The sequence below is a fragment of the Cinclus cinclus genome, chromosome Z (assembly GCF_963662255.1).
Source record: "Cinclus cinclus chromosome Z, bCinCin1.1, whole genome shotgun sequence".
Taxonomy (NCBI): domain Eukaryota; kingdom Metazoa; phylum Chordata; class Aves; order Passeriformes; family Cinclidae; genus Cinclus; species Cinclus cinclus.
In genome coordinates this window covers 85,046,537-85,177,795 of record NC_085084.1, presented here as the reverse complement: position 1 = coordinate 85,177,795, position 131,259 = coordinate 85,046,537, and the positions used below count along the sequence as shown (strand labels likewise).

The 131,259-nt window shown below is 45.8% G+C and overlaps 1 protein-coding gene across 7 annotated transcripts; it reads right to left on the bottom strand.

Moving 5' to 3' along the window:
* Nucleotides 1-24,144: 24,144 nt before the first annotated feature.
* Nucleotides 24,145-110,685, bottom strand: NEDD4L (NEDD4 like E3 ubiquitin protein ligase). Of its 7 annotated transcripts, none has more exons than XM_062514074.1 (31): nt 110,612-110,685; nt 75,482-75,563; nt 71,967-72,005; nt 70,949-71,002; nt 50,583-50,633; nt 48,553-48,614; nt 48,333-48,435; nt 47,935-48,101; nt 46,913-47,045; nt 46,179-46,358; nt 44,791-44,865; nt 43,343-43,402; nt 40,598-40,729; nt 40,021-40,140; nt 39,146-39,343; nt 38,664-38,741; nt 37,243-37,297; nt 37,097-37,153; nt 33,250-33,308; nt 31,897-31,962; nt 31,181-31,410; nt 30,453-30,574; nt 29,600-29,670; nt 29,401-29,496; nt 28,290-28,363; nt 27,209-27,269; nt 26,864-26,923; nt 26,290-26,397; nt 25,871-25,967; nt 25,512-25,584; nt 24,145-24,557 (listed from the first exon to the last, which is right to left on the bottom strand). In XM_062514074.1, the coding sequence occupies exons 6-31, from the start codon at nt 48,597-48,599 to the stop codon at nt 24,455-24,457; spliced, it is 2,625 nt and encodes an 874-aa protein (XP_062370058.1). In that variant the 5' UTR covers nt 48,600-48,614; nt 50,583-50,633; nt 70,949-71,002; nt 71,967-72,005; nt 75,482-75,563; nt 110,612-110,685; the 3' UTR covers nt 24,145-24,454. The 7 variants fall into 7 exon arrangements, with proteins under 7 accessions (XP_062370058.1, XP_062370059.1, XP_062370060.1 ...); XM_062514075.1 differs by lacking the exon at nt 110,612-110,685 and adding an exon at nt 85,651-85,718; XM_062514076.1 differs by lacking the exons at nt 37,097-37,153; nt 110,612-110,685 and adding an exon at nt 85,651-85,735.
* Nucleotides 110,686-131,259: the final 20,574 nt, after the last annotated feature.

Below are 131,259 nucleotides of genomic sequence, written 5' to 3'. Positions count from 1 at the left end.
CAATCCAGCAGAGCTGTGGATAGGAGTAAGCAGTGGCTGCTGGACAGGGAAAGGGGATGGGGGTAAGTGCTTTAACTTCATATTCTCCTTTGAGAAACTGGCAGGAGAAGGAAGGTCTAGTCATGTGTTCAGCCTTTATTCTAAATTAAACCTTGTCTGTATACCTTGGATACAAGAAGAAACTTCACAATAAATTATTTTAAATTATTAAAAATGTGACTTTAGAATATTCTGGGAGGATCCTGAACATCTGCGGGCTGGCATCCATTCAGTTAGACTGATTTACTTTTGCAGCTGTGGCTACAAAGTAAAAGCAGCTGAAATGAATGTACATTGTCCTGTTACAAGCCAAAAAAGTAATAAATGTTTTATTTAGGCAATACTGTTCTCAGGAATCAGATTTATCAAAATGCTTTAGTGAATGTTGTCCAGCTCACGGTGGGAGATGATTCCTATAAAAAACACACATTGTGCTGGGGAGGAGGAAGTGAGCACACAATGCAAGCTGTAGTAAGGATCACCTCAGGCATATAGAAAGGAAAATAATTTCCCTAAATGAACAACCTCCTGAAAATGTTGAATTTAATTTTATTTGTTATTTAGCTAATTGAATTCCTGCAAGATGACAGATTTTTCCTAGTCCTGTATTTTGTTTTCATGCTTCTTATCTGGAAAGAAGATCTCTGTATTAATGTCTGCAGTTGGATTTTTAGTTCTATGAACATGGGTGGGGAAAGTCAACTAAGTGCCCAGGGCTTGTGTGTGTTGCTGGGTCTTGCTGCTTTGGGCTGTGTTCAGCTGAGCTGCTGAGAGCTAGCCTGGTCCCATGAAGGGAGAACACATGGTCCTACTGAGCCAGAAATGCAGAGTGGGACTGGGGTGGCTTGATCTGTGCTGGCAGAGAGGACACAGAACGTCTCTCTTTTGTACTCCAAAACAGAGTTTTGATCTTTTGTCCTTGGTCTGTGTGTTTTGCCAGGGAACTGGAAAGCAGCCAAAGCAGTGGTATGGTCAATGTGCTACAGGAGCTGCAGTGCAGTTCTGTCAGGAGAGGGCGAGGTGGACCTAGGAATGGGAATGCCTGGGAAGCATGTTTAATCTGCGCCTGAGCCTTAAAATCAGCTACTCTGTAGCTTCTCTGGCAAATGAAAGCAAAAATGCCACAGCACAGTGTGTGACTCTGCACACTCACTGAGCAGAGTAGAACCGTGCATGAGGGCCCAGGGATTTATCCAGGAATGGTGCACACAAAGGAGGGAATCAGGAGCATGGTAACCCATGGTTATGGACATTAACAGGAGTGCTGGTTGTCAAGTCTGGATCTAAAACTCTGCCTGGTTCCAGGGCACTGACAAGTGTAGCTTTACTTCAGGTGGTAACAAGAGGCATCAGGGAGTTTAAACCTGAGGCCAAATCCAACATTTTCCCTTCAGATTTAAGGAAGATTTGGTTTGGTTTGGTGCTGGATAGAAGAGATTCCCTTGCTGAGGGCAGGTGTGTTTGCCTGTGGAACTCCTCCTGTTCTTTGGGTGTGTCTGATGCATCCGTCAACATAACACATATCTGTGAGCTCCTGAGAGCAGCTCAGTAAAGTCTGAAGTCTCTGATCTCTCCAAAGGAGCAAGAGAACTTGATGATGATCCTGCTGGACTCCAGGATATAGCTTGGGGCAAAAATGACACACCTCTTCAACCTGCTTTGGTTAAACAAACACACAGATTACTTGGAGAGGAGAGGAAAATCCCTTCAAGGTTAACCTGCTGTCTAGAGCCAGCTGAGTGGGGTCTCCAGAGCAGGGCCTGTCTGTCAGCAGGTGCCTGATCTTCTCAGAGCAGTATTCTCTTTAGCACTGTGTAGTCTGTCTGAGGAAGGGAATTCTCTGGATGTTGGGAATGAGCATCCTCTGTAGATTTCAGTACCAAATCTTGTTTGGTTAGTTTTGTGTAGTCAGAAATCACAGTTCAGCTCTGAGGACACTGGATGTCCAGCAAACCAAGAGAACAGAGTAGAACAGGCAGTGATTAAGGTTAAAAAAGGAGAGGAGCATGCTGGCCTTTCTTCTCCTTTCTCCATCCTAAGAATTTAAACAAAATTACTCTTTTGAAGAGTTTGTGCACTTTTTAAAATAAGCTGATGCTGCTTAAAAAGCAGGCCCTGGGTGGACTGTCAGCACCCAGAGACACGGTGAGAAGAGGAATACACATGCCCTGTACCTCTCAGGGTGGAAGGCACAGTGGCAGCTTGGGAACTGTGGAGGCTGGATAAGATTGCCTTCCTCAGGAACATTCTTTCCATCCTTCCATGAGGTGCTTGGCTCCTTGAGATCTTGTCGGCAGCCAGGGGAGGGGAGCAGCATAGCATGGAACTGATGTACACATTTAGATGGAAACACCTTCTAGTTCTGAAACACCTTGTTCAACAACCTTTTCTCTTCATGGTCAACAACAGAACTGTTCATAGAGAATGATGTAGCATGGATTTCATTTGTGTGTTACTGAGAAAGGTAGCCAGCAGACACTTTTATTCCCAACTTAAGGCCATGAAAGACATTGCCAGGACCCAGCCCACAGACCTTTGCCACTAATGCTTTTCCCTCTTCTGTCACCACTTCTTGCCTGGTTCCCCTCATCTCCCAATGACCCAGTCTGAGTTTCTCTAGCAGTCAATGCTTCTCTAGCCAGCATGGATAGAAGTGACTTGCTGAATGTTTTCAAGTTGCTTATGAGTCAGACATCATACTCTGCCTCTCTGTGCTGAAAATGAATCTTGAATTCCCATTTGGGTTTTTTTTCCTTTGTTACTACAGATACAAGGGGTTTAAAGGCAACTGCTCCTTTTCCTTCATTGAGCAGTTCAGAGCCCTCCACCAGTGCAATGAGTACTGTGAGATGCTGGGGCTGAAATCTCTCCGAACCACTCATCAAAAACAGAGGAAAGCAGCATCCACTAAAAGCAAAAATCTGCCAAACTCATCAGCGGTAAAGAAAATGGTACCCAAGAAGGCAAGAGAACCTAGAGACTTCATTTCTTCAGAGCACTGAGTCTCACTATCTCACCTTGTGAAACTACTCTTGAGGACATGGAGCAGTGACATGCACCAGTGACCTGAGGGGATAACTTTAGTCTTTTGACTTTTGACATTGTTCTGGAATCATCCTGATGCTGATGCCAGCAATGAGGGAAGGAGCTGATCCTGTGCTCTTGGGAGAGTCTGAGATTTAACACTGGGACAAGGTTTGAAAACAAACTACGTCATCTCCTGGATTTTCTTACAGGATTCTGTAGATTGATGTTGGAGAAGAACATCTTCTCTGTGTCTACATCCATGGCCATGGAAACATCAGTATATTTAAGATGCCAAGTACAAGTTTTGCACAGTATTGCATATGCATATGCATGCTGGGTTACTTAGACCTAGAAGTCAGGAAGGGTGAAGTTTGGAACACACTGGTGAATATTAAAGTTACTGCTTCCATTGCAAATCAGAGCATAACATCCTTTGAGCCTAAATCTTGGACTATGCAGTGTGTTTTAGGCTCCTTAGTTTAGTGCTGGTACCTGGCTTTCATTAAGCCTTTGGGGGTTCCTACAGATGATGTCTGTTCTTTACAATAGAAGAATTTCTGTGAGGACATTGTGACTGTTCCCAAAACAGGAGGTTTAGAGCATAAGGCAAGGGGCTTGAGTGGGATGGGATGGGAGCAAAGCTAGAAGTATTGAATAAATGGTGTTTCAAGTTAGAGGCAATAGATTTTTATCAGAATTTTGGGAAGTGTTCAGTTTGAAAATTGTCATGAGTGTCTCAGCCAGTTAATATTCCAAATGTATGTTGTAGTTTGGTCCCAAAGTCAGAGATGGAGTTCCACTCTAATGGTTAATTGCTTTCAGTTTTACTGTCCTGGTCAGTTCATTTTGAATGAAAATCACAAGCTGATGTCTCAGAGGTAAACACAGCCCTATTAATGCCAAGGAAATCCACATTCCCAATGATTCCTTAAGATGTCTGGTGTGCTTTACAATGGGAATCTCAAAGTGCCTGTGTCAGAGTATGGATTTCTCACATATTCTGGTGCTTTTGCCTCTAGAAGGAGGAGCAGAGTCATCCTGCTGTGCATGTACCACAGTTGTTTATTCCTCAGCACAGTGGGAAGATATGCTTCCAGAGGTCTCAAACCTTCCTGACCTGATGCCTTGTCTGCCAGGAACTATTTAGTGTGATAATGGCGTTTGATGGACTGGACACAAACACCATTGTCACACTCCACAGCTCTGGGAGCAGATCCTTAACCCATGGAAGGAGTGATATGGAGGCACACTGCAGACTTCAGAAGAGGGGGTTTCAAAGACCTGCAAAATAGACACACAACCAGGTTTGTGCATAATTATAATACGTGGCACATCGGGGCTCTCACAAGGAAGTGAGACATAGGATCCTGAATTGTCTTGAGGTGAATATTGAGTCTCAGCTGGCTGTGGGATGTAAAAGCTGAAGTGGCTTTCAGTGCCCTTACAGACAAGAGAGATGGACAGCACCTGAGAAAGTAATCTGTACTGTTCCAGAGACAAATTCCTGGGGAGAGGGATGAGTCATTCCCATGAGGGCCTGTGTCTTCCTCTAACTGGTGGAGACAGACCAGAATCAGCATCCGACTTTCATAGCTATGTCAGACCTGAGGAATCACCATGCTGGGAGTTATATTTGATTTTCATACACTTCTTTTTAGCAGCATTTTTGAGTAGCCCACATACAAGACAGCCAAGCTGGACTGTACTCCTGGTCCCACTGCCCCTGTACTATTCCATGCATGTTCTTCTGGGATGCATCAGCACCTGTGCACCAGGGAATTAAATCCTAGGATCCATAGCCGTGGTGCTCATCTCTGCACAGGCTGGGTGTTTCAGAGTTTTTCTGTGTGTTTAGCCTGCTAGCCAAATAATGTTTCTGCACAGTCTCAGTGAGTTGAAAATATCCCATAAAAGATTATGTGGACTAAGAAGTGGATTAAGAGCACACAAACATGCTGCACAGGGATTTGTAACCCGTGGAAATTCAGTTATATTCCATCATCACGTCTGAATGCTGCAGAGGCAGAGAAAATAGAGAAGGAGGAGCACATGGAAGGGAAGGGGTTAGAAACCAGGGCTGGGATGAACAGCAATAACCTTTATTTTTTGTAAGCACTGAAAATTGGACTTTCTGGCTCAAAAGAGAATCCTCTGGGGACTGGTTAGAAGCCCCTTGGGAGGGGATGCAGTCTTTTTGTGCCAAGAGGTGAGAATGGGATGTCGTGCTGTAGTGCTTTTCAACTCTCATTTATTTTTAAGCTCAGAAATGCATTCCCATTTTACATACTGGGGAGAGTTTGCTCCCCATGTGTAGTAAACACAGACTCTCCAATATTCTTCAAGATCTGCTTCTGCTTTAGCAACAGAGTGTTAAGGAAGTTCAAGGCCTCAAAAGGCTCATCCTCAGACAACTCCTCCTTGGGTTCAGCCTTCTCCTCAGTCCCTTTTTGTGTAGGGAGCACAGTGCTCACAAATGAACCCATTCAATTGTACAGCATCAAATGTCAAAGTGCCCGCACAGAGGTGATACCAGGGCACCCAGATGAGCTGCTGCCCACCTGTACTGACACACCTGAACCGCCAGCCTGCTCTTCACAGTGTAACAGGTGTCTCCTCACCCTGTGATCTAACTTGTCTGGATCTTCTTCCCAATTGTAATAAAGTTCAACCAGTGTTGATAGGTCAGGGCAGACTTAATGGGTCTCTGGATCAGTTTAATTCTTGATTTACATCTAATCAAACCTCAGGGAAGGGTTTGTGATAACTCAGTGCTACAAGCTGGCAGTAGAAGCTGGGTTCTGAGTGTCCTTTGCTGGTAGACAGAACAGCAGAGAAATGGACCCTCAGTGTCTGGTTACCAGATCAGGCTGTTTAATTTCTCCAATGTGATTATTACAGCAGTAATAATCTGGCATTCCCATCCATGCCACGAAAGCAAGCCTAGAAATACTTGGGCATGGCTGACATCCAAGGGATGTTCATGTCCCACTGATTCTGTCTGTGTTTTGAGTCTGTAGTGCTGCAGTGGGACAGAGCTGAGCATTTGAACACACAAAGGCAGATGTGCAGATCCACAGGTCAGGCTCCTGTGCAGTCTCAGCTTTGGAGGAGACATCTCTGAAAGAAGCAGAGGAGCTACAGCACACCTGAGCATCACGTGGCATGGAATTCATGATGGCAAAGAGCCAGTCATGCCAGAACATTTTGTCAGTAAGGATGCAGCTGTAGCCCTGAGTTCCATGGGGCTGGTTTTGGTAAATGTGCCTATGCTGCAGTGAGAAATAAATGCCAAAGGGTCAGAGGTGCTGTGCCTGGCTTTCTAATTCACCTTGGTGTCATTCTCTTCCCTTACCTTTCCTCATACACATTTTACTCAACTTACTCTCTGCAGCAGAGGGGAAGGATCAGACAAGATCCTACTAATGAAGCTCCCTGAGGAAAAGCCTGGCAATCCTGTGCAGAGGAGGTAAGCCCAGAAATCCTGGCAGAACTCCACTGCAGAACATGTAAGGAGAAAGCAAGGCAGCGGATGCCACTGCAAACAGGCAATTTGTCATCCCTCAGCTACATGGAAGCTTCCAGCAAATCATCGGGAATATTTCCGAGACAAAATACAATGAAATAAAGAGAAATAGCCACTGGTTTTTAGTACTGCAAGGGGAAGAAAAGACCAAACACAAAATGATGGGAAAGTTACAGGGAGAAAACAAAGCATAATCATCAGAGAAAAATCCCCTTTTTGCTTCTCTTCTGCTGGACATCTGTGTAAAGAGCATTATTGGGATGTTCCAATGCAGAAGAGCATTGTGAAGAACAAGAGGGTTTTTTGAGATGGGTCGCACAACCCGTCTTTCCCATATAGCCAGACCTGGAAGCATTCCCAGTCCCCTGGAAAATCTGTCAGCTTCTCCACCACCTCATTTTTTAAAACAATAAACAATCAGGGTGGTTTGCACTGCCCTAACAAAAGACTAATCTCTTTGCAAGTGCAGGTAGAGATCCCTAGGTCCAAGACATTAAATCCATTAAATTACACAGTTGAGCCCTGGGCATGTGTGGATATTTTGGTATGCTGAAGTGCTTAGTGTTGGAAATCCACCTGCACTATTTCATTTTTCTTAATGTATTTTAGCATTTCCTTTTCCTCACATGAATTTTGCACAGGAAGGCACTTACCATCGGAGACAACAGCCAAAGGATCCTCTGGTGTGTTGTTAGGGCTTGACAGAACTGGGATTCTCTCGCAGGACATTTTGCTGACTGTCTGTACTTGAATCTTTGGAGTCCTGGTTTCTTTTCTGAGTTCCCAGCAATAGGCAGCTGCTACAAGCCTCTGCTTCTAGTGGACACCTTTCCCTCTCCCTTTATGGGATCCCGCGGTTTTAAAGTAAACAATTCATTCTTGTTCTGATAAGTCATATTAAAATATTGATCTGGGGGAGGGAGATGACCCTCACTGCAATGAGCCAGAGTCACCTTTAGTCAGACTAAAGAATGGGGGGGAAAAAAAGCTCTGAGACCTCAGTTTTCTCTGTTTCTTCAGAGAGCACATGTGGGGAGGGAAAAATGCAAAAGATAAGGGGGTTTCAGCTCTTTGTTTTGCTGAACCCTGAGATGAAGAGTGTTTACTCTGGCTGCATATTAATTGCTTACTTCTGACAGTGAGACTGATTTCATCAGTTCCTCAGGTCACAGTGCTCATCTCATTTTCCCTGCTGGGGCTTGCCAATCTTTTTCCTTTCTTAAATTTTGATGTACTGTCTGTTTTGCTTTGGAATTTCCAGCTTTTACTTTTCAGTGCACCTAGGAGGTAGGGGGAAAAGCCTGGCTTAGGTTGAGCCTATTGACAAACCCAGGAATGGTGCACATCTCGCAGGACCTCATCCAACAACAAGACCATTGTATAAACCTCCACATTTAGGCCTGATGAATTTCGCATTGTTTTGTGAAGGCTAAAGCAGGATTTGAACTTCAGGTTTTCTCTGAACATAAAATAAAATCATATTTTGGGTATGAGAACATTTACTAGTTAACTAACAGGTGTTTAATCACTTACTTCCATTACCATACTTCTATTCCATTAGAACATTTTGGAACAGTCTAAGTAATAGTTTGGGGGTTTAGGATGCAAAGTTTTCAATATAAATGCTTCACAAAAGTGAGGAACCAGCTCACTTTACTGATTGTGGCTGGATATGGCCATCCAGCAGCAGAAAACCACCAAGAAATCAAATCTGGAAAACATTCTGTGTCTTGCCGTCTCCTCCCTACACCCTCTTTGTTACCAATTGAGGACACATCTTTTTGGCTTAATGTTGTCTTGGACTGCAAATCTGTCATGGCAAGAGTAATCTACTGTTTCCTAAAATGCTGATTTCTAATCCTAGTTCTGTTACGTAAAGAGTAATTCCTTGTTTGGGACTGGTGCATGCATGCAGTGTAAAAATGACAAAAATACTACGACTAGATCTGAGTCTGCCTGAGTAGTAGAACAAGTTTTGGGGAAAGTAGGTATCTGAAAATTACCTGTACAATTATATTAGCATCCTGTGTGCAAACTCCTTATGCTACTCTGGAAGTACAGATGTGCATTTGAAGTCTACAGAAGGTATCTGACAATATCCTTAATCAGCAAAAGAGAACAAAAGACCTCATATTAAAAAGAAAGCAACCAACCCAAAACCGAAATGCCACATGTTGTCCAAAACTAGCAGAGGAAAACTAAAATGTGCTACTTTTAATCACAGCAGAAGCACCACTTACTTGGTATTTGTGGGTTGTGTTTCTGGGGGAAAAATGGGCCTCTGCAACTGTAGGTGAAGCACTGATCACTCCACAGGGTGCCTGGGGAAAGTCTGTAACTGCATTGCAACATCCAGTACTGCTGCAGACTGGTTGGAGTCCAGTTCTCTGAAATGAAATGCCAAAGTATTGGGAAATTCCTGGAAGAAGAAAAGAAACTGGTTTGTTTAAATGTTACTAAAGGTGATGCAGGGACAGATAATGCAACATATGTTGCACATACACCTTAGGGCCACATTCTTCCCTTGGAAATATATGGCTATGAACCCAAGTAAAATATCTGACTCTGAAGTTCAGTTTAACTGTGAGGCTGGCACTGCTCAGAGCAGAGGTCTGAGCCCTGTGATCTCCAAAAGTCCCTTCCAGCCTAAATTATTCTGTGCTTCTATTTTATATGCAGAGCACCTGCTGTGAGTAAGGTGTTGCTAGACAAAGGATACTATTTGATCCCTACAAAAGTTCTTTCCTCTCACTTTTCTAATATACAATGTGGAGGATATGTTGAGGGAAATGGAAATCACAGGGATGGTGTCTTTTCTGTGTGGAAACAGCTGAAGAACAGCTTCAAAACTGAAGGAATAACCACAGGGGCAAAAAACTTAGCTGTACCTTTGTGGCTTTACTCCAGCACATAATCAATACCCTTCAACTGATTTGGGACTGGCCGTTTCACCCGTGGAAAAATCCTCTCATGATCCCCCCAGCCATGGGCATAGCTCCCTTGGCTTAAACTTCCAGACAAATCTGGGTCAAAGATTTAAGCTAGAATCTTTTATGGAGAAAAATGGCACATATGCAACAGTGGAACTGAATTTATCCCTTTGCTTTGTTAATGTCAGTGACTGTGCTGACTCATCACTTTTGGATATGGCCATATAATTTTTGAGAAGACATTGCTACAGGAATCCTTGGGGTCAGAGTGTTTATTGGCTTATCCCAGAGTACCGCAGCATTCAAAGGGCACATTTAGCACAATCTCATGGAGGTAAAATCAGATGTAAGGGCTCTGGGGGTGCTGGGACAGCTCAGATCCCAGAGGAGAAATGCTGTGATCCTTGTCAGTCAATGGCCACTAGTTAAAGATTACCTGTGCTGGTCACTCCGATGGCTGGGTAGAGAAAGATTAACTCAGAGCAGCAGAAAGTTGAGCAAAGGTCTTTAACCTGGAAGCCATGGTCTCTTCTTATTTCTGCTGGGGATCAGTAAATGAAATTGATTTGAGTTTCCCAATCATCAAACTCATTACATCAGTTGGATCATCCTGGTATTTCCTATAACCATTCACCCTGTGACAGAGAGAATCTGGATTGGGAATTGTCTTCAGGTTCAGAGAGTAAGGTCTGGCTGACAATGTACCCTCCGTGACATTGCTGTTTCCCCAGCAAAATAGCTGTGAGCAGAATTTAAGCAATTTTGCTGTAAGCAGAAGGCTGACACAAAAAAAACTTATTTACCAGTCCCTCAGGGCAACTCCCCTTCCCCCATGAGACCTGCTGGCTCTGCAGACAGGTGTGCTGGGCACACCAGGGCACGAGGGATGCCCTAGGGTGGGTGTGAAGGAGCACTTCCAGCTCTGTTAGTGTCCCCTGACCTGCACATGAGGATAAACAATTTTATTATTTTTTTGTCTCTGCAAGTAAAAATCCTGCTTAAATCTACTTCTCAGAACTTGCTAGGTAACCTGAACTCTGTCAGTCCTAGTACAGTCTGTGCCCAGGGCTGAGGGTGGCTCTGCTGAGGGGCCCTGTGCCCTGCCCCTATCCCTCCATGAGCCCAGCCCCAGCACCAAGGCCTGGGGGAGAGTTTGGGGCACTTGTTGCCCTTGGCTTGCTGCAGCCAGCTGTAATTAACTCTTAGATGTTTTCATTGCAGTGCTGCAGTACAGCCAGGAGCAGTCCCAGTGTGGCTTCCATGTGTCAGAAGATGCCTGTCAGCATCTCACACAGGTGCTAGTTTTGCTCTTTTGAGAAAAGCAAAACATCACTTTGGGCCCTTGAAAAATTGCAAAGAAAAAGGTTTTTACAGTGGTTATATAACTCCATGCTGATGTTCTACCCTGTCCTGGCCCAGTGGTGACTGGAAGAACTCCCTACAGCTAGCCTGGCTACCACAAGGGCTTAAAGTCAGGGCTCAGAAGTAACCAAGATAAGGCCAGTCAAACCCATCTTGGCACGGGCTGGTCTTGGCTTTGATTTACTATATTCATCTGCTCCTAATCCCCCAGTTACACAGAAGAACAGTGCAGCTGTGAAGGCAGTGTTCTGGAGACAGTGGTGATAAAGTAACAAAGAATGAGTCATCGAGTGTTTTGTGTGACATTGCAGGCACTTTCCTTGCTCAGTGGAAACTTCACACAGATTCCATATTTAGTCTAACCTGTTTTACCAACTCATTTACCTCCCTGTGTAGCATGGAATTGCATTTTCATGGCTATTCCAGTCCTGTTTGCCATGGCTCTGCTGAACTGAAGCCTTTTTCACAAAATCCTGATCTCAAGCCCTCAGAGAAAAAGAAGCTGCTGTTTTTTCCCAGTCTGTCCCTGTAGGTAATCCAAACCAACAGGTTTGAGGGGCAGGCTGTGGCTGCTCAGGTGCAGTTGGTCTGTAATTACTTCGGTTGGTGCAAGTGCTGAGCATAAGACATTGTTAGGTGTCCAAAGACAGTTTTGCGTGAAAAAGACTGGAGTGGGCAGGAAAGTGAGGCAGCAGCATTTGAGAAAGAGCTGAAGTGCTCTCTTTCCACGAGCAAAGTATTTGTAGCACTGGTAACTGGAGAATGTCCCAGAAAGGATTTGCTTCCACTGGGCAAAGGCGGGTTGTCAGTGACAGCCCTAGCATTTGTTAACTGGCCAGGGATAAGTGGGAAGTTTCCATGTCAAAACTAGGGAATCCCAGAATGGTTTGAGTGGGAAGGGACCTTAAACATCATCTCATTCCACCCTCATGTGCAGGGATGCCTTCCACTGTGCCAGGTTGCTCCAAGCTCTGTCCAACCTGGCATGGGACACTGCCAGGGATGGGGCAGACACAGCTTCTCTGGGCAGCTGTGCCAGGGCCTCCCCACCCTCATAGCACAGAATTTCTTCCCAATATCCCATCTAACCCTGCCCTCTGGAAGTGGGAAGCCATTCCCTGTGTCCAGGCCCTTGTCTCAAGTCCTTCTCCGTACTTCCTGTGAGCCCCTTAGGTGCTTCAGGGCTGCTGTGTTGCAGGGAACCTGCATGCAGAAACAGCAGGGGGGTGAAATACGGATCTTGAGCTCAAAATAAAGTGAGCATGACCTAGCACTGGGAATTTCAACACTATGTATCAAAAGAATGGAAAGGAAAATTATGAATCTACTGTATAGGCTGTAGAAACAGGCGTGGGAGTTACACAGGTGTTCAGGCACGCTGGAAGTTAATTAGTCCTGATTAAGGTCAGGTGTGAAGGTGGTTCAGCGACCTTGTAACGTTTTTTTAGTCTGAAGTGATTGCCAGTGTGGTGAGGGCTTCAGAGTTGCTTTTGTCATGTTACAGAAGTTTGCCCATTGCACTGGATATTAAATTTACTGGATAACAACAGCTCTGGAGCTCATAAGATTGCTCTTCTAGATTGACTCACCTAGAGAATCTTAAAACTGAAAAGTAAGTGGATTTTTGTTTGTGGTTGGAATGGGATGACCCTGAGGTTCCTGTACTTGCAATTAAAATAGGTGGTGGTGTGCCTTGGCATGTATTAGATTTGGTGAACTTTATAGAATGATTATCTGTGGGAAATGTGCTGGATCAGAAAGTAATCGCCAGAAAACTTTTTGCCTGCCTGCCATCATCTTCATGCTCTCTGAGGATAGCTTAGAAACAGAAAAAACAAAGGATGTGGTTAGTGAATCAGAAGTAGCTTTGTGTTTCAGCCTCTGGATGATGAAGGGTGATAGCATCTGGATCCTGAGCACTTCTCCCTGTTTTGTGTTCCAGGGCTTTTTCAAGATCAGTTCTTGGAAATCAGTGGGTTTGTGCTGTGCTCACAGAGCTCCCAAAAGTATTTCGCTGATGTGTAATCCCAAATACTGTGTAAAGGACTAGTTTAAGGTATTCATGTGCCCGCACTTTAGAACCCCCCATGTGATGTGTGTACCAGCACCTGCAGTTTCAGTGTATGAGAAACAGGACCAGTGTGAACATGAGTCCCAGTAACTGGGACAAGAGATTTCCTTTTCTCTGTTTTGGGAGTCCTTGGCTGGAGCTCTGTCACTGCATGCTTGAAGGGTGGCTGCGGAGTGCCACCTGTCACCGGGCACCCACTCGAGGTGTGCTGTGAAGCTGAGGGAGGGCTGGGAGCCCTTGCAGGCCACTCTGTGTTTCCAGGCACTTTCGGGGGGCTCAGGGAGCTGAGGCAGAGCAGTGCCAGGGCAGGACCCACACGGAGCCTTGTGCTGCCCCGGGGATTGTGGCACTTGCCTGGTTAATGGGGCCAGCGTGACCTCGCAGGCTCTGTGTCCTGGGCAGTGAATGCCCCCTGGGTAAAAAGGACTATCCACAAAGCTTCGGGGCAGGCGTTTGCTGGCATTAGAGAATAGTGCCAGCCTCCTCTCCCTCGATGTGAAAACAGACAGTCACTAACCTGGTGTTCCGTGTCCGCCTTTGTCCCGCATACCGTGGAGATGTCACTGGGCAAACAGGGCTGCCCAGGGCTTAGCTGGGCTTAAAAGGACACAAGTTCTTGTTGGGTGGGAAGGGGGGGAGTGCCTAGCTCTGCAAGGAAACATCTGGTTGTCTTTAACCACTAGGATCTGCATGCACGACCTGCCTGTGTCACCACATACCAGTTCAGCTCACCAGAGCTTGAAATCTATTGCTGTAACCTCACAAGGTTTCCCCAGTTACAGTGTTGTCCTCAGAATGCAGTTAAGGAAAAATTATTTTGAGAATTCCTTTTTTGTGTTTAATTTCTTACTGTTTCACAGTGTTAATAGTATTAGCGTTTGAGAGAGGAACTAGTTTGCTGGTTAAATTGATTTTTTCTTTTTTTTTTTTTAAATGGAGAAATGAGATCCAACAGTGAAAAGTAATCTTTTTTAAAGAAATACTAAATAAGGGAGAAGGGGGAAAATTCTGTTTGATTTCCAGCAAATGCTCACTTTAAACATATATGTACTGATATTCTTATTTGGAGATACTGCTAAGGTGTTTCAGTATTTTTTTGGGGCCAAAGGTACCTGCTCTATCAATCTATATCAGTCTTATCAGGGGTTATATGTCAAAGCCACTGTAGAGCTCTTTAATGCTGTATGGACCTCCCCCCCCCCCCTTGTGCTGAATCATTGGTATCAGCTTGCTGTGTTTGGGAGTGTTTTTATTTTAAAAGCTAAAACTTTCTACTAGCTCTGAAACAAAACACTTTCCAGCCTCTTCGAATTGTTCTGTTGTATTGGAGAACAATTCTACATATGCAATTTTTTTGTTTTAGTGATCTCAGTGAATTAATTTCTATTTTTATTAAATAGGAGATAGAATGTGCCCATTTAAAGATCAAGAAACAATTACTTAATTTCATGTCCAAGTGAAGACTCTAAAACTATGCAATTTGCAGTCATTTCAACATTATTTGCTTCCAAGGCTTATTCAGGGATTCAGAGATTATTCTCTCTGCTTACCAAGAAAAAAACTCAACTTTTAATTAATGTTTGCAGGATTAATTCTGTATGAACTGAAATTTAGAACTCACCTGCTGTTCCTAGAATACTCCTGAAAACTTGGTTTTCTTCCTCAGAAGTTTATTATGACTGGAAAAAACAAAACACCACATATACAAATATTAATCTTTATCCCCAGAGGAAAGTGAGTTATTTCCTCCAGATACCAGCTGATGCTTTTCCAACTTACATGAGAGCTTTCTCCCACTGCCCACAACGTGGAGCTGTCTTTGGCATGGGGTGGCCCTGGTCCCTGCCAGAGCCTCCAGCTGCCATGTGGCTGCAGGGCTGGATGGGCCATTCCTGGAGCCAGCCTCCGGGAATGATCCTGGGAGACTGCCCTGGCTCTGGCTGTGAGGTGGGTGGTGCTGCCAGGGCTGGCACCTGGGCTGCTCCGTGCCCTGGGACAGGCTGTGCCCTGGGACGGACCGCCCGTGGCAGGTGCGGGGCCTGGCACAGTAGGGTCCCGGAGCTGTTGGATCACTGCCGCTGGGACACAGGGACACGGATCCTCAGGGCCTGGCTGAGAAGGGCTGTGACTGTGGGGTCTGCCCCCAGGCCATGCTGGGCTGTGCTTGCTCCAGGGTGGCAGGGACACGGATGTGTGGGAGTAGTGATGCATGGCTGCTGGTGGTACAGCTCCTGTGTTCCCAGTGTGCCTGGTGAATTAAGGTACCATCTGCCCATGGCTGTCATATTGGAGCTATTTCACATACATGAGCTGGAGCATGGTAAACATTAATCATCCCTCTCAAGCCTCTGTGGGTGTGGGCCAGGGCTCTGTTTTACACAGGTCAATGAACAACACTCTGGGGCCATGTTTGAAACTAAGTGGTTGTGTGGCAAGATTCCGTGTGTTTCACAATTCTTAAATGCTAGTAGAACATTCCTGAGTGCTACTGGAATGTAAAGTCCAGTTTTAATTTAGGATCAGTGAGTAACTTAACTAGACATAAGTACCATACTGCTGTGACCAACAGTCTGGGAAATTCATGAAGTTTGTTGAGGATAATTTCTCATTGCAAGTGCTCAACCACAGGGGTTTGTGAATAGAGGACTCATGGCAGGAGTGATGGTCCTGGTCACAATGACCATGAAATGGTTGGATTTAGACTTTTTGGTGTAGAGTTGTCACCCTGGATTTCAAGAGAGCAAAGTTTAAGCTGCCAGGGAGCAGTTGTCCATGTGCCCTGAGGAGCTACCAGGCAGAAGCCAGGCTGGTTGGTTAGGTTGCCAGCTTGGCTGAAGAGGACACACTGCTCTTGGCTCTCTGGAAGCCAGGCCAGGTGTCACAGGAAGAGATCTGTGGTTTGCCAGCGGAGTGCTTGGGTCTTACCCAAGGGCTCATACTGTTCAACACTGTTATCCACTGTTATCCAGGATCTGGGTGCAGGAGTGAGTTTGCTGAGGATGCTGAAGTGGGAGGTGCTGTGAACTCAAGGGATGAGAGGCCTTGCAGAGGGATCTAGATAGGTGGAACATTGAGCAATCATCAGTGGCAGGAAATGAAATGAAAAAAGCAGTGCTGCTAGCAGGAGAATTCCTGGTAGTTTCCACAGGGCCTGGATTTCACCCAGTATGTATTACTGCAGCACTTAATGTGTGAATTAAAGGATTTTGCTGAAAAGCATAAAGATTAGTGACTGTACCTGCTGGGAGCATGGGATGGAGTTATCCTGAAGTCAGGCAATGGCAGCCACAGGTTTGTGAGAACTGGCTGACTCACCTTTACCCCAAACTGGGAATTTTTCATCAAATGAAGTTTTCCTGAAATGCATCATTTGACAAAATATTTCAACTTGGCTGAAAATTTCAAACTTAAAAAAGCTGTTTAATTTGTGACCACATTTTTATTTAACTCCTCAAAGCTGACATGAGATCTGTCCTTGCCAAACAGGACATCAGCAGCTCTATTGCTCTGGGAATTTAGAGTACAAAGCAATCTCAAGGCTGCTGCATTTTCTTAATGGACTGGAGTTCTTGCCAGTGCTGTGCTGTGCTAGGAGGCTGCCAGGCTGGAGTTGTTACCAGGACCCTTGCATCACACACAAACTGCTGCACTCTGGGAGCTCCTGTCACTAAGCTGCTGTCCACGTGTAGGGCAGGAACATCTGTCACATCTGTGTTGTTCCTGAGGAACACTGATTCCTCTTGGGCTGCTTCCCTGGCACGTAACACTATCTGCCTTTGTCTCGGGGATTCGTACTCCCGGCATATTGGCTGATGTGCAAATTCTTGCGATGGGTTTGGCACTATTGTTACAAACCAAAGGCAGAAAGGAGCAACAGAAAGATGTTTTCTGCCTCACTATCAAATAGCAAAGTCCTTAATAAAAGGGAAAAAAATGAATTGACTGCTTCTATGTTTTCTCTCTCCTTTTTTTTTTTTTTTAACCTATGGGCACAATCAGGGAACTCGGAGTCGAAAATGTGTATGTTGTACCCAGCCATTGATAAAACATAGAAGCACAATTTGTACTTATATTGTCATTACATAATTGGAGACAGTGAACCAGCTGCTTGCTTGCTGATGAATAGGAACTGTTTTAACCTTGACAATTTTCTTAAAAGGTGCTGTTCACAGAAGGAATGCACTGGGGCAGAGGAAATTATTGGTATGGTAGGGCGTCTTGGGGTTGTCACTTGTGCAAACAGGTGGCCCTCAGTTCCCTGAACTCTAGGTGGGCTGAAGAGGAAGGGAATTAATAGACTTTTTACACAATGTTACCCCACTTTGAAGTAGCTAGAAGTTATTTAATGGTTGTGTTATGTAAAGAACCCCTTAAAACTAAAGATCTGTGCTGCACCAGCACACTAAAACATGTAGAGGTACAGCAGAGAGATATCTGCCCATGGCATGTGACTAATATTTGCCAAGTATTGATCGAGTGTGCATCTCTTATCTTTTAGCTGCAATCTAAGGTTCAAAGTTTACCTTTTGTTTAAAAACTGATTTCACAGGGAGGCCATGTCTTTAGCTAATCCAGCTGCAATAGAGGTTTGCAAAATGGAAATTGAGTTTACCACTACTTGGAGGAACGCCTTGAAGGCCACACACAAAGCCTCTATGGCACAGAGGTGTATCCACTGACATGGCAGTATGCAGAGAGCCTGGACAAGTGACAAAGTGGAGGAAATCATTAGTCTGACTCAGACCACCGAATTAAAAGACTGCAGAAGAAATAACAGAAGCTTTTCCATGAATAACAGAAGTTCCTTCCTTCCCTTATCAGTCTAGGACCGTAGGACCAAATCTTTGCCACCAAGAGACAAGAGAGCTGTAATTAACACATAAACCTCACAAACGGTGTTAATTCTCAGAGAACTCCAGAGTAAAACTGCAGCTCTCCTGGTGTTCAGGGATGCAGGGTCTGAGGGGCTGGATTTCCCTGTGGCTTTCCAGGACAGCAGGAACAAGAAGAAATGTGTAGTGCCAGAGCTATTTCCAATCTTGTGTTGTTGGGTTGTGTTTCCCTCTGAGGACAGAGCCCGCTTTTCTCTGGAGAAGAGAACAAAAAATGGGAAAAATTAGATGATGAGTAGTGGAAAAGTAGAGAAAAATGTGGGAGTAAATCTTGAGAAAAACTCTGTGGTGTTAAATAAATATTTTGAAGTAAAAATGAGGGAATCGGAAAAGTAGGGGAATTTGGGGGGATAAAACTTGGAAAAAAATCTAAGAATGAGAATTTTTGGGTAAAAAATAAGGTAATAAATTGTGGATAGTAAGGAAACTCTGGGTTGTAAAACTGGAGATAATCCCTAGAGTCCATTATTAATATTTTCTTGAAAAATGAGGAAATCAGAAGTGGACAGACAAGGAAAATTTGGAGGGGAAAAGTTAAATAATCCCCAGAGATTCAGGAATGAACATCCCGAGGTAAACTAAGATCATCAGTTGTGGACATAGAGTGAAAATTTTGGGTGTAGAAAGGGATGTGTTCTCCAGGATGGAGAATGAATATTTTGTGGGTAAAATAGGATCACTGGTAGTGGACAGGTAGGGAAATTTTGGGGATAAAGAGTTAATCTACATGGAATAAGTAGGGGATGTTTTTGAGGGAAATTTGGGCCAGAGTTGAAGGTCAATCCTGCTTCACTTCTAAATCCCAGGATAAATTCTACAAGCTGCCAGCTGAGGGACTCCATAAAAATGGAGCCAAGAGCATTGAGAAGGTTTCTGGGAATCCCATCCCAGTGTTGTCATTGAATTTTTAACAGATCTTGAAGCTTTTGATGACAACAATGGATCAAATGAACCCTCAGGACTTGTTTTGCTCATTTCTCCTTGGAAAAGGACACTGCACCTTCTGAGCCATTGTGGAAATGCTGGAAAGGGCAGGAATTCTGGGTTATTGGAGGAGTTCTGTGCTGTCATGTCAGGTGCCAACCAGTTCTGCCTTAGAGCCGTTCAAGGAGCTGGTGTGTAAAACAGCATTAGCAGAAAAGAAGGAACAGCCATTCCCATCCTAGCCCTTTCTCGTGATCCCAAAGTTTGCTCAGATGCTGGGAAATGCAATACTCTTGAGTTCAATCCCTAGATGAGCCAATCACTTCTCATCATTTGACTTGATCCTCGGGGATGTTTCCAACTCAAAATATCCTGTGCTCTGGAAATAAAAGAGGAAACAGTTTTCTCTGGCATTTTAAACCCAGAGGTTTTTCCACTGGGGAGAGCGAGGCACAGAGAAAGTGGGGGAAAGGAAGGAGAGCATCAGGTCTCACCCGGGTGTCGGATGAGTGGCCCGGGCAGGGCCCCGGTCCCACCCCGGCCGCGGTGGAGAGCGGCAGGGGGGGAGCAGCTCCGTCCGCCCGCGGCGATCCAGCCGCGCTCGTTCTGCAGCGTTCCCGGGGCTGCGGCCACTGGCACTGCTCTGCCGGGGGGGGTGCGGTGGCCTCGGGGTGCCGCGGGCGGGATCGGGCCGGGAGCGCGCACCGGGGCGGGGCCGGGAGCGCGCACCGGGTGCCGCGGGCGTGGCCGAGGCTGCTCTGGCTCCGCCGCTCCGTGTCCGCCAGGGGGCGCCCCACGGGGCGGGAAAAGGCGCTGAGAGAGCGGCGGCGCCGGAGCGGTCCCGGGGCTGGCACGGGCGGTCACCGTGCTCCGCCCGCTTTCAGCCGCGATCCAGCGTCTGTTCCGGGGAAGCGCCGCCCTCCTGGAGGGCTCGGCACCGGTACAGCCCCAGTGCCGCAGCGGGAGGGGGGCCGGAGCACGGGCAGGACCCCAGCGCCCGTCTCAGAGCGGCTCTTCCCGCCCGCGGCGATGCTGGTCCCTGCCCCTCGATCCTCCGGCCGCGGGACCCACACCCCGCCCGCCGAGGGAAAAACGGCTTCGCACGGGACCCCCCAGTAGACGCCGCATCCCGAGATAAGCATCCACCGCACAAACTGAAAAGGGCGAGGATCCGCCGGGATTTGCGGGCGGGGCGGAGCGGGCCTGGCCCAGGTGTAAAGGGGCGCGGGGCGGGGCCGAAGGAATTTAAACCACGGGAATTGACCCCTGAGGCTATTTGCCTCTCGGCGTTGGCGTGGGAGGCTGCGTCTGGGACGGGCTTCGTATCTCTTTTCTGCTAAACTTCTCTTCTTCTGTACCTCTTTTCTACTATAGTTCTCTTCCTTTATACCTCTACTTTCTCACCTCCCTCCTTCCCCTCCCTGACCCTCCTCCTCCAGCCTTCCCTTTCCTGCCTTGCCTGGACCCCCCCGCTCTTCTCTCCTTCCCCCTACTTCCCTGCACCGGCTTTCAAATCCTCCTTTTCCTCCTTCCACCTTTCCTTCTCCCACACCCAGCCTCTCCCTGCTCCCCTTCACAGCCCGACCTTCTCTTCCCCATTTGCTGATTTCAATCCTCCCTCTCCTTCCTTCTCCTTTTATGCCCCCTCTTCATGCTCTCCTTCCCTCCCACCTTCCTCTTTTTTCCCCCTGTTCGCCCTTCAACTGACTTTAATCCACCTCTTCCTTCTCCCCCCACACCCTCTCCGTGCTCTCCTGTGCACCCTGATCCCTCTCACCTAACCTCTATCCTTGACACCACTCCGACCACCTCCTCTGCCCCCCTATACTCCATCCCCTGTCTCCTTTTTCAGATTATTGTCCCAGCTCCCCAGGTGAGGCTTCCCCACCTCTCTCCCCCTAACCCTCCTTCCTTCTCCCCGTACTCCTTTCTCCCCTTTCCTCCCCTCTTCCTTCTGCTCCCCACCTCTCCTTCTGTCTCCCCGTACTCCTTTCTGCCCTTTTCTTCCCGGTCCTTCTGCCTCCCAAACCTGACCCGATTTCTCCCCCCCCACTCCTTCTCCTGTTCCTACTCCGTTATCCCTTCTATTCCCACTCTCCTCTCCTCATCCCTGCTGTCTCTCCCGTCTCCCGGTCCTCCTCGCTCCTTCTTTGCTCCGCAGCCGCGGGGCTTGGGGCGCCGGAGAATAAAGTCCAGAGGGCCGGAGCCCGGCGCCCCTCGCCCCTCGCAGGGGCTGGGCCCGCTCGGCGGGTCCCCCCTGCTGTTCAAAACAGGTCCCGACACCGCCGGACCTCCGGCTCTCCCCACACCACACTGGGGGCTCTCCGGGGGTCGGGAGGGGAAGACCAGACCTTGGGAGGGGGTCCTAGGGGGTGGGGGGGGTTAGGGAGGGCTCCCTCCTTGGGAGGGGGTCCTAGGGGGCGGGGTGGGTTAGGGAGGGCTCCCTCCTTGGGAGGGGGTCCTAGGGGGCGGGATGGGTTAGGGAGGGGGTCCTAGGGGGCGGGGGGGGTTAGGGAGGGCTCCCTCCTTGGGAGGGGGTCCTGGGGGGGGGGTGGGTTAGGGAAGCGGATTGGACCGCGTCAAACTGCAGCGTGATGGCCGGCCAACCCTCCCCCTCGAGCCAGGAGGTTTTGGGAGGCTGAAGGAAGGGGGGAGAAAGGAGTACGGAGGGAAGGATGGAGGGCTAGGTCAGGGAGCAGAGGGGAAGTTTTGGGGGGCAGAGGAAAGAGGGAGAAAGGGGGAGAAAGAAGAGGAATACGGTGAGAAGAATGGAAGGATAAAGGGGGGAGAGATGTAGGGAAGCCGAAGTCCCCACGCCTCACCTGCGGAGCCCAGACAAGGAGCTCCTTCTCTCACCGCGCTCGGAGTGAACAAATGGCGGCCAGGTGCTTTCCAGGGATTAAATCACCTCGGCCCCGCCCCGCGCAGCCGCCCTGGGGCGCGGCGCACCTGTGTCGGTCCCGTGCCTTAACCCCCTGCACCTGTGTCGGGCCCGTGCCTTAACCCCCTGCACCTGTGTCGGTCCCGTGCCTTAACCCCCTGCACCTGTGTCGGGCCCGTGCCTTAACCCCCTGCACCTGTGTCGGTCCCGTGCCTTAACCCCCTGCACCTGTGTCGGGCCCGTGCCTTAACCCCCTGCACCTGTGTCGGGCCCGTGCCTTAACCCCCTGCACCTGTGTCGGTCCCGTGCCTTAACCCCCTGCACCTGTGTCGGGCCCGTGCCTTAACCCCCTGCACCTGTGTCGGGCCCGTGCCTCAACCCCCTGCACCTGTGTCGGGCCCGGGCCCCGCCCCTGGTCCCGCTCGGTTCCGCCCCTGAAGCCGCCTGGCCCCGTTCCTGGTTCCGCCCCAGCTCTGCCTTGTGGGACCTCGGGCTCTGCCCGGGACTCGCCCCGGGACCAGCCGGCCCCCCACCCCGTGTAACCGCGGGACCCTCCAGGGCCCCGCCCCAGAGCCTCCGATCCCCCCGCGCCCACCGGACCGTGCGTGGGGCAGGAGCTGCACTGGCATCTTTTCCGATTCCGGCGCTGCCCCTCTTGCTCCAGCTGCGTCCCCCACCGCGGCTCCACACGCTGTCCCTCCCCTGTCCCGAACCCCCAAACCCCACCGGTTTCAGCAGAGCTCGGGTAATTTTTAATCTAGCGTCGGCAGAGAATTAGTAGGTGAGGGATGGACAGAGCACACCAGGAGGAACGGTGGATTGTTAAACATAACCTGCCTGAGCTGGTGCCAGCCTTCCTCTGTGCCTACCTCTGTGCCTAGCATGGCACTGTAGCTTCATAGCCAGAACAGGCCCAGCAGTCCCTATGTTCTGATGGATGCATCAGACTTCACCAAAAGTCCTCCAGGAGAAGACAAAGAAAATAAGGTTTGGAGTATGACACTTCTCTCAAAAGCATTCTATGTTAGAATCAGCTTTGCTTAATGTAGAGGTAAGTGGCAATAACTGGATTTATCTATTCTATCCCCCAGAGCCAAGCATTAAGTCCAGCATTCCTGTCTACTCTGATGCCAGCCACTGTCTTGCTTTCCAGCTTGCTCCTCAGATGGAAAAGGTCAGGCAGGAATATCAGGAATTCAATAGCAGCATATTTAATAGAGAAAGAATCTTGAACTGCATTCAAGTAGTACCCCAATCTTCCTCAGGACTGGGACCGTAACTGCTGAATGTTACTGGCAGTAAGGCTTCTTCCCAGCTGGGTGATCCTGTATCCTAAGCTCTGGAGTGTGGCTGGACACACAGGTAAGGCTAGGGCTCAAAATCTGTTGGCAGTGAGGTTGAAGTTTGTTTTGGGAAGCGGTGTCACCTTGCTTGGATGCTGGGGAACAGGCCGGAGCAGAGCTGCAGGTCAGTGGAACAAGCCCTGCTCCAGCAGTGCTGTCACCATGTCACTGCACTGGGGCAAGCACAAATCTGTCACCTTTAATCCGCCACAAAACAGATGCAACTCAGACATCATAAATTAGGCATGCAACATGTCATAAGTAACAAAATGGATTAGATAGCAGTGTATATTAAATAAATCTTTGTAAGTAAAAAAAAAAATCACAGAAACAATTGCTGAGGAACATGTCTGCAGGCTCAGGTCTAGAGCTGGCTGGGTTTTCTCTTATATAGCAGCAGCCAAATCCATCATGGACAGATCTTGCACCAGAAGGTCATGTGCAGTGGGAAGGAATAAAATCCCATTAATGTTTATGGTCAAACCAGGTCTGCCCTCCTGGTGGTTACAGAAAGTGCCTTCAGAGCCGGTGCCATTAGAAATCAACAACCCCGGTGTTAATTAGGTTCATTAGCAAGTGCACACAAACAGGAGTGTGAACAGACCTGTGTTCCAGAGTGCCAGATTTCATTTGAAACGCCTCCATTGCAAACAGGAATGAGGAAAGGATGGAAAACAAATCACTGTACAGAGAGAATGACAGGGTTCAGCACATTCTCCTAAAAGGCTTAATGCCAACCCCAGACCAGATGCTTTGTAGCACATGTACAGCTTGGCAGTAACAAGGCAGTTTAGGTAGAACAGAGATCTGGACATGCTGTGTCAGGGCTCTGCTGTGCCTTGACACTCTTCTAGTACTTACACAAAAATGCAACATCCAGCCTGTACTTCTAGATTCAGAACAACAGTGATGTGCTTACTGAAGAGAGTTGCTTTCAATAGACAGCCCGTCGAGAGAAAGCTTCCAACAGAGCTTTCCCCTACTCTCCTCATGGTTTAGGAACACAAGGCTCAATGTGCTTTGAAAAAAAAAGTCTGATATGAAATTAAGAAAAATGCTCATTTTTCCAAGTATATGATATTTAATTGTAATGAAAGAAAATCTGAAAATGTCTAAATCAATTAAGAAGTAAACATGAGTTGTAATACTATACCTGTAAAATGATTAATTCCATTCATTGTCATTAGAAATTGTGTAAAATATTTATTAAGGGCTTTGCCTACAGAGGCACAACATAAATAGAGTAAGTCCTGCTGAAATGTGATCAGTTCGCAGCTGCTGCGGGAACATCAGCAAGGCCACCCCAGGTGACAGTCCCAGCCTCGGGGCTCAGCCCCCGTGCTGCTGGGGTTTGCTCCAGAGCCCAGAGATGGGCAACTGCTATGCCACAGTCCCTTGGAGTCCCTTGGGCAGGTGCCAAAGCCAGCAGAACGTGCTTGGAGAGGGAACGGGTGCTGCAAAGTTAATCCACCCCTTCAAACCCTTGGGCATTCTCCACGGCCATGAGGAGCTTCTCCCGCAGGTCCTCAAAAGATTCATACAGAGGTAAGTCTAGGCGGTTAAAGCTGGAAGGGACAAGGAAACAGTCACTGAATAATCCATGGAAAAATAGTGTTTTAAAGAACCAGAAAAGATTAAATAATTTGGGGTCTTGATTAAGAATGCAGCTTATGGTCCACACTGTTCCCTGTACACGTCACACCTGCCCAAGGTGAGCTCTCCAGTAACTGTGCTGCCTTCCTTTGCAAAGCTGAGAGCAGGAAATTGGTAAGAATCACTTAGAAGAAGAAAAAAGCCAACAGAAAGCCCCTCACTGTACTTAGATGACAGAATACAATCTTTATCAAAAGACTGATTTCTTGAGGTTCAGCAAAGATATTCTGGGTTTAGAAGGAAGATCCTTTGCTCTTGGGGGGGGGGGGGGGGGGTGCTGAATTTAAACATCCAAGAGAAAAATCTTCCAAAGGTAAAAGCTAGCAGAGAGTTGGAACCTAAAGAAAATGGGTTGATTTTGGAGTGTGTTTTGTGGGTTTTTTGCTTTTGTTTTCAGGTTGTTTGTTTTTTTTTTAATTAAAGCTCACTATTGTATAGAATTAGTTTCACGGAAAGATCCCCAGTCTGCACTGATAATCTATAAAGTAGTTTTCCAATTCAGCACAATTTTCTTTAAAAAGCCACATTCCTGAAATATAACAGAGCAAGACAAATTAGTACTGAATGCTTTCAATGTTTGCAAAATCCATAAACCAGGGTTAAATTATCTTATAACCTTACATTTGTTTTAAATTCTCCAATGGTTTATAGGCTTTCTATAGCTGTTTGGTGATGTCTGACTTGTTGTAGTTCATTACATCCGCTTACTAGGACATGGGAAATAAAATAATATCCTTCAGTTTCTCAGTCTGTGAAGGCACTGGGGACCCACAGGATCAAATGCTGTTTGATGCAGAGCTGAGCATGCTCAGCAGTGTGGCCTTTCTGGCAGGAGCAGCTCTGGAATTTATGCTTTGGTGACTTACCAGGTGTGAGCTCGGGGCAGCTTATCAGGACTTCCCCACTGCTCTATTGTAAACAGCTGAGGACCATTTGAACCTAGATGAAAATGAAAACCGTATGAAACAGAAATTGCTGGACACTACAGAGACTGCCTAAACATTATTTTTAACATGACATGTTGGCATCGATTGTGGGCTGGATTTTTCACCTGTTACTGGTACATTAAAGCAACACTAATGCGGTTCTTTCTTTCCAAGCCCAGTGAGCTGGGTACGGAGCTTGCATAATGCCAAGAGGTGAGCTCAGACATCAATATTTAAAACTCAGTGCTGCGTGGGGGTCAGAGCTTGGCTGGATTCCCATCGTGCCACGAGCCGCTCACCGTAAAGTTCAGCAAATCCGTTCATAGGCACACGTGACGTCCCGGTCACAAACTGCAGGAGCCGGATCCGTTTCTCAGCGTCCATCAGCAGAACAGCCTGTAGGCAAATAGGCACCATCAGCCTCAGCCTCCTACCCTGGCCTGCACGGGCAGAGCTAAAGAGCATCCCAAAGCCAGCATGAATCACCTACTGTACAAGCCAACCCTCAGGACACAATGGATTGTCTCTGCTCCAGGTCCCATCTGTGGGCTGCTCTGCCAGGAGCTACACCTGCCCTCACCTGAGTGAGGTGGGAGCAGGTCCTGCCCCCAGCACAACACCCCCCCACTCTTAGCAGTTTTCATAAAGATAAATGATTGCAAAAAAAGGGCAGGAACTTTCACTTACAGGACCAGTTAGAGGTGTTGCCCAGTCTTACCTTCCAGAACCACTGGATAACGGGATGATTTGGGCAGTAACCATTTTTGTAGATGGTGTGTTGTCTCCAGTCATTGACATCGACGTCACCAAGGCCACACATTAGTAACTGCAGGGAAGCAGAAGGGTGGGATGTTACCAAGTGTGTGTTTCCCTGAACTCACAGGGTAACAAGGTGTCACTGCTCCTCAGGGCTCTGACCTCCAGTCATTTATGCACACAAAGGGGATAGTCAGAGTATTCCCAGAGTATTCCAGTCACTGGAGAACGGCTGCACACTGCCATACTGTGACAGCAACTTCCACATGTTTGGCTCAAATGTGACTGGCAGAGGCATGATGGCACTGATCCACTAAGCTACTTCTAGGCTTTCACACCCCCAACCACCTTCCTAAGTGTAGTTCTTTGCATGTCATGAATAGATTTATTAATTAGGAAGAAACATCTAATTTCCAACTCTGAGCAAGGCAGCTGTGTCTGCACATTCCCTTAGGGAGAGAGACGGATGACTGAAGAGCCCAGAACATGGCATGGCTGTCAGAGAACTGTCAGCTTGGGGCACCAAATTGACTCACCTCCAGTTCATTTTCATCAAAAATTTTAATCAGATCAATAGGAAGCAGTTCTGTGAATCCCTAAAAAGAAGAAGAGCAAAGTTAAAACTCATCCCACATAAACCTAATTAAAAAATCAATGACCAAATTACTGCAAGCTCAAATAATTAAACTTGAAAGACAATGACCTTATTCTCCTAAGGGAAAGATGATGTATTCTTACATAAGATAAAACTGTCAAATCATAAGTATTCTACTTGCATTCCCTGCCAAGCTCTCCACTCCCTTTACAGACACAAGTGGGTAAGAAATCTATGCTTAAAAAAATGCCTATTTTTGTGAAAGAAAGGAGCTAAGGAGCCTCACCTCCAGAAAGGCATTCATTTGTTTCTGCACTCTGTTGACAAACCGCCACTGGATGACCAGGCTGCAGAAAGAAACAAAACCCCGTCAGAAAAACAAACTCATTAGCAGGTCTCAGCCAAGTGTTCAGAGGTTTCAGCAACCCCAAATGCTTTCAGTTTGTCATTTATAACTTCAGCAAGTTCAGGTAACTAAGCAGCTTTCACCAGTTGTTCCAATTTATTGGCTGGTGACTGATGGAATTTTGAAGAAACAAATCAAAAACCCCAGTGACTATGACCAAATCATGGTGGGTATATTTTCACTCCTGTAGGTACCTACGTGAGCAGACATTTAATTCTTCCAGAGCACTGAGTAATTAAAAATTCCCAGCAAAGTCTGCAATCTCTGAGGAGAGCTGTCAGGACACAGCACCTCGCCTATAAATAAAGAAATAAACTGCAGCATCAAAGGGACACCTTGCTTTCAGTACCAGCCACCCACAGCACAAACACCTCACAGGTGCAGGCATAAAAAAAAATCAATTCCACGCATGGAATTGGTCCAGGTCCAGGCATTGGAAATTAATTCCCAATTTGCATGAATGTAGCAATTGTAATGTCTTTCACTTTGGAAAAGGCCCTGACTTAAAATGCCAGCAGGTATAAGTGAATTTAGCATTTTACATCCTGGTAGGCAGAAGAACTGAGAAATCTGAAAATTAAACCTAATCTCAGATTTGGCCAGTTTCGGCAGGAATGCTGAAATTGGAATCCTGGCTCTGGTCTGTGACTGGCAGAGGAGGACAATGGGATAAGGGTCAGGCTGGAGAGCACCTTCTGGCTCATCTGAACTTGAGCCAGATGTTGGAGAAGCACGTTTCCATGGGGGGGGAATTACAGGAGAACAAAGCACATAATTTAATTTACTCTTTGTTCTTATATTTGACTGGATATAACCAATGCTAACAGTAAGATGTTTGTTTTTTTTTTTCCAATGATTCCTGATGCTCTTGTGCAGTACAAACTACAGGAACTGCAGCAGGGTCAACTGTAAGTTCAACTGCTCTTTCTTACCCCCAGGCACATTCTATAACGGTACTTACTCAATGTATTCCCGTTTGTTTTCATTTGTTACCATGATTTCGGACCCATTGGGCTTCAGGTCCACTTGATATGTCTGTATTTCAAAAGACCAAAAACCTGTTATTTAAGGACATCTCGCTCCCAGAACCCACTCTACCTGAGCAGCGTTTTACAAGCAATATCAAGAAATCATTAGTAAATTGATTTACACTTTTGAACAAACTTGCGTTGACAGAAGGGAAAACTGGCAGAGAGAGGCTGGTGATTTACTAATAATTTTACTGTAATTATTATTTATAATAATACAGTGATATATTTATATAAAATATAACCACAAAATATGTACTTTACATACATAAAATTATAGTAGTTATTATTTATAATAAAGTAAGCTAAATCACATATTGGAGCTGCTCAAAGCTAACCAGTGTAGTACAAAACCTCTCTGTTCTGTGGCTTCAATACTTTCCCTAGTTCTCCATGTAATCCATAACCTTATGTTGCTTCAGGAAAAAGGCAGTATGCCCTGGAAAATGGAACAGAGTATTTTTGACATAGAATGCATGGTTTGAAATGCTGAAGTCAGTTTTTATAAAAAGCCCTACAATCCCTAGGTCCAGTTCTACCTGGAGCCAGGATCTAGGTCTCAGAAGTAAACAAAGGGAATATGCAATAAAAGGTCATAAAAACCTCTAAGCAAATTAATTTAATGTCTACAACATTTTCATTTGTAATGGAGAAAGATCCCCATAGACTGTGACCCTTCTCCCTGTTGTACCAGCTGCCTCTGTGACAGGCACTACAGAGAGGACCTCCCTAGCATCATTCTGCCCCTCTCCTCTGAGAACACCTTCAGCCTCACAAACCAAACAGTCCCAGGGCTCGGAGCATGTCCCAGCTGGACTGTGGGACACCTTCATTCCTCCTCATTGCAAGTGTTTCACTCAGCTGCATATCCAGCTTGTCCCAGAGATGTTACAGCTCCCTGACAGGAACGTGGCACCCCCAGTCCCAGTTGGGAACACAGCGAGGTCAAAGCTCGCTGGTGCATTCACCACCACGAGACTCTGCTCAGTACTGAAGTACTTGTTGGCAGTAATCAGTCCTAAGATGTAAATAACATTTACATACCTGTCCAAAGTTTTCCTCATCTATGCAAAACATGAGATCCAGCTCTGTAGGGTCATTTTCCAGGATCCACTTCAGAGAGTTGTAGTATTCGCTATCCTAGGGCAGATCACAATTAGGCAGTTTGAAAATGAGCAATTAGTGAAGAACTGTAGAAACCCAGGGGCCTGTGAGCACTGGCACAGGTTAAATGGGCTCTTACCACTGACTCCATGTCCTTCAGAGTTATGGGCTTCCCCAGCATCATCTTGTAGAAAGGTCTGATGAAGAAGCCTGTAAGAGAGAGGACAGCGTTACCTGCCCTGCTCTGCACTTGCACATTCCATAAAGGTGAAGTGCTTGAGGGCACCACCCCTGGCATTTCCTGTTACCTCCTGACTCTTAACAGTCCTGCAACAGCAACAGCATCACAGCAGCTCAGGTTTATTTAGGCACAGAAAGTCCAGTTTTTCAGTTTCAACAATTGTCCACTAACTACCATACTCCACTGACCACCCTAGCATTAATGGCAGAGAAAGCCAAAAGCTGGGGAATTGAGCTCAGGGCACTCTATCCCATTTAAAATCGCTACTTCTCTCTCCAAGGAGTTGCCTGAAAACCAGGCTGGTGAGCTTCCTCTGCTCAGGACTCCTTTGCTTCCTCTGCTGCACCAAGGCTCAGGAAAATCTGCTCAGTAATGTCTGCCTGGTATGAGATTTCAAAATGCAGCAGAATTTGTAATTAAATAATTCAGCAATAATTTTACATATGAAAATATGCTGCAGTTGACCCCCCTAGTTTGGCTGCAGGTTTGCATGGAAATGACTGATAAAAATTCCATGCTTTTCCTCTAGGGACAGTGTTCATGCTGGTTCTGAAGTTTTTAACTTGAGCAGAGAAAGGAGCAAAACTTTTTATGAAACCCATTTGTTGAGTAAGACACTGTAATTTAATGAATCACCATGCAAATCTCAACGGTGCCAGGCCCAGAGTGTCCCCAGCACCTGGGGCTCTCAGGCAGGTGCATTTCCTTCCCCAAAGCCCCGTGGCAGCAGCAGAGCAGGAGCAGGACTCACCGTCCAGCAGCTTCCCGTGGTACACAGCCAGGCCGGCCACCCGGCCAATGAATGTGAAGTACGACAGATGGTCTTCGTTACAGAGACCTGAATTAGGATTAATCTGAAGTGTGTAGTTGTCCCTTTTTTGGGGAAAGAAAAAAAATAGCTGAAGAACCAGGTCTTTAAATAAGCAGACACTCAAGATATGTTAATAAATAGCTTGTGCCTAGGGGCGTTTCAACAGCGTCATGGGGCTGTGTCCAAGTCCTTTCCAGTGTGTCCCACCACAGAGCTACTGAGGGCTGAAGGGCTGACACAGCAGCAAACCAAACCCACTGTGAGCAAGAACGCCCTCCCCTCCCTTGCACTAATGGATTGCTCCAAGATTTTAAAGCTGGGCAGTCCCCCATTTAAAGTTCTGGGAGGCCACTGCTGGGGAACTCCTGTTCTGAGCTCACTCTACAGCAGCGCTGCAACTCTGGCCAGCAGAGGAAAGCAGTTTTTCTGTGACATTGGTCCCTTCACCACCACTGGCCTCAAAAACTGCAGGTTTGCTGCCCTGGATATTGTCTGAGCAATGGAAATGTTTTCTGGATTCTTAAGGACAGAGGCTCTCTGAAGGAACAGGGCAGGGGGCACCCAGGGCACCCCAGTAAGGAGGAGCTATTTCTGCCCACAGCAACTTTGGGTCTTTGCAAAATGTACTGTATATCCCTTGAGAATACAAATAATTAACGGACACTTACGTTGCTGAGTATTCAAAGAGACCATAGTAAGGGTTAAACATCTCCTTGGACAAGAGAAAAAACCATTCTCTGGCCACACCTCCATAGTCAAGTCCTTTTTCTGACTCAAATTCAATCCAGAGTCTGGCTTTTAGTACATCAGGTCTCTTCACAGACATGATTCTTCTGTAGGACTCCTCAAATATGTTGTTTCTGTGTAATTTCATCTCAAATCTGTTTGGTATGTCAGCCTGTATCAAAGAAGATTAGATTATACTTGTTAGTCTCAAGAAGTAAGTCTTTGGGCAAATTACTGACTGGTAACAGCTCAGTGACAGATAAGACACCTTGTGTTCCAGTTCCCCTTGTTTTTATTTCCCAGCACTCTCTCAGTGCACATGTTGAGAGCACGGGGGAAACCGGGCCAGTTGCAGAACAGTGCTGTAGACTTCTATGGTAAATATTTGATGAAAATGACAAGAAAAGTCAAACAAACAAACAAACAAACAATTAACAAACAATCAAAACAAAAAAAAAAAGGAGGAAGATGGACTGTGCTCTATTTTATGGGCATTTGCATTTATCTAGAAAAAATGTGAGTCTTAAAGATTTTGAAAAGCTTTTTGTTGAAAAACCCATCAAATTCTAACTGCTTCCTACTTGAGCCCTTGAGGAGCAGCACAGTGGAGTAACCTGGCAGGTCTGTTCAGCAGCCCCCCCGTGCTGGTTCTACTCACAGGTTTCTTTAACTTCTTGCGGAAGTAGTCGTATTTCTGCTTGAACTCCCTGGAGTACGGCACTGCCTGTTGGGAGCAGTGGGAGGATGTGTCATTCCAGCTACTCAGCACTTTGATACCCCACAGTAATAAAAAAAAAAGTGTACAGCCCTGCTACCCACACACATTGTGCTATTGGCCCCCCTAAACCCACCCGTGAGGGGCAGCAGCCAGGAAGGATTTAAAAATCCCACAAAATGACATAATTTTACTTTGATGAGAATATGACTTTACTACTTTACTACTACTATGACTTTTCTACATGTTTCCTTTATTGAAACACAACATGAAATGCAATTTAATGATTCTGTTTGTCATGGCACCAGAAATATTAATGAAAGCATTCAGATGCTTTCAGGATTAAGATGATTGCTTAGTGCTTCTGTGAAATGAATTAGCTCCTGCTTTCCCTTAAAAACCAACAAACAAACCACTGTCAGTCACTCAAGGGGACCATGATAATTTCATTTGCTTCAAACAAACTTTCTCAAATAGCCTCATTTATGCTCAACATTTCTGGAGAGAGGTCTATTAGCAATTTGCACAGTGCTATGTGAGGATCTCCAGTTTTAAATACCTGATAAATGAGTAAATCCCTCCAAAAGCAACTATGGTCAAACAAGTGACTATTGTCAACATTATTACTAAGCAACTGGAATTACACCATGCAGCAGGCTCATCTGCTGTGTCCTGAAACTCTTAAAGGAAGCAAGGATTTATCCAGAATAAAAAGGTACTCTTGGCACCAGGAAACGTCTTGGGATTGGAAATCTGATCACTCAGAATATCATAAAATGGCATAAACTGGCATACCTCAGCAAAAACCAGCATAAAAAGTCAAAATAATCACTCTTTGATGTTTTAAAAATTTCATACTGAAGTAAAATGCTGTGTTTAGTTTTTTCTAAGGCTGATATCCAGGACCATCTGTTTACCTGCAGGAAGTTTTACGTCTCTTAAACTGACAGACCCATTTCTTATCTTTTTTTCCCCCACTTTGAATGCAGATAGGCCCACCTCTCTCCTCCCAAGTGCAAACAGCTTTTTACTGTCCAAATAAATAGAACGATGTGTCAGCTCAGTGAAATCCTACTGTCAGGAATGACCCAGGTAATGGTCAATAGGAGCACTTCTCCATGGGCACCCCCAAACCCCGAACAACCAGGGAGGCTGCCCAGAACTTGGTGTGACATTCCCAGCTTCTTCTGACTTAGACGTGGACCAGCAAAGCTCCTGCTTCCCAGGCTGCCCACCCCTGTTTCCAGCTGTGCCTGAGTCAGGGCATTTCATGGAAGATCCCACAGCAGTACTTACTGGGCCCGTGATGGCTGGGTTCTGCAGCCTGGGGTCTTCCCACTGGGTAATTTTATTATCTGCGAATAACAAAAGAAATGATCCCATGGTTTCTCTGGTACCGCACTGTGAATTTCCGTTGTTTTTTTCTCCCTAGCACTGCTTAGCTCTGTCACGGTTAGCAAAGGCTTGTGTCTCCCCACCCTCCCCAGCCCCAACACACTGTTTAGTTGAAAACATTCACTTAAAAACACAGAACTACCCCAGAACCCAGGGAATTTGCACTGCTTTGATGGCAACGTCTACAGGAGTGAGTGAACATGTTCATTTGAACATGGGCTGGGATTGGAGATACACAGCCTGACAGGTAAAGGAACCCAAAATTTTTTGCAATGACACTCTAGGTTACTGTTTAGAAATTCTGCATAGACAGCTGAAGTATCATACTTCTAAATTTGGAGGGAGTAACGTTTTTCCTAGACTCTGATTTGGTGAGAAGGTAAAGGAGCAGAACTGTCCTGTTTCAGTGCAAGAGAATCACTCAGTTATGACCAATGGAGATGTTGGCAGTGGCACAACACAGCCCAGTTCTTTCCATCTACAGCTTTGAAGAGCACCAGGATGACAGAAAAGTTTCTAGAGGACCATGGTGGGACTCCCCTTCCCTGCCTCCAGACAGCTGCTCCTCCCAAGATTCTGAACACGACGGAATCACAACAGAACAATGGTATTGCAACAATAAGACAATGCTCCAAACCCCATCCCAGGTGCCACCTGCAATGGTGAGGTGCTGGTCACCCATGGCCTGCCATCCCTCTGTTTGTTACACTCCTCTGGGTTAGGAACTGGGTATCAGGAACCTAGACTGCATTTTCCATGTTTCTAGAACTGGAAAAGCCCTCTAAGTTTTGAGCATCCCAAGCTGGTTTAAGAGGGACTGGGATCTGAAAGGTGTCATTCAGCAAACATCAACTGGAGAAAATTCTCAAGTATTGCAAGCACGTTGCAAGGCATTTGATCTATTGGTTAATTTAACAGTAAAACACTACTTTATTTCCCTTCACACATTAGAGTTATTTATCACTTATGGAAGTGCTGAGGAGGGCTGCCAGCCTGAGACCCCAGAGATGCATGGAGCAGAGCTGCTGCCAAGGCAGGACACCCAGCCCTTTCCACTTTCAACCCCTCCACTGGAATCCCCTTCTACAAAGTTCTCTGGTCACGTTCTTGACACCAGCCACAGCACCACAGTGCCAGTTTTCTGTGAAATCAGAGGTAACACAGCTGGAAATGACTGACAGTATGTCAGCTCTTTGCCCTCTGTACTTCAGAGTGTGCAATGACACCAACATATCTCAATCTAAGTTTATTTTCAGAGCCTTACAGGGGCTTCATATTAAAAATGGTATTCCAGGGCTACAAGGGTCTGGCATGAACCACTCCACCTGGAACTGTGGCTCAGGATTCTCTGCCTCATTCCAAGTGGACATGGATAACAAACTCATTCTTTTTGAAGAATATTTCAAAAGTCTCAACATTTTCAAAAATTTCAGAAATTTGAGTCTTCCCACCAATACAATTCCTGTCATAAACCAGGCTCTCAGGCCTTTGAGGATTCCTTCTTCTCCCTGCCTTTCCAAGGGGCCCACTATTTCCCTGAAGTTCGGGACCCCCTGCCAGATACAGAACTCTCACAGCCAGACATTACCAGTGCTGATGGCACCAGAAGGGTTACTCCAGCTTTGATTTAGGCACTCCTGACAATACATCACAGGGTGAGATAACTCATCACCAGGTGATGGTATTTTTCATGCCCTTTTCAACCAAAATTCTAATTATTCCCATTCTGAGTAACACTTTGCAATTCTCCTTACACAGCCTCTTCCTGCACACTGCAATGACCACTTGCCAGACTCACTCTGACTTCCCATCCCATTCCAGTGAGCCCCTCTCCCCTCTCCTGCCCTGCTGCTTCCTGCTGGACTAAGGAGTGCTTCTCCCTAATTCCTTGTGTGTATCATGGATCCTTCTGGTGAATACCACCATGTGCTGGTGGATGTGGACAGACTTTGAGGAGAACCCATTCAAGGTATCCACCCCCCTTGTCCGTGAATCTCTGATAACTGTTCAGAAAATGGCTGCAGAATGGTTGTTTTCCCTTCTGACCCCTTCCAACACATAGCTAGTGCGTGCCTGGGAGGAACGGCAGTAGTGTGTGTGTGCTGCAGGGAACACCAGTGTGTCCATGGTGATAAGGTGACTGGGGCAGCTGAGGGCCCAGAGAGCCAGGGAAGGGAGTCACTGTCACACACAGCCTCTGGTACCAAGAACACCTGTGTCCTGCATCAGTGGTTCTGATCCCTGTGTAACAGCACGGGGGCTGTGCTGCCTGCAGGGGACTTTTGCAGTTTCTCCCAAGGATGAGAAAAACATTTCAAAAATAGGACAAACAGCACTGGAGAACTACACAGCAGAGTTACAAAATGTAGCAGGGAAGCAGGACATGAGCAGCAGCTGACTCTGCCAGACTTGTCCTGCTGGTTTTGTGTCCTGGCAGTGGCACAGCCCCTTACCCTCCAGGCCCCAAGCCCAGCCACCACAGCAGTGCTCGGGCACCAGGCTGGGACCAAAGGGACATTTGCTGGAAACAGGCAGCATTATCTAAAGCGTCCCTAAACTTTTGTGAAAAATGCTATATAAGAAGCTAAATCCACTCAGATCAAAAGAGACTAGAGGAAGAATTCAGATGCACATAAATTTTACTTCCTAATGGATAGAAATTCTTTGAGGAATTCTAATTAATGTATGACTTTAACATTCCATTTTAAGGACTAACAGATGCTCAGATAGCTTTAGGAGACTGAAAAATGGAGGAGTTTTAAGAGAGATTGGGAGGCTCAGCAGTCACACAGGTATTTTAAACGGGACAGTTTTATCCTGTGACTCCTTAGTGGCAGCAGTTTAGAATCATTTGCCACAGTTACATTTCCAGATTTCTGCTGGGAAAAATAAGTACAGAAGGGATAAAGGATAATAGCTCTGTACTGAAGTTTGGAAGAGGTTCAACGGGTGCTTGTCAAGTGTATTCTTTCTAACGTTTAGTTAAAAGTATTTATACAATTTCAAAATTGGTATTACTTTAAAGGAAGTCTTTTAATACTGACTTAATACTGTCATCTTTATGGATGAGCGTGGGTGTCAGTGATACTGAGGGACAAACCTAATTCTGTCAAACACGGCTAAGTTTAGGTTTTAACTCTCTGTGCACCCTCCTCCGATGGTTATGAGAGTTAGCTATGGGTGTGAAGAAATGTCTCATTATAAGACTTAAAATCTTGAAAATAACAACCAAAAATAAAAAAATAAAAAGAAACGAAGAAGACCCAGCCCAGCCTTTGTGGGCTGCTTTGTTTTCAAACACCAACAAAACTCACACAGCAGTTCTGAGATGCTCTAGGAAGACAAATCTACAATGAAACATCACTTACACTAAAACTCCACTAACAGAACTGGAGAATATTAATGGGCTGGTGCAGTTTCACATGCTCTAAATAGGAAATAAGATCAGAATCAGCACTGCCACAGACCTGAAAGCAGAGGAAAGTACTTCTCAGTGCTAATTGCTCCACTGCCTATATGTGGAGCTGTGGCTACAGGATCTTTTCTCATCTTATTTTCTATTCCTAGTGTATATTTTAATTTATTAAGTGCAAATAAGCCATGGGATCATCAACAACAACAACAACAAATCCAAAATATCAACAAGAACAAAAGAAACCACAGAGAGAAAATGTTAATGCTTCACAAGTCAGAGAGGGACAAAGCTTGATGAGCCAATTAAAGCAAGCTTCCAGTGAATGTACAGTACCGTAGGAGGGCACTAAGTCTCTGGTATCAATGTCTCCACATATCAACACCTGGCTTCCTAAATGAAGAGTAAAATCACAAAGCTTTCACTTCAATACTTAGTACCTCCCTTTGTCTATTTTCTCTAGTACCTGAGTGCTTACTTACTATGGTCTATATAAAACGTTCTTCCATCCAGGTGTATTCTTTCCTCCCAGCCAGGCTGGAAATGGGAAATAAAAACAAAGAAAAGAGAGAGTAAGTGAAATAGTACCAGTCTCACACAGCCTGAAGCAGTGCACTGCCCACACCTACTGGACTTGTCTCAAAGATGCTGATGAGGTAGGAAACCTCAAGTGATCAGATGCATAATGGCAAGGCCAGAAATCCAGGCAGACTCAGACATAGATCTCCTATAGGTGACTGCATCCCATGCAGGGATTTTTTTTTTTTTTTAAGCTTGAAAATGGAAATCTCTTGCCTCAGGATTCCCACCCATTTCCTGCTATGAACAAACAATCACAGAGAACAGATGGTCCATCGTGGCTTAGCTTGAAACTTTCTGCTCCTACTTCTGAAAGCCATGTGGGTTATTTACTGTAAATGTGTAACCCAGGCTCCCTGTACAGTGGGACAAGAATGTCCTAACCTAGTCCTCAGTGCTTCCCTTTTCATCCATTCCCTTTTCTCATGTCCCAGGCGCCTGCAGTGCAGAAAGGAGAGCGGATGGCAGGCTGTAGGGACAGGCAATGCTGGCCAGCCTGGGCTGCCAGAAAATACACAGGAGAAATTATTTCACTTCAATCTTGTTGGAGAAACTCATATTAAATTCTGTAGTCATCATCCCAACCTCACTCCAAACCAGGAGGATGAACTGAGATGAACTCTGTTACTAATGATCTGCTGCTAGTGACAAGTCAGGCTACCCTGGTTTCACTGCATGTTTCACCCCTTGCAGTTAACAGAACAAATTGTAATTGGCCCCATGTACCTGGACAACTGCAAAAGCACAGCTGTTTCCTAAAGCCAAAGAGCATTCCTGCTGTTGTGACCAGCAGTGAATGTTGTGAATGTGTCAGCTTTCACACATTACTCTCTGCCTTTAAAGGCTGGGAGTATTTTAAAAACAAAGCAAAGCTCTGCATTTGACATATCTATAAATCCCCATTATACTTTGATTACAAGTATGACAAAACTTCTGACATTAAACTGATGATTTGCTCTGCAAAATATGGAGGTTTCATTGAAAAATCAACATTGTTTAGATTCCTAAATGGTAGAATATGCTGGTGCTCTGATAGAGCTTGCTTACCACAATCTGCTCTGGTTTTCCTAAGCAGTAAATGATTATTTAAAAGCACAGTCAGAGACACAGCCCAGGTGAGCGTGTGCAAAGCTCAACACTTCAGTAGCACAGAGAAAGGCCATGAGTTAGAGCCTCCTGGGCTGGCTCTGGAGGGCCTGAGCAAGCCCCAGCACACAGCAGGGCTCCAGAGCCTCCAAGAAGGGCTGCAGCAGCCTGTGCCCAGAACAGAGAAGAGCCCTGGGACAGCAGGGGTAGGTTAGAACACAGGCACATCATCACTTACAGGAAGAGGGCCCAAGTCATTGGGGTTCAGAGATGCTTTGGATCTCATATGCACCGGAAACTTCAGCCGTGGATCCTCCTGGAACACAGATATGCAACTGTACATCCAACAGATCAAGGCAGATCTACAAAGTCAAGCGCATACTTATCTGGAAATGCTCCTATGTTAGTTAGTCTCTTATTTTTGGAGAATAAAACAAAACGTGCCTTATTAGGATTCTTACAGTGCAATGAATTTTCCAGTGCTGAGCGAGTTAGGGTGATGTAAGACCCGACTCCATTAAATGCGTGCTATGTTCAAGGATACGCTTCAAAAACCACAGGCCTGTTCTTAGGCTGTCTGTACTCCACAAGGGCTTTTACACCCACACGCACGTTTTTGGCTCTCAAAACCACAAAGACAAGTGCCATGCTGAAATGAGGGCACGCAGGCAGGCAGACAGAGATGACCGTGGCCCGGTGCCTCAGCTGCAGCGCCCTTACCCAGGTGGTGGTCTTGGTGTTGTGGTCGATGAAGAAGGGGCGGCCGTTCGGGGCGATGCGCATCTCCCAGCCCGGGGGCAGGAAGCTCTGGGCCCCCTTGTGCTGGGGCTTGGGGGAGTTGTAGGGGGACGGCTGTGGGGACTGAGGGTTGGAGAGGGTGTCCTTCACTGCCCTGCGCACTGGAGAGTCCTTCATGCCCTGCAGAGCAGGAAACAGCACCATTGCTCACACGGGGCTGCAAAACCAACCCAACTTGGCTTCACAGCAAATAGCTTTTCATTCCAGATGTAATTAATACCACAATTAAATGCTGGGATTGATTTCTAGAACTTAATTAGCTCTATCTGTGCCTTCTAACATGCCCGGTCTTTTGCTGTGAAGGACATAGTGTTCTGTGCTTTCCTCTGCAATGACAGTGTCCCCAGTATTTACACCTGACTGTACCTTCCCCTGCACCCTGTACCTTCCCCTGTACCTTCCCCTGGATGTGTCCATATTTCATTTTACCAAGAAAAAGACAAAAGCAGTGCTTTGTGCTTCAGGGGAAACATATCTAATTTACAAAACAGCTTTTAAGTGCAAGGTTGTGTGAGCCACAGCTCTTCAAACTTTTAAACATGAAGTCTGAAGAACTGGCTCTCTTCAGCACAGCCATGAGTAGCTGAGGCAAGAGTTTGAATCACACCATCAGAAGTCAAATACACACAGGCTTTCATTGTGTAAGGAGCCACTTCAGCTATTCTTTAGCTACGTCACAGTGAAGATCAGTCCACAGCATCTGGAATTACTTTGAAAGAGGCTTAAAAGAAATGCAGCTCCTGTTTGAAGGACAGGGACTGAGGAGTGGCTGTGGGGACCAGTGGGGAGCAGCTCACCTCCAGTGGTGCTGACAGGGTCACAGTGGGGGAGCTGAGGCTGCGGGGCCGCCGGATCTGTGGCTCACTCAGGTGGTTGCTGCTGCTCGTGCCCGGCCCCACCATCCCGTCCTCAGCGAGCTGTGCCAGAGCAAAGCCAGGTCACAAATGTCACAAACACTGCCCATGCATAGGACATGTTAAAACTGATGTCATTGTTATCATCACTACTGTTCTTCTTAACCCTATTTCCTTGAAGGCCAGGTATTTAATGTAATTCCAATGGAAGGGCCAAGAACGTATGGTTCTATTAATGGCTCCGGCCAACTTTCAAATTCAATCTGAAGAACGGATTTTAAGAGCTCTTCTGCACCTCTGGAAAATCCTTCCCTTGCAGCAATCACCTTAACCTGTGCCTTGACATAATTAAAAGAAGTAACCAAAACCATCCCAAACTGTTGCAGCTTTTTATGATTCATCTGTATTATCATGACAATGCTTAGGACTTCTCCTGTAAATGTCAGATTTCTGGGAGCTGCTTCAACTGAAATGAGCCCCAGCCAAGCCAAGAGCTTTGTCGCTGGATGCAGCACGGTACCTGCATGATGGGCCGTGTCCACGTTGTGGTCCGGTTGTTGTGGTTCACGTAGTAGGTCCGGCCCTTGGCGTCCTTGCGCTCCTCCCAGCCCGAAGGTAAGCCAGGCGTGGTGTGCACGTAAGCCACAGAAGGCTGCTCAGGCAAGAAATCACTGAATTCTTATTTTATAATAGCTAAAAACCATTTCAGAGTCTGTTGTTCTTAAAAAAAGGCAACTTGTTTACTTACACTCTTCTTAATCACAACAACCATAAGGAGAAATCCAGTTTCTGATTTAATTTAATTCAAGTTCTTTGTCACGTGCCTTTGAATCAAATAATTTTTTTCTCCCAAGAGATCTTTTGGGTCAGTTTGACACAGATTCAGCAGACAAGTTTATATGCCCTCAAAAATTCTATTTCGTTACACATAATATCAAAAAGGAACTCTATGTTTTAATGAGATATCCTTAAAAGGCTGGGGTTTCTTCCTTTTATCAAGATGGATAAGTAAGAGTTGAATAACCATGCAGTCAAGATCTCCCAATTCCTGTTCTCTTCTTTACCCCAGGGTGTCTTGAATCAGTTGCCAGAAGCTACAGTGGGTTTAGAAAATTAATTTTAACCATTTTGCTCTCTCACAAATGCTACACTCAGGGCTCAATGTCCCAATGACACAATCCCAAATTGGAGCCTCAACTTCAGCATGACAAAAACGTTTACTAAAGCTCCACAAGTCAGACACTATTCTGAGAGAAGCACGCAGGTGATGGAAGAGTCACATCCTGCTGCTACAGGAACTGTGTCCCTGTGTATGGGTGACATTCTCTTGTGTCCTTCCTGTCCCCAGAATACCCCAGCACAAGCTCATACACATGAGCTAGGAACTGGAACCAAGTGGGGTGAAGGACCTGCACAATTCAGAGGCTGATGCACTACAAACTCTGGGGTTTTGCCATGAAACAGTAAAGGCTCCTGCTGAAATCCAGGACACATTCTCTTCCTACCCTCTATAGTCCTTATTCCAGCAAGACAAGGAACTTAATTATTGTTCTTGCTTTGTCTCTGTCAGACCTTTCCCAGAGCAATGCCAAAGGCTGTTTAAGAGCAGAGTACAGTTGACACAAGGAACTGGAGAACTGTATGGACAATCAAGAAAGGAGAAAACATACTGGATGGGTCAGGAAGCTGACATACTCCAATAGGGAACAGAAAACAGAGGGAAACAGATGAAGAATCCAAGTTTAGACTCATTTCTTTCTCTCCTGAAGAGCCAAGGGCTCTTCTCCCTATGAGGAGAATACCTTGGAGTGTGCCAGTGGTTGCCAATCCATCAGGCAGGGTTCAGGAAAGCCACAGTATGGGCTGCAAACATTCCACAGTGTCTTACAACTCAGATATGGGGAGAAGGAGGACACTGCTCCTGGGCTGAGCCTGTAGTCCTACTCCAAGGAGGGGGTTTGGAGGGGTTCTGAAGGCAAAACCAAGGTGACCAGAGACTTTTACTGCTGACAGGTTGTTCAGCTGCAAGACCCAGGTGCTCAAAGACCCAAGAGAATGCAGCCTTTGAAGACAAAGGATTTAGACCATGAATCCTGTGTAAGTCCCAATTCCTCCTCAGATCTGGGACTCTGGGTGTAAATGCTGAACAAAGACAGGGGGATTAGTGACTACAGCATGGTGAGGTAAAACATCTTGGCACAGCTACACTAAAGATAAGCCACTGATGTTTGAACTCAGTTATTTGCAGGAAAATATTAATATCTCACTCTAAAATATCTAACCAAGACAAGATGCTCTGCCAAGGGAGCACCACTGCAGTGCAGGTTCATCTAGCACAACTAACTAACTACTATTGAGTCAGTCATTTTATTTAGACTTAGCTAGTTGCAAGTGTGCTCCTCTGGTTCTAAAATTAAAAAACAGGGAATATAGACAGTATTACAGAATGATCCATCAACACCCAAAGTAAGATTTATCTATTTCCCAGATGTAAATAGCAATTTATACCAACTATAAATCAAATTTCCTTCTCTGAAACAAATTCTTTGGGAGGACATAAATTTATGAAAGCCATTTATTGATTTCCATGAAATAACTCACTTCAGACTGGTAGTTAATTAGGTTCAAGGTTCAATATATATAATTTGGATAAAGTTCAATATAGATTAAACCCACTTTCCTTGTATTACACTTTCAGCAAAGCACATCAAGAATTTTACGGGATGATTAAACTACAGTCTTGGACTGCCGAGGAACTGCTGGAAAACGAAACTGGCATTCAGTAAGGCCATTAAGAACTCTGTACTATATCACTGTACCCCCAAGGCTCTCAAATCAAGACCAACTTTAAGAATTAAAATTAATTAATCTAATGGAGAGTAAGGAAAGACAGATACAAGACACAAACATAGCTACATGTACAGTGATTTGATGCCTCTAATCACTGGTGCTTCCAGTATCCCTTTTTAAAGAATTAGCTGTTGTAGCTTTCATTTTTCAGGAGCATGGCATTTCCTTAGTGCACAGCTTTGGCATAATTCAATGTCACATCCATGTCCCTAAATCATGCCAGTATTTGAGTGCAATTGTAGTGTTTTGAGAAATTTTGAGAAAACTGAGACAAAAATATGCAAGTTTTCATTCGATAGCTGTATTTCATTCAACACATGGCTGCTTTTTTTTTTAAAAAAAGCTCCTCATTGTACAAGACCTAAATGTCCCCCCATTTTATTTAGAGATAGTGCTTGATAAAGAGTTTTATTACCGTTGGCTCCTCTCCCCCTGTGACAGTTGAAGAACGAGCTCTCCTAGAGGGACCATTCTGCTGTTAAATGACAATTCATGTTACACATATTTACTGAAGGTCACAGGTTACTGTCACATCTTTAGGAGCAAGGCATCAGACACATTTACCAAGAGAGAGCAGTTAGATGGGTAATAGCAAATCTGAAAAGCCATCAGTTGCTGGTAACCAAGCCATAATCCCAGAGGAGTGCTGGATTTAGGAAGAACATGTACTTAGTTGCCAGAAGAGGAATGATCATTAGCTCAGGAAGGATGAAATGTAGTTATGATCAGGTAAGATGATGTGTTAGAGCAACGCTCTCAGTGCTGTAATTTGAAGATGTGCCCAGGAAACGAGTGTCCCTCAAGAAGCAGGAGAGAGGCCTCTCCCCAGCCCCAGCCCCCCATGCCAGCCCTCGGCTCCAGCAGTGCTAACCTCAGCAATAAAGCAGCACAGAGAGCACCAGCTGAGGCCCCACTGCCCGGGACCCACCCCCTGCTCACCCCAGAGCCAGGGACACGCTTCAGCTACACTGAACAACTGCTACAGCATGGGGAAAATCCAGCCAGGAGAAAACCTCTGTGGTTTCTGCAAATGCAGTTTGCCAAGAGCAGCAGAGAGAAGCAGCACAGAGACGGCAGCTTTGGTAACAAACTTCTGGGCATGCACAGGTTTTCCATTTGCAGACTCACATGGGACATATTTACAAATTTTAAAAACAAAGAGGAAAGTCTTGGAAGAAAAGCATAATCTTTTGAAATATTCTTTTGCAATCTGCAAAAGCACACCTTGCACAATCCTATTTTAAGTGGTCTTTCTGCACCTACTGCTGAGAGGTGGCAGAGAGAACTAATCTGCCCCCTCTGCACGTGGCCTGTAGGAGAGGCATCACTTTCAAAACAAAGCTTTGCGTATTTTCCTGCTGGAACAACCTCCTTAAATAAACCTGCAGAAGTTGCTTCCTTTTCACTACAACCAGGCAAAACACCAATCATTTGGGATTTTAGACATATTTATACAAGTAAAATCAACCTATGTGCCACAGGAATACATCAGCTGTAAGAGTCCTGTGGCTGCTCCAGCTCCAGGTAGAGCTGCTTCTCCTGCCCTCTCTGCCCCAGCAGGAAGCACCCCCTGGAGGAGTTTCTCCAGTGACTGCACTGACTCCACAGCAGTGCAGTAACCTACATTTCCAGGGTAAACAACTGAGGAGAGTTGACTTGCTCAGTCTCCAAACATTTTCCTGTCTCAGGAATGCCCTCCTTTTTAACTCACATGAATTTGGTCTCCATTACTGTTTGGGACAATCAGATGCCCACCCCGGTCACTGGTCCGTGCCTGACCAGAGCTGACCCAAGGCAAGGTGTTATTCAGAATCAGAGAATGGCCACCCAAAAAGGAAGGACTAGAAAGGAGCTCTGGCTTACCAGGGATAACTGGGACTGTTCAGCAACTGTGTCTGTCACACTGCAGGACCTCAGTCGTGAAGAAGGTTCTCTTTGCTGCAAGGGAAAAAAAGGAAGATGTCTCCAAGTTAGGGTGTCTTAAAGCATGATGTTTATTCAGAAAATCCAGTAATTACAGGTACTAACCTTTTTGTAGCAAAACTCCTGTAAACAATTACCTATTTCTCTTTTACCACAGAGTGGTATATCCCATTTCTTTATTTCCTACATACTACAAAAAAAAAGGACCCATCCATTTGCCTAAAGAAGTGTCAACATTAACAAACTCACGAATTATTGAAAAAAATAAGGCATTAAGAAATATATCCAAAATCAAATATTATGGATGAGAGCTCAAAGTCTTAAAAATTCATTTACTTAAAAATGTATGGTATTTTCTAAAAAATAAGAAAACCACCAAAAAAAACCCACCAAAAAAACCCCAAATCAACAAACTGTTTCAATTTCTCTCTTTGCTGCTAACTTTTGAATTAGCTCTGTCTTTTCCCAAGACACATCCTTCATGATTGTGAACTAGAAACAAAAGCCCCCTAAAAAAGCAGACACACATCATGTCTGATTGACACTGCAGTGTAATTCCACCCCACCAGTCCACCCAGGCACTCCAGCAGTGCTTAGGAAAACACAGCTGCAGTAAAACCAGTGGGGGGGCTACTAAAACTGCAGTTCTCAACACAAGCCCCAGTGCCTCTGCATTCAGATCATCAGAGCTCTCACTTGCTGACCAGCCCCCAGGTGACACTCCCATCAGTCAGAGACCAACTGCACTGGCTCCTTGGGAAAAATGCTCTAATCAAGATTCTGTCTGATGAGAACAAGACTATTTCTTATCTCTTGAACTGCAGAGGTACTTTGATAGCATCATCATACTAAGAATAAAAAATAAATAGGAGCATGATGTTCTGTTTAGTATTTACAATCATTTTTGTAATCAAAGAGACATAAAACATTCCCGCACTTGTATGTGTATTATCCTGATTTTTTATGGTATCTGACTAATGGATAACACAAATACAAGAGACCGTTTTTCTGTTTTTCCCTTTCCTTTCGAAATTCCTAGCTTGATACCCTCTACTCTCATATATTTTGTTTCACTAAAGGTCTAGGAGTAGCAGAGTCTGAAGTTAAACTCACACAGAAGAACTCTTGAAATCTGAACTGAGGAATTTTGCTATCTGAGGCAGTCTGCTTGATGATGAAGCTGCGATGCATTTTTTGGAAGGGAATTTTAGCTGCATGCTCAGTTTTTCCTGAGCCCAGCAATCGCTCCCCATGCATGAAGTAATTCAGGTAATGCCAAAGAACAGCACATTTCTGCATCAGAGGTTTACAGATCACACGTTACATACAATCAAAGAGCCGAGTTGTTCCCCATTGGAATCAGGAGTGACCTGGAGTCTTCTGCTCAGCTCCTCAGACAGCTCCTGAGGACTGGTCCGGGACACTGGAGATGCAGGAGGAGGTGGTGGCAGTGACAAGCTTAAGGAATCCCCACTGGCACTTGCCTCTTCTGAAATGGTTTCCCAAGGCTAAGGAGAGAGAAGAAACTAAGTGCAGGTTTTATACAGACCGAGTCTTCTTTCCCTTTGCCTTTTGTGTGATCATTTCACTGTGCCCAACACACAAACAGCTTCTTTTCACCCTAAATCAAGGCACTACAGAAAAGTGAAGCACGGGGCAGTTTCAGCCAGTCCACCTCCCTTCTTTTTGTAATTTATTTCACTGTTGTTCAGAGCAGAATATGAAAGCATAATATCAATACTATCTATAGTATATATGTGTGTGTGTATATATATATATATATACTATACCTATGTATATATGATAAGCAATTTGGAATGATAAATGTTTCTCCCAGCATTTACACAGATTCAATGCTGTCCATAGGCCACCAGGCAGCTGCAGCGAACCTGGCAGTGTGGCTCTGGCTCAATTGTCACTGTGCTGCTGACATTCTCCCAAGGCAATTTCCACAAACACCACGTAAAACACAACTCTCTGTGTTGTGTGATAATCAGCTCACACGTGAGAAACATGGCAGCTCCAAGGTTAGTCAGCTCCTTAAGCCAAGGCTTGGGCATACCTCAGGAATGTCTCCACTCTCCATCGGCTCTGGCTCCAAATCCTCGCTGATGTGGCGCCGAGAGCGGAAGCGCCTGTGAGCTGCCTCTTGGTTGATCTGTCTGATATTGTTATCTGACTCGGATCCCACATCACTGCAAGCAGGGAAACCCAGCATGGGAAAGAGAAAAGGATAAGAAAATAACCCAAGTTAAACTAAGCCCCTGCTTTGTCCATTGCCTTCAAAATGTCGGTTATAAAAACAACTATTAATGCATGTATCAAGCCTCATAATTAGGATGACTGTTTAATCCCTCAGTTGAAAGAAAATAAAACTGGAAGCACTTCACAAATATCACAGAACACCAGATTGGGAAGGACCTCAGGGGTCATCTGAGGTTCAACCTCTCCGTGGCCTATACAAGATGGCCCAGCACTCTGTGGAGCTCAACCTTGAACATGTCCAGTGCTGGGGGATCCAGCACTTCCGTAGGCTTGGTTTAGTGGTGGCCTTGGCCGTGCTGGGTTAAACACATGATCTCCTTATAACTCTTAACACTCAGTTATTCACATTCTATAAAATGTGAGCTTGCCACAACTTTCTAAATCTAATCTTGAGAAGATATCACTGCGGCTTGCAGACCTCTCAGACAGCACATCCAGGGAATGAAGCCTATTCACAGAATAATAACCAGGATCTCTTCAAAGTTGATCTGTTTAACTTCATTAAAACTTAACAGAGTTGACTTTTTTCCTTACTTCTTCAACAGTCTCTACAAACCAAGTAATTTATCCCTGTTAAATTACTTACTGAAAAATTCCTTATCTATCTCCTAATATTCTAAGGTGCATTGTTAATGTGCTGCCTTCCCTGCCATCTCACACTTCCTGCAATTTCCCAGAAATCTCAGAGAGAGAATTCTGTCTCTGTGATCTGCTGGGGATGAGCAAGTCTCTTTTAGGCATAAACCAAGCGCGTTTTCCTTTCTGACTCGAGCCCCAGCCTGAGTCCATCCCACACAGCCCCCAGCCCACGCTGCTTACATGAGGCTGGGTCGGTGCCATTGGGTGGTCCTGTTGTTGTGATTCACGTAGTAGGTGCGCCCCAGGTTGTCCACCTTCTCTTCCCAGCCCGGGGGCAGCGGAGGAGGTGGCAGCTCCTCCTGACGTTGAGATGCGGCATCGCTGGAATCCACCACATCCCAGCCATGCTTAGGAATGAAGGAAAAAGACCTCTGTGGTTACAGTGTGCACATAATTTCAATGAGAAAAGAGCTCAATCCCCATCAGTCTGTTAAAGAGGGATCCAAAGGCGGCTGGGTGTTCTCCTGCTGGTGTGGTGCCAAAGAGAATCAACTGCCAACTCTGATTCTAGAGCTTTATCCTTCAAGTGCAGCTGACTACAATTTTTCTTGAATCCTTCCATAAGAATCCAGTCTTACCTCAGAGTCATCCCTCTGATCGCTGTTTTCTTCCTCTTGGCCACCATTTTTGGGCATATATGCCATCTTCAGTCTCAAGAAACCCTTCACACGAGATTTGTGGCTACAAGACAAGGAGGTACATTGCATTTAACAACCCTTAAATAATTGCAAATAAAAAAAATAATGAAGGAAGAAATGTTTTAAAGTCCTCAAATGTTTTAAAGGTCCTTCCTCTCACCTTCTTGGTCTGAGGAGGAAATCCTTAAATGTGTACGGCCTCTCCATGGTTGGGTCTTCAGTCTGTTAACAGTGGAGAAAACGGCAAATTGAAGGGCTTGCCCTCAAGTCCAGACACATCAGGCTGACAGATTACATCGCTGATTTCCACTGAATCCTAAGTTACCTAAAGCCTGGAATCTCAGAAACTTTCTATTCCTTGAGAATTTCAATTTGCTTACCAAGTAAGTCACCTCCTTGACATGTGCGAACACACAGCTGCTGCAGGTACAAAACTAGGAACTTCAGATGCCAAGGGAAAAGGAGGATGAATCCATACGCGTGCTTCCCCTGCTGACTGCGAACTTTATTCTGAACTTGAAGCTGTTACAGAACAGCTTATTGAACTGTTATAGCTGGCAGCCAACTCCCAGGCAGCCTGTCCTTTCACTGTCTGACCTCTGCCCCCACCAGTGCCCACTTTCTCTGGGAGAGACACGCTGCCCGTTCTGCTCAGAGATGGCAGATTTTAACCAGCTCACCAGCACAGCAAGGCGTGAACGATTCAGCACTGCTGTTTAGTGCTCAGCTGGAAAGGACATGCTCCCAGTGAGGAGCTGTATGTTTCATCCAAATTCTGTCAATAGTAATTAGCTGGTATTGGAGAAACAAGGACTGTGACAAACAACTCAGCAGGATGAGAAAGCTGATTGTTAATTTGCTAATAAATACATCCCAATGGCTCCTATCTAGGCATGGAAGGATCATGGTAGATGTAGTGTGCTTCCCTGAGCCAGTGTGCACACACACTTTCCCAACACGTGATTCTCCCTGCAATGGGGCAGGAGCAGGTGGGGAAGTGCCCAGAGAGGTCCTGCAAGATCACAGCTACTGAGACTGCTCTGAGACACAGCAGCTCTGCCATGGAAAATGTCTGAGGGGAAAAGGATGCTTCCCAGTGTTCCAGCAGCGTTATTTAGACCACGTCTGTGCACAAGGATACGTAAACAGAGATACCCACACAAGCAATCCTGCAGAGCACAGCTGGGCTGACAAGAGCTCCCATGAGAAAGGAACAATACATTTGTCACCACAAGGTGTTCCTGATCCTTCCCTTGTAGCTTTCCATTGTTACAGTTTATAACCCAACATACCGCGTGCAGACTCCAGATCAACCATGACAGATACATCTAAACAGGAATCACCAATTCCTCTCCTATAACAACATCCATCAACAGCAGGATGTCAAAATCAGACACAAAAATCCAGTTATGCTCAACTGACACCTTATTTTGATGCAAACACTGCAATAACTTCACCCATTCACACATAAACAGCCCTGCAAGATCTCAGATGTTAAGAATAAGATGCACAACAATTCAAAAATATTAAAACTACATTCAGCCAATGTTAGCCACCCAAAACAGTATATAATATCAGAAATGTTTGTACCAATGCTAAAGCAGTCACTGGATATGCATACACACATATATTTGTTCATACTTATAAATCTATAAATAGAAATTGCACTTAATTTAGCATCTAATTTTGCAGCCTATGGAGAATCCTGGCTGCTGGGGGGATTCCAGACAACTGGAGCTTTACAGAATTACAGAAACAGCTTTACACTGAATTCCTCCATTAATTAAGAAACAGAAACATTACCACCCTCAAACCAAACACCTCAAATGTCTGTTGACAATAAAATTATTCAAGTCCTGTGTCAATTACTTTCAATTGATTGCTATTGAACTCTTACTGCTGGCAAAGAATTCAATTTCAGCTAAGATAATGAACAGATGACGTATCTGTGGCGGAGTTTTGGTTCTTCATGCGTTTGCTGAAGCAAATCTGCTATAATGAAGCTTTTTTTGCACAGCAAGTGCATCCCTTCCATGCACAGCTGATGTATCTCCCTGTCCCTGTGCAGGTGAGGCTTGGCTGTACTTGACAGTTTCCTTTAAGCTCTGCTGGAAGCACTTGCTTGAGGAGAAGGTGAGCGTGCAATGAGCTGTGCACAGCCCCAGGGGTTTTCAGAGGTCTGGTGCTTACCGGGAGGTGACTGAGTGGCACATCCACCTGGCCCAGGAAGTCGTCTCTGGTCTGTTACACAGAAAGCAAACTTACATCAGAAAAGCAAAAAATAATAAATATCAATATAGTCACAATGAGACAAAAATACAGGTGGGTTGAGTACCATTGTTTCAGGAAGCCCTGGTTTCTACCCCACTGCTGCCCATTATTTGTTGTTCTAATTCGTTTATCTCAGCACAGTGTTTCCCATGACATTCCAACAGGTTCCTGAGCCCATGGCACATATGGTGATGCTGACACAATTCTGCCAACCCAGAACCCCCCCAAAGCACTGAGAAGCCCCAGGTGGTTTCCTGTTGAAGGGGGATAGCACCAAGCCTTCCTTCATGGACTGACAGTCCTACACTTTCCCATCGTGGGAGCAGCTCACCTGAACAGGGTGAATTCCAGCACTTGGGTCTAGACCGGGAATGCTACCCACAACAGGCAAAGCACATGGAAACTCTGGCAGCATCTGAGGCCAAAGTGGTGTTTGCTGTGGGACCTGGGCCCTGTGCTCGAGGGATGCTTGGGATTCACTCAGACAGGAATTTTCAGGATCAAGCAGTTGCGTTGTTCCAACCCCAACCACCTAGCAGGGAATGCAGTTTCTCCCAGATACTGTTTGTGACACCAGATATCAGCCCCAGTGATTCCCAAATAACCTGCTGCCTATTTATAACCACGCTATGCACGGAATTCCAGGAAGTGCATGCTGCTGCTGCACAGCCAAGTTTACATATTTCTCATAGCAGAGCATTAAGTTTAATATTAAAATTAATATTTTATATGATAACATCATAGGAATTCTCTTTCTACTACAAAGATAGGATGACGTTTCGTGATCCCCACAGAATGGACACATCCTGCTTGGCTGGATGGTACAGAACACAAAAAGCACCAAGGAGACTGCGGTTTTTCCAATTTTAAGCAAAAACAGTGAGTGTGTTTTTCATTACAGAATTTTGACTATTAATCTTCTTCCTAGCAAATACTAGAAAAACCTGGTAACATGCCCTGATAATAGGGAATTAACATATTTTCCCCTTAATACTGGCAGATTCCAAGCACTCGTCACCTCCTGCTTCAGTACAGTCACTCCAATAACAACTACTCTGAAGAAAATATGCACCTATAACTACATCTTCTTTGCAGCTTTCAGCTGAAGAAAAACACAACTCATGGACATAGAAAATGTTCAGGTAGGTTAGAAAAAGCCTTAAAGAAGCTGAAACAACAAAATATGCTTGTAGCTTACAGTGGAACTGGAAATCCCTCAGTCCCAGCCAGCTCTGTAAGGGGAAATATTTCCTCATCTAATTCAAATGAAGACCCCCTTTTATATTACCTCCTTACTAAAATGATCTCGAGTTTCATTTCCAGGTTGGGAAAAAGGCAACAATAACAATGTGTTTGGAGAAACTCTCTGCCACTAAAATCCACAGAGCCACCCATGGCAGCAGCCTGTCCAGCAGTGTATCACAGCATTTCAAGTGCTAACTCCTGCTCCAGTCTGATCCCCCAATGAGAGTAATTCCTTCTCCACAACAAAGGCACAGGCTGCAGATGCTCATCGAGCTACAGCTTGAACTGAAACAAACAGAAGAACAAGTGACCCCTCCAATGCCATTACTCCCTCAGTGTTGCCCCTGTCCCACCTGTGGCCACTGGCAGCAGGGGTGGGGCAGGGCTCAGGTGCTTTGTTACGGTCTTACTGCAAAGCCCAAGTATAACAAAAGCTATCCCAAAATTTCCTAATTAGCCTTTAACACTCCAGAGCAATTTTACAAACTTTCAGCTTCCCCTGTTCCACCTGTTGGGTTGGTTTAGCACATTTATTGTGGAAGAAGAGAAAGTCAGACACTGTCCTAATTAATTTCAAAAGAGCTCTCTTGCAATGAAAGGTAATCACTACAGTGTTTTGGCAGACATAAACATGCCCTGTCTGCTCAGGAAACCCAAAGCTGTTCAACCACCTCACCCATTCATGCAGGGACCCTGTACGAAAGCAGCACCAAGCTCACACACACCAGGCATGGCAGGGCTTCTGTGCACTGAATTTTCCTGGGTGTGCGAGGGACTCCTTACACCTGCACGGACACTGCAATGGAACCTGGTCACTGCTGCATCCCAGGAACAGCCAAGACCTCAGCTGTCCAGCGAAAGACCATGGAAAAAAACAAGGAAACAATTAAGTGTAATCAGTAATCAGTGACTAAAAGTGAAAAAGCTTTAAAAGCCAACAGAACTACTTGGAAATTCTAGCTTGTGCCAAACACCTCAGAATGTGACACAACTATCTGTTTGTTGTAGGAGACTGAGGTGACAAGGTGACACTCCCAAGACAAATGCAAGTAAAAATCAGGCTGTAATCTGGTGCCTATCCAAGCTGCAAGCCAGGAAGAAAAGCCTGGGTTAAAGTTGCAGAGCCCTAAATGTCCTTAGTCTCTGAAACAGCAGAGAAAGGAAAAGCATCCCTTGGCACTTCAGTACAAACCAGTATGTTTAGCTGAGCCTCAGGATTGTATACACACACCTCAGCTTTATTTACAACCACTCAAATATATGAATAAACTGTTGTATTGATGTTCATTTCAAACACTGAAGCTTGTTGTATTCCAGTAACAGCCCAGCTGTTAGAGACTTGCTCATTTCAGCTCTGAAATAAAAGGTAAATATTGCCTCACATGTGCACCCTTTCTTTACTCTGACCTCTACTAAGAGTGGTGAAATGTACTATTCACCATAAGATGAACCAGACATTACAACTGGGTAATAGCTGAGCACATGAGCAACTACAACAGGTAACTCAACTCCACTTAGCTTTATTCCAGCCTGAATAGAAATCAGAAGTTAGAAGACAGCAGAGGTACAACAGGTTAGCCAGGACTTTGACTAAAAGGTCATACAAACAACATGAAGGATCTGCGGGAGTGGGCAGTCTCACAGGGATTAGGACATTCAGTATGTGCAAAATACTGTGAGGCCCCTCACAATGTGCACACAAGCTGACACCCCCAGCACATGCAGTTCTCCCAAGGAAAGGCTCTACTGCAGCCATGCAGTACCAGGCCAAGCTGCAATCCTGAGCTTATCTGCAGGTTCCTTAGACCAACAGCTGCAAGACAGCTCTCCCAGCAGCCCTGGTCCTCGACTTTCCTGCCTGTTTCCTAACTCGGACCAATAAACCACATTGTTACAACTAAGAGTGCAGAACAAACTCCTCCAAGTGCCTGGAAATTTCAGGTTGGGAATGATTCCAAAGGGGTTCTTATGGAATGCCCCTGTGTGAAAATGTGAACACCACGGCCTGGGAACCAGCAACACCCACAGAGCCATGGCTCATCCAAACTGAAGCACTGGACAGAGACAGGGACGAGATGTGAAAAGAGGAACTAAAAGGCTAGAAGGTCCCCCAGAGCCCGTAGTGCTGCCAGCTGCCAGCCAGGGATGTGCAGCTGAGTCCAGAGCTCTGTGGGTACAGGGCTCTCAGAGGTGCTGTGGTTCCCTAGCCAGACAGTAGGCTGGGTAATAACACTCCACCCACCTACAGCTCCCTTGGCATTTTGAGATGATCAGGATGTACCCAGCTTCCTGACCTGAAAATTGTTGCGTACTATTTCTGGGCACTGTTTAAAGAGATGCCACATTCCAACCCAGATATTGCTTCATTTCAGAGCAGGCAGACACGATCCCTATGGCAAATTTAACTCTTTTTTTTTTAATGCCTTAAAGTAAACCAGAGTTCACACCTTTCTCAGACCGCAACCACCCTGTGCCATGCTTCAGCAAACAGCTATGTGTCTAAATTATGATCCAGGTGGAAACAGCCTGCTGAGGTTCAGAGCTCATCTTTCTCTTGACATCTACTGTAAATTTATTACAGCCATGTTATTTCCAAACTTTGCAAACCACCGCAGCCCTGGTGGGTAACACAGGACGTGATGAGAGTGCTTGTAAAGGATGCTCATGGGAACACGATGTGGTACGTGTGCCAGCAGTGGTTTGGTGAGAGAGCAGAGGAGCAAGGAACCCAGCCCTTGGGGATACAGACGCTGGCTATAACCTTCTGATCCTGACAGCCAAAGGCACTGGGCAAGATGGGATAAACCCACCTGGCAAAGACAAACCCCAGGCACTCAAGAGGGCATTTTCACCTCCACTGAGCACTCAGCAGCCACCCTGGTAGAACGAAAGTGAAAAGTGAAGCACGAATTAAGCCAGTTTTCCTGATGTAGTATTTCAACCCTGCACTTGAGATGTGATGTGCCATCACCACCAAGTCCTGGAAAACTGCTCCAGGAGTGGTCCAGACTGTCTGGCTCAAACAGCACCAAATTTCCCATACAATTACAACAGAGCTGCACACATCAACAGGAGAAATACAAGAGCAGAAAACACTGCTGCCTTCCCAGAGAGATACAGGAAATCACGTCTCACCTGGAGAGAAAACTCCTCTGAACTGTACTTTTACCAAAAGCTTTAAACTGAAAAGGACCCCCAAAAACAGAGGATTTGTGTTCATGAAAGTATTGTTCATTTTTTTTTTAAAACCCAAAATACTAGCACCAAAACACATTTTTATTAATTGAAACAAAGCACATTGAACTGCTCTTGACTGAAACTTTAAAGTATTAATTAATCATCACAGATGTCCCTCTACACTTAAGGCTTATCAACTCCCTGATCTCATTCTCACGAATAACGCTACAGTGATACTTTTATGATATTTCTCCATCATTTGATGATATGATTACTAAAGTCCTTAGCTGGCAAGTTTCAGCAATTTTTCTTTCTTTCTTTTTATCTTACTGAACTGCAACAGAACTTTTCATTTATATAAACTTTAAGAAATTCTGCCACTGTCACTGCTTCTTTCTTAAGCAAAATATTTTCAGCAGCACTTCCCAAGTGTAACAAAAATTCCATTTTTCATTTGCTAATAATTGCAACTGACTATACTTTTACAGTGGATGTCTGCAACCTGGCTATGACATTTTCTTAATCCAAAATATTGCTCTGCAACCATGGAAAAAAACCCTAAATGATGTGCGTGTGGGGGGACGGTTTTCCTTCCAAATCTGTAAGTGCAGGTAGAACAAACTATACAGGTGTTTTTTTTCCTAAAACATGATCTCCTGTTATTCCTTCCCACCAGAGTAAACAAGTGCTGACTTTTCCTCCAGGCAGCTCAATACAACAGCCAGATTGGTTTCCCTGGTGTCTTCCCTCTCAGCTTTCAGTTTAGGACCCAGTTACTGCCTTCTCGGGTGTGGTGCCAGGCACTGAGCACAGGGAAGTCTCCCATGGTCACACATCCCCCTCACTCTCCAGCCTGGACACCACAGAACCAGGGAACATGCAGGCAGCCCTTGGGAGCCAAACCAGAATTGACACTTATCAATTATGTCCTGAGCTGCAATTCCCCACATGAGCCAGTGGTACTCCAGAATCATCACAGCTGATGGAGAAATGTCTCCTTCCTGTCCATGCACACGTGGACAACCAAAACTGCATCAGCTCTGAAAGGGATTAAGCAAATCACAAGACATAAGCCTCAATTATTTCGATTCGGAATTATTTCTCTGGCACTGCCACTGCTTATTTAAACATTACAAAAAACATGGGGCACCTCTGCCAAGACCTGATACACTCTTGAAACACAGTAACAGCCAAGAAAACTCCAGACAACTTCAGGGAAGAAACAACCAGTTAAGGCTTACTCTGTACATTCCAGGAAAAGGGCTTCCTACTGAGCTGCCCACTGTAACTAAAGGTGTGATAGGCAGGAGGGCTGCAAACAGAAGGCTGCTCCTGGCTCTCAGTTACCAAAGGCTCTCTACCTGTGATGGAAAGACTGAATACCTGCTAGTATTACCACTCCTGCATTAGCAACAGCCTCTGGAAAGATGGGAATCCATTCCTCCTCAGACAATGAACCTATCAAACGTGCACAAAGTAAAGCAGCAGCAATGGCACAAAGGAGTTGATGCCCAAGATACTTAAAACAGACCTGAGCTGTGAGAGGATGTGGAAAATAGGAACAGAATTGAAGTACAGAACTGAAAGAACAGGTAGAAAGTGCAGAACAAAGTAAATGTGTTAGGACAGCTGCTGTCCCATGTTCTGTAAGAAATGAAGGAGTTATTGACAAAAAACCTTTCAGAACAAAAATTAAACAATCTTCTTCTGAAGTTCCACTGTAACTCCCCAAGAAAGAACAGTGAGGCACAATGGAATAGGCTCAAACACCCAGTGCAATAGTCAGTAAGCACCACTAAGTTCTAACCATTCTGCACCATAATCTGCTCTGTGCAGTAACAGAAAACCCGTCCTCTGCAATCCATGTAATTGCAGCCTGGGATACCCAAACAGCACTCCCACATCAGTCCCAGAGCTGCAGCCTGGGCAGGAGCACAGACCTCAGGACCTCGCTGATGTGGCCAGAGCAGCTCACGTCTCTGAGCCCACAGCAAACGCTGGCACCTCGTGCACAGAGCTCTGCCCTGCAGAGGCCAACTTCCCCTGCCCACTCCACGCACATTCCATCACAGCATGAGGGCACTGTGCCAAGAACAGTTTGCCAAAGTACTCTGGCTGAAACTCTTTGCTCAGAGCCTTCAAGCTACCTTCCTTACCCCAGTTACAGAGCCAGAAAATAATGGAAGAAAGTAAGTGTCATACGAAGTTTGGGAAACGTTGCTCTTCAAAAGAGCAAAGAAATGTGTTTTACGAAGCAGCAGCACAGTACATCGAGTACGTGCAGAGCTGTTACATGGTGTGTAATGCAAACACCTGCATGCCTTTGATAGCCGAGGAGTCAAAAGGCACAGAATTTCAAAAACAACGGCATTCCAAGTTGAGAAACTGTAGGTGTGAGGACAGCTTGGTAAAGCCAGCAAGCAAAACAAAGGCAGGTTTACAGCAGGAGGATTGTTCCAAGGAAGGGGGGCTGGTGGCTCTCCAAAGCAGAAACAGATGCATTTTACTACCTGGAACATGCACAGAGGCCTCCCAAATTCTTCCTTTGCTCAGCCTCATCCTTGGCACTGCCCCCACCTGGGGAGGGTGCCCAGAGCACACTGAAGCACTCCCCGCTCCTGCAGAGCCAACGCTGCTGCCCCACAGCCCTGAAACCCAGGGACTCCAGCAAAAGCATTCCCAGAGGGAAGGGATGCCTGCAGCTGAGGCTGCTCCTGCCAATCCTGGCAGGCAGGAGAGGGAAGCTGGGGAAGCTCTGCTGTACAGTACAGAGAAGAGTTTAATTAGCTGGCAAATTGTTCTTTAATGCTTTACTGCACCAGGAAGAAGTCATTGGTTAGCACTAGACACCAGGAACCATTCAAACAACAGACCTCTTATTGTCTCCTCTAGCATTTCTTCTCCTCTCCTCTGCACTAATCTACTTATCCACTTATCCTACCTTCTCCTTCTGCTCAAAACAATGTCCTACTTTCTCTGCTTCTTTTGCTCATCAACAGCAGCTCAGATTTTTGGATATATTCAGACTTCTGGATTACACTATGTATCTGTCATGACCAATTTTTCTGTGTGTTTTCTTGGCAGAAAGCAGTTAAGAAATACAACCCTCAGAAAATCCAAGTACTGTAAGAGTAGAAATGCTCTCCAGTGCTAGAGGGATTTATATTTCCCCTAAAGCTATTCCAGTGCTTCTAATATATCCTGGAGAACTGCAGCAACTGAGATCTGAAGGAGTTGAGATGCAGAATGTATACAGCTCTTGCAAGCGTGCTGGAAGATGAGCAGCAGGATAGATGGTTTTAACAGGAAGGTTAAAAATGGTCAACATATTTTAAAACACTTTCCCCTCCACCTAGCAGCTTGAAGAAGGCAGCCAAGAAAGAAGAAAAATGCTCAGACTGTGACTTCTGTGGGAATTGAACAGAGACAAAACTGAAGAAATCCACAGATTCTCTCTCAAAATCAGTCAAAAATGGAACTGCTGTTTTAATAAATAGCTTGAAAAATAGAGGGATTAGGGGTGCATCACTTCCAGAGGCATAATGTCTATATATTCTGCACAGACATGCTGAGTAAGCAAAACCGTGCACTTCGGAAATTTTCTAACTAATGAATCTTCTCTCTACAGCTCTTCCATGATTCTGGTTAAATTTACTGGTATTCTTCATACAAATTAGAATAATTCTCAACTCAAGAACTCTGCAGCAAAGAACTGCTGTTGAAGAACAATGAAGTTTTAGTCATCCATCATGCCCATCACACTGACGTAACATCCTTCATTACTGAGCGCTATTCCTGAATTTGCTCTCCTTGATATGCACACTGCTCATTGCAAAGCAGCACTAAAATAATACAAAATGACTCATGGCAAAGTAAAAGTCCCCAGTTTTCCATTCAGCAGAGACACTCATTTCTGCCATGCCACCCTCTCCTTACCCACACCATATCAGCCACTCCCAGCAGTTCAGTAATCCCCACTGTAACCTGAGCGTGACAACCCAAGCTCACAGGACCAGGGACAATTTGGAACCAAATGTTTATCTGACCCCTCATGAACCCCCAATAAACCCTTGTGGGCACACAAGCTCTCATCTGTGCAAGCTGTGATTCCCATGCCAGCGTGCTGGCTGTGTCCAGCCCCTGAAGTTACAGCTCCCTGCCGAGCTGAACTTCTCGAGGAAGCTGCGGGTGCCCATCTTCATTAGCAACAGCCCAGAAAGGTGCAGTTTAAGGTCTCCTCAGTAATAATGTAGGATCAGGCTTCTGTTTAAAAATGCCATCCTAAGAGGGCAGCGGTGCTGTGAAACCTTTGCTCTCCCCAGCAGTGTGTGAGTGCCCCATAAATTGCCAGGGATGAACGGGAGCTGCAGCCCCAGCCAGCACCTTTGCCAAGCTCTGTCCAGCTCTGTTACATCAGGAGCATCACCACGCTTTTCTGGATCATGATGCAATGCTTTAGCTATGTGAGCTGAGGTTGAACAACAGAGAAGCAGTGGCAGGGAAATCAAAGTCGTGAAAGGCTCTGCAGGCAGGGAAATGAGATTGCTGTAATGGAATCAGGGAAGGCACGCTGACATTTATTCAGCCTGAATTTTCCAAAGGTACTAAGTGCGTTCTTTCAACTGGCTGATCCCAGGAGCACTTACACTCAAGAAGGCATTAGGCCTGGAAATACGTGACATCATAGTTTTGCGTTAATGATTTTCCTAATTCTGTGGAAAAAAAGCAAGATCCACTGTAAGAGTTCTAAAGGCCACTTTTCTGTGACACAAACCTGCGTTCTACTGGGTAATAATCAGAATCCTGGGTGGAAACATGGCTGTGCACTGACCAGAGGGAACAGTAAGGTAATTGCTTCATGCTTAGGCTACCAACATGCTAATTAGTGGACATTAACTACTCCTAACTTCCATAAATTAATCATAATTTATACCTACACATCTTCAAGCACTTTTTCCTTGCTGAGTCCAAGAACCTTCACACCTGCTCAATTCTCAGGGTTAGAAATAACACATTTGTTTGTAACAGAAAAGAGAGCCGAGATTGTTCTGATTAGTTGATGGGGATCAGTCACTAATACTTAGTGCCAGATTTTTTATGGTGTGTAATTGAAATTGCAGTCAGTTTAAAATCCAGTGGGTAAGTGGTAATACAAACTCTCTGGGTAAAAAAAATCAAGAACACAGGATACAGCTTGTAAAGTTTGTTGCACGCATTTTTTAAAAATGTATTTTATTTGTATTCTGGAATTCTGCACAATGATTTGATTAGAGCAAAAACCAGAACAGCCACAAGTCCAGCACTGTCGACTGCAAATGTCTGGTCAGAACTGCCAATCCCCATTAAACTTAGGAGCAGAACAAAAGGCAAGGAAGAGTTCTAGCCAGCTCCAAGCTCCCAGGAACCCTCTGCAGGAGCCTGCCTGTGCTGGGAAGGGAACACATGGTGCCAAGTCCCACATCAGCTCCATGGAGAATGGAGCTGGCGCTGCCGACCGGCAGCTTCGCATTCTTTCCTTCCTCCTCTTCCCGCATCTGTTTCGGCTGCACCTGGCACAAGGAACCCAAGTGATGTCACCTGCCCAGTCAGGCCCTCTGGAACTCATTGGAGACACAAACAGTGCCCAGAACAGCCAGCTTGGCACCTGAGGAACTGTCCCAGCCATTCTGGCTGCCGAGCAGTGCCAGGCAACACGACCAAGACATTTCAGAGAGATTGGGTCCTGCAGGGGGATAAAGACGCATCTGTTCAATAGGAGAGGAAAGTATTTCACATTCTTACAGGCTGGTGAAAGTTGGGCCGTTGGTTAATTACCCTGAATTCACAGGATTTAAAAGCTTAGACAGGGACAAGCCCCTACAGAAACCCTTCTCTCCCTCCTCTTTTTAACTGAACCTTAGTTAAGGGACAACAAAATACCCAAAACCCCAGCACAATGCAATGTTAATTCCCTAAGAAAAAAAAAACAAAAACACTTGGAGGCTTACTGGGGGGATGGCAATGAAAAAAGCTAAAACCCAAGGCATCAGCAAGAGCAAGAGTAGATTGATTTCAGTTCTCTCACTAAACATAAAGCAGCTAAGGTTTGCTTTCCTTTAAGACATGTGCCTTAGGGCACTGCTGCAAGGCCAAAAAGATATTAAAAAATGGTGACATCAGACCAAAACAAATTTATTAAGACCAGTTCCCACAGTGAAATGGTTCCTGGAAGGTTTTCCCTACTCAGCCAGTGTGCCATTCCCCACATTTACAAACAATAACAAAAAAACCCCTGTATTTCACTTGCTCAGTTAAGATCAGGTATTTTTACACAGTAAATTAAAACCATAAGATAAACCTCAAATAATGTCACCACAAATTAACTGATTACTGAAAACCTCTTTTTCATACTTCATGTGTTACTAAACCCTTTCAGAAATTGCTGGTATTCGACCTCACATCGGAGACAAGGCAGCCACTCGAAAATGGAAATATAATTTATTTCATTATGCAATTTTTATGCACAGAGCTGACTCACAAAAGTATATTTAGGCCCTGGATAACATCCAAGCTAACAATTAATTATGTTTTAAACTACTTTCAGTGTAATTCCTAATATTTCTCGTTTTACCTCTTCTTTTTTAATGCTGTAGGTGTGACTGCACGACTGACTGGTGAGCAAAAAGGGCAGAAACAAGGAAACACTGACTATTCAACGGACACATGGCAAGGGACAGAAGCAATCACAGAGTCAGCATCAGATTTGTTTTCTAAAATTAATGATCAGAAGGTTAGTCTTAAAATAAAACACCTTCGAGGTGCCTGCTGAACAATAATCCCACAGTACGATTCATCCTGGAATCAGGAGAAAATCCTCAGCATTCTTCCAAATGCAATTCAATGCAATAACCAGACATTCAGTGCAGAACCAGCAAAGCCTGCCTTTGCTAAGGGGTACCAGCCCCAGGAACACCAGGAAAATGCAGATGGATCTGCAGGTTTTCCTTCCCCCATGCCTGCCATGCAAATAGAAGCAACCTTTTGGAAGCACAGACTGTCCTTCCAGATGCACAACCACCCTGAGCACATCCCCCCTTCCTTTGGCAGCACTCCTGCACAACCCCTTCCACACAGGCATGGGCAGACAAAGCTCAGCTTACAGCTCAGGGGGGTTTGGGTCTTCCTTTCCTTTTCCCACAGGGATGAATGACAGCACTTGGGACAAAGCTCACAATCACCTCAGGCCATGGACATTCAGAGCTGAATAGCTGTCTCATCGAAGATAAAACTCCCACCTCACAACAAAGTTATAAACATTGTTTTCTACAATCCATAAAATACAGCCTGGAAGTTGTTATTTCCAACCCAGGCTGAAAGGGAAGCTGCAGCTTTCCACCAAAGCACTGACAGCTCTGGACTCACACCACAGCACACAGTACAAGTTTTATGTTATTTGAACAACTCATCTCACTCCTTCGCCTTCAGTTCTGGAAGCGTCTCCCACACACCCTTTTATTTTTTTCATTCCTTTTGGAGACAAAAACCTGGCTGGCCATCACGCTGGTTTAATTAATTTATTTTTCTGCACATAACTGCTGACTTTCAGAAGCTCCCAGTGCCGTCCTGGTAGAGGAAAAGATGGATAAAAGCATGGAACTTCACATGAAGAGATGCTGTAATATATTTTACAATGAGATTTAATCTGGAAACTAACTAAACAGGGTAGACTTGGCTTTGGAATAGCTGCTGAACTAAAAACTTCAGTTCATGTGCAGAAGTTCTGTTCTGTATATGTGTACAAAGCATGCACATTCTGAAACTCATCATTACTTGACAGCTTTTCTCAAATAGAAAAGCAGCTGAACAGCACAAAAAGCAATCAACACTCCCTGGTTTCTTATCTGTAATTTTCTGTGGTTAGATCTGCACCAAGGCAGCTCTGGCTGGCACCTGCAGCATTAAATCTGTGTCAGCATTTCCATTATAAATTCTCCACTTTAGAGATTGCTGCGTACCCAAACTCACATACAGATTTTCCATGCAGGAGCAAAGAGTTTATTACTGCTATTTTAAAAAGCGATACTATTTCCATCTCTGCCGCTCCAAGTTTTACTCTGGTTTCTTCACAGAGAAATACCAATAGATACAGTTTTCAGGAAGAAAAACTCCTGACACAAAATTCAGAATCCCAGGGAGTTCTGGAAATGTGGAGGGATGAGGTAAAAAGGCAGCACTGGAATTCTTGACTCTCTGAAACCTTGACTAAAACTTACAGACAGGTTTCTTAATTCTACAAGCTAATTTACACTATTTGGCAATTGTCCCCCACCCGTGGGGGGAAGCAAAATTTATTCAGGTCCTGGGTACTTCCTGCCTTGAAAAGCAGCTCCTCCCCTGGCCAGGTTTGAGAGTACCCACCTGCCCCCTCCCCAACAGACAGAGTGCTGCAGAACAGTCCTGCAAGCTGATGGACACTGGAATTGAAAAGGGGGCAAGTGATTTCTTGCTGAGGAGAGAAGAACTGATTTTGTCCTTAAGAGAAAAGCTAAAGAGATCCAAAAAACGGAATTAATCATCCTCTACCTGCAGCTGTCAACAAAGTCCTTAACTGCAGAGAGCAGAGGCTTTCCAGATGGCATGTGCACTCCTTGCAGAGCAAGTGGAGAGCCAGGAAATTCACAGCACTATTCATTTGAACCATTTAAACCTCCAGCTGAGGCCACATGAATTATTTTCTAGAAATGCCTGTTAAGAGTCCAGGTAGCACTCCCTTAAGTAGGACTGTAAACTCAGACATGTGCAATGCAGAAGCAAAAGCCCTTGAGCTGCATCAGTCCTATGCAGCTCTGAGGAGAAAGCAGCCCCTGGAAGGTGCCCAGTACCTGCCACACACATACCTCCCAAAAATGCCAGAGTGCAGGTGAGCTGTACCACTCCAGCTGGCCTGGAAGGGACATACTGACAGAAGGAAGAGCTGGACTATTGCATCCAGGTTAGGGTTCTCAGGGAAAGAAAGATGTGCACCTGTTGGAGTGGATCCAGAGAAGACCACAGAGCTCTGCACTTCTGTAACAATATTTATTCTACACCTATTTCTAAGAAAGGAGAGGAAGAGCTGAGCTGTGAGAAATGCAGGCTTGCAGAACTCAGAAGTGCTGCCTCTGTTTGTTTACTAAATATAATTCAGTCCTACTCCTGCAACACTTTGTTAAGGCACGTTGTCTTTTGCTCACAAAGATGCCTTTGTCAGCTCTCTCCAACAGTTGTCCAATACATTTTTGAAGTGTTTCCCACAAATCCAGCTCTGCACTCACAGCCCCCAATGATAAACAACAGCAGTATGTGGGATATGCACAGTGCACAGACATTCTATTGCGTGGCATATAAAGTATCAGAGCAGGCAAAAGAATTTGCAACAAGGCTTCCAAATAAAATTTTTCACAGTTTGACATGAGCTCAGCCTTTACTTAATATTTTACTCTGTCTGGTAATGAAAGACATCCTGCCTGTCCCAAAGCACTTGTCTAAAAGAGCAGATATTTGAAAGGTCACAACCACTCGGAGCAGCAGGACTGCAGACGCCCGCTCGGATGTTTGCTCTGAGATAAATCAGGCTGCAGCAGCTGCTGCTCCCAGCCCGGCCCCGGCCCTATATCAGTCACATACACATAAACTTCTTGCACTGGGATGCACCACAATTTTTTATTTTTTTTTCACACTGTCAACTATAAACCATGGCAACCTCTCCCCTCAGCTTAAAAAAATCAGCTATTTCAGGCACTCTCTTACTCTCATCATAGATCTTTCAAACAAACTTCTGTGGGACAGATTTAAAATGGCACCTTAACAAAGAATGTTCTGTGGTCAAAAAATGCAACAAAATACTTGCACCAAAACATTTTCATTCCCCACACTTCCCACTGCATCATGCCCAGTCCGTCACCTCTACCCACAGTATTTCTGGATTTACTACAAAGATGAGAAAGACCACAAAAAAAAAAAAGGTTTAAGTTTCATCTAGTTCTTTTCCTTTGAGAGTTTCTGCCCTGCAGAATGGAGTGCCATTTGGGCTGAGAGCCTCTGTGCCTGCCATGCTGCACGGCTGCCTCAATCCATTCCTCACAGTCACTCAAACCAAGAGCACAGAGGAACAAATTTCCTCATTCTCCTCTGGAACACTGAAGCATGTCTTTGGGATAGGAACTGTTACTTCAGGGGGGTGAAAGAAGGGACTTTGAGGGGGAGATCCTTTAGGAAAATGAGAACAAAACTGCTGCACAGACCCCAGGGCACAGTTCTGCAAACCTCCGCTGCCTCTGTGCTCGGTCTGACATCCCACAGCTACTTATGGAACTGGCTATGGTGGATCTCCATGAACAGCTGATTTTGGAAAGGAGTAAGGGATAATAAAGAGGAAAAGGAAAATGAGATATACTTTTTCCTGCTCCCTTACATGTCCTGGAACCAAACCTGCACTGGCAAGGCACTTCTTTTTATTTTACTGTTTGAAGAGCTCCAAAGAAGGTTGGAAAATACAGAGCTTACCAGCTTTTCCATGGGAAAGCTGCAGAGTAACCCCTGGCCTTGCTGCAGGGAGCAGCTGTCCCTGTGCTGCATTTCAGTGCCTGAGAGTCCAGGAGCAGTGGAGCCTGAAATCTCCTCAGCGACCATGCCACAGCTGGAGGCAGAGCTCGCTCTGCTAAATACAGCATCCCTGAGCTGGGAACTCGAGTGGGCCGTGTTGGATTGCACAGCAAAGCAATTTAAGCAAATGACTAATCTAAACCCTGTGGTTTCCTTCCTACTTTGGGCTTTGAAAAAGTGGCTGAAAAGCATCAACCATCAATCCTCACCTGCTGTAACAAAGCAAACCCAGAAGATTAATTTTGCTATCCTAACGCCAAATCAAGGCAAATCCAAACAAGACTGTTAACTGAGCTGTGCCAAGCCACTTGCACTTGGACTTGGATCAGGACTTATGGTATACAAAAAGCATGACATGCTTTTCACTTCCAGGAGGAAGAAAGAAGAATTACTATAAGATTATTTTTTCCCTAGACTTCTTGGTACCTTAACTAAGTCAGCATTTTAATTGAAACTACCCTAAGATTCCCACAGTCTTAACAACTATTTCATTACAATACATATTTTAAAAGTGTGTAGAGGTACACATGTGTCAATTACACATAGAAAGTGCCAAAGTATTTGTTTTTAAAACCAGAGCGCATGAAGAGTTCTTCATGCAGCAAGGTCTCAGCCAACTAAACTAACAGGAACATTTAATTTGCTATTTAAATGCTCTGATTTAAAAAAAAAAAATCTTTCCAGCTGACGTAACAGTGAATTAAGAAACATGTGACACTACGATCTGAAAATATTACACTGGATGTAATCATAACTGAGAGAGAAGTTACATTAGCCTAGAAATAAAGACGATGATTTGTGGCTTGCCCCACAGCAATGCAGAACATTCCAGCACACACAATGGACGTGCTGCAGTTGGCTGCAGAGTGGCAGCCTTTGTAAGGCAATGTGTGTTTCACCAGCACACACACGTTAGCAGCACAGCACACCCAGCATCATACTTACTGCGGTGCCGGCTGCCGTAGGACCAGGGGTGCCACGACCCTCCTCACCAACACCCTGAGTTTGTTCTTCAGGCCCACGTGTCACAAGAATCCTGAAGTGCTGCTGCCTCATGTTTTGATCTGGTCTGATTTTAAACAAGCATCCCTGCCCTTGAGGCATCCGCTCTACTGAATTGCTTCTAGGTATTTCTGCCCTGTTCCTGCTGTTTCCAGGCAGTTCTGAATTCAGCCCGTCACCTGTGGGGCTAACTCCTTCTGCTGGTGGCTGGACAGGGTAGGAAGTGCTCCTTTCCAGCCGTATCCGAGGGTACCTGACCAATCTGTCCCCTTTGGTTCCAGTAAAGCCAAAGTTACCTCCACCTCCTGTGCCCGTACTGCTCGCCTGTGGCTGCTGTAACTGGAGAACAAAGAACTTTTTCCCAGAATTTGCTGACAGGTCTGGCACATGTTGCAAGGACCAACGCCGGGGTTCAGGGCTGGGAGCATTATTTGGAGCCTCAGGACCAAAGGGAAGTAGAGTAACTTGAGGCACATCTGCACTTGAGGCCCGATGCTGAATCCTCAGACCACTTATGTTTAAACCTGAAGCTTCACTTGCTTCTTCTCGCTGGGCAGTCAGCAGAGCCTCCTCACTCTGGTTATTGGTAGGAATGCTACAAAATATTCTACGGTTACAGCAAACAGTTCCATCTGTCTGCTGCCCTAACTCTTCCGTCAGCCTGGGTGAAGAACCGTCAGGAGTCACCTGTGGAGCGCTCGGAGAAGAGCGCTTTCCAACAGAGGCTGCGTAACGCTCCCTGAAGTCAGAGAATTCACAGGGAGCTGTCTCCACCGGACACTCCAGGGCCGCGCAGCCCTCGGCAGCTTTGCGCTGCAGCGAGATCTGCATGGACGAGCTCCTGGTGGGGCGCGTGGCGAGGCCGCTCAGCAGCTGCGGGATAAACATGGATGTGCTCCTTTTCAAGGAGCCCGCTTCGTGCAAATCTCCATTGCCGCCACAGTCCGCTCCATGCCGCGAGAACGCGTGAGGGCTGCTTCTCCTCGGCAAGGTGTGGAATGCCATGAAAAAGTCATCTTCTCTCTCCTGGGCGAGGATCTCCGATTCGGGGGCTGTGTTGCTTCTCCCAGAGCCAAAATGAAACCGCAGCCGATGGGCCATGGTTTTACAGAGAGGAGAAAAGGAGAGGGAGAACAGCAACAATTCAGGCACTGCCAGAAGTTAAAAACCAAAGACATAAAGTCCGAGAAAAAGTGTCCCATCTGCCAAATGGTTAGCACTGCAGCCCTGGGAGCGACAGATAGCAGAAATAGCCCAAGTGGCAAGCAGCATTCCAGGCATGATTGGGCAGGAGCAGTCAGCGCTCCTACACACACGGTGACATAGGGTAGGATGGTGGGAGTCACGTGGCCTGGTTCCCCCTCTCCAATGTAAGTGTGCGAGGAGTTTGTTTTTTCCTTTTTTTTTTTTTTTTTATGCCAGCAAGAGGCTGAAACAGCACCTTCCCAGCTGCTCCTTTTCCATCAGGGAGGAGTGGCCCCAGCAGGAGAGCTCGCGCAGCTGACTGAGGCAGCGAATGCACTCAGCGCTGCCATAAATCTAAACCACATCTGATTCACAGGGCACGCTTGGAGAAAGCACTTGCAGAAAAATGTAACTACAACAAAACCACTTCCATTTTGCGTTAAAAGCTTAAGTCAACACCACATGCAAATGAGGAAAATTCTTCCAAGCATAACATTTTAACGTGTTACAGCTCTGGGCTGTCATGGCAGAACAGGAATAAATACAACATGGTTACGCTTTCAATTTTAACTATGTTCGTAACACAATTAAGCAAAAAACTTTTGTCTTTAAAAAGCCCCAACAGCAATATAATCTGCACTCCCCTTTGAGTAACTACAAATTACAAACAAAGCAATCGTACATATGGCAAAAATCCCACACAGTAAAACCAGCAGAAACGTGCAGACACAAAGCTCCTTTTCCAGATTTACCAGGAAGTACAGGTGAGGGAAAAGCAGAGCTGGGTGTTGCATGTCTGTGTGTACTGATCTGCCCCAGACCCTGCACAGAACTGCCTGCTCCTGGCTGCCTCCAACAAGGGAGTCAGCAATGCCACCACACGTGGCATTGCCAGCACGAAGCACAGTTACACCCCGAGAGCAGGACAGGCAGACAGGATACACCAGAATGTGAACCAACCACCCACAATCAGCTCTGCTACAACAAAAATAGTGCCCTGAGGGCACTCTCAGTGAAGGGTGCACACACCCCTTAGCACATATCAGAAAAGAAACTCTGGTTAACCAGAAGTGCAACTCCATCTCAGAGCCTGGACAGCTGTTCCCTGGGAGAACTGGAAAGCCTAAATCTTGTCAACAGCTCTGAAAACCTGTATGTGGCGGGTCAGTCCTCCACCTAAACATCCGAACTCTGCTTGCAAGCAGCTTGCTTTCAAAAGACAGAAAATTACCAATCCCAAGAGCAATGACAGCTCAAATGGGTCAAACTGCCAGCAGCCAGCACAACCCCACAATGTTTATGTGGATTATGAGACACAACAAAAATGTGAACAGCTTCCACACAGCAATGGTCCTGGAGATTGCCTTGTAGAAGCGCAGCTGTTAAGGTAAAATAATACCTTATTTTTCAGCTAAAACACATTACTCAAGAAGATGGTCTCTGCACCCAAAGTGAAGCTGCATCATATTTACTATGTTTAGATTAGTGAATAGAAAGGCAAGGACACCTGCAGAGACAGAGTCCACTCTGGTAATTTGGTTACAAAAAGGAGGAACAATGGCCTTCCAATAAAAGCCATTTAAGTATTGACAGTAAGTATGTGAGAGAAAAGCAAAATAATCAGTTCAGTATCTCCTCATTCTATAAACACAACCTAATGAAAACCTGCTACTCCAAACCCCCAAAGTAGTCACCTTGCCATAGACCATCTGCAAGGAAAACCATGGCTAATAACCCCAGGGGCTGCCTTGGCAGGAGGTTCCAGGCCCAAGGACAGACTGACCTGGGAGGTAGGACCAGAAGGAAAATACACAAAAATCTTTTCAACAATAAAAAGTGCTGAAACTGCCAGGGTAAGGCCAGTACTGGATGCCCAAGCTTGAAAATCCAAAGCAATGTGTCTGAAATGAGTATCCCAAACCTATTAATTTCCCAGCTGTCAGTGCATATGAGTTTTTTTTCTCTAACCCACCTCCCTGTCCCTGAGACACTTTTGCATTCCAGTGGCACATGGCAGTTTGAATAGTGCAAGTGGTCACTGTGATAATTGTATACAAATAAATATGCTCCTGGTCAGCCCACTGGAGAGGCACAGTGCTACTGGTTCACAAATTTACTTCCTCCTGAAGAAAGATCCAGTCGTTTGGCTGCCAAGTCCTCTTCCTCCCCAGATTACAGCTTCTATGGTTTCTTTTGCTCTTTATTTATTAGGCAGATAGAATCTATTTGTTGAAGACAGATGCTTCTACACCATCTTTTTTAAATGAAAGCATCTTTGCAACTCTGATCCTAATTTTCAGAGAGTAAACAAGTATAGTAAAGGTTGTAGTGCCCCCAGCCCAGATGTTCAGTCCTGATCTCATGAACAGAGAGACGGGGTTACAATGTTCAAAAGGCAAACCCCCAACATCCATCCACCAGTGTGCCGCCACACTGGCATAGTTAACCCCATATGTACGGAGTGTCACTGTCCCTTTTCCCATGGATCACAACTATAGCAGCAGTCAGATGGTGAAAACTTCCTCCAGAAGAGCTACTGCATCAGCCAAAGACTAAACACACCAACAACACGTGAGCATTGTGAGGCAGAGAACTGAAACCCAACAGAGCATCATTCTGCATGACCTCAAACCTTCACACACAGGCTGTGCACACAAGGCGCAGCTCTGGAAACCACCTCCCAAAGCAAGATGCAGAAGCATTCAAGGGCTGGAAAGGGACACTAAAATGATCAGGGACTGAAGCAGCTGCTTCACCAGTGACTAAGGAGGCCAGGACTTTATTGGTTTGAAGTGGAGAGGCCTACAGAAGGACACAGTGAGGGTTTCACTGTCAGAGGGCTGGGTGAGGACCATTTTGGTCTGACCCAGAAGAGCACTACTTTAGTGCCCTCTTAGTCCCAAACTCAAATGCTTTTTACGCATCTATTTGTGCTCCTAGGCACACTGACTGAAACAACAGGCTAAAGACACTGTCGAGCTGTGCTGTATTTCTGTCAGCTGTGGCACACAGAGCCTAGTGATCAGTGTAACACAACGAAGACAAGCACTCACCAGTCTGTTTTCATCAAACACCTCAAACAGGAGCCGATGGTTGGTTGGGTTTACCTGTGGGAAAATCCAAATGTCACTGCAAGTTCAGTAGCTGCACAATAACAATACCTGGGCAGTAGATCAGGCAGCAATCAAACCAAGATAAACAGGACAGGACAACAGGTCTGATGTAAATCTTTACTTGAACTGGAGCACCAGAACCTTACTGCAACTGGGAAGAGCCTGGAAGTTGACATAAAAGCTTTTATTTGCTCTCCTCAGTTACTGCATTTCCCTGGCAGAGGACTCCAGCCCCAGGCTGGACTATCAGGGTTCCCTGAATGATTGATTGATTTATAAAGAGCAGGAGTTTTGCTGCATTCCCTTCAGAATTTCACATTCAGATATGTTTCTGATTGGCCATTTCTTGCTCACCATCACTAGCCCATTGAGCACACACACTCTTGGAACACCCAACAGAAGTCTCCCTAACACCTGAAAACAGAAGATATACCCCCAGAAAATTATTTACTTAAATTGAAGCAGAAAGACTGCCAACATTTAAAAGGACAAAATCAAACATAAAAAGGACTCTGTCAGAAAGACAAAAAAACTGCTAATAATAACAAATTTTATAGTGTTTGATCCAGTTGATATGGTTTTTCAGAAACCTTTGCAAGCCAGGTTACTATGACCAGCACGTCTAATTAAGAAAATTTAGAAACAATATACCACAATGCATTGATAATTCTTTGGGCTGGAGATGGGACTTTCCCACTTTTGAGAACTGCGACACACAATATAGGGTGTAAATTACTTTATAGGTCCCATTATTGCTGAGGACTTTCAAGATGTGTTAACAGAGCATCTAGGAACTATACCAGAGGTTTTGCAGCAATATTGTGCGTTTCCTCCTCCTGAGATTTTAGATCTGAATTACTTGGCTGCAAACCCCAGAAAAGTTGTTTGGTGTGTGTGTGTCCCAGTCGGCATTCCCAATGAAACTGTGGCTAATGACCACAAATAAAGAGAAACTTACTCTAAAGTAAAACTCTTCATTCCATTTAGGGTTCAGTGTCTGTAAAAGAAATAACAATATTTACATACTAATGTTTCTTTAAGCTTTCTGGTGTGCAATTACAAAAACAAACGTGCAATTGACAGTTTTCTAGGGAAATAAAAGAGAAAGAAAAACATGTAATAAATTAAATTTTAAAAAATATATTGTCAACTAGAAATACTCTACTGAGTAAACCAAATGTGGGAGGACAATTGAGTGAGGTGATCCTAAAATAGACACTAAATATAATTTGATGATTAAAAGACAAATCACTGAGAACCTACAGAAATAAAACCTGAAGACATTTCATTCTCAAGACTAATTTTCACCTGGGTATAAATGAAAGTGTTTTTTAAACACAAAGGTAACTTTAGGGCTACAAAAATATGCTCAGATTTATACTATGAAATAAAAAGAAAAAAACAAAACAAAATGGAAAGAAAAGGTGTGAATAGGTTAAGATATTCTTCCAATCTCCTCTCAGCCCAAGGATTTTAATTTTAACAACCTGACTAAAATGCACAGAATAAACGTGCACATAAACTGCAAGCTGAAGTGAGCTCAAGCATGACATCATAAACTGATAAAAGAGATGAGAACTACAAACAGTAATTTGGACAATTCAAGCTTGGGTAAGTATAAAAACAATTGGACAATATGTCCAATGTTTTTGTGCTCATGCCAAATCATTCCCTCATGCTCTCACACAGCAGAGATTTATGGGCAGAGCTGACAGGAAAAATTGGCTTTACACCCACAACAATTCTGTTCTAGCAGAGAAGGGGAATCTTGGCTGTTTATCTTACTCCTTGCTCTAGATCCAACAGATTCCTCATGTGCAGGACACGGGGGCTGACTATACTGCATCTCTCTACCAAGTGGGAAAACAGGAGCTCGGGGCAGAGCAGGAAATACTTCCTGAAAGAAAAGACCACTGTAAAGGGCAGGTGAATCAATGAGGGGAAGGGTAGGGATGGGCTTGTGGGCAGGGAGAAACCTTCAGCTTTTTTCCCTGAAGGAGCACAATGTATTCAGTAAAAAAAAAAAAACAACAAACTATTAAAATGAAGCACTAAGGAAAACAAGTTACATTTTAAACACTAATATTCATCAAATGCTACTGCTGCTAGGCAGAGAGGGCATGCACAAATTACCAAATAAAGAGCTGGCTTAGCACTGGTTTTGAGGGCACTACTGCCCATTGATAATCCATTAATTCCAAATGCTGCTTAACCACAGAGTTCAGGGAAATCTGATGGACAAGGCAGCAGAGTAAATGCCTGGTAACTCACAGAAATTTCTTCCACCTTTACAGGTCCCACTCTTAGTGGGCCAAGCCAGAAAGTGCAAACATCTGAGTGCCAGCAAAGAAGGAATTGCAGCAATAGTTCCAACCAGGACATGAGCAGGGAAACAATAACAAAAACTCAACCTCAAAAAGAGCTACCTCCTAAAAAAGGGTAAGCATTGCTCACATAAAGGATTGCCAGGAGTCAAGCTGAGCTAGACCTTCCTCAGGTGTTCAAAAAGGGTTTTCAACCCTACACTGAAAAGGAGGGCATGGAGAGAAATGATGCTTCTGAACACTGGAACAATGTGAGAGACTGGGCATTCTCAGAGATGGAAAACTATTTTTAATATTCCATATGGGAAAGGTAGACGTCTTTGGAGCTCAGTGCAGTCAAGGTGAAGAAACTAAGGAACTGGATAATCTTCACCTGAACTTTTAAATCCCAGCAGGAATTTAAAGAACACACTGACCATGTTACAGGATTGGAAGCCAGCAAACAGCAAATCCAGCTTTCCCTACTTCAGGGAGAGCCTTTCCAGCAGGGCATTCCAAACACAGGTCAAAAACAAAGTACAAAGCATTCATCAAACCTCACAGCTGGATTAACTATGGAGGGAGATAAATTGAAATAAAAAGCCTCAGAAACTCAACCCAGGTAGGTCATGGCACATGAAGCTGACTTTCTGCTGGTGACTTTTATTTTTTCAGAGCAAGAAAACGATGTGCATGTAAATCCCTTTGGCTGTAATGAAGCACTTCCAGAGGCACAGTCCAGCTGTGCAGTAGGATACAGATCCAACAGTGGCACAGGTCATGGAAAAGGAGAACAAAAAGGGGACACTGCAGCTCCTTCTGCTTTCCCAAAAGCACTCCTGCAAGCCAGTGCTGTACAAAGTTACCTATTCATCTGAGAAACACAAAACTGAGGAGAAAAGTGAGAAACTTGTGAAGGGTTAGACACAGAGCTGAAAGAGGTAACTTCTAGTCATCCATTCCTCAGATTCACTGTACTCAGTATTTTTTATTCATGATTTTAACTCAAAATTGGGATATGCTAACTATGTTTGCTGTTTACAAAACAGAGAGAGGATTGCAACTTGCACAGGGAGAACTCTGCCTTGAGATGAAATTTAAAAATTCAAAGCAGAAATTACCACCTAGAACTTTCCAACACAGGAGTTAGTACCATTACTATAGAAATGACTGAGAATGTCTGGGCTTTAATTGAAAGTGAGAAGAAACAGTGAAAATAGGCAGATGCAGTCCTGGGAATAAAACAAGCACCGACAGCTAACCAGGAAGTCTTTGAAAAATTTCTTTTCCACATCAAACATGCCCTGGTTCTGGGACAGTTCTGCTCATATCTTCCACACCTCCAGGATTCCACCTTGGCTTTCTCATGACACCCAATGTCCTGATTTTAGAACTGCATCATTCCAGTTTGTGCTTTCAATAACAAAATTCTCCTCATTACTCTGTTCTACAGCAATTATTTCAACTGAACCCCTGTTGATTCTAAATACCTTCATAAAAAATGACAACTCATTATCTTCCCTTACTTTTCATACAGCTTATGACTACTTTCCTCTCTGCCACCAATACCAGCAAAATAAAAAAAAAAAATCCTTACAGAACCTTAGGATTCTGATAATGACAAATATCCACTGGTGGAATTTTGTGTGAACTAAAATTGAGAAAAGAAATAAAACTTAAAATAAATAAAAAAGTCAAATAGAACTTTTCATTCTAATTAAAATGTAAGAAGTCCCAGGCTTTTCTTATAGCATATCTTCTGTCATCTCATTGTTTTAAATTCCCATATTAGGAAATATTTTGAAAATTGAAATTTTGAACAGAATGATCATTTTTACTAAGTCAGATAAATGATAATTAAATCAGAATTTCTCAGTCCTTTATTTCAGCATGTCTTTCTTAGAAACATGAATTTGAAAAAAGAACCTGTGAATGATGCAGTGGGATTTGATAAGCCAAGCTTTAGGGAAAAATATGCAACATGTTAGGTGCTGTCTCCAGGCCAGACACACTGAGGTGCAGGCACCTGCTCTCTGATTTTGGTTTGGAGAAAACCACGTTATCCAGTTGCTATACATGCATGTAATGATTTTAATTAGCGTTGCATTATTTGTGTTCCAGTGTTCTTAATCCTTCCAAAGCCAAGGAATTACAAAGAGTATGTACTTACCTTCTTGATAGTTTTTGTCTGCACAAGAGCAAGTTCTCTGTTCTCATCTGCTACATATAAGGAAAGTTTCACATATGGGTCACTGCAAAAGAAGACATCAGATTTAATGGCCTACAGCTATACAGCCAGAGAGCACTGCAGAAGGAATTTGTCATTTAAATGGGTAACAACAGCAGCTCCACAAACCTCTAGTGCAGTTGTCTTCATTGAAAGCTCAGAACTCTAGCAAGCTACTGACACATTGAAAATGAGTGTTTGAATGTGCTCAGTTAAACCCTGCCCATAAGAGCAGAGATCATTCCCTGCAGCTCTGTCCCTGCTGGGGGCAAGAGCCTCCTGCTCCCACACAGCTCCTGCCCACAGGCAAGCCTGTGGCACTCCATCAAAACCACTCAGGGAAAAATGGGAGCCGTGGGCTTTGGAAGAGACTGGCTACAACTAACCCCTGCAGGCTGACAGAAGTATTTTGAAGCAGTTGTTATTATTGTTCTGAACCATAAAATCAAGCTGCACAGTATCAGCAGTGATTCAGACAGACAGGGCAGAGAGGAACCTGTTCCTGCCCAGGGCAGAGGGTGGAACTGGATGGTCTTTAAGGTCCCTTCCAATGCAAACCATTCCATGGTTCTGTTCTCTAGACTGGGACAAAGAGCATCCTGCAGGAACACATGAACCTCACACAAGGTACAATGTCAGCAAGTGGAACTGCAGCAGAGCCTCTGCCTGAAGGGAGGAAATGGGTGCTTGAGTAAAACCAGGACCCTGACTGCTCTGGTGCTTCCCTCTCAAGGCTGCAGCACACTCAGCTGGACAATGATCCAAGATTTCTTGAAAGCATCAACAAGAGACACACAAAAAACCACCAGACACTCAGATTTACCAACCAAGTCGTTCAAAGGCTGATACTTTTTGAATTTAAGGAACTATTTTGTGACAGTATCAATACAGAACAATTAGCACTTGCAGCGTTCATTACACTGGCTGCTCCATGTATCCAATACAAAATGCCACAAAGGTGAAACAAGAATAAACAAGACATCTTGTTGGACTGATTATTCCTACCAGCAAATGCACATAAATGCATGTGCTTCAACTGCAGTTATGTTCAGAATTAAGCACCAAGGTTTAGAAGAAAGCAAAACTTTGTGATTATAAAGAAATGCTGAGGCTGCTTTGAATTGCTTGATGTACAGTGCTAATATTTACAGCTATTCTCCCAGATTTGGATTATCAATCCATACCTGGGAAATGTTATTTTAAGGAAACCTTAGTAATATTACAAATTTTTAGTGCCAAAATACCCTGGATGAACCCTCTTGTCTACAGAAAATGAAAACTGTGAAGGTGGCACAGATAATTTTAAAAACCTATTTCTATTTTTAAGCACTAGAGCATAATTAAGTTTATTACAAATTTCAGTAAGGAAATTCTGCCTTTACTGAACAGATTACCGCCATCTCTGCCTGCTCTAAAAGCAGGACAGAGTGAGTCAGACTGAGCTGTGCAGCCAAGCTTGTGGTGCTGAAGGTGAAGCTGGAGTTTACCCAAATGACTGGATATTTGAGACTGTTTACTTACATGCATTTGTTTACTTAAACAAGGAAAGCTGACACCGTCCCAGTGGAGCAGCCTCACACAGCCCTGCACTGCGGCCACTTGCTCTGACCCCGGGTTGCCCACCCCCAGTGGCAGAAGAGCTCTGCACAGAGCCTGCACAGGAGCACAGCACAGAAGGGCTCCAGCTGAAGGCAGCAGGCCATGAGGAATACAGAGCTCATCCATACAGACAGTTCTTCACACTGCAATTACAGCAGCTCTTGGTGACTAAAATGCACCTGACCAATATTAAAACTCTTCTGTTTGGAAGGCAATAAATAAAAAACATTGTAAAGCTTTTAAGAAACTTAATACTCGGAATCAGGCTCAGATTCCAACAGACAAATAAGCAGTCTAATTTGCAAATGCCACTAAGTGAGCAGCTCCAGGTGAGCCCCAGGGGTCTGTAGAGCCCCAGTTGCTGGATCCTGCTCTGCAGGTAACACAACCAGTGCTCCTGGGATCCATACAGCTACTGGGAAAATGAAACAAGCTACACAGGAAAATAACACAGACCAGCTGAGACTTCCTGGGGAGCAGGCATTGTAACTGAACAAACTGGTGAAAGAATCAGAAAATGGGCAAAGAATGGAAGAAGGCAGAACCCCAATTAAGAACATAATTACAGCAGCAAAACAAAATAACTGGGACCCCAGAGAACAGACACTACATGTCAAAGCAGCAGTAGAAACACTGAGGGAACTTTATAATGGTTAATTGCAGCCTGAAAACTCAGCTAGCAGGAAGTATTCCAGAAAAACATGGTATCTTTGCAAGGGAAAATCAGTACCAACATGACTGGTATGTTAGAAAAAAAAAACCAGTAAAATTGAAAAAAAACAGTAAAATTGAAAAAACAGAAAAAAAAAACAGGAAAAAAACAGAAAAAAAAAAACAGGAAAAAAACAGAAAAAAAAAACCAGGAAAAAAACAGAAAAAAAAATCAGTAAAATTGAGGAAAAGTTTCAAAAGAACGGAATACTGTTAAAAGTCACTGGAAAACCTATCCACAAATTGGAATGAAATAGACACAAAGACAAGCAGTAAAATACCAGATTCCTGTCTCACATCAGTGTCTGCAGATGGGTTAAAGGAAGGAAATCCTGATGATTCAGATGACAGAAGACAATAATAAACGAGACACTGCTGAGAGCATAAAAACCCTCCAGCAAATCAATCAGGCAAGTTTGGACAATGCTCTAAGGCACAGGGTGAGATTCTTGGGATGTTCTTTGTACGGCCAGGAGCTGGGACTCGATGATCCTGATGAGTCCATTCCAACTCATTCTACGGTTCTATGATTCTAACCTTTGAGCACAGAAAGCAGACTTGAATCAGTCTAGAGTTGTGCCTGCCAGATATTCTCACCCTGAAATGGACTGATTAAAAGGAGGAGCACTCAGACAGTATTGGATACATAGGGCCACGACAGACTGACAGAGAGCCACCCAATGCAGCGAGGCTGTTGTGCCCAAGAGGTGACCCAACTACAGCAGCAGGGCATAATAAACCTACATTTAGGGCAACAAAGGGAAATTTCAAAGGACCAAGTGGTGCTTAAAAGAGGAATGAGCCCAGTCATAACCACAGCAGTGACTGGGGATGAAGGGGAGTTCATTTGTGAACACCTACCAAAATTCTCCTTGCTACAAAATCAAAAATGATTAAAAGCGCCACATCTCATCTAGCCAAACATGACTGGCCAAAACCTAAAGAGAACATCAGCACCTTCCAAGATGAGGAAAACCTTAAAGCTGGTAACAGTTCTCTGGAGAATAAAAGGGAATCCTAAGAAAGTGATGCTAATAATGACAGCTATGTTAATCATAATCACAAGTTAGTACAAAGACAATTTGGCAGAACAACAGCCATTGAAACAATCTGAGGCTTAAGACACCCTTTTCCTGACCTCTGGAATCCCTCAGACATCCAGAATTAGCTCTTTCCCATGGTTTTGCCAACTTGCAGTATTTTGCATTTTCTTAAAGCTCAAGCATCTGTAGACATATAATTATCATCTTTCATTTGAATCTCAGCATGAAAAGGCAAGCTTCCAGCCCTTCTTCTGGAGGACAACAAAAGCTCTGATGACTTAAAAACTCCAGCAAAAAATCTCAAGGAAAATCAGCCTCTTTAAAAAAAAAAAAAATCACATTACTTTGGAGCAGTCCCACTTGTTCACTTGAGTCTGGAATCACATTTGCTCTATACTTTTGAAACAGTTTTGAATGTAAGTCTCAAACTAGCTTCTGCCAGTGACATGACATATTATTTACCTATTTTAAGCTCCAAAAGAAGGGGGTGGAGAGCACAGGCACATGTGAAAGAACAATGGAACTACTAAGGCCTACATGGCTCTATTTTTATTATAAAAGCTGAAACCGCCTCCCCACATATAAAATTTAGTAACACTTGTTATGCAAGTGCGTGAATGCCAGGCTTGTCACATGCAGGCAAACTTTGCATTTCAAAATAGCCCGACTGGTTCTCTTTGGAACAGTCTTGCACAAGATAATTTTGCTTCTGTAAGAAGCACAGAACCATTCCCTTTGTGCTGCCACTTTTCTGCCTCACATATGTGAAAGAGCTGATGAACAGCTCCTGTAATCCTGGCTACAGGAATACCGGCACACTCCAACATGAAAGCAGAGAAGCCTCTTCCTCAAAGCCACATCCCAATCTGATTCTTCCCCTGCTCTTGAGGGAACCACTATTTGGCTATCAGTTAATGTTCATCCATCCTCTTTTCCACCCCCTCACTCCATCCAAGCTACCTGCACTCTCCTCAGGGCAGCTATACATGGAACAACATCCTTACTGAGCCCTGAAGGCATGTGCCTCCCAGTACTGCCGAGTCAGATAAGTTGAGTGCTTCAACAACCCCCACAATGACCCCTTCACATTTCTGCCCAGAGCAGCTCAACTCCTCCGCAGGGGACTGGGATGGCTGAGGTTCTGGGTTAGCCTGCTTTGGGATCCCTCCACCTGTGGGCAGGTACAGAGGCAGATGTGCCCAGGTACTCAGTGCTGCAGGAACCAACCTGCTCTGCACAGACACTCTGGGAAATCTGTGCTCGTGGAAATGTGCTCTTACAGACAACATGCCTTCAAAACCACCATATACAAATTCAGATCAGTAACATGCATCATCCTCAAAAACATTCATCTCAAGGAGTCTCCATAAAATTATGGGAGCCCCTTGGATAGCAGTTAACATCGAGGCTGAAAAGAAGTTTATGCTTGACAAGAGGAAACTCTATTAACCTAAAAAGGTTTTTCAGAATCATTTAAACACACTTAGAGAAACTGTCTGTGCATGCACTTAGTGGAGCTTAAGAAGTTTCAATTTTTTTTTAATTCTAATGTTTTGCTTAGTCACTTTCAGATTCAAAGAGATGAGGGAAACAAACCGCCAAAACATGCATCATTAAAGAAGATTAGAATTATAAGGAGATGCTTCCAACCAAGTTTTATGGAGAGCAGTAAACACAATGTTCTAAGGCAGAAGCTCTTAGAGTCACTATCATTTTATCCCAATAACCATTCCCCTAGTGACTTTCCCTATTCTTGCACAGTAAGAAGGGAGAAGCACAATAAGAATACACAGCAAATAAAAGGAATGCTCCAGAGCACACTCGCTATGTTTGCTCCCTGGCTTTATTTTAGCACGAGCCTTCTGGGTTTCACCTTTCTGCCTGTACTAACATCCATTAAGAGTTTTTCTCAAAGAGAATCAAGATTTTGACCTCACTGTCACACAATTCTCGTGTCCCATGACTAAAGCAAAGCACAAGTGTCCAATTACACAAGGATAAAGGAACATCAGCTTCTGAAAAGAAAACAAAACCTTACCTTACCCTTCACAGTAAAGCCAAACTTGCAATCCATTGTGCCTAAGCATCCCCAAATCTCACTCCTCCATACCAAATCCCAGAGTCATTTTACAGACCTCCCATCTCCCTGCTACTAGTGTTTTATTTCACAAAGAAAGGCTCACACTTCTTCTGACTCTACAAGAAATGCAGCAAGGCTTTACCAAAGAGCTGCTAGAGATAATGACTCACATCATAGATAGCTGCAAAGAAGTGCCTGTGGGTGAAAAAAGGAGTTAAAAATTACACCTCAAACCCCACCTCCAGTGTCTCCACCTTCCTTTACCATGTTATATTCTAATAAAGGGTAGCAAGATGGATTCCTTTTGTATTTTTGCTCTCTTGGAAGTCTCCCAGAGCATAAAGGATATTTTAATCCTCCAAAACAGATGGAAGTGTAAATATGGGTTTTTTTCCTCCCTGAGGCCATCTTTTTTTTTTTTTGCAAAGGTTAAATGAATGCTCTAACAGAATATGCCTACATCAGCCCCTGAAGCTGAGGGGCTGATGTATGCACAGATCTTCTTATGCCATTTCACACTCCCGAAATATCTTAACAAGTTCCAAAATCCAGCGGGGGTGGGGAAGGACCAAGAGAAAGCCATGACACCTGGTTTTAGGAAGAGAAAAGCTCAGCACAGGAGTTGTGCCTGAAATACTTAAGATCTAAAGGTTTTCTTTAGATGATTTTATTGGAATTACCCCTTTTTCTTTTATATATACCAGATCTAGGTAAACTCACAGATCACAGCAGATAGCAGACAGGTAGGAATACTGAGGAGCTGAACACAGAAGATTCCTTTCTTCAAGTAACAAGAAACATTTTACGTTTCTGTATTTGCACAAAAAAGTTTTTCCACTGAGAAATTATCTGATGAGATAATTATTTTTTACTATGACATTATAACCATAAGGAATTATAACCAAGTCCTCTCATTAAGTGGCAAGACCACATCCTCGAATAAGCAGTATTTCTCCATTTACAGCTCCTGAAACATATACCCAGTGCACCTCAAGAACATAACACACAAAAATGGGTAAAAACCTGAGAATTTTGGCCAAGAACCTGCGAGCCTAGTTTGCTCAAAAGCCGCGAGGTACCGGCCGGCGGCGGAAGCTGCAGAAACTCTCTGGTGCCCTCTGCTGCCAGGCACAGCCCCGGGCTCGCCATCAAACACCCGTACCGACGGCACGGGTACACGGAGTACATGGGCATCCCGTGCCCGTACCTGGCAGCCCAAAAGTCGCTGCACACACCTGTATGAGCATCGACACCGAGGTTTCACAAATAAAACTATCCATTATCCAGCATATTTCTGCTGAGCAGCATTTCATCCCTTCCCATGCCAGCACCCTCTCCTGCACTCACTTCAGACAAGTCCTTGTCTTGCTGTTCCCCCGAGGGCATCTTCCAGGTAAACCCAGAGCATTTTCTACGGGGGAAGTTCTGCCTCTGCCATTCCTGGACCCGCCGGCCAAGTGCCCTGGGGCGTACTGCCACTGACAACAGCAGCTTTTGGAAAACCACCCGCCCTGCCTGCGTGGGGCCACTCTCCTCCTGCCCAGGTAGGCACACACCTGGCTCTGCATCCAGCAGTGACTGTGCTCATATCAACATCTGCCCACGGCTGCTCCCTGCGCCCCACGGCTTTCATGGGAGCACACTTAACTCCAGAGGGTAACCACGAGCCACGTGTGCTTGCTGAGCAGTGCAGATGCTGCTTTGGCATTCCCAAGTCCATCTACGGCTGGACCAGAGGAAGCTCTCAGCTGGTTTATTTCCCTTCCCACACTGTTAATAACATCGCATTTCCACTGCACTGGAGAAACTTCCACTGCAAATCAGCTAGAAAAAGGAAAAAGCAACAAGAGAGTATGAATTCTCTCCTACTTGATCACCTGCCCTCTAGTCAAGTGGCTCTGGGAATTCAGTCACAGCTCTGCTCCACCTCAGGGCCTCCCCGGGGCCAGGATGCACACAGCACACTCCCTCTGGCACACAAGCAAGTGCTGGAGAGGCAGGTCATTTGAAGAGGCATTCAGGAGCCGGATTATTTTTTTTAATGGTTTGAATAATTTATGAAAGCAACTGCCTTCAATGGATTTGTCTCTGCTCATCAGGGGAGCCATCAGTACAGAAGGGGAATAAGCTGTTAGCCAATCCAGTTCCAAGGGAGTACACATACTGGAGGAGATAGCTCCAGGGGTACAGCTATCACCATACTTTCTCCAGTAGTTAAAAACCAGATATACCCTAACTCAAAGTGGACTAGAAGCAGTGATAGAGGACTTCAAAAAATAGGCACAAGGTAAACACCTGCCATCTTTGTCATCTGCAAAGCCACAGCCACAAGCACTCTCCTCCCATCACAAACCACAGCGACAGGACACACATGAATTACAGAATTCAGCTGCATTTCAAGCAGCCTTGCTCACAATAGGGGTATACAGCATGACTTGCAATCCTACCAGCAGCCTGGAGCCTGCCTTCCCCAGCCCCATCACAGATCCTGGACACATGAAATCAAACCAGAAAAGTGCTTTTCAGAAAAAAACAGATAAAAAAAACTAAACTCATAACAAACTGTTATGCCATTAGAAGCACAGCTCCCTGACAATGAAAAATACCTGCAATTTTAACTGAAAAGTACTTCACATTTTCAACTTCCAGACAGCCACAATTTTCACTTACTTCATGATTTAGAAGGCAAAAGAGAGTAGCAAAGGCACACCATCAGCTGTACTTTTACAGGATACAAACAGTCTGAGTTGAGCCAGTACTTGGATTTTTGTATGAAATTCAGTAAGACACTTGAATTAAGAAGTTGGAAGGAAGCTAAAAGAAATATATGTCAAAGATACACTTATGCAAGCCAATACTAAATTCACAAAATCCCAATCTGCAGTATCTGTTCACCATCAGTACCTATCACAGACATGTAATTTTACAGGGCAAAATACAAAGCAGGCTACAGACACCCACTTACATCTACACTAACCAGCCTCTTATGCCCACCTCCACTGCACCTATGGGGATGAAATGCCCCACATTTGACCATCACCTCGGGGTGCTCGCACTTACTAATCCACTCTACGTTCTGGTTACTTCGGGTCACTGCACGTGTCACTGCAACCCTAATTCCATACATTTCTGAACTATTACGAGAATCACAGGAAGCTATGAGATGAAAAACCCTCTAAGATCATTGAGTTCAGAACAATTCCATGTCCCCAAGTGCTACCTCTAAATGGCTTTTAAATCTCTCCACGGATGGGCAGCCCTTTTGGGAAACACATTTTCCCTAATACCCAACCTAAACCTCCCCCGGCACAACTTGAGGCCCTTTCCTATTGTCCTGCCCCTTGTTCTCTGGAAGCAGAGCCTGACCCCTACCTGGCAGCATTTTCCTGTCCGAGTGCTGTGGAGAGCAAGGGGGTTTCCCCTGAGTGTCCTAGGGCATCCTTACTTGCTGTTAGAATGATTTCCTAAGTCAAAAAGAAACCCAAAAAAGCAAACTCAAGAGATTGGAACAGAAAAGAAATCTCAATCTCCAGAAGAAAAGTACAAGTTTCTCCAGTGCTCTACACTAGTAAGAGACTTCCCTTAGATTTAATCAAGAAGGAAATGGCTCTCAGACTCTGCAAACCTGCAGGCAGTGTTTTATAATGGCAAAGTTGATTTAAAATGGTCAGGACAGCCCACTGAGATGCAAAACCCAATGTATGCCTCGTAGTTAATCTTTCACAGTCAGGCAGGAACACGGTAACTGCTCTGCCCCAGTCTGAAGCCCTGCACAGCTCCACCACACAGAGGCACAGGAGCTGCAGCTCTGCAATACCAACGTGGTTTCAAACAACTGTACATTCACTTATTTGAAGGATTAAAACAGATTTTAAAGCACATGTAGGGAATATACCCCGTTTTACGGAAATCCTACTGACTTGAAACCAATTTCCTTAAAATATGTTAAGGCCACATCAATAGGATTCAGAATAAATTACACTTGGATTTAGTCTCATGTGTTTTGAAAGATAAAAGTTATGTTGCTTATGATCAGCATCAAAAACCGTTCTTCAAAACAACATATTCAGAGAAAGAAAATAACAAAGCTTTGGCATAGCATATTCTGCACACAGCTACCAAAGGAATGCTTGTTGCCCAATTTCAACCAAAATACTGAAGTTGATAAAACTTTTTAACTGCTGCTTTCATATAGTTTTAAGCTAGATACACAAGTTAATGAACAATTTGTAAGCATCATTAAAGAAATACAGGAAAACCCACAGGGAAGCTCATTTATACATTAAGAAATTAGTCACCTCAATAAAAGCTAAAATTGGATACCACTAATTTCCAACTGATAAAACCCTTCTAAGTAGATTGGAACATTTGCAGTAGAGCATTTTGTCATGCTTAGCCTTAAGAGAGCAGCAATGTCAAGCCTGAATTAACCTTCAGAAAAAGAGAATTACTGAGCTGGGGTTCATTTTATCTTCAGAACCAGCTTGTCCCCCAGCTATTGCCTGGTTGGGTTCTGCAAGCCTGGGCTTGGAGCTGCTTCTCCGCGCCCGCAGAGCAGAGGGCAGGAGCAGCCAGAGCTGCATGAACAACTCTGCCAGGGCACACCCAGCACCTGCAGGGGCTGCAGCCCTGCCGAGCTGATGGTGTTCCAGGGATTGCAGGCGCTGCACGACACCCACCTGGCTCCAAAGATGTCCTTCTTTGCCAGATCAATGCCGGACACCACCTTCACCCTGAGGATGCGAGATTCCTCCTGTGATAAAAAAGAAAGCGGGTTTAGTGTTTATGCTGCTGTAGGTAATTTTGTGGAGCAACAAAAGGTTAGCAGATAGCAGGAGTCTCTCCTAAGGAGGATCTGGAAAAGAACCAGCTCTTGGAAGTCTTATCTGAATCCAGCCACGAGGAGTATTTGAGTCCAGTCAGAGCTGTTAAGAGTTCAATAAAGAGAGTAATAGTAGATAACAGTAATAACATCACAGCAATAATATTGTAACAATAATAGCAATAAAAGTAGAAGAGTATTTGCTGAACAGGGCCATTTCACATCCTAAGTGATCCATATTGCCACGAATTAATTTTGCATTGACACTAAAGCTCTTCAAACACAAGGGAAATTATTCATAACATTTTAGTAATGAGAGCTGTCTGTGGTGTAAAAATTCAGGGTGCACAGTTAAAAATAAACCCTAAAAATTAAATTTTAAGCCTGTCTCACCACCTTGGTATACACGTAGAGAGCTCCAAACCAGCTGACACAGTTCACCGACAGATGGCAAGTCCTGCAGATGCACATCACTGGAGCATCAGCCTGATGCTCAGTTTATCACTTCATTACATGAAGCGCCTGAGGAACATCACTAAGAATGGCCTTTTTTTACTTCATTTTTATTCACCCTGTTTGAGCAGCACAAAGATGCCACTGAAATGAAACCTGGAAAGTCTTCTACAGAAACAGGTTCTGCAGTCCCCCATATCAGTGATACCTTCTCTCCTCTGATAAGCCTCCCAGAGCTGCAAGATGCTGGACTCAATTACAGTAACTTGACACTGCTCCTTGAAGCCTGTTCAGAAAACAATTACACTTTCCCACAGCTTGCTCCTGGTCTGTTTGCTTTAGGCAGCTGAAAGCCAGACACAGCTTTGTCAGCTGTCTTGGCACAGATTTTCCGACTATGAGAAGGTCAGGACCAGACCCAAAGTAAAGCCATACCTGGGCAGCCCAACTCATCCCTCTGGAAGGACTCGCAGAAACGGGATCAGAAAACAACAGTCCCATTGCACCTGTTTGCAGGGCAAGTTCCACCCTGGCACACGTCCTGCCCGAGAAACTGGGCTGCAGTAAAACAACATAAGACACAAATCCTTCCTGTAAACCTGGTGTTTGGTATTCTCCCCAGCAGCACTTAACACTGCACGGTAGTTTCTAATTAGGGAACAGGCTTTTTTTCCCCCAAAAGGGCCCAAAGCTTAGCTGAGAGGCAAACAAAACAGCATGTGAAAAAAGAGCAATTCAATGGATGCACTTTAGCGGATATTGAATTTTTTTCCTATGTACCATGTGCCTGGTTTTCTAGAGCATTTTTAAAACACAAAAGGCAATGAACTTATAAATTGCGATCAAGAGAATTCCTTCAATAAGAGAATACAGCGTAGAAAAACCCAAGCAGGAACTCTGAACAGGACTGTTCAGACCTCACCGAAGCAGAACTAGAGAAGTTCCAATAGCCGTTTCTATGTTAACAATGCTACACAAATTCCCTCTAGCAAAGTCCAACATCAACTTTGCTAGAGTGTCATCTTCTTCCTGCACTCTGCATATTAACTGATTCAAAAGAAATCAACTGAAAACACAAACAAATCATCCCCTCCACCATCTTTGAGAGATAAAAAAATGCAAGAGGAGGTCCCACTACTGGAGGATCCCTGAGTTTCGCAAGATACAAAAGATAATGCTCCAGAAGATCTAAACAGATTCTCAAAAGCATACCTGAAGGGTCATATGCACTTTAAGTATCCCAAAAGCTATGACCCAGTTCCCTCCTGCGAGGAGGCTCTTAGCTTCTCCTCAGTATTCCAATTTAACAAGCACAACAAGTGCTTTTGCAAATGTTTGTTCCAATTTTCACATACACAAAATAGGTACACATATATATGTAATGTTATTTAAAAAACAGCTAAACCACCTCCTCAATCACTGATTGTGTTAATACATATGTGCCATATGTATTAACTTTTGCTGACTCCTTGTATGGCAATTTCTTCCTTTATCTCCAAATGTGCTGTGTCCAGGTAAAAAAGGAGTTAAATTATTTCGGCAGCAGCGAGGTGATCTCACTTCATTGTCCACCAAAAAATCAGATAAAGGATTGCTTGGCTGGGCACAGCCTGAAACTCACAGAGTACCAATTACCTGATGCAGGTTTCCACCCAGCCCTCTCCAAAAAGACTGTACAACAAAATTAGGATTTTGGTTGGTTTTTGTTGTAAACCCAGGGCACAATGACAGAGACCTCTAACCACAGAAAAATTCTGCATGAGAAGACTCAGACTCCAAACCCCAGATAATGAAGTGATCCCACCACAAGCAGAGAATGGGATAAGGAGACAGATCAGGAGGATTAAGAAGCGGGGATCCAACATGGCAGACAGTGAGGCTGAAGGATAACTAATGTACAGCTGGAGTCCTCGCTTGCAAGTGAACAAAAGACAGCAAGCAAAGCAGGGTAACAAGGCTGATGAGAGACACAGCACAGCTCTGCGGGACTCCAGCCAAGGAACCAGGTACACACGCTGCAGGAACAAGGCTCCTGCGGAGGAGCCACACCGAGGGAAACCTGCAGGGACAGAGAGCCTCTTCCAAGCACCCGCGGCTGAGCCACCACCGACACCCTTCCCCAAGCACCACATGGAATGGGTGAGGGACAGCTCCCTGCTGGAGCAAGATGGCTCTTCTGTGGGACTCTAAAAAAGCATTTGCTTAATTAGCCTGGCTGCATCTTAAACGGGAAAGAGATGCCACAAGCAATGGTGTAACTGTGAGTTCTCCCAGCTGAACAGCTTCAGGTGCCACATGGACTGACACTGCTGAGCACATACTCAGACTCAAACTGCCCAGACCACCTGATCCACACAAAAGCTGCAGAGCACAATTTATTGGCTGTTAAATATCTGGAATGAAAGACTTCCATCAGTGATCAAGTACCTAACATATTCTTAAAGAGCAATTTCCCCACACAAACTCCTATTTTCTGGCAAGAGTGTCCCATATCCCTTTGAGTCCGCAAGCAGTGGAGGCAACTGCACGCTACAGGACACAATCTTGGGATACTCCTTCCCTCCGCCTGCACTCAAGAGGCCAGCACTCACCCTCATCTGCTTATCATCCCGCCCCATCCTTCCACAAGCAGCCAAATTTTCCTCCTTGCAACATCACAGAGATCAGGAGGCAGGAAATAGCAAGCTGGGAAGAGTTAAGGGGAGACGAGGCTTCAGAAATCACTTGCCGCTTGAGTTGCCTTTTGCCAAGGAAGAATCTTTGGTTCTGCTCAGAGTTGAAATTACACAGCAGAAAGAAATACTTGTCTGGTGATGAGATTAAACTGTATTCACCTTCTGTGCAGGAAGTGAACACCTGACTGCAATTTTTGTATTCCATTGAACTCCCTGCTTTGTAAAGCACATATCATAAGCTGCTATTTGAAGCACAGTTCGAAAGAGAAGTTCAGCTCACCCCACAGACATTTTTCTATCCTATTTCAACCTTGCTTGGAGCATACTGAGCCTGGAAGAGCTCCCTACCCTGGGTGGCTCCTGCTTCCAGAGGCCAGGCTGTGCTGTGTGCAGCCCCAGAGCTGATGCTGCAGTTCCACTCTGGCACCTCCAGTGCAGAACACAAGCAGGAATTCCAAGCAGTCTGCCCTGAGCACTATGATTCAATGCACTGGTGAGGCTGGGCTGCTGGGAATGTGAGGCTGTGTGTGCCGGTGGGGATGGCTGTGGAGCTGTGAGCATTCCTGAGCTGTCCCTGCCCCCAAACCCAGCCTCCCCAGCTGCTGCAGCCCCTGCCCTGAAGGGCCTGGTTACCTATTAGTGCTGAGCTCCACTGCACCTCACATCCACACCGAATTCTGCTTTGTCCAATCATTAACGTGAAGTTTACATACTTCTGCCTTCCCAAAACATGTCAAAGGTTACAGAGTTCTCCTCTTTGCTGAAGGATAACCTTTACACAGGTTGTGTTCTCTTAGCTGCAGTTCACAGTGCCATTTCAGAGGACTCTGCTTGTTTAGACAGAACCAAGCTGTGCAACTGGAAGCCTACCATAGATCAAAACCCAGACTTCATCAACAGTGAACAAACCTCAACTCACCTCAAAAAATATGAAAGAAAACAGATGTATTTCCAGATTTAGGAGACTTTTGTATATATATTTATCTGTATGATCCACGTTTTGTTAATTCTTCGTTAAACACACACCACATTCACTTTCTCCAGTTGCTCTGGAAAGCCAAGTAATTCCTAAGACCCATTAAAGCACTTACATAAAGAAAACTTATTAAGTCCTACCCTTGGATTAGTAAAATACCCTGGAGCTGGGGAGTTTAGGGAAGAGTTGTGACAGCAGAAGAGAAAGAAGGCGGGCCAAACACAGTGTCCTGAGCTGCCTTCTCCCCCACAGGCATGGTGAAACGCTGTCCATCCAAAGGGTGATACGGGAGACACAGCTCAGCCAGCACTGGCTACACCTGCACACAAGTGCTGTAAAACCAACCCGAACAAGCTTTGGAATACACGTGTGCACGTTCCGAATGCACACTGAAAGAAAGCCACAGCAATCCAGCCTGGTGTAAGAAGGAAAGCTGCAGATGTCAGCTTCCACCAGGACAGACAATCCCATGACACATGTAGCATACGCATTAAGAGACCAGCCTGAAATAACAATCGATGGGGGTATAAAATTAGAAGGTTGACTCGTTTAAATGAACAGACAAGTGTGAAAGGCACAACGGCCGGATCAATAAAAACCCATATTTGAACAGCTGTCACGCAAGGAACATTAAACATTTAACGTATTTTTCCAAAGGTATATAAACCCACCTCCGAGCTGAGCAGCCCAAGATGGGCAGGTTGACTCCCCTCCTTTCCGAGCTGCACACAGCCCGTGTAGGGTGCCAAGCTGTCCCCTGGATGCACCAGGAGCTGCACTTACCGCGGACCCCGCGCCGAGACGAGAACTCCAGTGGGCACCGCTGCTCACCTGCCGCCTCCGCCTGCACACGCGGAAGTTCAGCCAGAAGGAGGCAATAAATGGCCATCACCAAGGCAACGAGGGGAAAGGCCAGAGAGCTTGGGTTTCACCTGGAGAGAGCTTCACCTGAGCCACGGTGGGGGAGTGTTGGTTCGGTTCAGTTTGGCTTTTTTTTCCCCCGCTCTCTGTGTTGAGACATTTTTGATTCCAACCCATGATAGGTGCCAGCGAGGTAAATTTCCACTGACTGCGAGGAGAGAAACCAGATCCCACTGGAATGTTACCTGCACGTAGAGACTCTGTGAATCCGGTTTCATCCACTGAGCACCTCATCTCTAATTTTATTATATCTGAAAGTTTGCAAAACATAACGTACTAAAAATGATAACACATCTTTAACTAGGTGTTTTGGTGGCAAAACAAATCCAAATGGAAAAGACAACAAACCTTTAATTCAATGTTTTAACTGTGGCACTTCTGGTTTCCTGAATGAAAACTCAGACATGCAACTCAGTGTGCTACACACACACAGTCACCCAAACACACACTGCTCTTAATTCTTCCCATATGCAGGGGGAACATCACTCTGGATCTGCAGTTCCAAAGCAAAATCAACTGTGTGCCATCTACTTAAGGGCCAACGTTGGCCACAACAAGCATAATAGTCATGTTAGGCTTCTCCTAAATCTCCCAGTAACTGAAACCAGAAGAGCTGCGCTGATTCTTACTTTGATTTGGTGGATTAAACCAAGCCACATAGGGCTGAGTAAAAAAAAAAAGTGCTTTAGGAAGCTATTCTCCTGCAGAGAGTATTCCCAAATTGGCTTATCCTGTTCCCTTACATCAAACAGTGCTGGGCAGCCCAGGAGGGAGAATCCAAGTGGGGTGCCCTGTTTGGTGGGCTGTCACCATCATTCCCAGGGAAAGCAGCCAAGAGCACCCCAAGGAACCAGCTCGATCTCTGAGGACATCACAGTGACTTTCTGAAAGCCATAGCAACAGAATGTGCTACGTCTCACTATAATTCTTGCAATATCTTACTAATCTTGAAATTGTCAGTGGCAATTTTGCCAACAGTGTTTGATAAAATCTCAGTTGTGCAATGCAAACAAAACCATGTACCAGGGTATGACCCAAATCTCCATTCTCCTTTGCAAGTTCAGGACAGAAAACAAACTTAAAAGGTCACTTGGTTACAACTCATCTGGCTCAAGCAGGGACATTAAAATCTCCTTTCAGCTTTACCACAAGCAGCCTAGGAAGCTAGCTCAGAACTTTGCCCTTGCACATGTTCATCACACTCCTCCTCACCAAAACCAAGAGTAAATCAAACTGTGCCTTTCTTATCCACAGAGTTCTTCACTGCAGGATGCAATGTACTTGTAAAAACCCCATTATTTTCTCCACAGATTGCAAAATTAGAGCAACTAAAACTAAAAGCTTTTGGAGAAAAGGAGGCTATGCAGTTTGGATCACAAAGACCCTCCTGGCTACAATGCATTGGTCAGTTCATGGAGCATACCTGGTCCTCCAGAACACTTCTGGCTGAGCAAGGATTCTCACACAGCAGCAATCATAAGATAAAGCAAACATCAGTAAGCAGTAAAAGAACTGCAGAGTTTGGAGAACTATGGTATTCATAAGCTCAGATATTTTTAATAACAGAAGAACAGTAAATGTTTTACAATAGTGATTTAGGTTCTGTTTCAGTCCTCTGAAGAAGAGGGACTATATTCATGTTTTCCTTGGCTGCAGTGACACCCTGAGCAGAAAAAAAACACCAGGCAGAATTTCATCAAGGCACAAGTTTGTCTTAGAGGGACAGTACAATGATGCTGCTCTTCCAGGAGGCCAAGGCAGCAGGAAAGAGCACACAAAACTGGAATGAGCAAGTGAGAACACAGACACCAGGAGTGGTGCATGGGGACCAAAGGTACCCCCACAACAGCGACAGTGCCTGGGACCAGGAGTCCACACGCCCAGGCCAATGCTGAAAGCACACAATTAACAAACAACAATCAAACCACAGTGCTGCCCTCCTGAAAATCTGCTCACAAGGTATTTTTACTACATGTTTTAAAAAACCAAGTGTTCCAAGTGAATTGTGATCTGTTTTTATATAAACCCACTGAACTCCCTGCAGTTAGATATACTTGAGCAATTTTAGAAAGCGTGTTGAACCAGGCCACCTGTGAGCTTTGGAAACACCTAAGAGGATGCAAAAGAACTTCCATTTAATGGACTTGCTGTACCACACAAGACTTTTTTCTCCTTATGTAACTTTCAGACCTATTTATATCACTTAAAGAATTCATGTAAGTAAAACACAGTTTTCTGCACACCCTCACTGACTGTGCTCTCCAGTGTCTCATGCAGCAATCACAGAACCATTACAGCTGGGTGAGACCTCCAAGATAACCAAGTCCAACCTTCGACCCGATACCACAATGCCCACTGACACCCTAAGGGCAGGAGAGTATATTTGCTGACTCATCAGGCATACATTTACATTTGCCATACATTTACAGTCTAGGAAAGTCTCTTTCCAAAGGAAACCTTGATCTGCTTTTCTTTGGACAAGATAAGAGAAGTGTTTAATCTTTGGTGGGAGCAGAGAAAAAGAAAAGCGTTTGGTACCTGTTGCTATTAAAAACCTGAACAAAGCTTTCACTGGGAATAACTGGTACGTTTGTAGCAATCTGTGGCCTGACAGTGACTCCCCTGTATGGACTTAGCTTTAAAAAGACCCAACAAAATCACCCTAAGACCACATCCAATCTTGATGTTGCATGACAGACCAGCACCAAGCCCATCTGCACCCAAACTGAACATTTACTGCAAATTTTAACAGAAAATTCCTAAAGAAAAAAGTCTGACAGAACTTCTTTTCCTTCCCTCTGGGGATACAGAAACCAAACTGATTGATTAAAACACCAAGGTTTTATTTGGACAAGTATCCCACTTTCTGACATGCACAAACTACCATAAGCAAAGGAATGATGATTCTGTGTATAGGACACTGGTCCTGACACTGGCAAAAGAACAAGGCAGGTTGGTTTAATTTCAAATCCTCATTATCCTCACATCAGGGTCCAGCAGTACTTCAAAAGTGACTTGGCAAAAGAGAAACACTAAAAATCCATGTCCCCAGTGGATGTCTGACAACCCTGTCCAGTAACAAGAAAGGGTCTGAATTCCCAATAAGCAGCCTGCATAAGGACCCACAGAAGGACCTGACAGGAGGACTTGCTTTGAAAGCTGCTCTAGCACAACACAAAGGCTTTACCTTTCACTAGATCAACCTCTGATACACTCATATTTTAATTATTAAAAAAAAAAAATTAAACATCATGAACTGGTGTTTTTTGATCTCATGAGATGCACTAGGCCCTAAACATTCAAACTTTTAAAACGTGAAAAATTATACCTTACACCTAATACAATCATCTTCCTTTTTCCTATGTGAAATGGCACATAAATCCAGTGTAACACTGTATTTTAAACTATCAGCTCCCACAAAAATCCACCGATTTATCCAAAAGCCTCCATCAGTATGCAGGGGACATACCCACTCCCCACCCGAATTCAGCAGTAATGAATGACTCTCTTGCTTACTCTGGTTAATGAGATTCCAAACTCAGGGCCAGGCTGGGCAGGGCTTGGGGCAACCTGGTCTAGTGGAAGGTGTCACAGAGCAAGCAAAGATCCTGTATGACACAGGGGAAGTGAGCTGCATGCACTCCAGTAGCCCAGCTAGTTGCCAACCGATCACACAAACATGTTTATGTAACCACAATCTATATTCTTGCTAGATATTTAATGATTCCAAACCATAAACCATCAGTGGCTGCACTGTTTAATGACAAAACACACATTCAATAAATGCGTAATCCAACAATAAACTGTGATTGGAGGCTCATTTCTAACCCAGATAATTCCAGGGATCGATTCCACGGCACACACCCACAGCCCAGAGCTGCACCTGTGGCTGTTTCACCTGGAAGAAGGTGGGACAGGGAGCTGCTTAAACAGGCTTTGCTGGAAAAACCTTGAAAGCAGGAAAACTACACCAACTGACAAGGAAAGGCCAGTGGGATTCTTAAAACCTGAAATACCTCTGAACTGCCTCAGTCTCAGAAAGACACAAGGCTCAGGTACCCTGAGTGATGGACACTCAGCCAGCTGGGACATGCCAGGCTGGCAGAAGTGTTTGCCAGAGGGAAGAGCTGGTTACACTGCAATTACCCTGAGATACCAGAACCCACAAGTCACCTCTCTAACAGCCCCTGGAGTGCCTCAAGTGAGGTAGTGCTCTTGTTACTGTTCTACAGAGCCTGGGGAAAATGGATTTACTTGTGCCTCACTGGACAAAGTGTGCTGGGGGCAGAAGCAGAGAGGCTGAGGGAGGTGGGTTTGCTCAGACTGGAAAAGGCACTAACTCCTAATTCCTGTGGATCACAGCCTGGCATCTGCAGGGAATTCAGCCTGTACTTTCCACTTTTTAGCTGTTGGAATAGCTTACCTGCAGTAGCTTTAGCTCAGAGCAGAAGCTGAAGATGTCTGTTTTCACAGAGACACTACATTTTCTGACACAGTTTGATTTGTTGCATGAATCATCCCATTATCCAACCAGAAATTAAATTAGATCTTCCAGCTCTTGGCTGCAGTTAATAATTAATGTTACTGTATGAGTTTCCAACCTCCTCTGGTGAAAAAATTCTTCCAAACACATTAACATTTCAGTGAGTGGTGTTGTCAGCCACTCCAGCACTTTACTCCTTTAGCTTCTCTTGTTCATCTTGATCAAGTTTCTTCTTTTAAACAAATAACAAGTCATAGCCTCTAGTGGTACCTCTTATCCATGAAGGCTTTGCTCCCCAGGAATTTCTCATTTGGAGAAAGAACCCCTCCATTACAGCCGCTGCCCAGATTAGGGGAGAAAAACCAGCCACTCAAACAGTGAAAAGGCCAAGTCAGTGGGGAAAGGATCTGCCCTCACCAGAAACAGCTCGTGACAGGCTTTTGGATCCTGCTTGTAGTCCTGCTGTTTCCAACCTACTTGCACACCACGTTCTGCCTCCTTTTCCCCCTTCCTTTCCTGCTCACTTTACAAACACAGCAGCCCTTGACAAAGATTTGACTCTTTCTGCTCATTATGAGTATTTATTAGTCATACAAATGGATAGCCTAGGGCTAGCAGGCTCTTCCACCTGAGAACTGTGGTGTCTCACAAAGAGGAAGAAAACTGTTCAGTTACTAACCCAGGCTAAAGGCTGACTAGATTTGGGCGACTGAGCAGGAGCAAACACAGCCCCTCCTGGCTGGAAGGACAAATCCCACAGTGGAATTCTTCACTTTTTCTCCAGTGCATCCACTGACATACAGGGATATGTTATGAACAGCTGAAGATGAGAACAGAATTTAAGGTGGTATGAAAAATAACTGGAGTAAAAGAATATGCCAAATGCAGGAGACTGAGTAATTCAGCTGCAGAAGTTCTTCCCCATGCACACGTGCACTGAAGGTGCTTTTGAAGAGGAATAAAGTAGGCACTATCTTAATTTAAAGGCATTTTCTTCCTTTTAATGGAATATGCTTGTCTTTTACACACTGTAAAAGAACAGAGTCTAAAGAAAAACAAGTACAGTGGTAGTGATACTGAGTGCTTTTTTTGGTCTGTATCAGTAATTTCCGCATATATTGATGGAAGGCTGGGAAGGGTTTTAGGAGGGGTTAGAGTGTTGCTTGCATTGGTTATTGGATTTGGGGTGGCTATTTGTTTTGGTTTTTAGTTGTATTGTTTACGGGGAATTCCTTAAAAATTTGTGAAATTCTATCAATAAATAGATTGTTGCCAGACCAAGCTCAGAGGTTAGCTCAGTCTCTTGTCCCCAAAATGGTACTTGACACTGACTAGACTAAGAAACGCTCATTAAAATATTCACCACTCATTATCTAAAACAAAGGCTGCACTTTGTGTCCTGCCAGGCATTCTGGATGCAAACTGGGGCTCCATGCCCCAAACAAAAGGCACATTCAGAATCTATGTTTTGCAGAAGCACTGCAATAGGGTCAGTCATTCAGCATCCCAGAGCAGGACCTTGTCCTGGGGAAGCACAGATGCATGTTCCTCCAAGTGGCAGAAAAGGAAGGGAGCAGAGGCCACAGCAATGCTGAATTCCTCAGGCAAGGTACAGGCAGTGGATCAGCTTCCACAGCAACCAGTTGTGTAAAGAAATTATTGCTTCTACCTGCTTACACATGACCCTGTATCACATTGCTACCTGCAGAGATGATGAGGTACACACGGGGCTGGTTGCTCCTGACACCACAAGGACTTTCAGAGAGCTCAGTCAACAACCTCGGGAATAAAGAACAGGATTTTTCTTCCAAGAACACAAATGCATATTACAGTGACTGAAGTACAGCAGCGAAAAGCTCTTGGGATCACACAAATTAACACAAGTCTGAAGAACAAACTCAGTTTCCTCCAGGCAGGTTTAAAAGAAGTCACATCCCCTTCCAGAAATAACAAGATGATCTACACAAAGTCCAATTTTTGTACAAAGCAAAGGGAGAAAACCAGCTTGGAGCTGCAGAGCCCAAACTGCAGTGGCACAGAACTGCCTCCTCTAACAGGCTCCCACTGGAGATGGCCTAGGGCTCCACAACAACACACCACCCAACACATTCCATGGGATGCTATCTGTTCTGTATCCAACCCATACTGCAGCTGCTTATACTGAACACAGCAAAATCTGCTCCAAAGATCAGGGAACAGCTCCAGGAAACACAAATGCTAGTAAGGAACTTGTGACACTAAGCAAAGTGCTTAAGTGGTCAGCAAAAAAACCGAAGTTGCCAGGCACAGCAACACCCTGAGGGCAACTAAATCAAACCAAACCACCGCACCTGGGTCAGCAGTCTGGTTTGTGAAGACTTAGTCTGTGTAAAGCACGAGACCCAAAATATGAATGAGGGTGGCTGTGTTGAGATTTATTCGGCAAGCGGAAAGTTTAGTGCAAAAAAGTTTAAAAACCCCAAACATTCTGGAATTGCTGCGGGATCCAGGTAAGCTCCGCTCATCCCAAGCTCTGCAGGAACATGGGTGAGCACTGAGTATGCTCTTGCAGAGCCCTGGCAGTGCCTCCTAACCCAAGGAATCAGCTAATATCTGCTGAATCCCAGCTTGCCTTCCAGCGCAGGCTGCAGAGACAACAGGAGCGGCTGCAGCCCTGGGCAAGGAAAAGGCAGCAACTTGCGGGGCACAAACCACAGCCTGACTTGTCAGAAGGCAACCTGAAAGTCACTGGCTTTGAGAAACAGCCTGCCAAGGAACAACTTCATGGAACAGGTGTCCTGCAGAGGGATTTATTCTCTCTTCCCAAGCATTTTCATAATGAGGGGAAAAAAAAAAAGAAACAAAACAGCACAAAACTCCAATAGCCAGACAAACAAAGGAACTCAGAGGGATGCTAGAGAAAAAGTACCAGTTCCTCCCATGTAACCAAAAACCACCAAGAGACAGGAACACATCTAAACCAGAAAGAGGTTCCAGTGCAACATGTAAGCTTCCAAAGATTCAGGGCAGCAATGCGAAAGAAATTAATATTATTTACTGTCCCTTTGCAACAACTTCATCCTGCTTTGCTTGGACCATCTCAGTGGCAGCATTTCAGCTCAGTCACTTCCCAGCTTGCCCACAGTCCATCCTCACAACAACCAGGCCAGAGCTACCACTAAACTTGAGTAAGCTGGAATAATGAAAGATTCTCACAATTAGTTTTCCCAAGTAATTGCTTGAATGTAAAAGGGTAATTTTTATTTAATAATGAGAGTGCTGGCCAGCCCAGCAGACACCTTCACTGGCACAGAAAGCCAATGCAATTTGCTACTATCTCCTGATAGACATATCCAATATTTCTGCATCCAGAGCAGCAAGTGCTCTCTCTTCCAACACTCTCAGCTCTAAAACAGTGATCTGTACATCTTATTTCCTTATCCAGCCTTCCATAAAAACTATAAGTGAGGTCAGAAAACCGTAAAAAACAGTAAATCAATGTACTCCCTGTCCTATGCCATCATGTACCTCCTGCCTCTAATGCACCTTCCAAACACTGAAAGCATTTATGGAATATTAGGAAGGAGAGGAAGAAGGGGACTCTCTCCATGAAAAAGCTTTTCAGAGGTGATCACACAGTGCAGGTTGTCCTCTGTCTCAATTACCCACAGTCCTGTCTTTCTATCTGACTGGAAGACTTGAGATTTCTCAGAAAGAAAAGCCTCCTTAGTGTCACTGAAACAGCAAGGATGTTCCAGTCTGAGTGGCATCACTCCAAAGACTGACACAACATTAAATGGCCAGTTTGACAGTGGAGAGGACTTAAACCTCTCCTGAAAACTGCAGGGAGTACCACCTCTATCTAGGAAGACAGAGCACAGACTGCAACCACAGATGAAATCCAAAGGTCAAGAATTGTCCCTAGTGCTGAGCACAAGCCCCTCACAGCAAAGACCACCATGCTGGCCCTTCAGCCTCTGCTTGCTCTTGAGTTTAATACTGAGTCCCAGAGACACAAGCAAGAAAACGATGGGCAGCAAAACTGAGGCCACCAACCACATCCACAGGAAACATACGACCCAGGTGAATGCCAGACAGAGGAAATCAGGAAGCCCTGATAAGAGCTGTGAACAGCTTTTATCACACTGAGGTCCTGGATTTTCAGCCATAGCACGCTCACAGGGAGCACGAACACAGACAACATGTTCCTCCTGACGAGCTGTCCTCCCCACACAACCCGTCCAGAACAAAGGCCAGCTGGGGGAGGCAGGGAGTTCCTGCCAGCTCTGACCTCCAGGACAGGGACAGCACCCCAGCCCTCAGGCTCAGCCTATCCCCATGGCAGTCCCAGTGCCCAAGACCCCAAAGACACCAGCAGGGCATGCCTTGGGGTGCCATGCCAGCCCCAGGACACAGGTAGGGCCTGTCTGTCCTCCTGATGGCAGCTACCTCGGGTCACACATCCAGCAACACCCACGTGACAACCCTGGTGTCCACCAGCCCTGGCGTGCAATTCCAGGCTAGGGGATCAGCTACTGCACTGCCTCTTCACCTTCCCAGGAAACATCAGGAGATGCTGAGTGCTAAACCACCAAAACCAGCCAGTTTCCACAGCAACAGTGAGCAATGACACAGAGCTTCTGCAGCACATTCCAGCCTTATCAAAGGCTATCTGTCTATGGGCATGTGCTCCAGCCTGCAGTGACATCAGGCTGGGGACCCCAACTCCACTTCCCAAATGCCACAGTTTTGGTGTCTGACACACAGAGCTGACCAAAAGTGGTGCTTAATGATTTCCCTCACCAGGTACAGCTGCAGCAGCCATTTCAGCACTCACGTACGACCTCCCTCTCACACAGACCCTACTTCCTGTCCAAGTTTTGGGAATGTGAAACAACAGCTTCACCCCCTGTAGGGCACAGACACTCAGAGCTGCTGGGAGCCATGCAGCATGTGCTAGACCAGGGTACAGGTACCTGTACTGAATTACAGCTGATCATCTCTCCCCAGAGTGAAATGACATAACACAAATGCACGTACAAGTAGCTCAGGACTGAACTGACCAGATCCAACATAAAATGACAGCAGCACAAGGCATTAAAGGTAAATTCTCATGATGTCAGCAGGCTGAAGGAACCACTCAGGGTTTTGCTAAATCAATTTGAACAGTGTTAAGAGGCATTTCTTTAATAGCAATGTCAATCAAAACAGTGACTAAAGCTGTGACTGAAATGTTTTAAAATATGCACTAGTTCCAAGGCAAATTTTGGACAACATTCTAAGGAAAAAAGTGACACGGATAGGGATGTGATATGAGGAGGTCACCATAAGACTTGAGAACACATTAGCTACAAACTCCAGCATCTTAACTCTGCAGACTGAGGCCAGTCACTAACAGTTGTGAAGGGCTCATGGTTTCAACAGCTTCCAAAGAGGCTCTTTCAGGATCCTGCATTAGGAACAGGCAGGAACGTGGTGACAAATGACCTGGCAGGTAATCCACACCCAGCCTGTAACCACTTAGCACAGTCTGGTTTATAATGTTTGACTTTCAAACTACAACAGAAACTAGTTAAGACAAAACCAAAACCCAGCTTGATTTGGCACAACCTCTAGTACAGCTGCAGGATGTCCCTGAAAAAAAAACAACTAACCTTGCTCCCAGAGAGCCAGACCAGACCTGCAGGACAGGGGAGTCTGCTGGCCTTTGCTGTACCCACCTCTCCCATTCTGGAGCTCCAGAGTGGCACAGCCACCACCCTTGGGATGCAGCTGGCCCCTAAACAGGGATAAGTGAAATCTCAGCCTCAACACAGGGCAGGGAAAATGCAACATGTTCTTTAACGTGCTAATTAGAACGCAGAATGAGACTGTAACTTCTGGCTAAGAGAGGCAACAGAAGCATCAGGACAATCCACCTTGTACAAAAAAAATCTTGGAAAATAATATCTATAGTGCTACCTTAAAAAGAGAACAATCTATTCATGTTCACTGCCCTTTGTCCCTCCTAAAGGTCCACATCCAGCTCTGGTTTCCAGACCTTGAGCCAGCACTGACACTGTCAGGACCCAGGTGTGTCACAGTATTGCTGGGACCAGCCTACCCTGCCAGGGAAAAGCACGCAGCAAGGCTCCCTCCCACAGGGAACAGAAAGGCCAAGTGCCTCCTCTGGTCACGGTGGCAGGAATGGTGTTATTCACACACACTCCAGCCCAGGCATGCACAGGAATTTACCTGACCCTGAAGACTGAAGGTTTTTCTATGGATGTTGGAAATAAGGAATAAAATAGTAAATTACCAAACTTGACCAGATGGAACTGAAACAAACCAAACAGCCAGCAAGGATAAATACGCAAACATGAGCCTCCTCCACCACTTATCTGAAACAAGCACAGGCTGTGCGAGGAACTGCGGCACACAGCACCTGAGCTGCCCAAGTCCCCACTCCTTGGGCAGTTCTCCACTTCAAGTGCCTACCCACCCACTGGGATGGGTGTAAACTTTAGCACTAAGACCGCATTTTAACAAAGGGAGGGGGGCAAAGCACACATGAAGGGAGGCCGGGAGGCGTTCCTGCAACCCTGAACTCCAAACAGTGACACCACTACCACAGCTATAAAATGGAGTTGCATGTAAGCAAGACCTGTCAAAGACAAGAGCATTTTCAAGTTCTTTCAGCCCAACTGCTACAAACAATGGCCAAGGCAACATCTTATAATACATCGAACATCACTGTACCAAGAGCAGAGGTTAGAGAAGTAAGTCCATTGCTCATCACAGCGCAGCAAAGCTGTTGCTTTGTTAATGAGGCTGAATCAGCACAAGCACAAAGCCCAGACAGAGTCTTGTCCACACACCACTTCTCCCTCTTACCACTCCCTTCACCACAAACAGCAGCAACGGTCAACTCCAGACATCTTTAAAGAAAGGTTAAAAACTCCACTTGTTTGTTAGGGAATTCATCCATTTAACATTCCCATATGACTACAGATGAGCTGCTTTTAGACAAACTTGCCACAGACTTCATCAGGGTCAGGATTCTAGCCAAAGTTCTGGATTCATGAGATCCAGTTTCGCAGCTCACAGCCACCAAAGAGCAGGTGCCCTCCATTCACACACACCCTCCACCAGCACCCCAGCAGCTCGTGCCACATACCTCTGACTTCCATCACCTTTCCAGAAGTTACAGCAATTCCACAGCCCTGCAAAGGCATGGGATGCTGTCTGCAGATTTACACTGGGCCACGACTGGTCCCAGAGTGCGTAAGAGAAAGCAGCAACTCTCTTTCAAAAGTGCAAATCCATTATATTTGTGTGGGTTGCTCCAGAAGCCGTATCAGCCTCAACTCCCTCTGCTCCAGTAGAGTGCAGAGGTGCAACTGGACTGTCCTGGGATCAGCCACTGAGACCAGCACCAGCTGAACATCATTAGCACATATTTAAACAAAACCAGCACCAGCTGAACATCATTAGCACATATTAAAAGTCAGCACCAGCTGAAGGTCCTCAGCACACCACACACACCCAGCAGTGCCACAGGGGCCCCTGCTAAGGAGGCAGTCACTAACAGGCAACCCATAAAATCCATAAATCTGTATTTAGTTCATTTGACTAAATCAGGCCAAAGTATCTCTGATGGGAGCAGCCAGTACAGCCCCATTCAGGCACCTGGGTTGTCTCCATCACCCATGGTCTCAGATTGGCCTCCTCTTTCCCATCCCAAATCCCAGCATTTCTGTGGGGAGACATTTTTGTCCACATGGCTTCCAGAGCAGCATGCTCCAAACCTTACATCCAGTGCCACAGGAAGAAGCCAAAAGCAGATTTTCCCCACCACAGCGGTTTCCAAACTGACCATCCATGAGGGAGTCATGCCAGGACACCTTCTCCTGCACACTACTCATCACTCCCACCTCTAAAAAAGCCCACCATGAATTCAGTGTGATCATCTACACAACATAAAGACGCTTAAGGAGAGTCAGACTTTGAACTGCTTTCAATTAAAACCAACACAGATTACAGGAACATACTTTCCACCCTCAAGCCAGGATTATTCAACACTAGGATCTGCCAAAGGAGAGAGGACTGCATGGTTGTGCTCCCTGTTCCAAATCTTTCTGCTCCCCTCCAGCAGATTAACTACATGGAAACAGGAAAACCTCACTTGAGCTGGCAGGACACCAATACAGCCACACTGATTTGTGCAGTGAGGCACAAAAGTAAGGTGCTATGGCTTAATGGCAAAGCTCAACTCATTCATGGAGTGATTCCTCAGAATAGCCAGTGTTCTCACAACTGACGATACTTATTTTGACTACAGGCAAGGTTCCTAAATCCTTGAAATCAGGATTCTGACAAACTCCTACAGTCTAGCAGCACGCAGGAATTACGGTCAAATGGAGGGAGGAAAAAAAAAAGAAGAATTACAAATACATACACCGAGTCTGTTGCCCAGTTAAGACATCACTTGGCAGACATAATCCATCTCAATTAATTCCATAATCCATCTCAGAAATCAAATTCCTGGATTTGTTTTGTTCGGGCTTTGAGTTGTTTTCATAGGTTGGTTTATTTTAAACTATTTTAACTGCAATTAGCTTCCAGGCCCGTGCAATTTAGCCACATCTCTTATTTTAAAATTAATTACTAGTTTTCTCTAACAGAGAATAATCCCTTTCCTAAGGATTTTGTTTTCTTCCTTCTTTCTGGCAGGGGAAAGGAAAAGACAGTGGAAGCAGGGGAAGGGAAAACTCCAGCACTAGAAACTCGGTATCTTAAGAACCCCATGCTGGAAAAAGTTGGCATGACTGTGTTAAATACTTCTGAAAGCCACAGTCCCAGTCCCAGGTAACCCTGCCAGGTGTTCGTACTGACTAGCAGCAGCTCCAGTCCTGAGTATACCAGCAGTAAAACAACATTCCTTCCTCCCAGCGCTAGAGGTAGGAGTCACCCAACCCGCACCACATTCCTAGCCGGCTTACCCAAAATAACAGCGTACACATGGTTACACCTCACTTCTTCCCGAAAGGGGACAGAGATGCCCGGCAGCACTCCTACTGCTACAGTAAAACACTCCTATTCAACACAATGAAACATTCAAGAAGAAGGAGCAGTGAAGGCAAAAGATGGAGAAATTTATGGAAGTTAATGAAGTTTCTCCATTCACTGACTGCAAAACTTAATTGTAATTAAATCAAGCTATTTTTACACGTTGTTATCACATCTATGACTTTCTGTTGACTGAAGCTGTTGGACAATACAGCCCTCACTGCTATGACAAGGCCTGGAAGTTTCCATCTTGCCCAGAAAATCCCAGCTTATATTGCACAGAGTTTAATTAAGCAAAGGTCTTGGCCCCATCCAATCTTCTGAGACTGAGAGGTCCAATTCAGCCCAATCCAGCAGAAATCAGTGAGCTGCCAACAGGCTGCCCCCACAGCACCACCTCTGGATCCTACAGCAACTGTGCAGGCAGCCCACCTCACAGCAGGAGCTGTGTTGTTCAGAAAGGATAAATATTCTATCTCACAGAACCTTTCACTGGCTGGAGACACAGCACCAGCCTAGAAACTGCAGGGGTGAATTGTTCCCACAACACTCTAAGATGTAACAAACACTGACTCCCTTCTGATAGATAAGCTCACTGGCACTCATTCCATGCCTGGTGATGTTTTCAAAACAAAACACAGCAAGTCCCGTCAGAGATCTGTAACTCCCAGCACAGGCGGTGCCCGGGGGTGAGGGGCACGCTCACCAACAGGTGTGGGGCTCGCAGTCCATGTTTGCTTCCCAGGAAAATGGCCCCTGTGCAGAAGCGGAGGGAAAGCGGAGCTCCCATTTCTCATCACGCAGTGCCCTCCAGCGGCCGGCGCTTCGCACGGAGCCCAAGGAATGCTCGTCCCCCTTCCCAAAGGAACAACCATGGCTTGCACCACCTGCATACCCTAACTCGCATACCCTTAGAGCACAGAACAGCCAGGGCACACAGAGCCATTTCTGAATGGGGCTATACTAAAACTAACGTTCCTCGCCTCCTTCAGACCCTCATGTTCATACATGCCTCCTTACATGTCTTTACATTCATTTTATAATAAAACTAGAATTTACTTAGTGTCAGCACTAGTGACCAAAACATGCCAATAACTCATCAAAAGCCGGTTTAAAATGCAGGCTGTTATAAAAATCTATTGACCTCCAGAGAACCACAGCCTCTTTTGATATTCTGCCACACAAGTAGATACGCAAGCCCTGTCATTTATGAAATGCTTCCCTACCTGGACTTTTTAATCATCATTTAAGGTTTACATGCTATCCCTGAAGCCAGTGCGCTTAGAGTCTATAAAAACAATTCAGGGTCAATAAAAAATTCACTATTCTGAATTACTTATTGCTAAGACACTGTCAGTGCTGTGACCAAGGGAGGCCCTTCTCACTCTCAGATGGCAGTGAGGCTTTTATGTAACCAGAATATTCAGAGCAGAAACAACAGAGCTCTCATTTAAAGGGTCTGCGTTCAGCGGTGGAGACAAAGGGTGCATCTTCTCAAGGAACTCAAGGCGTTTTTCACATAAAGCCTCCAGGTTCGGGTACGCAGAGGGGTGAGCTGGGCTGGAGCTCATGGTGCCAGACTGGTGCCCCCACACAGCCCCTTGCCACCTCACAGCTGAGGAGCCACAGCAGCCACAAGGTGCTTCTCCAGCACATCAGCACCCTGCTCCTTCACCCAGTGCCACAGCAGCCGATGCTCCAGCGCTGCTCCAGGAGCCGAGCTGGGAACCACGCAACGAAGGGACACGGCTCTGGAACCCCTCCCCAGCACCAATGCTGGCAGGGGCTCCATGGGGACAGCCTGGGCTCTGAAAACACCTCTGGCTGTGCCGGCACAGCGTGGAAGCCGGGAGAGCAGCAAGGTACAGACTCACCACTGAAGCCACGCAAAAGGAAACGTCCCCTGAAATCTAACTGTAACCATCTACAACACCGACACTGCCCCAACAACTCAGCATTGCCCTTACTTCCAAAGTTTATGCTTTGCTTCAATGCAAAGTAGAGAAATCCAGCCCTGAACTCCCACTTCACTGCTGTCACCAAGTCCAGGGAGGGAGGGAAAATCACAGCCCTTTTCCTCCCCATTAAATCCTGCTGATCATGAGCAGTAACATCTTCATCTTGAGGCTTTTGCAGCCCCATCTCATGGATCTGTTAACATGACACTCGAGTACCGGGAAGGAGACACCCTCAAGGGAGATCATTCCAGAGCAACAAATCCAGCAGAAACATGTAAACACAAGGCACAAAAGCCAAGATCCCATATACCTCAGTCTGAAACAGTTTGCACATACATCCAGTTTATCCATCACAGCACGAGCTGCACTTCACCACAGCACCACTGTGGCAAATCCTGGCTTATTTCTTACCCTGATGTCAGATCCAGTACAGGGGAGCCCATGCTTTACAGGAATTCATCCTGTCCATAGGAAACATTTCCATCATCCTCAGAACTGGGCTTGTTTCCCTTTCCCCAAGCGTGTCTCAGTAAAGTGAAGCACCACGCAGGCTCCTGAACTCCTGAAATCCTTCAGGATTTATTTCTCAGGCACAAGGCTTTGCCCAGCACACCACATAAGAACCAAGATGAAAGGTTAGGCTGCAGTGACTACATGAAGAATTATTTATCTTGAGGCATATGGGATTGTATCTCACACGTCAAGATATTTTCAGGAACATAAGATCCTTTTGACAATTTCTAAGGCATGACAAAATGTCATCTCAGTAGGAAGCTTCTAATTCCAATTGACTCAATCACAAGTCACAGAAGTTAAATAGAACTTGAAAAGAGAAGAATGCTGGAACTGCAGAGAGCGGTCTCACATATGCTTTTCCCTTCCTAATTTTAACCTATTTTCCCCCTAATATTTTAAAGTATAAAAAGACACTCTTCAAGGATCTTTTCTCTGAAGTTCCATTTTTTTATTCAAGCGAACAAGATCCAAGGAGCTGCAAGGTTTACTTCCATCCAAGGACACTGAGAAACAAAATATTTGTGTGGGCAACATTTGACTCTCAAGAAACCCAAACTGAAACAAACAAGAGGTACACTTCATTCACAAATATTTTCTGCTACAAAGGGCTGCAAGCTTTTATATACACTGATATTTAGAGATGGCACAAAAGCCCCTAAGCTTCCAGGAGCCTGTATAAATATTATTTCACAGAATTGCAATGGGGCTGAGGTTGGCACAAGCCTCTGGAGGTCACCTGGCCCACCCCCTACTTAAGCCACAGCTGGCTGCCCAGGCCTGTGTCCCAATGGTCCCAAACAGCCTCAAGGACGGAGCTCCAACACCCTCTGGGTAGCCTGGCCCAGTGCTAAGATCAGCCCAACAGCGAAAAATTGGCAGGATATTAATCTGATTTACAGCTGCTTTAAGCTAATTAATATAAAACACTTGACAGTTCAGGTTAAAAGGAGGCTGATCTATGAACACAACATGATCTGCCATGACAAACTGCAATGGTTGGCTCATCCCCTGAACTGTGACTCAGTGATCCCCAAATCCCCGACAATGCCCAGTGTTCCCAACACCTCTCAGAGTCCTTGGGCAAAAGGGCCAATGTCCCCGTGGAAGGCAGCCGTGGGAAGCACAGCTACCCACAGGGGTGAGTGCAGGCCCCTGCTCTGCAGGGACACTGGCACACGCGCAGCCCGGGCCTGCTCCACGCCTGCCACACACATCAGCTGTGCGAGCAGCAGGGAAGCCTGTGCCTCTGCTCTGGAGCAGAGATTGCCGGTTCTCTCTCTCTGGAGAGCCACTCAGCAAGTCCAGCTTGCATGTAAATCACAGCATTTTCCAATCAGCAAATGTGCCAGGAGTGGAACCACTGCACAAGGGCACTCAAAGCCCTCCAAAACCCCTCTACAACAGATCTGCAAACTGCATTTCAAACCCAGGCAGGAACAAAGGAGATGAATATGCTCAATATGTCCACACATTCAGCCTCTCACAGCTCTCTTACAGCTAATAGGACTCTGCTTTCCAAAAAAATGATGAGCCAAGTCCAAGCCAATGCTAGCGGGAAGTCCTTACCCACACAAGCCAGCATGCAGAGAACTGTCAGCACACCTTCCTCAGCCCTCCTGAGCTATACTAGAGCTTTCTTAGAGCCACCTTCCTGAGAGAGACCATCCTTTCCCCCTCCATGCTCCTATGCCCATTACTAGTGACTCAACACCAGGTCAGGCTCTCAGGGTCATGAAACTACAGCCCAACAGGCTAGATCACCTGCACCCCTCCCTCCATCCCTTTTCCCTCTTTTTTCCATCCTATTTCAATTTGTGGACTCCTGCTGTAGTTTTAGATATTCACTGCTCTTCCTGAGAAGTGTCCAGCACCAGCAGATGCGCAGCAAAGCAGGAAACAAAGCACAGTCTCCTGTCCCTCAGGCACTGTGGCTGTGGGCATCACTGCAGCTGTGACACTGGTCACTGCTCAGAGACCAGAGTGTTTCTTTTCCCCGCAGCTCCTTTTCCAACAGCTTAGTTTTATCTTGGGAGATGAGTGATAAACACATCTCCTTGCCCACTGCTCCACAGGCCAGGTCCCCAGCATCAGCTGGGGCTCAGTATCATGGCAGGAACAGCCCCTGCTCTCCCAAGATCCCTCCATCTCCAAGCCAAGGTGAGAGCAGCCAGCAGATTTCTGCCGGTATCCGTTTCTCTTTAGCATTCTGAGCAAGTACCAGCATATGTCGAGGCAGGGACAAAAGACACAGCGAGCACACGCACAACAGAAAAGGCAGCAGCCAAGCTCCAGCATGATGTTCTCAGCCACCTCCCTGGGACCTGGCAGGGTGGCTCCAGCTTTCCCTTTTCCTCCCAGATCACACTTGCTAATATAAGCACAAAAGCAGCTCCAACCAGATGTTTTGGAATGCCCATGTTGGGACAGCAAACCCCACTGCCTTTGGCTGTCCCCTAAGCCTGCGAAAAGCCCCCAGCAGCAGGCGAGATCCCCACAGGCCCCCGGCAGCCCAGGACCGGGCAGGATTCCCGCAGGCCCTCCGGCAGCTCCAGAGCAAGCAAGGCCCTGCAGATGGCTCGGCAGTCGGCCCAGCTACCTGCAGGGTCAGGCAATGCACCGGAGCTGGCCAAAGCGTCTTGGGGACAGATGCCAGCCACCGCTGTGATCACAACGAAGGCTTATGGAACAGCCCAGGGAGGAGAAGGTTCTCTGCTGTTGTGCTCGCTATCTGCATCACCCAAGGCTCCTGCAACAACCCTCTCCCCTCCCCTACCTTCACACACAGGCAGAGCATTTGCGATAACTCAGCTCTCAGCTTTATAATTTAACAACAACAGAATGACACCCCCTCTTACCAAAACACCCACCCCTGCCCAGAAACCTCCTTCCCAATGAGAATTAAACGTTACAGTCATCCAGGCTTCGTGCCACTGAAATACACCAGGTAAGAAACATTGTCTGTCAGCTTCACGAGGCAGAAGGTGTTTCTAATGTTAGTTTCTTCTACACCACAAACAGACTGACACATCACCCGTCGTGTTCAGCCCCACAAAACCGGAAGCAATACTGTTGCAATTACCATTCACTCCTGTAAAAATAAAAGCAATACGTGCGCTCCTAACAGCCGATACTCTGAAACCACAGCCCAGTAATGCAGCCTTGCCCATTGCTGATGCTCTGTGACACTGGCTCCTAGGAACAGGAGCACCTGACCAAAGCAATGAAACAAAAAGGACATTAAATAAGATTTTTAACGTTCACCTAAAGTAAACCCCACTGTTCTCCTCATGACTGTAGGATTTGTTCGGTTCTGCAGAAAACATCGGCTGATAAAGCCAGCACACGGCGATTAGTTATCGCAGGTCCTACCCCGCTTATCAGCTCCATCTGCATTGGGGCCAGGCAGCGTCTGACACAGTACCCGGCGCACCGGCCCGGCGGCTGCTCCGCTCCGGCCCCGCGGCCGCTCCCTGGGGACACGGGCAGCGCTGCGCGAAGGAGGCGGCGAGGGGCGGTCGCCCCCGTTCGCAGCACCGCCGGCCGCGGCTCTTTGTTCGCCGCCAGCCCGGCCGAGACACCCGCGGGCTCTGGGCGGCCGCACCTGCCTGGGGTGCGGGCAGCACTCCCCGGGCCGGGCCGCCCCCAGGCAAGTGGCCGCCGCGGGAGGGGCGCGGAGCCCTGCGGGACGGACAACGCTTGCCCTCCCGGACCGACCGTCGACCTTCGCCCAGCTCCCGAACCTCAGCCGCGGCTCCCGCCGACGGGGCCCCGATAGAGCCCGAACCCAGCCCCGTCAAGCGACGACCCACCTCGTCTTCCGAGAGCCCGTACACTGGTTCCGCCGCCGCGGTCGCCATGGAGCCGCTCCCGGGCCCGCCGAGCCGCCCACCGCCGCCTACCTCTTCTCGCCGCTGCTGCTTCTGCCGCCGCTGGCCCGCGGGGCGGCGGAAGGCGCCGGGAGCCAAGCCCGGCGGAAAGGGGCCGGGGGCGGGGCCGCCCGGGGCCGCCCGCGCTGCCGCCGCCGCCGCGGGCCGGGGCTGAGCGCGGCCGCAGGGACGGGGAGCGCCGGTGGGGCGGGGAGAGCGCCGGGCCGGCCCAGCGGCGGCGGGCGGGGCGCGGCACAAAGCGCAGGAGGGGCCCCGCTCCGCTCCGCTCCCTCACCGCCCTGAGGGACGGGCGTGAGGGGGCGCGTGAGGGGGGTGGGGGGGGAAAAGGGCGCGAAAATGGGCGCGCGGGGGCCGCGAGGGACGTGCGCTCTCGGGGAGGGTGGGCGCGCGGGGGCAGCGGGCGCGCGTGGCAGGCGCCCCCCAGTGGGTGGGAGCGGCACCGCCGGGCCTGTCCCGGGATGTGTCCCCGTGCGGGACCGGGCCTCTCCCGGGATGTGTCCCCGTGCGGGACCGGGCCTGTCCCGGGATGTGTCCCCGTGCGGGACCGGGCCTCTCCCGGGATGTGTCCCCGTGCGGGACCGGGCCTGTCCCGGGATGTGTCCCCGTGCGGGACCGGGCCTCTCCCGGGATGTGTCCCCGTGCGGGACCGGGCCTGTCCCGGGATGTGTCCCAGGATGGACAGGAGCGAAGCCCCCACTGCCCGCGGCTCTCCGGAGCAGTCGGAGCTGGTCCCTCACCGTGGCATTTCTCCCTTGCCATCACGGGTTTTAGGGAAACAAAACGCTGTGGGCACTTGGAACGACTTCTGGGCAAAATCCAGTTCCGCATTAGCTCTAAATGAGCTTTTGATTTGTTTTCTGTCCCTGAGCTGGCTCTGCCCCAGCCGAGCCCCTCCCTGTGCTAATCTCCATTTATGATCCCTCGGTATCTCCTGGCAGTACTGTGGTGCTTAAGTGGAGGCTGTTGAGGGAGTTCCAAGGCAGCGGTGCCCAGACACGTTTATGCAATGTGCTACCAAAGGCACGTGGGGCTAGTGCACGGGACAGATCTGTCACCACAGCACAACATAAGGCTGTTCTGGGCATTAAAGGCAAGTGCCACTGGCTCTGGCTTCAGCAGCCTGCCTCTGTGTGCTCAGGTACTTTGTACCTGTTTCTGTCCCATGGAGCCCAGCAAAAAGGGAGAAAGGAGATCCCTTTTTCTGGAGATTCTGCAGCAGTCTGTAGGCCAGAAAGTATTTTTCCAGCCTTTCCAAAGCACTTTTGGGGCAGGAAGGATGTGACCTCTGTCCAGATAGCAGTGCCTTGGAGCTGAGCACGAACTGTTAAAGTCCAGCCTGGGGAGACATCAGCCTTTGTACTGCCACGGGTCCCTCCTGGCCATAAACCACACGTGGTGCAGGCAGGGCCGGGCAGGGGCTTCCCCAGCACCAAACTGCTGCCCTGGCCGGGCCAAGGCAAACCCTGGGGTGGCCAAGTCCTCGGGGGCACCTGGCTCCAGGCTCCTTCCACAGGCCTCTTGCCAAGATAGATTCTCTTTTATTCCTCTTTATTCTGAGCTCAGCAGATTATTCCCAGCTCTGGGTGTAGCTTTGCCCCCCTGATTTTCACTCACCTACTTGGTTGCTTTGACAGAAGGGTCTCCACCACCTCCCATCCCCTGGATACCACGGAAACCAGGATTTCAGGAGTCCTTTCATTCAGTCCATAAACACATCTCAGTTCTTTGTTTCCGTATCTTTCTGTGCTGACACCGAGAGTTGAAAAGCATCAGGAACCTGGGAGGTTTCTATTCAAGTAGACTGTCTCTGAAGTACAGAATGAAAAAGAAACAGTTAGTATAATTCAACAGCTGTAAAGTGGACTGTAATCCCAGCATGGTAAAGATGGTGATACATGGAAACCTCAGAATCCAGATCTTTTCTGCAGTACATGTTCATGTCCCTCTGGAAATCACATCCATGGCTTTTTTCCTTGCACCTCACAGCACCTGGGCTGCTGGTGGTGTACAGTCAGCCAGCATTCCCACCAACAGGTGCTCCCCAGGGAAAAATACACCTGTACAGGAGCAGAATGAAAGGATCCCTGGGGCCAGAGCAGAAAATTAGTGCCACTAACAACTCGGTTGGATTGCAAAGCTTTAGTATCGAATCCAGGCTGAAGATTACTTGTTTGTTTGCCTGTGCATGTTACATGTATAATTCCTCTTTGGAATTGTGTTTACAATAATAGATGGCCCTGCAGAGATGTAATTCATGTGATAATGCTGACATCAGAAATCTCCAGGTGCCGCTCAGATGATTTATAACTGGCCTCTTTATAGAACCAAGCCGCATTAATTATTTACAATTTTCTGAGAAAAATAGATTTAGTATGTCTTAGGGCTGGCAATTCTCCATGAGAGCTGGTGCTCCCTCCACCTGTGCAGGACGGGGAGCAGTGGGCAGTGGGAGGAGGCAGCACCCCTGCGAGTGGTGCATGGAGGAGGAGCAGCTGCTCTGCACACTGCTGGATGGCACCCAGGCAGGGGGGCAGAAGGACAACGTGAAGCAATGGCTTGCTGGGCCAGGTCCGTGACTGCTTCACTGCTTCCCTATAAACTCCTGGTACAAAAATGTTACACTGAACATTGCTGTGTGTTTCACAAGGAATCTTCAGAAACTGCCAGTAAAACTCCTGGTGAAACACTGAAAGCTCAGCTATGCCCACTCCCTGCAGCCATTCTACGCTGCCAAAGCTCAGCCATTTCCAGGATTTGTGGCTGTTCTTTGTTTCCCTCCTGGACTTAACTGTACCAGCTGTTACCCAAATATTGGGAGGTGCTACTAAGAAGGTCACTGTAACATGCCAATAGAGAAACTTTACACTGTAAATCCCTCGTACTTTTAATCATCTACTGACAGCAGACACAAAGAGAATCCAAATAAACCATGATCTTCCCAAATACAGATGGTTTGGATTTTAGAGAATTGGCTTGAACAGATTAATAGAGCCCCGACCTAAGCAGAAAATGCTCTTTAGGAAATGAGCTGGATGCTTCCAGCTCACCAAACAGCATTATGAGTGCAAACTGCTGCCAGAAGCTGCCCAGAATGACTTGCTTTTTGCTGTTCATTTTATTATTTATTTATTCTCAACAGCTCTGGTGAAATACAAAATGAGAGTGCAGAGGTGAAAATCACCCAGACAAGGCTCCCTTTGGTTTGATGTGGCACCAGCTGCACATGAAGTTTGGTAATTCCTGTCTTTTAAATGATTATTGTACTTCAGTGACTGCCAAGGGGTATTTAACATGTTCTATTCACACTCTATTACTCATCCCAGTGAACTTAACAAATCATAAAAGTAGTAGTGGCAAGGTACAGATTTATCTGACTGGTTCTTTCATCGTGGTTTAAAACAGGATTTCATTATTTCTGCAGAGGAGGAAATACTGCATCACACTGGGCCAAAATGAGGCTGTGTACTGGCACACCTCAGCATCATTCAATATTTAATGGTGTTACTTAACAGTATTTTGCTGAAAAAAGGCTTTTCCTACTGCAAAGCTTCTGGCTGATGTTGATTTTTCTCCTTCCTTCTGGAAAAATTTCATAAGAAATGTTAGTATTTTATCAGGTTGCTGTTGGAGCAACCTAATTGCCTCTGTGTTCTCAGTATATACCTTCCTTGAAGCATTATTGAAATGGCTGGGGGCTGATCACAGTTCAGAACACAGAAAACCAGTAAAAGATGAACTATTTTAGAACATGTCAGTATTTTATCATGTATTATTGAGAATGCCGTAGAAAACTCATCAAAGCTAGAAGCCAAGTTGAATCAAGCTCCCACAAAGCATAAATTGTTAATTGTTGCTCAGTTCCCAGTGACAATATGACACTGCAGGCATGAACATGAAAAGAAAGGTTAACCCTGGAGAAGTCAAGAGAAGCCCTGTGTTTCTGTCAGTAATTTACAGTGGTTTACAGGAAAGAAAAAAACCAACATTTTGGGGCTATTTAAAGAGTAATAATAGAATTGCACGAGGTGTGGTGCCACAAGGCTTTGGACAGGGGCTGCTAATTGTTCTGGAAAGCCTTTGATACAGTCAGTGGCCTGTTTAGCAGACAATTCCTTTCGGCTCCCCATCTCCCACAGCATGGAAGTGTTGTGGATAGTGTGGGAGTGGAGGGGCCGGGTCCCCAGGGAGCAGTGCCACTGGTAGAGACCAGCTGGGCTGTGCTGTCATAGGGCAGGGGCTTTTCTTCCAGTTCAGTACTAAACCTGAGGACGTTTTACCTTGGTTAGCTCACGAGCAATCAAATAGATTTGTTCTACAGATTGTTTCTTTCACTTGGATTTCACATTCTGTCTGTGTTAATGCACCTTGGGTTTGTTGGGATGCATGTGATACTGAGAATCACAGGCAGACATCCCTGGGGAGGACAGCAAAAGAGAGAGAGAGAAAAAAATTAAATGAAACCTGAAGCATTTGTGGAGGTAAATTTGCTCAGATCTACACTGTGTCAGGCTCACTGAGCAGTGTGTGAGTCCCGGCTGCATGTGACACTCACCTGTCTGAGCCAGTGGCAGGGAGGGGGAGCATCCAACAGACCTGGGGTTGAGAGCTGGGAATAGAGTCAGCCACACGGGAGCTTTCCACAGCTTCCTAGGGAATACCGGTGTTCAGGTGAGTCACATGGGCCTGAGTCAGGCCCAGAGCCTCTAATCTCTGGGGCATCTCCTGAGCAATGCTGTCCCTCCTGTTCCACCACACCACAGGCCACTGCAGGGACAGAAGCTCTCCCTAGTGCTCCCCAGGCTGCTCACCCCTTGAGGGAGGAAAAAAACCCAGACCTAAAAGACTGCTGTAATTAACATTCAGGCTCATCTTGCTTGGTCTCTTGTCTCTGGAACTGGCCAGAGTGGAAAATTACCTCCTTCTGTTGGCCTCTGTATAATTCTATGTAATTTGATTTCTCCTGGTTCTTATATTATGGTGCATAGGGAATAAGTATCAGCTGTCCATCTTCTCCAGAGATTTGTGCTTTTTACAGGCCCATAACCCTCTCCTTCAGTCCCTTTCCTGCTGCAAATCTGTAGCACACCCAGTCCCTCCAAGATCCCCAGCTTTCCTTAACTTGTGAAACCTTTCAAAAATCCATTTCATTTCCAAGCAGTGCCTTTGCAATCTTCACCCTCTTTTCCTCCCCTCCCAGCCCGTTACAGGGTGGCTCTTTGGGAGTAAGAGCCATGACAAACACAACCCTGAGACAACAGACCTGCACATTCCTGTACAACATTTTTTGGCTGTGGATTTGGTACTTGCAGCATTGGGCTACCCCACTAAACATGGCTTTCCTCTGCTCACATCCTGATAAAGCTGGCGTGGACCTGAGGAGCTGTCACCACACCATCCCAACTCATGGCCATGGTGGGATACTCCATATGAGCTTGAAATGTGTTTGCTGAGGGTACAATTCCTTGTCCAGGATCCTGCAAGTATATTTTTGGCTGACATAGTCCCAGTGAAAATCCTGCATCAATGCTTTCTGCAAGGAAGGGGGGAGGAAGGGAGAGGCCAGCTCAAGCTCTGGAATCTTGTCCCTGGGAAGAAGGACACGACACAGGAATTTGGGTCTCATGGAAGTTTCCAGGCTGTTGCCTGTATTGCTCATTCCATGCAGGGTTATCAATAAAGAATTTGCACTAAAATCCCTCTCTGCAGACCTTTGAGGAGACACTGCCGTGTTCAAGCTGGAGAGCTCTGGGAAGGAGCCCAGCTTTTGTAAATCCTCTATCATTCCTGCCTCAAACTGTCATCAGCACAACCACCCCACCCGTCCCATTGGAATTCCAAATCACGCATGCATATCTTTCAGGGTGGAGATTTCTCCTGAACTTTTGGTTTCGTAACCCCAGTGTTTGGGTTGCAGCTGACAATCATTTCTCCTGTGTCTGCAGGGCACAGAATGGCTTCTCCCATTCCAAATGCCAAGTGCAGCACAGTAGCTTTGTGGAGGTTTATCCAAGTTAGGACAAGTCCTCCTCCTCCAGGGAGATTTTGGAAGCACAAGGAAAATGGGCTATCCCTACTTTTAATGTCATCTTTCTAAAGAGAAATTGTTCACTTACCTCAAACCCAGACAGCCTCAGGATTTTACTTCTTGTAGAATTGAAGGCAGGTCAAACTCACAGTCCCATCTGACCATGTCTGAAGAAGAAACAGAAGAGATCCCCAAGACATGACCTTTAGATCCTTTAAAGTGTGACAAGCATAAAATTAATAACAGAAACTACAAGAAATCTCAGCCCCCCATCTTTGTTCCTGTCCAAAAGAGAGATGTTTGATATCCCTCTCTCAAAAGCAGTGATGAGCTTTGCCATTTCTGTGCCTTCATTTCAGTTTTGTGAATTCACACAATACTGACAGATGTTTCTGAAAGCAGGTGTAAGAAGCTTTCAACCATTTCTGTACAGGGCTATAAGGATTTGGGACAAAACAGACTTTTTGTTGTTTCCTTCAGGTGATGTCCCTAAATCAAATCAAATCATATCAAATCAAATCAAATCAAATCAAACCAAATCTTTTAGGAAATACCTTTAGTAAAACATGCTCATTAGAAGAAGGATAATAATAACCTTGAGACCCAGGAAGATCCTTGGGCTCAGAAAGCAACAGCATCCTTCTTAAAGGGGTAGAAGATTCAGCTCCAACCCCGCAAAGTGCTTGCCAGGATGTGTCCCATCAACTCACACTGAGGCATTTGGATATTTCTGTTCAATGGGCTGTTTGGCTCCGTTTGGGTTTGTATTGTTTTTTAAACTTTCTGTGCATTCAACCAAAGCAAACTGTCATGGTATGAGTTATTGACTGAACTTCCCAAGGAGCCTTAACCCACAGTGGGTACTGCAGCAGTAAAATTATGAGGAGAATGTTAATGTGTAAGTGTTCACTGGGATTTCTGTGAGTGTGACTGCAGTAGGGAAATGAACCTGTTGTCTGTGCTTAGTGGAATTATCTTTATAAACAATTCACTTGCAAGCTGAGGGGCATACTATGAAAGCAGCCATGTGCAAAACAGCCAGAATCTTTTCCCTCTATTTTCTTGTGCTGTTTGTCTAACTTCATCTCAAGCTGCCCAACATTTCCTCGGAGACTGGGAATGGTTTGGGAAATGCAGGGTCTCTCTTCAAAACAAAGATTCTGAATAGTCTAATAATTGATTGCTTAGGATTAAAAGTACAGGAGAGTTCTGGTGTAGGATAAGGAATGCCAGTTAGGAAAATCCGTATTCCAAAATACTCCTGGAGGTACTCAGTGTCAGTCTGTTCCCCCTTGGCTGTAAGGCCCACATGGCACCCTTGGCTCAGCATCCCCTGGCTGGGCAACACAGAGGAGGGAAGAAGAGGGAACAAACAAAACAGAGCAGAGGGAAACAAAAGGGATTAGTTAGAGGAGAACAGGGAGGAGAGTAGTGAGCAAAAGGGTGAGTAGGAGGAAAATCAATCTGAGCTGTAGGCGGGTAAAAGGTACATAAAGCCATGAAGATGGTACCAGATTAGAGCCGTGAGTCAAACACTGAAGCATGAAACAAGTGTACAAAGGGTATCCCAGATTCTTGTAATTCACACAAAACCTTGGGGAACTAACCCCTCTGCCAGAGATCTGTTACACAAACCTAATATTCATCGTGTGCAGTAAGTAATGCTCAAAGGTGAGTCATGGAGCTGATGCACATATGTAGGGTCAAGTGGTGGCACAGCTTTCAAATGTGCCCAAAATACAAGGAAAGAGTAGAATGGGATTAAGAGTTGTGCAAAAATGTAAAAAATTGATTACTTTGAAATATCTCACCCTGAAAAAGGAGGAATTTGTATGGTTTATACGTACAGAGCCAGCTTAGACTCTGAAGAGGAATCAGTTCAATCCACCCAGCTTCTGAATTACAGACTCACAGACATTTTTCCTCAATCAACCATACAGAGAGTAGAGACACTTACCCTGGCAAACCAGAAATGGCCAGTGCCAGATAATATAAAACCTGTGGTGTTTTCTCTTGCTGTAAAACCTTATCTGCCTTACTATTTATTTCTGTAAGTTTGCACTTCTTTATAGCACCCTCTAAACTTCTAACAGCCATGGATGAAATTCAGTCCTGAACTGGCTGAACACCATGTGGAGACTGTTCTGGTGCTTCCATGTTCATCTCCATCTGGTATGCTGTGAAGAAGAGCCAGAAGGATGCACTGAGTGACACCTCCTCTTGCCAGAAGACCCTCCAGGTAGCAGTTCATGCCAATAGCAGAATGTGCTCTCCAGGGATGGGATCAGATACCTCATGTACTCAAGCCACCCTCAAAAGAGCAAACTCCTTCTCTGACACAGAAAGATCCAGAGAGAAATCTTCAGCAACAAAGAAGACATACAGATCTGTCAAAAACACCATCTGAGGCTACCTGAGGTTCAGAAGGTTGGCATTTCTGTACCAGACAAACATGTTTTGCATTTCTGTTCAGAAATTCTGAGCTCAGTCATTTCTGCTGACACTCACGGGAATGGCAACACATGGCAGAGGGAAGCTGGGGACAGCACAGCTCCATCCACCTAAGTGAGGCTCCTCAGAGCGTCTCTGGCAAAACAACAATTTGCAGGAATTCTGAGAGCGAGAATAGGAAACAGTAATCAACCAGAATCTAATTGTGTTATTTATCCGAGGGTACAGGTTGAACACTGCAGAGTCAGGAACAGCTCTCCAGAGATGTGTTAAATTATTCTAGAGTAAGGCTGAAAGCGTGGCATCTGTGTGAGCCTGTGCAGCTACCTTTCTTGCTGAGTGGGAGGAGGATTAGTGGAGAGAGAAAAAAGACATGGGGAAGGTATTCTGTGTTGTCAAAAGCTGCAGCACGTGTAACTCTGTGGGTGGCTGCACAGCCTTACGGAGTCCCCACGGATTGCGGCGGGGCTCTGCGTCTTTTCTCATCAGCCAGAGCTGGGTGCATCCTCCTGTGGGCACACACCTATAACAGGAATGTATTATGGAGTTGTTTTGGGCCAAATAGCAGCACTTTTGAAGAAGCTGCGCAAATTTAATGCAGATGTGCCTACATCAAGATTGCTGACATTTTTATAGACCAACATACACAAAGCATAAATCACATTTACCAGCAATCCAGTGCTTAGGCATTTCCACTCTGCTTACTTTGGGAGTTTAATCAAATCAATGCTATCTAACGTCATTAATTAACCATTTTAAACAGTAATGGGGGCTTAAATTTGGATGAGTGAGTGAATTTCTAGTTAGCTCACGCTTTTCTGCATATTAATTTTAAGTCTTGAATAGAATCATAAAGTACCCTGAGTTGGAAGGGACCCACAGGGATCAGCAAAGTCCAACTCCCAGCTGGCTAGTACAACCTCTCCTTGCCCTCATTCTGTTTCAAATCAATCTCTGCCATAGCTCCACATGAGCTCCGCTCACTGATTCCTTTTCTGGAATATTTCCCCCTTAATTTCAGGCTTCAAGCCACATCTATACAGAACAGCATTTCAACTTCCATAAGGTACCTTCCTTGGTGCAAAGACCAAAAGAATTTCTTTTTCCTTTGTATATGGAGCCTACAAAAGAACCATGGGAACTATAAGCCAGGGGAAGAAGAAAATTATGCTGTGGCAAGTTATATACATATATATAAATATATGGCCACTTTATTGTAATGCCATATATATCTACACATACATGTATATACATACACATCCATGGCTCTTGGTACAGGCCCACTCACTAACATGTTGCATAAAATGACACTGTGAGGTGGCTAAAAACAGCAACTTCTCCCAAAAACAAACAAACTGACTCACTTCCACATGTCTCTGGTAAAACAGGGATGCAGCTACACGATGGGTAATCCCTGTGGATCCTGGGGACAGCTGCCTTTGCAGTCCCAGCAGAACTGTGTGGTCCCATGGCAGGACCTGGCTGCTCATAAATGGCTCCTTACCTGTTCCTGTGTGCAGGGAGCCATTACTGGAAATCTGTGCACAGAGCTGGGCATCCTCCTTGCAAACTGCTCCTGCAACAGAGAAAAAAATAACAATCCACACAACCTATTGTTCCTTTTATGTCTCAAACCTCTGCTTCCATACCCAGACAGGCTGCCCATGTGGCCAGAGAGCAATTGCAGGGCAGAACAATCCATTAGGAGCATCTGGATGCATACCCTGAAGCCACAATTTGTTCTTGCTGTTCTTGCTTTCTTCTCCTTAATTGTATTTCCTGCCTGCTGGTGTGTGAGAAGCATTTCAGTCACTGGAATCACTTCACTAGGACACATCACTTGGAGCTGCTTCAGAGATTATTTAATCTTTGCACAATGCTTTGAATTTGTAAGTGACATTATTGCTATGTAGCTTGCTCTCTCCTGGAGGATTCCCCTACTGCTGGAAATTTTCATGGAACTACAGCTAGAATTGCTTGGCAGACTGGCTTTTCCCATCTTTTTTTGCATGCCAGCCAGTCAGGAGAACAGCAATGTGCACTATCTGGGATAACATCCCAAAGTAAATGCCTGCACAAAGGGCTCTGAGTAATGTTGTAGTAATTCCTGATCACAGAAGTGCCTTCAGGGAAACATGAGATGGATTCCCTTCTTAAACCACATAAAATAATAGCAGGGTTTTGTTGCTGCTTTAGTCAAGCCAACATATATTCCCTTCCCTCAGAAAGTATGAAAGCAGCAAATTACCCCAAATGGGCCTGGTTTTGTGCAGACAACAATGCAAGTCATAAAATCAATAATATCCCAAAACAATTGCCCAGAGCTGAACAATGGGATACACTGGGTGAAAGCTAAGCAGGAATAATGTTCCCTTAAGGAAAGACTCATCACAAATCGCAGAAGACAGGATGCAGCAAGGAAGAGTGACAACCAGAAAAGCTTGATTTTTTGATTTGTGGCAACACAGACTGCTAGAAGGAAAGAAAAAAAATTAAAAATTAAACCTTCTACTGTAAAAACAAACAAACAAAACCCCTAACAAAAACAAGCAAAAAAGCATCCGAGAAACACTAACAAAAAAAAAAAGAACCACCACCACAACAAAAAAAACCCAAAAACAATCAAACAAAAAAAATCCCCAAAAACCAAAAAACTCAACCAAACAAGAAAAAGAAGACTTCCTAAGTGTACTCTGATGGGAATATTTCCATGTTCAAAAGGGCCCAGAGACCAATCTGTGAGCAGAACTTGCCTTCCCACTGAAATTCCAAATGGGAACCTGAGAAGTAATGAAGTGCTTGAATACTGCACAGAACCAGGACTAAATCAGTTCAGCTTTTCTGTGGAAAGGAAATTCAGAAAGGAAATACAGTGGAAACAGGCTCAGAACTCAGTGATTTTCAGTTCCTCAGTCTAATCCTTAATTTCCAACATCCTTCATTACCAAATACCCCGCAAGACCATGTGTGTATTCTACTACTCTGAATGTATCACTGTACCAGCAGCATTTGTCATTTCCCAGATCCCAATAACTCCATTGCCTCCTGCTTCCTAAACTAATCTTGAGTGACAGCATGTAGATCTAATGCTGTAAAAGCATTCTTTTAAAGCCGAACGTGCTCCATCAGGAGCCGCAGCAAAGCTGGAAGCAGCAGGTCAGCCCGTCCTGTTCCGCAGAGCTCATGCTGAGAATTCAGCGGTGTGCTTCCCCATCTGTTGGCAGAAGCAAGGAGTAACACCGGAGCTCCTCAGGAAAACGGATTTGGATTCAGATGGAGTCAAGGGCCCCATTCTGTGTTCCTCAGAAATTTCAGACCCCGATTTCACAAGTTGGGGAAAAGAGCTGTTCTCCGCATGGGAAACGTCCCTGCCATGCTTGGTGGAGAGCTTTTACAGAAACATGGACTTGTATAAAATCCATGGATTTGATGGATCTCAGCCAGAAGGAGGAATGCACAGGAAACAACATTTTTTGAATAGCTGGAGTAGGAAAAATCTCCACACCTCCATGTCTTTGCCGTGAAACGTGCGTTAGGATTTCTGTGTGTCTGTAAGCACGAGAGGATCCCTTATCTAGGGAACAACGGGGCACGCTCCAAGTGCACTCTAGCAGTCACTGCTCCAGCTTTCTGGAATTCTCTGCTGGGCTGCACTAACCCCAGCTATGGTAATTAACAATTCAGTTGGAGTGGAGCCTGATTTAAAGCTGAGCTCTCTCCAGCAAGCGCCAAACAGAAGCAGGAAAGTACCTGGGCAGAGAGAAGCTCCCTGGAGGAACCTGTACACAAACACACAAGTCTCCTGCTGATATGCTCTTAGAAGAACTTCTAAGGTTCTGGCACAACATGAACCCAGACCTTCTAGAGATTTAGTGACCAGTATTGCACCTGAAATCACATTGCTGTGTGAGGAGGCACAAAGGCACAGGCATCCCTCTGCCAAGGGATACACAGCTCTCTGGAGCTGTGGCTCCTGGAGATTTTATTATTGATTCATTGGTTCCTTCTCTTTTAGATATAGATGTTGGGAAATTGAAACTTCCAAAAGATCTGGGCTTAGCCTTCTTGACACTGAAACAGGGGTTTATCTTTGGAAGACCTCTAATCTATCAATTTTGTCAGAAAGTTTTTGATTTAAATGGGGGAGGAAAAGGGAAGAAAGGAAAAAGGGGAAACCTTCCACATTTTAGCACAGAAAGGCGCAACACTTTCAGAATTGCCACCATTTATTTTTTGCTTACAAGTTTGTAAGCTGTACGAGCTGTAGCATCTGCCCTTTCCTCAGATTAATAATTTTCAAATTTACCATCTAATTTACTTTTTATTCCAGTTAGCTGAAAGATATAGAGAACTAAACCTTTTCCCCTGTTTGTATTAACTGATACAGAAAACAATGGAAAGATGAACAGGGAGAGGATTGCTTAGAAAGACAATCTGCCTTATCCCCTGGTTACTGCATTTTAGGAAATGAGACAAATAAGAATGTGAATTAACAGGTGTGTTCAGAACTGCTTAAATACAGAATTACTGATATGTGTAACCCTTTCTACACAGCTGTGTCCCAAACCCTGACGAAACAAGACAAACAGGAATAGAGGTTGGGAAGGAGAGAAGCAGTGAGACAGAGAGGAGTGTATTTTTGACTGGAGCATGTTGCTGTTTTGGGGTGAAGGGGCATGGATGAAAGATGAGACTGAGGAATAAAGGAGGGGACAGAGAAGAAAAGTCCCGAAGCAGAATTGGAAATACCTGCTGGAACTGAGCAGAACAGGGTCTGAGAGGGGCAGTGGTGGATGCTCATCCTCATGGCCCCAGCACAGGGAACAGCTGCTGTTTCCCTCAGACATGGATCTGTATTACCTAAGTGCAAAACTAATATTTGGGCTGGGCCATTAGTCACTGTTAAGGGGCCCTTTTATCTCCAGCAAACTCCTTCCTGACAGTGTGTCCCACAAACCAGGCTTTGCATGCAGTGACCTTGTGAATACTGAAATCTAAGCTAAATGTTCAGTCCTGGACAGGAATTAACATCCTGCACAAGATGGGAATTGTCAAAGGCACTCTGCTGCTTTGTTAAGCCAAAATGTTCCTGATTTAAATTAACATTGGCTTTATTCTGGTGTGAGGAATTTGAGGCAGGCAGAAAAACAGAAAAGTGCTGAAAAACACAGTTCTGGAACTCACATTTTTGGTTTAGGAAAACCAAGTCTGTTTGAACAAGACTTTTCTGGCACAGGAAAACTGAGTATTGTTGCTGCTGAAAAAGAAACCGAGTCATCTCTCCAATACCTACCAGTCCAAAACAAAGATCACTTTTAGTACAGAGCAGCAGCCGATCATCACTTTAAGGGACAGAATTTTCCAGGTTTTTATATTTAATCAGATCTGTGACCACATCTGCTTTCCACTTGCCCTAAATTGTGTTATTTGTGAACAAATGTGCATATGGCAGAACATCACTACTGTCATCCCTAAATATGACCACTTTATCTGTTAATTAATTTATCTGCTTATTAATGAGCAAAACCATCGGCTAACAATGCCACTCCTGTGCATCCCCCAGCTCTCCAGTCCTTCCTCAAAAGGATTTGGGAACCAGGAGTTCATTCTGAGCTCTTAAAAGGCCAAAAGGTTAAAATCCTGTAGCCCTTCCAAAGCTCTCTGTAATGCTATACAATGCAGTGAATAAGGAGCGATAAAGCAATCCTGTCATTTCGAACAACGCCAGGAGGGAGGTCCCAGCTTTCAGCAGAGCTTCAGCGCATCCTTCCCATCCATCTAGCTGGCGCTGGAGCAGGGACCTCCGGAGCACCTTGGAGCCGCACCTCGGCACCTCCCGCGGGTGCCAACAGCGGTCCCGCCGCCCCCGAGCCCGAGCGGCCGTGGGAGCGGCCGTGGGAGCGGCCGCGCTGCGTCGGGCCAGGCACGGGGCCGGGCACGGGGCGGCCCCTCCCCTGCTCCCCGCCCGGAGAACCGGGGGAACCCGTCCGGCCGGTCTGGCGGCGGCTCCCAGGGAGCCGGGGCGGCCGCGGGGCCGGCGGGGATCGGGAGGCGCTGAGCGAGCGAGCGAGCGGGGACCCGCGGGCACAGGGCCGGCCCAGGTGGGGCCGGGGGGCTCCTGCGGGGCAGGGGCTGCCGGAGAGGGGCCGCGGGGTTAGGGGTTCGGGGTTGCGGGGCGGTGGCGCGGGGGGCGCGGTGCATCCATCACCGCCAGGGACGTCCAGCGCCACCTCCGTAGGTGCCGCGCTCGGTGCGGGCCGGGGGTCGGGGCTGGGCTGTGTCCCGCCCCGCCGCACAGGAGGGGCCGGAGCTGACCGCGGCCGCGCCCGGAACGCATTCCCTTTTTTCCTCTTTCCTTCCCAGCACATCAGCTGGTCGGAGCGTGGACCCCGACGCATTGTTTTGGAGGGTTTCAAGCCCTCGGGAATCAGTGTCCCCCTCGCTCCCACCCGCGGGGTGTGCGGCCGGTGATCGTCTGTCTGAACTTAGCGCACAGTCGCTCCAGTCTGGAAGTGGAGAAAGCTCAGGAGTTTGCTGGGAGGTGAGGTAAGGCACGGTGAGCCAGCGCAGCTCGGCTGTCTGCGAGCTCCCCGAGTCCCCCGGGCATTGACTCGAGCTCGTGGCCCTGGGCTAGTTGCCCTGCTCTCGGCTTTCCCCCCATACCTATAAATGATGAAAACAGCCTTCAGGGCTGCAGGGTGATTACGCATTAGTCAGTGTTTATGCAGCCGTCTGAGCAGCAATAGGTTTCTGCATTAAGGAATAGTAATTCTGCACAGCGAATGCTGGACAAGTTGCTTGTGAGGTCAGTGACTTGCTTGGGAAACAAAAAAAATAAAAAAAAATCGGTGTCTTGGTCCTGTTACCTCGCGCTTCGTGCCTATAGCTTAAATAGCATCCCTTCCGTGGAGTCGGGATGGAGCTGCGCTAAATGGAGCAGTTAATGGAGCATTTCACCGCTGGCTCGGGTGTCAGCAGGAGCGGATTGAAACCGAAGAGGCCAAAAGCACCGGGAGCTCTGGCAGGAAGCGCTGCTGGTCATGAGTAACAGCGCGGGGTCTTTGGTCTCCGGGTGTCTGGCTGTGGGCAGCCGGGGCCGCTGGGACTTGGGGTGGCCGCCCCGAGCAGTCCCCGCCGGTGTGGCTGCTGCTGGAGCCCTGGATTAACTCCCTGTAAGTGTCTGTGCTGGATCAGGCTTGCTCAGGTTCCTGTTTGGTTGTGGGTTTTGATTGGTCTTTCTCTTCAAAGCCTGGTTTAGAAGTTGAGTAGTATCTGGCCATCTTTTGAAGTTCTTGTCAGCTTCTGCACTGGTGGTCACCTTAGAGTCTGGTTGCTTTCTTACTTGTCCCAGGCCTCTGTTTGTCTCTGTGTTAACTTGTAGCTATCGTAGAGATTATTTTCAGTAACTTCTAAACTTAATTCTGCTATATAAGACAGCGTGCGTATGTTCTGAACCTTCGCTTTGGAGTTTGGAATGGTGAATTCCAAAAGCCCCTTGCACTGAAGCTATTTTAAAATGAGCTGCACTTTATTTCTCTGCTCTCTTGTCAGTGTGGCTGTTGTTTGAGGGCTGAGAGCATGAAGCCTTGCCTGCTCTTATATGTGGAAAGGGGATCGGTTGGTGCTTGAGATCCAAGAGGTTTTGATGTTCTTCCTGGCCTTGGGCTTTGTCAGGCCTCTGTTAAATGAGATGCTTTGTGCAGCTGTAATTGAATGCAGGACATTGGCCAGGAGCTTCTGAAACCCAACCCTGGCTCTGTCAGTGACTTACCCAATGGCCTTGGGCAAATCACTTAACCTCTCTGTTTCTGTGTTTGTGGGGTGAAGGGCATGATTCTCATTCAAGACCGGTTCCCTGAGCCCTGCTGGGTGCTGAGCTCTGTGTCAGCACTGCTTTTTGGCCAGCTTACAGGATCCCTCTGGAACGTGTGCTGCATTTTTCTCTATGTGTTCTGATATAAACTTGAAATATGTTTTTCACTTGCCAATTTGACAATTGATGGTGATAGGAAAGATGTGCATTAATGTCTTTACAAACAGGGTGTGGGTGTTAATGTCTTTGAAATGTCTCTACCATCCTCAAGTCACAGGTTTGTCCCAGAGCCCAGACAGTTTGACTCCTGAACCTTAGGGTAGTAGGACAAGTGGCTCCACACAAAGCCTGTTGTAGAACCCAGGCAGCCTGAGCTTCTGAACTTCAGGGTGAAATGCCAGGTTCCAGGGAAGTTGTGGGGTAGGCAGTTTGGGAAGGCTGCACCTTCCTGGTACCTCAGCTGATGGGGAAAGGAGGAGGACAACATGCACCAAGAGTTCAGGATAAAATGAGGCTGTGCCCTCCAAAACCTCCAGAGAGAAACTCCATGGGGGTGTACCCTAGGTGACTCTCTCCCTTTATTTGAATAAAGTTGCAGGACTCCTCTGTCTCCTTGGTGGGCACTGGCTTTTCATAGCAAGATTTTTCCTCACAATGGGCAATTTCAGCAAGTTCATGAGTGCTCTTGGGTACAAAATGCTGTACGGTGATGCACAGGGAGATGTAGAACAATGCATTAAAAGAAAAAGAGGGGCTGAGGAGAAGCACTGTAGGGGAAAACAGGAAACAAATCAAGGGAAAAACCATTTGCTGAAGTGACTGTCTCTGAGAGGAGGGAGAGAGGCAGCATGGAAAGGTCTGGAGAACAAAGCAGAAATCTCTCTTTTTCTTCAGAAATTTTGCTAGGCAAATTAATGTTACCATTTTTCTAAAGAATAGTTTTTTGTTATTGCCTGCACACAAGGTGGAATAGGGCAATAAACCATTTTCTACATTGTTTCATTGCAGATGGAGCCGGATTTGAAGCTGAACACGGGATTCTTTATGAGTGGCCGGTACCAGCATCTGTGATGCAGTCTGGGCTTCAGTCACACACGCCATTGGATGAAGGTCAGTTTAGGAAAACGGCTTCAGTGTCCATTGTAGATGTTGCCAGAAGAAGTGGATTAATGGAATCTCCAATCTTTGTAGCAGGAAGTAACCTTTAGTCCAGTTAAAAATACCTGCTGGTTTTGATGGTGATGATGACTGCTTGGAAAAAAAATTCTATGAATTTCCAAAAATCTTCTACTCCAAACAATGAAGTTTAAGCATGCACAAGAATAATTCTTTTTTTCTTCTATTAACCTCAATATGGACTGTTGTATAATGTGAACCTCGAGACCAAGGTAACACCCTCTAAAGGACAGGCTGAAACCTCTTCAGAGTGTGCTGGAAACTGCAGCTTGAGCAAAGGTTACCAACCCTCTTATCTTCTGCAAAGATAGCTTGCCTTGCCTTGGACTTTAAATGATGGAACTCTGCAGATCTGTTAATGAGAAATCCTAGGGCAGATAATGGGGAAAATTATTTTGTTTCTGCAATGGCCCATCTTCAACCATTTTTGCGTAACCTCAGGCAGCCGGCCTGTAAGCTGTGGGTCTCTTTCTCGGAGAGATTTTCGGTTAAATTCTTTGTGTGTAGTTAATCTCTTCCCTGTGCCAAATCCTGTTTGCTCATTGGGATAAATTAATTATATTGGAATGTCCTTCATAATTATTTTCATACATGTTTTAATAAGTAGCTACACTAGGGAGTACGCAATAGCCTCTGCTTTCTATTTTTTTTCCCCAACACGGGACTTGAACATTTGTCAGCAGCACAGAATTGTACCCTCTCTCCTCTCTCTAGAGCATTTCAGGGTCTTGGTGTCCCAGCTTGCTTGGATAGGTCTGCAGTGTGTTCAGGGGCGGAACTGTCACCTCCCTGCAGCCAGGTTTGGCACAAGCAGCTTTTTCAAGTAAGGTTTTCAGAGCTTGCTGGTGCCATATGTTACAGTTTTACTGTGGTGTTTGCCTCCTGATGGTGCAGGTAGCCAGGGTTAATGTGGCATTGGAGGAAGGACTGGGGTTGGTTCTCTGCAAAGGAAAGATCTGTGGGTATTGCAAGTATTGGCTGCACACAATAGCAATTAAAAAGTTTCTTACAGCTGGAATTAGTCCTTAATCCTCAGAGTTTGTACAGCCTCCAGAGCAGTAGTAGGTGCCTGTGTTAAGGTACCATTGTCAATCAGATACACTTTGTATTTAAAGATGGTGTGTGTAAAAGGTGTGTAAAATGAGGGGTTGGCTGTAGGCAGCACTCCATGGTGCAGTCAGGCTGACTCCTCTGGGACGTATCACTTGCAGAACAGAATCCCCGAGGGTTTCTCACTTTGCAGGGAGAGCTGGAGTCCTTGGTGGATCTGTTGTGTGGAGATCTCGGGTGTGACATGTGTCTCGGGTATGACATGTTGTGCTATCCTGGGCTGTGTGGGTGTCTGACTTCCCCACGAGAATTTTATCTGCAGCCATACTGGAATCACTCTGATTTTAACCTTTTGGGGGTGATTCTGAGTCACCTGGTGTTAGGCACATGTCGGCAGGTTCCAGGGGGAACTGTTTCCAGGATCACAGTGCAGGGAAGATGTGTAGGGCCAGGAGCTGGGTTTCAGTACCTTACACTCTAGAGCCTCAGCTGGCTCAAAGTACATACCTGAACTCCTGAACTCACCTTTCTCCAGGGCATCCCAGGAGCTGGGCTTTCCCTTCTTAGTGTTCGTGTGACAGCCAGTATGTTTCAGAACAAATGACTACAGGAAATCATCCCCTTCAAGATACAATTTTTGGGTGTTCAATTACTGTAAAGTAATCATTCAGGGAAGTAATTGGAGCTGTTGTGTCTGAAATAGGTAAAACTGATCAGCTTTGAGCATGTAATTTACATGGCAATCTACCTGAAGCTCAGTAGTGTTTGGAGTGAAGGTTATTTCCTTGGCCCGTTTGTGCTGATTCATGCCATTTCAGCTGCTGTTTTCCTCTCAAAATGTCATAAAGATTATCTGGAAGATTTTAGTTGTTCAGCAGACCCTTCTATCTGCCTGTCCAAGCACTTGTTACCAGTAACAGTTCATACCTGCTCTGAGTAATCAGTGATCCATCTCACCTATTGGAAGCAAATGCAGTTTATGATCTGCCGGTTTCCCTGCAGCAGCTCTGGTTCCAGGGAGAGGAGTTGCTGAATACATTTTTAATGAAGGCCAATACTCTGAATACAATGAAAGCCTTTGGCTGGGATTCCGGAGGGGAGAGCCGAAATGCAATATCCTGCTGTTGGAGGCCTTCGCTTGGCTTTGGGGGGGGTTAAAAATAACTGTAGGAGCACTAACTGGTACCAGTCGGGTCATTATTATGCTGGAGGGTAGATCATGTCCCAAGAGTGGATCCTGGGCTGTCTTTGCAATTCCAAATTTTAGATCTCATGTGCTGTTAGAGTTGTCCCTTAAACCTGTGCCCATGGATGAAAGATCATTCTGAAACCTCTCAGGATATAAGCTGGGGTATGGATTTGAGCACCTTGAATACAGGTGTGTGCTCTGGTGGAGCCATCCCAGTGCTCCGTGGGCTCTGATTTCTCCTTTGGGTGCTGGGCTTGTCCTCTCAGTTGCTATTCCCTGCCCAGGCTGTCTTTGTGTTCCCATTTTGGCTCAGACTCTCCATTAGTGGCAAGCTAAGCAGTGTGGGACAGCTGAAGATGACAGAATAATTACTGCTGGCTCTTGGGGAAAATGTAATTGGAGTGATCATGCATCTGCCAGCAGGTCCTTGTGGGAGCCCCATCCCAGAGGCTGATGTCAGACATGGCTTTCTGCTGCAGTTTTGGGAGTTTGTATTCAGCCCTCCATAAGCAGGTTTTGTTTTGCAATGCCAGATGCTCCAGTAACATGCAGTAAAGAGATGAATCTTACATGTCTGAGGATGAGGCTTTGCATTTAAGTACTTTTTAAAGTGCCAAATTAAATCAGTGAAACATCTTGCTGTAGCTTTTTTGTCCTCTTTGAACTCCAGAGACCTGAAGCAGTTCAGAAGGGCATCTCTGAGTTATATTTTTGTACTGTTTGAGTTTGCTTTATGATTCTTGCTTAAAATAGTGATGTTGTGTTCTCAAAGAGCAGTGCATGGCCAGGTTTGAGCAGCTGTTGGGCTTGGCACTGCCCGAGCGTGTGAGGTAGTGCAGAATATGGTGCTAAGGACAGGAACATGC

Coding starts and splice junctions, on each gene's coding strand:
- NEDD4L (XM_062514072.1), bottom strand. CDS start 67,811: ATGGCCCATCGGCTGCGGTTTCATTTTGGCTCTGGGAGAAGCAACACA. Junction 37,298..38,663: donor ATGACTTGGGCCCTCTTCCT/GTAAGTGATGAT, acceptor TCCCATTTCCAG/CCTGGCTGGGAGGAAAGAAT. Junction 24,558..25,511: donor CTGCCCCGAGCTCACACCTG/GTAAGTCACCAA, acceptor TGTCCCTTCCAG/CTTTAACCGCCTAGACTTAC.